Here is a 144,179-nt window from a genome sequence, read left to right as displayed (position 1 = left end):
ATACACAACAAGACTATGTATGCATAAGGAGTATACTTAAAGTGGTAGATTGGATTGATCATTAAAATGAAAGAAGGTGAATGGATTAACCAAAAAACATATCTGTATAACCCATAAACACAAATTATAGTGTAGTGATAGCCAGAGGGTAGGAGGAAGGGAGAGGTTGGTGGAGGAGGGGAAAGGAGGAGCATGTTGAAACATCAGTAGTGTAACGATAAAAATACAGTTAAAAAATAAAAAATGATTAATGTGATGAAAACCAGGAATGGTTATTATTGAAGGAAGAAAATATTGCTTGGCATAATGCAGAAGTTAAACAGTTTGGTATTGTAGATAAAACTATAGTGTAGGAGTAGTTACATTTTCTAGAAAATGAAGATTGATTGAAATATTACAAGAGACTGAAATAAAATATGTCAATGAGAATTATAGAATCCAAACCTGTAGCATAGAAAGTGCTTTATAGATTACCTCTTCTAGACATTATGAATTTACAGAGAATTAAAGAAAAGTTGCAGGGTTTTCCAGGTAATTTCTTATATATATGGAATTGGATTCCATGAGCCAGAGGTCTGCATTCAAGGCTTTTCCATTTGTGTCATTTATGTTGTCTTGTTTACCATGTGCTGGAAAGAATAGAAGCTAAGGGCAATATTGAGCCTTTGAAGGTTTATACAATATCATAATCACTAATTAATTTTAAGCCATAGTACTATCTATATGACACAGTGAATAGGTATGTGAAATTCTTGAAATAAAAATATGCCTATGAATGAGAAAAAAATACATTATTCTTAAATTAAAATAAAAGTCCAAAGTGAAATTTCATCACTAAATTCTCAAGGTTGTAAATAATGAGTTTGGGAATCAAAATGTGTGATTGTGAATCAGACAAGTTCAGAATTCAGACAATAAAGAAACTGAGGATGTGTGGAGTAAGTAAAAAGTTTGTCAAAGGTGCTTTATTGATCTTGAGTATTAAATATAGATCATGTGCCTGAAAGTGTCCAGCCATGTAATATGAAAAATAGAGGCATTTATTGAGGAAGATATAAGACACAATAAACTCTGTACATAAGATGATGACAGCTCAGTCTACTTCAAAGTAGGCACCTTGGAACCTCTCAGACAGTTCTCTCAATCACCATCAGCTGCCCCATTGTTTTTTCCTGAATCTCATCAATGGTCTGAAATCGCTTCCCTTTCAAAAGTGATTTTAATTTCGGGAAAAGCCAGAAGTAGCAGGGCACCAAATCTGGGCTGTAAGGGAATTGAGTTACCTGGGTGATTTGATGTTGCATCAAAAAACTGAACAAGACATGATACATGAGTAGGCGTATTGTCCTGATGAAGTTCCCAATCAACAACTGCGCATATCTGTGGCCTTCTGAATCATCCAAATAGTTTCCACAGAGGAATGTTTAAGCTTAACACAAAACTTGATGTAGATTTGTTGCTCTACTCATGAAGTCATTATGAATGTGATAGCCACATAGTACACATGCTCACTCAAGGTGCCTACTGCCCCCACTGACTAGTATAGTGAAGTTGACATTGTTCATGCATGTGCATTCCAGTCCATACTCTTTGGCTGTCGAGTTATATTATGTCACATAGATCATTCTCATTAATTAACAATGGTTAAATATTAGTAAGAATGGCATAGGTAAATACAACTCCCTTCCTCACATAACCACATCAAAATTACAACAAAATTATAGAAAAACCATTAGAACCATCATAAGTCAAGAGAATGGAAGTCTGGCAACTATGGAATTAAAGAAACTGCAGCCATCTGGACTAGTAAGTGGTAAAGACATGGAACAAGCTGGCCCCACATCCACGTGTGATGTATAAAAATTTGGGAGGGATATCTCATGGGCAAGGAGTCCCAGTACCACATCAGGCCCCATATCCATACCAGAACCAGAAAGATAATTCCCCATAACTTCTGGCTGCAAATACCAGTGAGGATTGAGTCAATGGAAGAAACTTCTGGAGCCCCAAGCAGTTCCCCTTAAAGAACCCACATACAGACTTACCCAGACTCATTCTCTCTGAGCTTTAGCAGCAAGGTAGCAGCTTGAAAGACACCAGTGGCATACAGGAAAGATCTGAAGTTTCTGACATGGGGCAGAATCTGGGGGATAGCTTTCTCCCAGGCAGAAAGGCATGCAGAGGCCATTGTTCATTTTCTCAGCCCTCCCCCAACAAAACCACATAGCCAAAAGGTGGGTGCCATTTCTGAGACTCCATCCGCCTGGCTAACACTGTTTGCCTGGAGAACCCCTGAGACTGTGTGCCACCTAACTTACTGGCCCACCCAAACTGTTAACAGTGACTTTTTCATATGAATGGCTGGTCTTGGCTCATGCTTCACACTTCCTAAATCCTGCAAACAAGTAACAGCTGGCCCCCAGACCCTATACCTTTTGTTAAGTGGCCCAGACCTTGCAGTAGCAACGGCAAGCCTAGATTCACAGCCTGGCTTCATCTGGGATGCTCCAAGAAGAGCACAAGTAACAGCCATCTCAGATTGCTTTATAGCTCACACAGAGTGCCCCTGGACAGAACATAGGTGAGAGCTAACCTTGGCCTGCACGACCCAGGAAACCCCAGAGCCTGTGCAACAAGTGGACAGCCACAGACCACATCAGAACATCACCTCCTTGCCCCTGTACAGTTGATCCTCCATGGAGGGCAGAGGTTGGTGGTCAGTGGTTACAGTCAGTCCTTGCAAATGACTGGCCTGTGTAAATCTCTCTTATTGACAGGCCAACAGAAACCAAGGCTCAATTACAAGAGTGTGTACTCAGTCCACATAAATGGCACTCCTTGAGTACCCAGTTTGGGTGACAGGGGAGGCTGTGCCACTGGACCCTATAGGACACCTACTATATTAATCCACACTATCAAGAAAGAGGGAGTCATAGCAGCTCTATATAAACACAGGGAGGCTGCCAAAATGAGGAGACAAAGAAACACGGCCGAAATGAAAGAATACATCAAATCTCCAGAAAAAGAACTAAACAAAATGGAGATAAGAAATCTATCACATGCAGTGTTCAAAACACTGGTTAAAAGGATGCTCAGGGAACTTAGTGAAGACTTCAACAGCATAGAAAAGATCCAGTCAGTAATGAAGGATACACTAATTGAAATAAAGAACAATTTACAGGGAAACAACAGTAGAATGGATGAAGCCATAAATCAAATCAATGATTTGGAACACAAAGAAGCAAAAAATAACCAATCAGAACAAGAAGAAGAAAAAAAGAATCAAAAAAGTGAAGATAGTGTAAGCAGCCTCTGGGACAACCTCAAGAGGTCCAATATTTGCATCATAAGGGTGACAGAAGGAGAAAAAGAAGAGCAAGAAACTGGAAATCTATTTGAAAAAATAATGAAAGAAAACTTCCTTAATTTCGTGAAACTAATAGACATGGAAGTCCAGGATGCACAGACAGTCCAAAACAAGATGGATGCAAAGAGACCCAATGTAATACACATCACAATTAAGATGCCAAAGGTTAAAGATAAAGAGAAAATCTTAAAAGCAGCAAGAGAAAAGCAGTTATTTACCTACAGGGGAGTTCACATGAGACTATCAGCTGAATTCTCAAAAGAAACTTTGCAGGCCAGAAGGGATTGGCTAGAAATATTCAAAGTCATCAAAAGCAGGGACCTACAGCCAAGATTACTCTACCCAGAAAAGCTATCATTTAGAATCAAAGAGCAGGAAAAAAGCTTCCCAGACAAGAAAAAACTAAAGGAATTCATCATCACCAAATCATTATTATATGAAATGTTAAAGGAACTTATTTAAGAAAAAAGAGATCAAAACTGTGAACAATAAAATGGCAATACATATGTAACTATCAACAATTGCATCTAAAAAATAAACTAAGCAAGCAAGATCAGAGACAGATCATAGATACAGATAGCATTTTTGTTGTTGCCAGATGAGAGGGGGGTTTGAAAGAATGGGTAAAGAGGTGAGGGAATTAAGAAGCACAAACAGGTAGTTACGGAATAGCCATGGGGATGTAAAGTACGGTACTTCATAGGGAAATGGAGTAGCCAAAGAACTTATATGCATGACCCATTGACATGAACAATGGTGTGAGGATGGCCTGAGGCAGTGGGTGGTGCTGGGTAGAGGGAGGCAAAGAGAGACAAACTGGGACAACTGTAATAGCATAATCAATAAAATATAATTAGGGAAAAAAAACAATGTTTGGACAGTCCTTATGTAGTATAATCCTAAACCAAATCAAAGGCAGTCTTATTTGTGAAACTGTAATTACTGGTTTTATAAATCTATGATATCAGGATCCCTAGAGCTCATCAAAAAACATTTAGAAAGATCAATCATCATTTGAAAGCTTTGGAAAATATGCCATAAAAAATATTGGAACTAGTTTTAGTCTTGAGACAGTGAGTTAAAACTTGGGCAATTTCTTACAGGATCTTAGAGCTGATTATATTTTTTCTTCTGCCATGAATAAAGATAAATAAGTGTTATTATAACAAGTTAGGTAGATAATTATTTTTATGTATGAAATTTAAAATCCCCTGGAGTAGGCTCTGTCTTTACAGCTTTCTTTTCTTAAAAAATATAGTCTCATTTTTAAAAAAATTACTTTTTAATAATATCAACATGTTGAAAGTTTCTCCATATTCATAGCTTAAGACTTGTTAGAACAATATATATATTGAAGAAAATTAAAACAGTAAGATCAAGTGATCTATATTTCTTTATAATAGTTATGATTTATAAAGCCTCAAATATAAGACCTCTCAGAAAATTAGAATGCAATAAAAAACAAAGGGAAATAAAAGGAGAAAGAGAAATACAACTTAAAGAAGAAAATACTTCCCTCTAAAATAATCATATTTTACTCTGTTTACAATTATATTATTAGAAACATAGGGACAAAATGGGAGAAAATTCCAACTTTTGGACTACAATTGAAACGTTCTTTATACAGAAGTAATTGAGGCCTGAACCTTCCTGTTAAGTTGTTAGGTAGATCTAGGACAAAACTCAGGCTTCAGAACCCAAATTCTAGGCCTCTTTCCTTGTTGAAGAACTTCCACTTACTACAATGCTAATGGTAAGTTTCAAAAACACCAGCAACAATAGAAATTTGATTTGCTTTTCTAAATACAATGCAGATAGTTGCAACCAGACTATAATTGATGCTTTCAGATGACTGTAAAGACCAGAGGGTGACTTTAAGCTGGCATATTTTATATATTCTGATCCTTATAAGTGGTAGATATTTTTCCAATACTTCCATACCTGGTAAGCAGCTTGATATATGTTATTGCCTTACATTCTTCCAGCAAACCTGTGAAACAGTCAAAAGTGAATATCAGGAAGAGTAAGGTTTTTTCCTAAGGCTACAGTGTCGGTAACTAGTAAAGTTTGAATTTGAAACCAAGCCTGTGGAATCCACTACCCATTCAGTGTTTTAGCCACAATAATCCAGGGGAAGTGACAGAGAGATAGAGCATAAGAACTCTTAAAATTGTTTATTATCCATGTCTATATAATTCTATCATCACCATGCTCAGAGTAAAGAAAAACCTTCCCAGTTTTTTGCAAACACAAATACTAGAGTCATATCTTTTTAACTGAGAAACAATTATTAAACATAAATGTATTGACACTGAAGTCACTCAAATCTGGATATAATTGTGTAATTTTTACTACAGATGTGAGTAGCTACAGATTCTTACCTGTAAGACAGGAACATTAAAGTATCAGGATGTAATCAGGTGAGGTTCAAATCAAAGTGATTTGTCAAAGTGAGACACCAAATGCATAGGGGAGCTTAGACTGAGCCTGAATCTCTATGTTCAGCACGGCTTACACTAACACGTTTCTTAACCTGAAAAAAAATGTTATCTAATTTTTTAAAAGATTTATTAGATAAAATTATATAACATTTACAGGGAACTGGCATATTTATATTGTTCTTCTAATTACTATGTGATAATCTTCTTTTAAAATAGTGTGCCAGCCCTGACTGGTGTGGCTCAGTGGGTTGCACATCATCCTGCGAAGTGAAAGGTTCCTGGTTTGATTCCCGGTCAGGGCATATTCCTGGGTGTAGGCCAGATCCCTAGATGAGGACATGCAGAGACAGCCAATTGATGTTTCTCTCACAGATTTATGTTTCTCTCCATTTCTTCCTCCCTTCTCTTCTTTCTAAAAATAAATAAAATCTTTAAAAAAATAGCATTCCAAACTCAAGAAATCCAGCAAGTCATGTCTGAGTTTCCTTATGCAAAATACAAGAATACTTGAATTCTGACTGAACATTTACCCATTTAAAAAATATGTATGCATATATACACACATATATGTGAATGATATATCACACAGCTATTTTTTTCCAACACTGTGTAGGATTAAGTTATACCACATGATGATTTAACTTACATATGTTGTGATATAATTACCACAATAAGTTTAGGTAACATTATCATCTCATACAGATACAAAATAAAAGAAAACTAAAACAATACTTTTTTTTTCTTGTAACAAGAATTCTTAGCATCTACTCTCTTAGCCACTTTCATGCATACCATGCAACAATGTTAACTATAGTCATCACACATAAGTATTTTAACATGTATATTTAACATATATTTCTTGAATCTTAAAATGAACGTCTCATTTTAATTACTTTTTGCCATCAATTTGTCTTATGTGGTATTTTCTTCTGTTTCTTCATCAAAGGAGCACTCACTATATCTCAGAAGGTTCCCTTACTGTCTTAGTCATGTATCATTGTTCAGGTAATAGACTACCCACCTTGATTCTCTACAACTCGACAAAATATGCAACATCATTTTTTGCTTATTGCCTTTATTCTCTTTTTAAGTATTTCCTTTATTTACTCTTTCTTTTTATGTCTCCTTTATCTTTTTAATGTTTGTATTTTAATCTTTCAGTCAAAATTTGCAATGCTTAATTCCATGATTCCCTGGAGCACTTTCTCCATTTTGTCAGGTTGATTGCTGCAATTTCTTTCTGAGACATGGAAAAGTTACAAGTGTAGGTGAGATAGGTGATACTACTGCTACATGCTTTCTTAATAGATGAAGAATATGTCTCTTCCAACTCAAAGCTTGGAAAATTAACTGCAGTATTCATTTGGGAATTTCTTCCACAAGGAGAAAAATCCACTCATTCCCATTATAGGAGTTTGTAAAGTCCTCTTATGCAACTAACATCATGTGAGAAGAAAGAGAGGATTAAAAACATCATAATAAGCACAAAAATAGGGCCAATTTTCACATTACACAGCTAAATTGGAAAGGAAGGAAATAAAAGACATCAGTGGGCAAATTTAATGTAATTGGAGAATACTATAGTCAAAGTAGTTTGTTTGCTCTAATCTTGTACACGATATTAAAATGTTGTTGCAAATGGACCCCAGCTGCAAGTAATCACAGTCAGAATCTAAATGGAATCAACAGTGATGATCTGGTAGAGAGGCAAGTGTCCCTGCAGCTTTTCTTGGAGGAAAATCAACAATCAACAGTCCCAAGATTAATTAATGAAAAATGTGCTACACCTCTGAAAATTTATTATGAAAAAATGTTTCCAGCTCAACAATTCTTTTATTTTTAAATTTTTCTTTATTTAAATGTCATACTCGTCAACCTTCCATTTATTGTAAACTTATCATCATATGAGCCACTTTTAAATATGAAAGCATTTTAAGTCTGTGTATAAAAAAATGGAGATGAGAGTCATCCCCTCTGTGTTTTATATGTCTTATATGGATAGATATATTATATTTTAAGACATTGTTTATTTTATGCCAAACTTTAAAGACCACCACACACATACACTCACATTTCAAAAGGATGTAGTCTTATAGGTATGTCCCTACCGCTTTGGAATACACAATGTTATATTTGCTTAAGAATTGATTATCTTTAGTTGTGAAAATCTTATAATAAAAATTAAAACCACTTTAATTATATTTGGCCTTTGTATCTCTCTAGGAAAGATCTCTACAGAAGAGCAGAGAGTATTCCTTTGCCAACACCTGGATACTTACTAATCCTTTCTGAAACACACTCTTTCAGACAGAATAGAAGCAGTAGTTGAAGTCACAAGATAAGCAACACTCAGCTTCCTCAGTCATGAAGTTTATTACAATATTAGAAGAGGAATTTCAGTAATTTCTATAGTAACTCAAAAATAATTTTGCTATGAAAGTAAATACAAAGTGCCAAATTCATATGGATACAAATATAAAATATACTATATATTATCTATTTAGGGTTATTTACCTTCATGATTCCTGGTTGTATAATAGAATATTGTTGTCACCTTCATGAAAATAGTCTCTATACAAATTGTTCTCTAGCACATCACCCTTTTTATTTTCTGTGTAAGACTTCTCTCAATTTGAAATTATCTTGATGATATTTGTATTACTTGTTTATATCAGTCCCATTCCAGAACACAAGATTTATGGAAGTCAAGTTCTCCTCAATCTTGGTCACACATATTTTATAGAGCCTGTGTCACAGCACTAGCTATGTGTTAAGTATATATTTGTTGAATACATGATGGAATTTATAAGCTTAAAATTATTAACTTAATAAATTCCAGGCACACTTTCCTAAATTATTTGCTAGGACTTGCAAACTGTTTTGAGATTATTTCCATTTTTAAGAGAATGACTTCGGAATCTGACAGGTTAAATCATTTATTCTAAAACACAAAGATAATCATTATATCCTCAATTTAGTACCTTATCTATTCTTTTCTGAATTAAATTTTACAAAGATGAACTGACCTTAGAATAATGCAGTGGTTAAAAGCAAAGGCTTTAATGTCAGTTGGACCTGATATCAAACTGGATCTACCACTTTCTACACTTGACCATAATTGCAATAGTTAATCTCTCTGTAACCCAAGCTCTCTGAAAAGGACATAATAATTCCCACTTCTTTGAGTTGTGAGAATTGATGCAATGATGTATGCAATGAACTTACTACAGTGGTCCACACATAAGTAGTTGCCCCAAAAAGTAACTCTTCATCCTACTTGTTTGAGTGAATTTTCAAACAATAATGAGAGAAAAGCTAAACAAGAAATGAAGTAAGATGAGCATGATCCATGTGTGGAAAATATGGTTGGTTCTATGAAGGGTGCTGTAAGATAATAAAGTTCATGGTAAACAATTTGTTTAACTGTGCAAGTATTAAAATATTACAAATATAAATATACCCCATTTAAATTAAAGCAACATTATAAGACTAACAAACTTTACAGAATAAATATTATCTGATCATGAAAAAGTTCTTTTCATCTTAAGATGTTTACACTATAAAATCTTTTATTTCTGATTTATTTTAAAGATACCCTCCAGAGCATTTATTATTAAAATGGTAATAAAAAGCCATGAACTGAACAAAATTAGTAGTCTCTCAGTTAAAATGTTAATAGATATTAACTATAATTAAAATTCTATCAGATGAAAAACATCTAATTTATAAAAATGCACCTTACAGAAAACTTGAGACATTAAATATGTGTGTGTGTGTGTGTGTGTAAAACAATGTAAAATTAACTTAAAGTTGTCTGAAATATTCAACCCAACAGAATTCATTTTCTAATGTGAGATAACTTTCAAATTCCTAATAATAGCCTTTAATATTTCTTGTTTTGGTTTGCTTATCCTAAACAGATTGGGATCACAATTTGATACTGCTCATATGAAATAAATCCAAGTTCACTTAAATCAATATAACAAGAAGCAACCTTCTAAGCATAGTCCAAGGTCTAAGGTCTCATGTTTTGAATCAGGAGCTGTCCATGAACAGGAGTCATGGAGGATCTGGTCATGTTGCCAATTTACTAGCTGGACAAAACTTGTCAAACAGGTTAAACAAAAAAGCATCACAGAGAATGTTCTATTACTAAGTCCAAGACCTAACATAGGGTATTTCTATACCTTTGCCTACAAACCGTAATTTAAAATGAGTGTGCTTCAAAATATGATGAAGATTGTATCTTATATATTAGTTCAGTCAGCTCTAGCAATTTAAAATCATGAATCAGAGAAAAAACAAATCAGTGTTTTAAAACCAAATTAACTCCTCCAATATGAAATTTATAAAAGAAACAAATTTGATAAGGAAATCACTTCAATTTTGGTGTTTGTCACTCAAATGTTTTTGAATTTATACATTACATTTAAAATGATTATGTTTTAGCCTACAAAAAATGCCAAGAAAAAGGTTAATTTCTTGAGGAATGTAGAAAAATGAGTAGCAAAAATAATAAAAACAGAAAGCAAATGGGATAAACAGAGCTAACTTTCCTTGGTCCCTCCACTAGAGAGAATGCATTAAACAATGTAACTCTGTAGGAACAGGAAGGAACTTGAATTCTTAAAACTTACATCATCCCATATCATGTGTCTAGTTTCATTATCATTCAATTCTGGAAGCCTTTCTTCCTATTCAGTACTTTATCACAGCTTTAAAACAAGTATCAGCCTTGACATGGTAGCTCAGGTGGTTAAAGCATTGTCACCATACATCAAGGCCATGGGTTGATCCCCGCTCAGAGCACATGGAAGCATCAACCCATGAATGCATAAATAAGTGGAACAACAAATATTTCTGTGTGTGTGTGTCTGTGTGTGTGTGTCTCTCTCTCTCTCCTACTGCCCCTCCCGCACACACTTCATCTCCCTCTCTAAAATCAATACAAAGAAAAAGAAAAAAATTAGCATCAAGAGAGCTAGGGACAAAGGTTTTGCCACCTCTTCAGAAATGCCTTTCTTAATTTTCACAGCTGTGAAATGGAGCTATAATACCTAGCTTGTAAGGCTATTTTATATATAAAATGATGACTGTAAAACACTGTATAAACATTAATTGCTCTGTATTAATGTCAGAGGTTTTGTAGTTATACTCGCATCTTGCCTAGGAGTGGTCTCATTCAGGGTTTTGAATAGCAGAGTTCATTTACCACCCCTCTGGGAACTATGTCGAAGTTGCAAGCTTGATTGGTAGAGTTGTAATGTGGCTGTGTTAACCTGGTTTTGAAAAAGATTTCACTATTATTCACATGGGCTGTGATTATAACACTCCTAAAACAAGTTTATATCCCACTTGTGACTATAAAGCCTAATGCATAGAATAAGTCTAGTATTTGACTACAAAGAGGAAACATGATGAATTTCTGAATGGGATATTATTAAGTCCTGGTCTTTGTACACTGAACTGTCGCTAATTAATAAGCATAAATAAACAAATCACTCAACTTATTAAGAACAGATATAGTATTTCCATGCCCCAGAGTAATGTTATGACTGTTAGTAGGCATGTAGGAAATATTAGTGTTTGTAAAGAGCCTTAAAATTCTTGGCTGAAAGCAAAATATGGTGTCCCATACATAAGATAATATGTGGAAATTTTAAAATGAGAAATTGTGTTATGTATGGAAAAGAATTTAAAAGGTCTTCAAAGCAATTTCTGTGCACTCTGTAGTGAATAACAAAAAAATGTTTACCTTAAATAGAAAAAAATATATTAGGAAGTTTCTTAAAGATTCTTAATAGAAAGGTAAAAGTATAATCAGCAATTAGTGCATTGTAGTTTGTCTAATCATGAGAATGTCTCAACTTCTCTAGGCAGAAACATATCAAGAAGATAAAAATAATAGGAAAAATGCAATATGTAGGCATTATTTTATATTATACATCTGTATCCAAAATGTAGAGTTGTATGGTATGATCATTGGATACAGTTCTGAATAATCAAGGTACCTCCCATTTCTCCTTGAACTTCTGTGATCTGTGATTTTGAAACTTGCCTTGCCATCCATGCTTTTACTTGTTCTCACTTGCCTTATTATATTAAACAACTAAGAGAAGTTTTGTACCATCTGAGTGGCAGGCCACACAGTTAATTTAAAATCACCTTGTTGCTTTATTAACACTACTCAGTGCTGTTGATCCAAAATTAATTGCTTCAAATTCATATCTGGTAGATTAATGTGTTTCTACATGGCTAACAACTAAAAATGCACCTATATGAAGCATTACAGATTTTTTCATAAAAAGGTAAGTTTTTGTTTCTTCTGCAACTTCATAGATTAAAACAATAAATAGTATTTCCCTCTCTCACATAGAATTCGATAATAAATATTTCTGTATTCTGCTTCTTCAATGATTTTCTTTCATTTAGAAATGTCCATGATCTTCAAGTCATAAAATGTATTTTTTTATGAAAATTAAGAGTTTCCAAATCTTCTAATTGAAAAGAAATACCAAATCTGAATCAGTTGAAAGTTGAGGTGTTAAAATAACTGTAATATATGTAATATAAGTTACACATCTCCTTGGTTAACATGTTTTCATTTCTTGAAGCCATGGTTTCAAAATCTAGAATATTTCCTCTCTAAATGAAGAAAACTCACAAAAACTATAAAATCTCATGTAGGCACAATCTACTGGATACCAATAACTAGAAAATTTTTTTTAAAATTCAATCTATATATGATCTATTTTACTTATTACTTATGCAATAAATACTATGGTATATGAGATTATTTCAGGGTTAAAGTATCTCTTTAGATTCTGAGATTTCAAAAATGAAATTAATCCCAGCTCTTGTTATATATTTCATGTATTATTTTATAGTTATTTACAATTATAAATATAGAATATACATTAGATATATGGTTTACTTCACTAGGATATTCATATATTTATTTTATCAAACACTTGCATTGTGTTGTATCAGTAACTGATTTTAAGGTTTTCTAAATGCAGATCTACATTCTCTTATCTGAAATCTTTGGTGCTGGATATGTTTTGGAATTCTGATTTATTTTTCATAATTTTTAAAAGGGTAATACAGAGCATATACTATACATTATATTTAAAACACCTTCAAATTAGTCTGGGCAATACCCTGTTACTAAGCACATTAACGTAACTAAAGGAGAAGTTGGAAAGATCATCCCAAGTTAAATAAAAACTAAAAGAATATTTTTGCATTAAGTGATTTTACTGCCAAACTTACTTGTATCAGGTAAAACCTGGCTGTCATACTGTTTGTGCATATATGTACATATATATGCACATATAATTAATTAGTAATGAAGACAAATATTAACTTACTGAATTGTTTTTCTTCCAATTTTAGAGAAAGTAAGTCATATGTTAACTCTCCACATGCAAATATATCACAAAAACACACTAAAAACACATTATGCATCTAGTAGGGTCATTATATATTTCCAGAAGCTATGAGGAAGTAATTTGATAAGAGAGCAAAAAATTAACTACAACCTTTGTAATTTTTTTTGCTGTAAGCAGTTTTACCACAAAGATGTTCTGATCAGCTATATGTTTAGAAGGGGTCATAAAAATAGGCTTTTATTAAAAGAAGACCCATGTCTCTTCAAATTTACTGGTTTGATCTGTAATTATAGAATAAATGCTGTTTTTCATTTATTAAACTCATATTTTATAGATAAGTAGTCAAATTAGGAGGAGCTGGCATAATTAGCATTAGCTGGGAATTCCTCTCCTTCCTTCCCCCCTCTCCTCTCCCTTCTCCTCTCCTCTCCCTTCTTTTCCTTTCTTTTTTCTTTCCTTTCCTTCTTTTTTTCTTTCCTTCCCTTTCCTTCCCCTTTCCACTTTCCTCTTTCCATTCCCTTCCCTTTCTTTCTTGATTTTTTATCCCAGGCAGACTAACTCATTAAATGGTAGATAACTTTAAAAACCTCAGTAGGTTTGTCTTTTTGGTGTTGAGGTTTGCAAGTTTTTATAAATTTTGGATATTAACCCTTTGTCAGACCTATTGGTGAATATGTTCGCCCATTTTGTGTGTTGTCTTTTTATTTTGTTGATGTTTTCCTTTGCTGTGCAAAACCTTTTTGTCTTGATGCTGTCTGTCCCATTCATTTATTTTTTCTTTTGTTTCCCTTGCCTGGAGAGATATATCAGATAAAATATTGCTACAAGCAATGTCCAAAATTTTGCTGCCTATGTTTTCTCCTAGGATTTTTAAAAATTCTTGTTCAAGTGCAGTTGTCTCCATTTTCCCGCCACCACTTTCCCCTGCCCCACCCACCCCCACCTCCTACCCTCAATCCTTCCCCACTTTGGCTTTGTCCACGGGTCCTTTATATATGTTCTTTGATGACCCTTCTCCAGGGAAAGGGTCTTTTAGGATTTTTATGGCTTTGGGTCTAACATTTAAGTCTTTAATCCATTTTGAATTTATTCTTGTATGTGGTGTAAGAAGGTGATCTAGTTACATTTTTCTGCACATTTCTGTCCAATCTTCCCAACACAATTTATTGCATAAACTATCTTTAGCCTATTATATGTGCTTGCTTCCTCTGTCAAATACTAAATAACAACCTAATTGAAAAATAGGCAAAGGACCTGAATGGGCATTTATTCAAAGAGGACATACAGATGGCCAATAGACATGAAAAGATGCTCAATGTCACTAATCTTCAGAGAAATACAAATTAAAACCACAATGAGATATCATCTCACACGTAGAATGGTTATCATCAATAAATCAACAAACAAGTACTGGTGAAGATGCAGAGAAAGGAGAACCCTTTTGCCTTGTTGGTGGGAATGCAGACTGGTACGGCCACTGTGGAAAGCAGTGTGGAGATAACCTCAAAAAAAGTAAAAATGGATTTGCCTTTGCAATCTCATTTCTGCGAATATATCTGAAGGAACCTGAAACACTAATTTGAAAGAACATAAGCACTCCTCTGTTCATTGCAGCATTTTTACAATCATTAAGATATGGAAGCAGCCCAAGTGTCCACCAGTAGAGGAGTGCATAAAACTCCTATGGGTATTTACACAATGGAACACTACTTGACTGTAAAAAAGAAGAAAGTTTTACCCTTTGAGGCAGTATGGGTGGACCTCAATAACATTGTACTAAGTGAAATAAGCCAGTCAGAGGAAGACAAGTACCATATGATTTTACTCATATGCAGAATCTAATGAACAATTTGAACTAAGAAGCAAAATAAAAACAGACTTATAGATAGCAGGATGACAGGTTGTGGGGTGGGGATTAGGTGATGGAGGGATTGGGCAAAAAGGAAAAAGGACTCATGGACTTGGACAACAGTCTGGTGATTGCAGCGGGGAAGAGGATATAAAGAGACTGGTAATAGAAAAAAAATATAGTAAAAATTTTAAAAAAGAAAGATAAAAAAATCATCAAGTTAAGAAGTCTCAAGTATTCTCAATGAATTTCACACCAATGATTACACTATCAAGATGTCAGTCACTTGGTAGTTGATTGCTAATCCCATCCTACTTTCTCTGTAAACTCCCTGGGTCTATCAAGGCACTTGGATAATTCTTCTACACAATGACATCCCTCACTTCATTATACTGACAAGTAGTAATTGCAAATTATAGCAGGTTCAGACTTTTAAAATTGAGATGAAAAGAAGAAATTTTCTAGTCCAAACCCTAAACTTCTCTTGTTCAAATGTCTTTGTAGAGATTAAGGATATTTAAAGGTGGAATAAGAAAATATTTTGAAGATTTTGATGTATGAACTTTGACACTATACTCTCTTACTACATGTGGCGCTGCATATATATGTCTAAAATTCTCTAAACCTCAGTAACTGTTTAAAATATGGATGGCGATACATACCTCAAAGGGTAGCTGTGATGACTAAGTGAGATCATGGAGGGAAAGAAGTGTGTAGTGCAGATGCACTGTGTAAATTCAGGAGTGTTATAATAATTAATAGAAATGGCCATGTTCCTTTTAGGTGACATAATTGTGATGATAATTCAGTTTCCTTGACATTTAGTCTATTTTTCTCTTTTACAATTCCATATGATCTCATATTTGTTTGGGGATAAGTAATAATATAGTAATGTACAATTATAACTGCTGAGAGATGTATTTTTCTTTGACTCATGGTGAAACTCAAAAGGTATAAGCATATTTTTTAAATTAAATAAATTTGTTAAGAAAAAACAAAAAATTATGAAGCTTTTGGAAAATTCTGAGCAATTGACAAATTAATGTTTAAAATATGGGAAAATAGTTATAATTTATATTAATCCTGCATACTTGAATATATTTCATGATAATGTTTGCACCAAGAAGAATTTTCTAAATTAAAAATGTAATATCTTTGAGTTTTTAAAGCTATATTTCCTTAAGAAGAAAGGATTAGTTTTTCAGTGACACAGAAAATTCCTATCATTTTCACTTTGTTCCAAAATTATATTAATGAAGTTTTTGTCATGGGAATAAATTAAAATGGGGCATACAGCATGAGGAACGTGAGGGTATTTCTGCACCATGTAATTTACAAGAAAACAATCTCATTTAAATGCTGTCACTGACCATGTAGCTCACCCAGGGGTTCACCTGGAGCTCATATGAATCCTCCCAAAGTGACTGGGTTCTTTCTGGAAGAAACATGTGATTTTTAAAAGATTTTATTAAGAATTTCTCTGAAGAAGTTTATGAAAGGATCATTTATATTTAGATTAGAATGGGCAATCCTTTTTAGCTATGCAAATTTCACATTGTATTTAAGTCCTGGAGTTTTCTGACAGAATGTAAACTGAATGGGAGGAGGGGGGTGGATGAGATGCTTTAGCAAAGAGAACCCAAAGCTGGGATTTTTATATATGAAAATACCTAAACTTTAGAATCTTCTACCTCACCTTCTTTTTCTTAGATGTGTGACTTCTTGTGCAAAGGATAAAATATACTATTAGCCTCCATGTAATTTAATAACAACAGTAAGAAAGTATCTAACAACAAATCATGTATTTGAACAAATTAAATTCAGATACAATAATAGACAATATTAAAATATAAGAATTGACTTCAGATTTTATTTATGTTTAGTGAGTTATAAGTATTAAAAGTGTAGAACATACATTTTTCAAATATTTCTAGCATTTGTGAAGTTGCTTTAATTTTTATTGTAGACATTTCACATAGAAATTCAAAATGTGATGGGAATCTACATCTATCAAACAAGTATTTTCCAAAAAAAAAAAAAAAACTTGTTTCTTCAATGTACCCATAAATTAGATCTTTCAAAATGTGTCTTCTTTTTCAGATGCTTTACAAATAAAGAGTGAATAAATGAAAGTATTGCTTTGTTTAATATTTGATTTTAACCTAACATTAAATTGGCTTAAATATTTTTAATGAAAAAAAATTCTGAAATCACATTTTTATCATATATTATTAAATCTTAAATGCATGCATGAGGGCTTGCATGTGAGTGGTGAGGCATAAAGGAGGGAGGTGGGGTGTGGGTGGGGGATGGGCACACCAAAAAGGTAGAGTTATTAATTCGCATCTCTGTATTCAACAAGTTTCAAGCTGATTTTTTCTCTGGTTCTATAGTTTATGCCTTTAGCTAAATGTTCCAAAGGAAACAGAACCACCTACTGGGTGTAACAGTCAATATCATTCTCTCTTCCATTTTTCTGCTTTTCCACTCACATTAAAAATAATAATAATAATTACAGTTTCACAATATACTTCCAAAAGATAGTCTTTATGACCCAACAATCATGCCGAGAAGCCATCGGAATACAGAAGAGGAAGGAAAGAGCAGGCCAAGGAGAGACAGAGAATGGAAGAGAGAGAGCAAGAATGCATCCTGCGTTCTCAGGATATATCCGTTAGAAAATCTCACAAGGCACTCAGCCAACTGCCATATGCCCTGACAAAGATACCAACAGCAGCAGTGCGCCCAGGGAGCTGTTTTATCATTAGCCCCTCACCCAGCAGTGGTGGAAACTCATTTAGCCCCATGCTGGACTTTCATTAGGCCAGACTCGCATCAGATGGTCTCGTGTTTTGGCTCCGGAGCGGTGTGGCCCTGGACTGGGGGAAGCAGCTACATCTCAGCTCCGCGGGGAGCCCAGATTGGAGCGTTCCTCTCCGACAGATGCCAGGGCCGCAGTGGAGGCGGCGCGGGGAAGGGGCCGGATGCAAGACCATTCTTTATGTTCGCATTTTATGACATGAAACCTTCGTAAAAAAGAAAAACAAAAGTACTAAGCCCTTCAAGTTTGTTTTTAAGCTACTTCTATTGAAAATAAGATGGAATGAAGAAAACCCACGAAGCTGAAAACAGGAGAAAATGCCAGAAATCTTCACTTGGAACTACAGCAAAGAGCTGAGCTGACATTGGCATTTTTTTTTTTTTAAACCTCAGGACTGTAATAAAAAGTCAACGAAGCAAGGGATGTCAATATATTCTAATAAAAAAGATGTGAAATTTTAGAGTGCTTTTTTTCTTCTTCTAGAAGTTATGTTAAAAATACACAAAAATAGAGGATGAATGTTAAAGTTGAATAGACACATGCATAGGAAAGATAGGTTTCTTATAAAAAAGAATATAAATCTTATCTTAAAACAGTGATAAATACCGTGCATTTAAGGAAGAAAGGATTTTCAAAATTGAATTTCAGTTTATTTCTTTTAAATCAGTAATAACCCTGGTTTAAAAATATAGAGGAAAGAAATAAGACAGCTGATGCTGATTTTTTTTCTATTGGTCTTTTCAAAGAAGAGAAATTCATGTTCAATAATTGAATCATGATTATTTTAAAATCATTATGTTGCTATGATTTATTATGTTATGTTGTATTTACAGAAATTTTTAAAATATAAAACAATGCAAAATTTATTCTGCTAATATTTTAAAATTTCTATGAATTATAGAACAAACAGATGATTTAGGAGAAGCAAAAACTTTAATTTTATTTTTTTATTTCATTCATTTAATTAGTTTAGTTCATATAAATCCCATTATTTAATATATAGATTTAGTTTCATATCAATATGATAAATAACAGTTGTGCCAAGTTATTTTATATTTACAGACTCTTCCGGCCAATATCCTGAAATGTATCTTTTAATTCAATTTATATGAAAGCATATTGAAAGACAAAGAGTTCATGAAAAAAAGCAGGATGTATTTTCTTAAAAATACCATATTTTCAAGTGGAAAGTCTATTTTATGCATGTTTAGAAGATTTCAAGAAAACATTAGCTTATTACATCACAATATAAAATATCTATAATGGTATTCTGAACCCTGAATGTTGGGCAACACATTGGGTGAAAATGGAATATTTATCAGTTTATCATCTTTTTAGAGATGAGTGTCTAGTTATTGCTAAAATATTTTGTTCTCTTTATTCATCTCTTAGAATGAAGTTTGCAGATATGTTTAGGTTAATGACCATGGAGAGATTTCTTTTTTCAGTGAAGCCCCTTTTTGGTACATATCATTCCAGGCATCTCTATTCCTCTTTGTCAATGACGTGAGGCTTGTCCTCCACTAAATCATACAAGTTTTTATCAATTTATAGGCATATTAGGAAGCATTGCTGTAGATTGTGCCTTTTACTAAATTAATAAAAATAACTTTTGACATTTTCATATATTTTTTAGTTTTTAAATAGTAAAATTATTTGAAAAAGGAAATTCTCTGTTATTGCCAAGATCAAATGCTACAAAAATATTTTAACATTGTTTTTTAAGGAAAATGATAATATATGCATACATGCAAATATGATATAAACCAATAATCCGATCAAAATATAAATAAATGTGAAGCTGAAATTACTGAAATACTATTGAAATTTTAAGATAAATTTTCTCTGGGTTTTATTTTCATAGGTAACGCTAGTATATATGAATGTGTGTATGTGTTAAAATAATTATCAAAGATATGCACTTGATATGCTTGATATGCAAAGATATGCTAACAGTCTTGAGCGCCTAGATGTTTCAGCTGCATTTGAGGTAGTTATTGCTGAAAACAACAATTTAGCTGCACTGTTAGCAAATTGGGCCAAGCCTCTTTGATGCACCACAGGTATTTGAAAGTTGACTACACTTTAAGTGCTGCAGCAGGTGGGCTGTGTTGAAGCGCCACCTACTGAAACGCTGTGTTCCCCAGATCCGCATACCCAAAGTTGGCATTTCCTATAGCATTGGCAAAACTGGTTCAGGGGAAAAAATTACAGTACAAATGAAATCCTATTTTTGGCAAGCAGGGCTCTATAAGTGTGTCAGCTTCAAGCTTTACTGATTACAGGACTTTGTCTATGCTAATACATTTATGATCTCCCTTTTCTACAGAAAAGTGAAAACCTGGAGAATATCAGCTTTCTTGCTCATAAATTGGGTCATATGTGGTATATAAAAATAAGGGAAGGGAAAGAGGGGTATGCTACAGTTTTGATGCACTTTATATGTTTTTAAGATTTATTCAAAAATAGTAGATCTAAGTAAAAATTATGCCATTTTTCACACACACAGCTATAACAGACCGTATCATCCTAATAATATGATTAAATGAACAGATAGCCCTAAATGCATACATGCGTCTATCTTTTTCAACCAACTGACTCCACCCATGTTTACAGCAACCAAAAGAAGAAGTGCTCAGGTACAAATGAATATTTCATCTCACTTTATAAGTGAGAGGAAGATTGTCATCCAGCAACACTGCAAATGGGACAAACTAGCTTAGGACTGTTAGGACAATCTTTAGTAACTAATTGTGAGATGGGCAAAGACATTTTTAAAAGACTTTTAAACAGAGTTTCATGTTCCATATTGTGGATATTGGTTAAATAAAATTGTTTTCTTTATAAAACAACACCTTAAAAATATAATGGAGCATTTCTTCTACAAACTAGGCTAGACCTTAATGGCAAAAATCATTCAGCTTGAGAGCATATAGGTTTATTTTTTAATAATTTGGGGGAGGGTATCATTTTGTTTTGTTTTTCTTCTGACCTCTATTTTTAAAGTTATGTGAGAGGCAAACCCATTCTTCATAGAAGTATGTAATATCTATTTAAAAAATATACAATTATTTCTGGCTAATTCTGACAGTAATATAATTTTCCACATATGGATAATTTATATAACATACATTTTAAAATAACTAAAGTAAAAGTTATCAGGTATGATATATTCTTAAAGGTCTCTCTTCTAATTATATATTTGCATGATATATATAGGAGCTGTGTAGAAGTATATATAAGTAGAAAGGTCATTTATATTCTTAACTACAATAGTAACACATTTGCATGACCTCCCTTTAAGACTGCAATCTTTTATTCTGTTGACTTTTAGACTCATAAACTTCCATAGGTAATACCCCTTGTATCCCTTACTCTCTTCTCGATGAACGACCACTGACTTTTCATTTTATAAGAAGTTTAATTGCCAAAGTCAAAATTAAATCATACTAAGGGATTGGTTTAAAACTACAAAAGAGTAAAATAAATTTTGGAAAATGATTTAATCTTATTTCTCAAATGTAACTGTGCTATTACGCATTGTGTTTTCCATGTAAAAAGAACTTGTAATTTAAGATTTACAACATTTATGGATTGTTCTAATTTATTTTAGGCTATTGTCCTTAATCAGAACTGAAAGTTACACCCCTAGGAGTTATAACCCTAGCAATAACTGGAGCTCACTTTTGTGGCCTCCGCTAACTTATTTAACTTAAAAAAAAAGGGAATATTCTTACCTATTATGTATGAAATAAGGATTATAATAACTATTATTTCTCCCAGGAATGTCATGAAAATAATAATCTTAAATCAGCAAGATTTTTAATGAGTCATTTCAAAACCAAAATTTCAGTACTTTTCTGAAAATGCAAATTTAATTGTAAGCTATTAATCCAAAATTACATCTGGAGAAATGTACCAATGTCTATGTAAACATGCTTCTATCGGAACCTCAAAAACAATCCTTTCACCAGTTTTGTGAAAATGATTGGCTTAGAACTGGTGCCAGATCCAGAATCCCACATTATCCAGAAGAAAATGTAAGAATTTGATTTGTTAAAAAGAAGTTTGCATTCTACAATGGAATTTTATTTTAAAGCTTTTCAAGTATCTACCAGAATAGAAAAGAATAATAAGAGCAATTAAAAACCTGCAGCCCTGAACAGGAGTCCATCTCACTAAGCATTAGAAAGAATTAATTTCACCTAAGAAACTTTCTCTAATTTAATGAAAGCATGTGGTTTTAAAATCTGCCCTAGCAAAAGAACATAGTGATCAAAATATGTACATCATTCAGGTCATAACAAAGGACACCTTAAATGACAAAGAACAAATAGGATCATAAACATATTGATAAAATGGATTAGCCTTTATCTTCTACTGTGTCCCAAACACCATATCACTCATTCACTAGTCCAGCCCCAGGCAGAATCCTAAATAAATGGCCCTGTCTCAGGCACCCGGGTCACCGTACTCTGCCTTGCCTTACTTAACAGCAAGCAAATTCCACAGTGGAGAGCACCCTGCTCTGAGTGGGGCTGTTAGCAAGCCCAGCTAGCTGGTGCTTTTTGGCCATATATTGCGCATATGTAATTCTGAAATAAAATAAGTGCCTAAATCAGCCTATGTAGTTGATAAGAAGGGGTACATTTAGGTGGTTCTTTTCATTATTAGAAATTATTTGAAATAATTGTGGGTTTTGCGGGTTTTTTGTTTGTTTTTTGTTTTGTTTTTTTTACAGATCTCAAGATTGGCTTAATCTGTGTGCTTTGCTAAAAGATCAGTATGTAATCAATATCTTTAAGGGATGGTTTCAATTTAAAATATTCTGGATTTCATTTAAAGAAATCTGGAAGGACTTTCAAAGCAATGTGGCTTTTTCAGAGCGAATGAAAAGTGTATCTTAAATGATACTTGGCAGTTAACATACCCCTAACAACACCATTGTTAACTAGTTTGTAAACTAGATTCCCATTAACTGGACAGAAGTGCCCAGTGTTCTCTCGAGGGTCCTGTTAAGCTCAGTGAAATAAGGTTAAGACAGAAGTCCATATAGTAAAGTGAAGCCAAAGTGTTCATTCAGCATTTAAGCAAAATACTCAGGGAGGTACATAGACGACACATATCAAAACTAATTATCTATGTATTTTAATATACAACGTAAGTTGAAGCTCTTAGGTATTATAAGAAATTACTTGGGTATTAAAGAAATAGGACTCTACTAGTAGAGTTCTATTAGCCAATATTAAAAGTTCTCTCTGTTGAGCATTTCTGTGTGCCAGAATTTCGTTAGGCCCTTATGTTTTTTCATCTATTCTATAAATGGTAAGCCATTTTGTAGATTCGGAAACTAATGCACAGAGAAATTGTTTACTTAAAATTAAATTATTAAGTAGTAGTATATCTCTGACTTAAATCCAGATATGTCTGATTCAAACATCCATGTTCCATTTGTAAATGTATTACATGTTATTAAAGCACACAGTCTGGATTATTTTTTACTCTATTGGTAAAAGATTCTTGGTGTAAATGATTTGATTCTTATATTTTTAATTGTGAAAAGTTGTGCTTTAGAATAAAATTATAAATACAGACCAAATAGTTTCTTCTTCTCTGTATGTCTAGTTCGTTTATATTTTCTATAGGTAAGGTTTTACTAAAAATATTACCACTTTATTTTCCTAAGTGCTTGCAATAAATTGTTTTTCTTTATGAAATAACAAAATATATATTAAACTTAAAAGTACAATTTTTCTGTACTTATAACTAAGTAAGAGAGTTCTATAATCATTCAAAGACTTACTCATTCAAAATATGGTATATATAAAAATAAAAGCACATTAATATTTGGTAATTAACCCAAATAAAAATCAATGTGGCATTTGTTTGCAGTTATTCATATTACTTTTTTTTAAACTTCAAAGAAGCAACATAAATGCTTCTCCAAAGTTCCCAATTTCAGTTTTAACTGTGGTTATTTAACTTGTAAAGCACAAAGCTGGCCTAATTTTCAAGCTCTAGACCTTATTAGTGAACACATTTCTATATTTAGAATCTCATATTAGTACTTGATTCCTCACGCACCTAATTTTTAGTGCCAAGCCCCTGATTTAGGTTCCTAAATGCTTACTTCAAGCAGCCAACTATTTCTTGTTGTAATTGGATTAGGTTGTCATTGATAGATCATAAAGTAGACAAAATATGCCAAAAATGTTTAGGTAAAAGTTAATTTAGTAAGTTAACATAATTTTATTTAACTTATTTTTTAATTTTATTTTTAATTGATCGTTTTCAATTACAGTTTACATTCTATATTATTTTGTAGTAGTTTCAGATATATAGCATAGTAGTGAATAATGTACTTAACAAAGTGTTCCCACTGATACTTCCCGTACCCAAATGGCACCCTACATAGTAATTACAATGCTATTGACTATATTCCCCATGCTGTACTTGACATTCCCATGACTATTTTGTGAGTACCAATCTGTACTTCCCAAGCCCTTCACATTTTTCATCCTGTCCCTCGACCTCCATCCCCTCTGGCCATCAATAGTCTGTTCTCTGTATCTATGAGTCTGTTTCTGTTTTGTTTGTTCATTTATGTTCTTTAGATTCTGCATATAAGTGAAATCATATGGTACGTATTTTTCTTTCTCTGACTGACTTATCTTACTTAGCATAATACCCTATAGGTCCATCTAAGATTGCATTCTGTTTTATGGCCAAATAATATTCCACTGCACATTTACCAAAGCTTTTTATCTCCATGCGTCTTTTGGTGGGCATGTGGGTTGCTTCCATAGCTTGTATATTATAAATAACACTGCAGTGAATATAGAGGTATAAATATTCTTATGATTTTATTTTGAATTTCTTCAGATATATACCCAAAAGTGGAATTGCTGGGTCATAAGGCAGTTACATTTTATATTTATTTATTTAATTTATTACCATAATCTTACAAAAACCCTAAAATTATCATTAGTAATTGGTTAGGTTTATAAATAAGGTTATAAAATTAACACATCAGAAATGATACCAATTATATTTTCTTGAATTTAGAAACCTTGTATTTATAATAATGCTACTAGATTTGCAGCGTTAAGATTTGGCAATCACTGAAGCTTTTTCTAGTTTGCTTATATAATGGCAGGACTGAAGTTAAGTTTAGTAAACAGCAAGCTTATTCTATCTTCCTGTTGAAAAGGTCTAGTGACTTGTTCAATATCACACAGTGAACCCAATATTCCTGATTTCAGGCTTCATGGGCTTGTTATTTTGCTGCACGTAATTTAAAGGTGAATAAATAATAGTCATAATTTGATGGAGTTCTCTGACAGAACTACAATTAAGAGTCATTTACCTATTTACACTAAAATTCAACTCTTTTCAAATCCAGATGTAAATCTATTTGATAAAGAACTCCATACAGGGTATGGCAAAAATAGGTTTACAGATTTTTGTATGGAAAATAATACAATAATTAATAATACAAGAATTAACTCTGTGTTTTGTGTATTCATGATTGTAAAGCTACTGTTGCCCCATCCTACTATATGTGTTTACAGAGTGAGAGCTAACTATTAGGACCAGTGGCTTTGAAGGTAGATATAAATAACACTTATGTGTGAACCCAGTGAAGGTTATGCCTATCAACTTGTCTCCTCACTTTGTGTCAGTTATCTGGTTTATCTACGCTGGAAATAGCAGCACTGAAGGTAGTTTAATGCTCAGATTAAAATTACATGTCCAACAGGGAGGCAGTCTAGAAAATTAGATCTCTGAAGGGTTTTCCTGACTAGGAGAAGGTGCAGTGAGAATACAGGAAGAGATGCAATGGATGCATCTGATTCAACACAAGCAACTGAAAACAAGAGGGCTGAGGTCTCCAAGATAAACCAAAGTCAAATGAGAGGACCTTCCTTTAGCTCCCCCTTTCCAACCTTTTGTTCCCACAAATAAATAGAAAGTAATTTTTCCTTGCTCCATGTCACCTGCCTCTGTTTGGTGCTGCTTTCAGTTTGCATCCTGAAATAGCTTGCTGCTCATTTTCTCCCTGAATTTCCTCCCTCAGACTCTGGAAAGGACATAAAAGAACCATCTAGATTTATGTCACTCAAAAGGCACCTTAATTCCTACATATAATTAATGGATGGGGGGCTACTTTACCTAGAGCACACATATTCTTCAACATAAGAAGATTCGTGGGAAAACCCAGGGAAAGGCCTCTGCAGGGATTTATCCCTAATATCACATCAGAGAGACAGTTGATGTGACTGTATAAAATGCTTTGACTTCTTCAGTTAGAGTTAATTTTTGCTGTAAGCATTAGCGATCAAAAGTCCTTGAATGTATGAAATGTCTTCCGTGTGAAGCTTTCCTAATTTCCCCAGAAAGTCAGTACCCCTTCCCACTAACCCCCGACTTCTCTTTTAACATAGAAGATAATGGTCCCGTCTATCAAACACAGACTAGGTTGTCTTGTAATTAGCTACTTATAAGCCTGCACCTAACAGTCCGATTACCCAATGGCTCATTGCAGGCAGGCAAAGTATTTCTCTTTCTCTATGGTTACAGGCTCTGTCTACCTGGAATATCCATCCTCTCCCCGTTCAACCCCCAAAGGAAATGCGCATTCAGCTTGAGAGGCCCAGCTCTTGCAAGTATGTGTGTATGTGTTCTTTTGTTCCTTGACACACACATCCCAAACAGAATTAACCACATTCCAACCTGCTTGGTGTGATATTACAGCACTTTCATGAACTACTTAATATGGAGCTTGGTACATATTACACAGCATTATAATGTAAAATTAAGAACACAGTATCTTAAAATGGGTACTAGAATATATTTTTAACTCCTGACTTAAATATCTTGTGGTATTTAGTATAGAATGTGATGGGTATTTAATAAAACAGAACAAAATACAAATTAAGTTGGGCACTTTCTTATATTAATGCTTTTAGTCTCCCAAAAACTAAGAATAAAGAAAACATTCTAAATTCTAGGGAAATAAAAAAATATATTTAAAAATGTTTTTTAAAGCAACTTTATTAAATTTATTGGGGTGAAATTGCCTAATGAAATTATATAGGTTTCAGGTGTACAATTCTATGATACATCATCTGTATATTGCATTCTGTGTTTACTACCCAAAGCAAATCAAATCCTACTTTTATCTGTTACTTTTTATCATTGTTCTTTACTAAATATTTTTTAAAATATGATAAAGTTATCAGTTACTAAAGGCTCTTTGCCATTGATATAGCCTATATTCAGAAGATAAAAATAGAGCTAAAAAAAATTCTGACCAATCACTGTAATGAAAATATTAAGAATTAATTTGAAATAGAGTAGCATTTTTTAATCGCTTGGTATACAATTAAAATCTAAATGCTTTAATTGTCGGGGAGAAGGGGGTTATTCGAGGTGGAAGAGAGTATCGGGGGATAAATGGTAATGGAGAAAATACAATAAAATGAAATAAAAAAATAAATTTAAAAATATTTAAATGCTTTAGATAATGAAGATACAAGTCACCTTATTTTTGAAGACATGCTGTAAGGCTGCCTAAAGCACTTTTCTTTAAAAAAAAACATTGAAATTGTACTTAACATATGCTAAGAATCATTTTGAATATTTTACCAATCTATGTTACAGCTGAGGAAGCTGAGGCACATAGATATTAAGTAATGCCCAAGTTTCCACATTAAGGAGCGGAGCTGGAGTTTCAACTCAGGCATTCTGCTTGAATTTAAAATTTTAATTAAGCCAATGCTTAAGATGCATTCTTACCTTACAGCAAATATTCTTTTTGAGGAGTGCTCACCCATAACAGTAAGTTGCTTTCCCAAAAAATACTACCTCTGTTTATGGTTAGAATGTACAGTTAAAAATATGTTGGAAACCTGAATTTGGCAAAACCATAGGTAACTTAGTCAAAATGTCTAAGCAAAGCTCATCATCATTCCCTATCATTTCCTGACTGAGCAACTACCACCACCCAGGCTCTCAGGCACGAACTTAAGAAACCTGTCTTTTCTTCTCAGCCCTCATCTTTCCCAGCCCCATGTGTAGTCAGTTACACAACCCTTGCAATCCTTGCTATCTTTCCACTCCATTCTTCACTCTCTCCTTGTTTCTGCAACTTTGTTCTATACCCCAAGTCCCCTGCCATGATCTCCCCATGGAGTCCTGTCTTCCAGCATTTCATCATCTATATCTAGTTCATCCTTCTCACAGCTACAGTGGTAGGTGAATTTTCTAAAATGCAATTTTTATCTTGTCACCTTATATCGTAAGTATTAAATCCCTAGGCTAAAGTAAAAGGCTGTAAGTGACTACCTAGCCTTACATTGTCAAATATGTTACGTATTAGCCACATGTACATTTAGCATTGGAACTGTGGGTTGTTTCAGTTGAAATGTCTCTAAGTGTAAAGCACATGCCATATTTCAAAGACTTAGTATAAAAAAATGTAAAATATCTCTTCAGTATTTTCATATTGATTATATATTAAGTGCTAACAATTTTAGTGTTACAATTCATTTTACTCTTTTTCTTTTTACTTTTAAAAATGTGGCTACTAGAAAATGTCAAATTACATGTATGACTTGCATCAAAATTTCTATTAAACTGTTGACTAGCTGTGTTGAACTTGGAGCAGCCTCTGGAATATATCGCTCTGTTTACACTACCCTCCTACTTCCCTACTCCCACAACTTATTCATCTAAGAAGCGACTCTACTTCAATTTCCTTTGTCTCTTGTTTTGCTCATGGACTTTTACTTTGCAGAATTGCCACATTTAATTATCTGATACCAATTGTTTGCTAGCTGATAATATCTCCCATGAGAGTAGTGGTCAAATAATGTTTTGCTAGATAATACTGCTTGTAGCCACACAAACCCCTTATACCTTTAAAGAGCCTGCACTCATTCATACTTCAATAACTTAGCACTCCTCAAAGACTGTTCCTCCTTTTACCCACATCTCTCTCAGGATTCAGGACTAACCCCCTGTACCTGAGTTCATGCCTCTGCAGCACTTAGTGATCTGTGATTCCTGGGACACATGCCATTTCAACCACTGGTTCCTATCCTTGGCCCATGTACAGAGAAGCACGAACTCACATGAGGATGCAATAGTGTTAACAGCATAGAGAGTAACATGATTCTTTGTACCATCAAGGTACCTGGCCAGGCTGAACGTGGTTTCACCTAGTCATTTATTCACTCAGCAAACATTTATTGTGTACCTAACATGAACAAGGCATTCAACTAAGCGTCTTAGAGGAAACATATGTAAATACTTTATGGTTCTTACTTTCAAAGAAAAAATATACAATATGATGTAGTTTTGTGGGAAAAAAGGTGAGGGCTAGTCAAAGAAAATGTAATAGAGGAGATGGCAACTGGAACTGGACCTTGATAGCGGGATGGCAGATTACCAGTAATTGGGAGTTTCCTTATGGCCCTTTTAGGTTATATTATACAGGTGGGTTTTTAAGTGCATGTTTTTATTATTTAAGTATTATCTAAACTAAGTGTAAAATTAGGCTATTTGTCCATTGTATAATTCAGTACGGACTTCGAAAATTTCTGAGTACCAATTAACTTAACGAACACTAGTTAAGGGTCTGTTAGTTGCTTAGCAATTCAGGAAATCACAGTGTAAACAAAATGGAGTTTAAACCCTTGAGGATTTTTAAATCTAATAAGACACTAGAAATAGTAACAGATATTGAGTACTTACTGTATGCCAGATATTGATCAAAACAGAACTTTAAGTTTTATTTTATATATGCCCTCAAGCAACCAATATTATTGCCAATTTACAGATGAGGAAACAGAGGCGCGATTGGAGAATTACATGGATATATTTACTATAAAAAGAGTATGATTGGCATTACAATAGTTAGGTACTGTATAACAAGAGGGTGTAACCCAAAATCAGCATGGTGGCTTAAGCCATGCTGATTGTTTGGTTTCCTTCTTGATCTCCTTATGTGACCATGGCTGTTAAGTTATTAAGGGGAAAATATTTTTTTATTTCTTGTCCAATAATAGCATCTTCACATGATATGCCAGTCATAATTTAAATAAATGTTCCCCTTTTTGTTAAAAGCATCGTTTATTTTTTAAATGACATTTAGGGCAATAGATTTTTGTATCAGTAAAATTTAAAATAATATTCAAAATTTTCTGAACTTTTAAAAATGCTGTCTTTAGTTAATATACTTGTGAAATCCTTTCCAAGTATAATATTTTCAGTGCCTACGTTAATTATTTGACACATGCCAGTAGTTCAGACATTCAGTGGTAAATAAAATCAAATGCAATTATGTGAATGGGCATAATTCTATTGACAGAGAGGTTTAGATTGAACCAGATAGCTAAAGACTGTATTTTGGCTCTGAAATTGGTCAAAAGGTCTTTTTATAACATTCTGCTGGCTTTGGAGGAGGCGGTCTTAGAAAAACTGTAAGATATTAATTTAACCACTATATTTAAACCTATCAAAAAATAGCAGAGAGATAAACCATCTAATAAGGATAGAAACAGCAGGGGTAAAAATGTGACTTAATGTCTGCAGGGTGCTCTCTAAATGAATAAAGAAAATCATGAAAGTTTAGGGACTGTGGATCTAAAGTTGATTTATTACACAGTCAGAAAAAAATTTGCACAATATACTAGCTGCAAATGCATAAAAAACCTGCAGGACTTCTCTGGAAATGTTTCTGTATTGATTTCATCGTTGCTTGAGTCAGATATGGATGTTTCCTTTTATGCAAAATGCTGATGCTTACCGATTTGTGACTGGGTTGGTGCCTTTAGGAATTCTCTGTAGGGTATGAAAGTAACCATATTGTAACAGTTTGAAATTGGAAGAACCTCATTTTCCATTTACTTTCACTTACTCAGCAACAAAACACTAAAGGCCAATGACAACCCTCTTCCTTCCCCCTCATTTCATCCCCAAAGAGATTCTTTGACATGTTGTATCTATTTCCTAGACTTTTCTCCTTACTATCCCTGCATTAATTTTTTAAAAATTAATTACTTTCCAAAGGAGAGCCCATTGTTTATTTACCACAAAACATTGACTTCCAGGGAAGTCAATTACCAGGTGATGGTTCTAACACATTTCAAGTGATATTGGTTTCAAATGCTGCACATACAGTGCTCAGCAGAGGGTTAAATAAAGCAACAGCATTAAAATTTACCTTTGGATGAAATTCATAGTGCTTATGCAGATATTTCCTCTTTTCCAGAAAGTCTTTTGCATTTTTCATTTATATATTTGTGTACGTTTAATTTCCAAGGCATATGTCAATGTTTGTGTACATCTTTATTAAGATGTCCTTGCACACCTATGAATATTTAACAGTAAGTCAAGGCTGTTTCCAATCATAGCTCCAAGTCTGCAAAACAGAATGGAGCCTGTCCTAGTCTTTGAAAATCAGTAGGTCACATTTTTGAGAAAGGGGATTTTGATGACAAGTCTGTGCACAGGTGCTGTTTGTGACAATTCAGCAGATCTACTGTATGGTAGAATGTAGGGGAGTCTCTCTGTATTGGATGCTGCTGAGGGAGTCGAGGCTGCTTGGGTTTATGGACATTTTGTGTAGTTCTGAGATATTAGAGTGCAAAAGTAAGAAAAAATGAGAAGAAAAAAGCAATACAGTGAAAGAACTACCTATAGGTTTCTAAGCAACAAAAATGTATATATATTGTTATTTAGTAAATATTTTAAGAGAATGATTTCACCTAATATCTCAGTGAAGGGGAACATGGTAGTAAATGAGTATAGCTGCAGCAAATTATCTAACTGTGACCCTCTGAGTTTCACTGATCTCCACAGTCTTCCTTATTTGAATTACCAGTATCAGGTTGGGCTCAAGGGGCACACATATTACCTCCAAGAAAAATCTAAATCCAGGGAGGGCAAAATTGCATAGAGTATGGGCTAGCCTGCATTCAAACCTCAGTTCTGCTCTTACTATCTGTGATCTTCAGAATGTTACTTAATCTTACTGAGACTCTTTAGAAAGACTTTCTGTAAAACAGGAAGCAATGATAACATCTACCTCACAGAGTATGGGTGAAGAAGCCATATGGAATGCTCATCCCAGAGCCTGTACAATAGGAAAAAGCTGAATGAATAATAATTTTATCAGACAAAACCATTGATTGATTTCTCCTTATCATGATTGATTGACATTTTAAAATTATATTTTTATTAAACACTAGTGCTTATTTTTTAAGGCCACTGTAATTGGTAAAATATTTCTGTTAACTTTAAGGTACATATACACTTAAATCAAAACAGGACTGAGAAAAATATACATAAATGAGTAGGAGGAAGTAGAATATAGATTTGAAGACTATCAAGTCTGTATTAGGCAGTGTCCAGCCATGAAGCAGAAACCACAGCAGTAACTTAGATAATTTAATGTGGAGAATTCATAGCTATGCATAAAGTTGTAAATCAGATAACTAAAAGATGAAAACAAAAATCATTACAAGATACAATTTCTAGAAGCGACTGCAACCCCCAAGGCTATTACTTTAGTAAGAATTACTAAAACTTGTGGGCCTCTGAGCAGGGAACTTGTTCTTCAAGTGGTGTTGAAATTGCAGACTGGATTTGGCTGCTGCTCCAGGAAGGAATTGCCCGTGCTGAGATGAAGAAACAAAAGGCTGACAGGGAGCCAACAAAAAATAAGAAAGAGCAAGTGCCCTCTCCTTCCTCCAACTCTGCTATCTCCCCCTGAATATTCTATTACAGTCTAAAAAGAAACCAGCTGGCAAACAGAATTGGGGTGTGGAGTCCCACCTTGTCTCCCAAAGCACCATAGAAGAGGGGCTTGAAACTGTGATATCTCAATAACTGGAACAAAGGTCAATATGATTTCTCTACCTGAGTTTCAAATTTGGATTTGAACCTTCCTGCATGAAAAAATAAAGTAAAATGATCCAATACAGAATAAGTGTAGGAATTGTCCTTTGAAAGCTGTTTTCTGTAATGTCTTGTCCCTCAAGAAAAGCTGAAATGAGGATTGATATACAAGTAAGAAGATTTTTGTAGCTCCAAGACAATATGATTAAGTCGAAGAGAGAAAAATAAAAGCAAACGTAAAAAACATAAAACCAAATTGGGTTACAAAGTATGTTGTTAGACTCATCTTAACTAGGAAAAGCACGCTACCTTGTATCTAAAAAAAGATGCACAAGTAAGTGCAGTTAATCCTTGAAAGCGGTAGAACAACATAGGCATTGGATCCGAGATCCTACTTTTCAGTTCTTGAACTACTTCCGAAATAGTAATCTCTAGCCACAAACCTCAGATGCAAAAGGTGTTATATCCTTTGTAGTCAGGCTCAATAATGCTCTCTCTAGACCATTCAACAAAGTTTTAGTTGTTCAATATTTGTGACATTCTCATGCATCTTCATAAGTAACAGAAATGGCTTCCAAATAGAAATGTTCAAAATTTCAGATGCATCTCTTTTTTTCCATTTTTCCTTGTGATTGAGACATACTACCCATGGCATGCAATGTCTCACAGGATAAGTACTATGGTCTAATTGGGGAACCGTTCTTATGAGAGGGACTCTGGCTTTTCCCAAGTTTCAGTGTCTCATTTCCTTCTCAATCGTCTGATTGTCAATGAGCCTGCGTTTGTCACCTTCTATTTCTACCGGCCAATCCAGTTTTGCACAACCAGCCCTGGATCTATGTGAGCCAGCTGCAAGATGCGGGCAAGGTAAACATTCTGAGGATGATGGTTAAGATATCTGAGTTAGCCCATTTCTGAAGGTCCAGCACGACCAGGTGAAGAGGACTGTTACTCTGCCTTCCGGACGCTACTATTTACAGCAACCTGCTAGAGTCGTGCTTCAGAATCTCAGTTACAGGAAGGACTAGTAAGTTCCCTCCTGCCAGTCACCTACAGGAGTCCTGCCTTTGTCTAACCATTTTTTTTTCTTTTTTCTCTTCATTAACTCTCAGACTGATCTAAGAAACCTTCCTCCATCTGTTTCCCAGTGCTCACCACAAAACCTGTCACCAGAGGTGAGGTCTCTCTGCTAGAAGCCAGAGTAGACTTCATCATTTAAATCCCCATTCAGTTAATAGCCAGTGTGTTGTTAACTGCTTGAGTCCTAGGACATATACCTTTTCTTTGCCTTAATTCTTATACAAGAGAGCTATAAATATTTGAAATTAACAAAACTATAGTAAATTTCTGGAATAAAATAATGTGTGACCATGTGACTAAGATCTCCCCAACAGAAGGTAAACAGGTAAACATTTGAGAGTCCTAGACACTCTGTCCTATGGACCCCACTTCTAACATCTCCTGAGCACTCTGATTGAATAGGCCACATACCCAGTCTGATCACACTCTGATGAGTGGCTTTTCCCTGACCTCTATAGTCTCTCCTGACATTCATGTCTGTCAATGAATGGAGCTTCCAGGCTGTCAGGAATGATATATCTTTCCATAGGGTCTTGATTCAGGAAGACCATCATCCCATCTACATGCCACTATGAAATCTAGCCTCCATCCCAACTCAGGAGATAGTATCTTAATCCCCCTGACTTTTTTACAGTCTTCCTTAAAACTAAAAAGTTTCAGTTGAAAGTCCAGTTGAACAAATAACTGCTGTTTAAAAGTTCCTCAGTTGTACTTAGATGGCATGTGCTGTGGAGCATTATTCTAAAGTTAAATTAATGATACACCAAAACAGATGTTTTGTTCCCACAAACCACACCCTTAGCTAAAGAAAGCTTGAGGATACTAACAAGTTAACATAATTTATGAGTCTAAAAATTCAATTAAATTTTTTTTAATTATAAAAATAAAGTTTGAAACATTATTTTAATTATTCATTAGGGTGTTCACTCAGTATTTTGGGGGGAATAGTCTTTTACTGATACTTAGATTGTATGGTTATCATTAGAAAACTCCAGAAGGCACAAAAATTTTCCCCTCCTTTCCTGGAAAAGATTTCCTTCTGAGTTTTGAATGTTGCAATCCTAAAATGACTTCTGGTGATACAAGAGGACCACAGGATAACTTTTCAAAGAGATATTTACCAACATTTCCTGGGACTGAGAGACTTCACAAAACAACTACTATTGCATAGAGTCATGTGAAGGTGCTGATACTCAATTGTTTTGACCTATAAAATGTCCATTTTATATAATTCATCTGCCCCTTTGACTCAAAGAAATATGTCATATTGTATGTTTATGGTGCCTTATATTTGCCGGAGTTTTAATATGTGTTATCTAATTTGATATCTAAAATAATCACCATGGTATAGAAGTCATTACTATTCCCTGCTTACCGGTGAGAAATCAGTGCTGTAGAGAAACGAACTGGACAGGCCAGAGTCACATAGCTGTAAAGAAGCAGAGCTGGTGTCTCTGGCCTTGAGTGCAGAGCTTCCTGCAGTTACAGGATCTCCACACATAACTGTGTGGATTGTTCTTGCCCTAGGATGCTCAGGCAAGGCAATGAATGCAGATAAAAGTGGAGGCAGTGCTCTGCTCTCCAGTATAGGTTTTTTGGCTGAGTTGTCCTTTTCTAATTTACATCCAAATCTGGTCAAATGAAAACAGAAAGAGAATATGTGTAATTTTCTGATAGCAAAAAAAATATCTCAAGATGGAATTTCATTAGAGATGTTTTGAGTTGTTTTTCCAGTAGAGGGAAGGCTATTGATCTGATGGATTATTTGGCATAGTCCTGCTGGTTTATTACAACTGGGAGAAGGTTGAACAATCTCAGGGTCATTTTCATTGTATGAATTGCCATCTTATGTGATAAGAAGATAACTGTGGTCAGCAGAATTATTAAATGGCTCTCAAGATTTCTGCCCTCTGGTGTACATGGCCTATGCATTTGTCTTTACTTCAACATGGAAAGAACCCATGAATATGACAGGATATTTACTCCCGTGATTCCATTATGTTATATAGGAATCATTCTTAACCAACTGGAGAAGATTCTCCATCTGGTTTTCACGAAGTAAGCTGTTAAGTTATACAAGCAGCCTCTAGGAGCTACGAATGACTGTCAGCTAATTACCTGAAAGAAAAAGGATAACTCAGCCCTACAACCCCCAGGAACTGAATTATGTCAATAACCAATGAGTTTGGAGGAGAACTCCAAATGAGACCACCAGGTGAAACCTTGATTTCAGCCTAGTGAGACACTGTGCAGAACACCCACCTAACCTGTATCTGGTTTCTTGGCCCAAGGGCACTATGAGATAATTAATTGTCTTAAGCGAGAATTTGTTAGGCAGCACTAAAAAAATAGAGAGAGAGAGAGAGAGTCCATCAAAAAAAAAACTTAAGAATTGAAGTAGATTGGAATGAGACTTAATTACATAAGTATTCATTTTTATTGTCCTAAATTGAAACAAATCATGTCTTTTGTTAACTTTAGCTCTTTTGATTCTCTCTACTTACAAGCAGGTGTGCTAATTTTTTTAACTTTTAAATTTTTTAAAATTTATTTTTAATTACAGTGAACATACAATATTATATTAGTTTAAGATGTGTAACATATAGATTAGATATTTATATGCATTACAAAATGATCACCCCAATAAATCTAGTACCCATACAGACCATAGATAGTTATTACAATGTTATTGACTAGATCCTCTATGCTGTACTTTACATGCTGTGACTCTTACAATAATTGGCAATTTGTACTTCTTAATGCCTTTCACCTTTGAAACTCATTCCCCAACCTGCCCACACCCTGTGAACACCAGTTTGTTCTATCTAAGAGTTTTTTGTTTCACTTATTTTGTTTTAGGATACCACATATAAGTAAAATGATATGGTATCTCTCTGTGATTTATTTCACTTATCATATATTCTCTAGTTTTATCCATGTTGTTTCAAAAGGTAAGATTTCATTCTTTTTAATGACTAATATTCAATTAAATATATATACTATTTCTTCTTATCCATTCATCTATCAATAAATACTTAGGGTACTTCCATATCTTGGTTATTGCAAATAATGCTGCAATGAATATAGGAGTACATACATATTTTCAAATTAGTGTTTGAATCTCAATGGATAAATAACCAGAAGTAGAATTGCTAGATCATCTGATAGTTTTATTAATTTTTTAAGCAGGTTCTATACAGTTTCCTAAAGTGGCTGTACCAATTTGCAATCCTTCCAATAGTGAACAAGGTTCCCCTTTCACTGTATCCTCTCTAATATAACACTTGTTTGTTGATTTATTGATGATAGCCATCTGACAACTGCGAAATAGTATTTCATTAGCGCTTTAATTTGTATTTTCCTGATGATTAGTTATGTTGGGCATCTTTTTATACATCTATTTTCCATTGGTATGTCCTCTGTGGAGAAATGTGTATTCAGGTACTTTGCCCACTTTTTAATTGGATTAAGTGTGTGTGTGTGTGTGTGTGTGTGTGTGTGTGTTAATATGTTGAATTGTATCAGTTCTTTATAAATTTTGGGTATTAACTTCTTAACAGATGTATCATTGGTGAAAATCTCCCATTAAGTATGTTGTGGTTTGGTTTTGTTGATTGTTTCCTACTGCGTGCAAAACATTTAGCTGAATGTGTTCCCTTTCTTTTATTCTTATTATTATTTTCATTTCCCTTTCCCAGGGAGGTATATTCAAAACCAATATTACTAATAGTGATGTGAAAAAGTTTATTGACTATGTTTTTTTCCTAGTTTTTTGGTTTCAGGTCTTAAGTTTAAGTCTTTAACTTATTTAGTTTTTTTTAAATATATAGTATAATAAAGAGGTTTAGTTTCATTTTTTGCATGTATCCTTTTAGTTTTCCACACTATTTATAGAAGAAACTGTCTTTTCTCCATTGTATATTCTTGCTCCTTTATCATTCATTAATTGATGTTATAGGCATGGATTTATTTCTGGGTTCTCTACACTGTTACATGAATATATTTATATTTATTCCAGTAACATGCTGTTTTAATTATTATAGGTTTTTAGTATACTTTAGTATCAGTGATACCTTCAACTTTGTTCTTCTTTCTCAAGATTTCTTTGGCTATTTGGGACCTCTTATTTTTTAACATATCTTTTAGAATTCCTTTTTTAGTTTTGTGAAATATGCCATTAGCATTTTGATAGGGATTTCACTGAATCTGCAGGTTGCTTTGTATAGTATGGATATCTTATTGGTGCCAATTCTTTCTATTATGAGCATGGTATATCTTTTCATTTATATGTGTCTTCTTCAATGTCTTTCTTCAATGTCTTATAGTTTTCTAAGTACAGGTCTTTTACCTCCTTGGTTAAATGTATTCCCAGGTATTTTATTCTTTTTGAAGCAATTATAAATGGGATTATATTCTTAATTTCTCTTGTAGTCTGTTACTTGTATAAAAATGCAACTGATCTTTCAACATTAATTTTGTATCCTGCTACTTTCATTCATTCACTTATTACATCTGTTTATTGGTGATATCTTTAGTGTTCTCAGAGTATATTATCATGTCATCTGCAAGACAGTTTATTTCTTCTTTTCTAATTCAAATGCCTTTTATTTCTTTTTGATAGATTACTTTGGCTAGGACTTCCACCTTTGTTGAATAAAAATGTGCAAGTAGACATTCTTATCTTGTTTCTAATCTTAAAGGAACATTTCAGTTTTTCACCCATGTTAGCTGTGTGTTTGTCATATATGGCCTTTATTATTTTTATTGAATATTTTATTGTTGTTCTGTTACAGTTGTCCCAATTATTCCGCCATTGCTCTTCACTGACCTGCCCACCCCCGACTCCCACAGTCAATCCCCACCCTCTTGTCCAAGTCCATGGGTCCTTCATACATGTTTCTTGACTAGTCCTTCTTCCCTTCTTTCCACCTTAATCTCCCTCCCCCTACACCTCTAGTCCCTGTCAGTATGTTCCTAGTTTCCCTGCCTCTGGTTCTATTTTGTTCATGTGTTTGTTTTGTTCATTAGGTTCTGCTTATAGGTGAGATCATATGGTATTTGTCTTTCACCACCTGGCATATTTCACTTTGTATAATATTCTCCAGTTCTATCTATGCTGTCACAAAAGCTAGGAGTACTTTCTTTCTTTCTGCTGTGTAGTATTTCATTGTGCAAATGTACCACAGTTTTTTTGACCCACTCATTTACCAATGAGCACTTATGCTGTTTCTTGCACTTGGCTATTGTAAATAATGTTGCTATGAGCATTGGAGTGCATAGGTTTTTTTCAATTGGTGTTTCAGGATTCTTAAGGTATATTCCCAGCAGCAGCAGGATAGGTGGGTCAAAAGGCAGTTCCAGTTTTAGTTTTTTGAGGAAATTCCATACTGTTTTTCCACAGGGGTTGCACCAGTCTGGATTTCCACCAACAGTGCACTGGGGTTCCCTTTTCTCCACAGCCTCAGCAGCACTTGTTGTTTCATGGTTTCTTAATGATGGGCGAAGTGAAAGATGTGAGGTAGTATCTCATGATTTTAATTTACATCTGTCTGATAACTAGCGATGTTAAGCATCCTTTCATATATCTATGTGCCATCTGTATGTCCTCCTTGGAGATGTGTCTGTTCAGGCCCTTTGTCCATTATTTAATTGGATTGTTGTCTCCTGATGTTGAATCTAATTTGTTCCTTATATATTTCATTCATCAAACCCTTGTCCCAGGTATCATTGGCAACTATGTTTTCCCAAATGATTGAATCCATTTTCATTTTGATGATGTTTTCTTTAGCTGTGCAGAAGATTTTAATTCAATGTAGTCCCATTTGTTTATTTTTTTCCCTTTATTTCTCTTGCTCTAAGAGATAAGCAAAAATATTGCTGCATGGGATATCTGAAATTTTACTGCCTATGTTTTCCTCTAGTACTTTTATGGTATCATGGCTTATATTTAAGTATTTAATCCATATTGAATTTATTCTGGTGTATTGTGTAAGTTGGTGGCCTAGTTTCATTTTTCTGCCTGTACCTGACCAGATCTCCCAAATCCCTTTATTGAAAAGGCTATTTTTACTCCCTTATATGCTCCTGCCTAATTTGTCAAATATAAGTTGATCATAGTGACATGGGTTTATTCCTGGGCTATTCTGTTCCATTGTTTTATGTGTCTGTTCTTAGGTTAGGGACAGACTGTTTTGATTACAGTGGCCCTGTAGTATAGTTTGATATCAAGTATTATGATTCCCTCATACTTCGTTCTTTCTTAAAAATGCTGAGACTATTCAGGGTCATTTTTTGTTCTATATGAATTTTTGAAATATTTTTTCTAAATCTGTGAAATATGCCATTGGTATTTTAATAGGGATTGCATTGAATGTATACATTGATTTGGGTATTATGGACATTTTAATGATGTTAATTCTTCCAACCCATGAACATAGTATATGCTTCCATTTATTTGTATCTTCCTTAATTTCTTTCTTCAGTGTTATGTGGTTTTCAGAGTTCAGGTCTTTTACCTCCTTGGTTAGGTTTATTCCTACATACTTTGTTTTTCGTGTTGCTATAGCAAATGGGATTTTTTCCTAGTTTCTGTCTCTGATATTTCATCGTTGGTGTACAAAAATGCCTTCAATTTCTGAATACTGACTTGTATCCTGCCACTTTGCCAAATTCACTTATTATTTTGGGTTGTTTTTTGGTGGAGACTATTGGGTTTTCCATATACACTATCATGCCATCCGCAAATGACAGTTTTACTTCCTCCTTTCCAGTTTAAATAACTTCTGTTTCTTTTTCTTGTCTGATTTTTTTGTGGCTAGAACTTCCAATACTGTGTTGAATAGAAGTGGTAAAAGGAGAGACCCTTGTCTTGTTCTAGATCTTAGGGGAAAAGTATTTAGTTTTTCCCTATTGAGTGTGATATTGGTTGTAGGTTTCTCATATATGGCCTTTATTATGTTGAGATGCGCTTCCTCTACTCCCACTTTGCTGAATGTTTTTATCATAAATGTGTGCTATACTTTATAAAATGCCTTTTCTACATCTATTTATATAATTATGTGATTTTTTCAATCCTTTTGTTTATGTGATGTTTTACATTTTTTGCATTGTGAATGTTGTACAATCCTTGCATCTATAGGATAAATCCACTTGATCATACTGGATGATCTTTTTAATATATTGCTGGATGCAGATTACCAATATTTTGTTGAGGATTTTAGCATCTATGTTCATCAAGGATATTTGCCTGTAATTTTCTTTCTCTGTTGTGTCTTTATTTGTTTTTGGGATTGGGATGATGCTGGCCTCATAAAAAGAGTATGAGAGTCTTCCCTCATCCTGGATTTTTTGGAATATTATGAGAAAGACAGGGGTTAGCTCTTCATTGAATGTTTAGGAAAATTCTCCTGTGAAACCATCCTGTCCAGAGCTCTTGAGTGCCACGAATTTTTTTTATTACTGCTTCAATTTCACTAGCTATTATCAGTCTGTTCAGACTCTCTGCCTCTTGATTCAGTGTTGGAAGACTATAGTTCTCTTAAAATCTCTCCATTTCACATAGGTTTTCAAATATCTTGGCATATAATTGTTGTAATTTCATACAATCCTTTTTACTTCTGTAGTATCAATCGTAACGTCTCTTCTTTCATCTGTGATTTTATTTATTTGGGTCCTCTCTCTTGTTTTTCTTTATGAGTCTGGTTAAAGTTGTGTCGATTGTTTATCTTTTGAAAGAAACAGCTCCTGGATTTATTGATCTTTTGAACTGTTCTTTTAGTCTCTATGTCATTTAATTCTGCTGTGATCTTAATTATTTCTTTCCTTCTACTCATTCTGGATTTTGTTTTTTGTTGTTCCTCTAGTTCTTGTAGGTGTAAGATCAGGTTTTTTATTTGAGATTTTTCTATCTTTTTAAAAAATGTAGATATGTATTATTATGAACTTCCCTCTCTGGCTGCCTTTGCTGTGTCCCATAGGTTTTGAGCCATTATGTGATCAGTTTCATTCGTTTCCAGAAACCATTTGATTTCTACCTTAATCTCACTGTTAACCCATTCATTATTTGATACCATGCTATTCAGTCTCTAAGTGTGTGAATGTTTCTGAGTTTTTTCCCTGAGGTTGGTTTTTAGTTTCAAGTCATTTATATGTAAGAAGATGCTTGATATGATTTCAATATTCTTGACTTTGTTGAAGCTTGTTTTGTGTCCTACCATGTAGTCTGTGAAAATGTTCCATATACAATTGAAAAGGATGTATATTTTTCTTCGTTGGGTTGAACGTTTCTGTATATATAAATTAAGTCCTTTTGATCTAGAGTGTTGTACAATGCCATAATATCCTTATTGATTCTTTGCTTGGAAGCTCTATCTATTGTTGACAGTGGGTTTAGAATCCCCTACAATGACTGTGTTTCTGTCTATATCTTTCTTAAAGTCCTCCAAGAATTCCCTTATATTTTGAGGTGCTCCTATATTAGGTGCATATATGTTTACAAGGATTATATCTTCTTGTGGATTATTCCCTTAAGTTTTATGTAATGTCCTTCTTTATCTCTTTTATGGCTTTTGTTTTGAAATCTATTTTGTCACACACCAGCTTTTTTTTCATGTCCACTTGTTTGGGATATTTTTTTCCGTCCTATCACTTTCAGTTTGTATAGGTCTTTTGTTTTGAGGTGGATTTGTTATAGGTAGCATATATGCAGTCGTGTTTTCTTACCCATTCAGCTACCTATGTCTTTTGATCTGAACATTTAATCCATTTATACTTAAGCTTATTATTGATAGGTACTTGTTCATTGCCATTTTTTTCCCCTTTGTAACAGTGTTCCTCTCTCTCTCTCATTATTTTTCTTCATCTTCTTAAAGCAGTCCTTTAGCATACCTTGTAGTGGTGGTTTAGTGGAGATGTATTCTTTTAGCCTTTTGTTTTTGTCTTGGAAACTACTTATCTTGCTTCCCACTTTAATGAGAGACTTGTTTACTAGAATAGTCTTGGTTGAAGGCCTTTGCTTTTCATTACTTGGAATACTTCTTACCATTCTCTTGTAGTGTTTGTGTTGAGAAATCAGCACATTTTCTTATCAGAGCTCCCTTGTATGTTACCAGCTGTTTCTCCCTTGTTGCCTTTAAGATTCTCTCTTTATTTTTAAATTTTGCCATTTTAATTATGATGTGTCTTGCAGTGGGTTTCTCTGCGTTCTTCTTGATTGGGACCCTCTGTGCTTCTTGAATGTGTATGATTTTTTTTCTCTCATCAAGTTAGGGAAATTTTCTGTCATTGCTTTTTCTCTGGAAATGTTTTTATAATTTGTCCTCCAGCTTGCTGATTGAATCAGCTGCTTCATCTAACCTGATTTTAATTTCTTCTAATGTTTTATTAATTTCAGTTTCTATATCTTCACTTTCTCTTGTCTCTTATTGATAGTTTCTATGTCCTTTTTCATGCTGGTGTAATTTGCAATAAGTTTTTTGTAACTTCCATGGAGTTCCTTGTACTTCTCACTGAGTCTCTTGAGCATCCTTTTAACCATTCTTTTGAACTCAGTGTCTGATAGTTTGCTTGCCTCAATTTCATTTAGTGTTCTTTGTGGGGATTCTTTCCTTTTGACTGGGAATTTTTCTTCGTCTTCCCATTTTAGGTGACTCTTTTTGTTTTTTTCTTTGTATTAGATGCTCTGCTTTGACTCCCTGTCTTTGTAGTGTGACCTTCTGTGTTAGGAGATCAGTAGGACTCAGTTATATAGTCTCCTTGATCTTCTGAGCTGGATGCTCTTGGGATGCCCTTTATGCCATTTATGTGGTATCTCTGACTGTAATTATGTTTAGGTTGTTTGGGGGTCATTCTTTGGTGTTTCCTGCCCTCAGACTGGTTGACTGAGAGTCACATTACCCACTGTGTCTTGTATGTTGTTGTATATGTGCTATCAGAAGAAAACCTAACAACTAAGGAAAAAACCCACACTCACAAAAATAACCCCCACCTACAACTTCACTATCAACAACAAATGAACAAATGTTAATAAAGATGTAAAGAGAGTAAGACTATTGTGAGAAAGGGAAGGTGAATCTGAGATGACTAACTGAAAAAAAAATTATTTCAGAGAGTAGAGGGAGGAGAAATAATAAGAGTAGGAAGTAGAAACAAGGCAAAGAGAGAAAGAAATTTACATCATAAATAAGAAGAGAGGGAAGAAGGCAAAATGGGTTAAGAAATGGGAAGCTTATAATATTAGTTTTATACAAAAAAACTTTAAAATGTACTGAAAAAAATAGGGACCAAATTGGAGAAAAAGATCTACCATAGCAATATCAACAACAAATTAACAAATATTAATATAGTTTGGATAAGAAATAAGAAGGAAAAAAGAAAGAAATAGAAGGTTAAGAGATGTGTAGAGGAAAGAAAAGTGATTTTGAGAGGATAGAGTGTGAAGGAATTCTAAGAGTGAGGAATTAAAACTAGGCTAAGACAGGGAATAATTAAAATTTAAATTGAAAAAAAAATGGAAGGCCAAGTGGAGTAGGAGAGGGTAACAGTAACATTTGATATTTGAAATACAAACATAATGAAAATCTAGAAATAAATTGAAGAAACACCACAACAACCACCATACCCACAATCAATGAGCAAAGACAGATAAAGGTGGAGAGAAAATAAGAGTATTTTAAGAACAGGAAAAATAATGTGAGATGATGTGTTGCAGCCTCTGTAGGCTGGGCAGGTCCACTTGGGGCTCAGGTAGATGGAAGAAGATGCGTGGAGCTGTGGGGATGCTTGATATGCCTTTATTCAGGAGAGTCACGCAGGCCACAAACCCATGTTTAGGAAAATCACACAGGCCACAAACCCAAGTCCAAGTTAGTGCCCCAACTCTCCACCTTGTCCAAAGCTCCTGCCCTTTAAATACTAGCCCTAAACAAAGCAGGTTACAGGCCAGAAAGTGAAGTAACTACCATGAGCTGTGCATGTGAGCCTACTCAAGGGCAGTTTATTGCACCCAGGTTTAAGTCCATGAGACAGCTCAAGGCTGTGAGAACACTGCTTTATCAGAGTCCTTCAAGGTTTTGAGGATCTGCTCTTTCCAGTTACCCATGCATCTGGGTGAGGGAGTCAGTCTGCCTCCACCTACCTTACAGATGACTAATGACAAGAAAAATGGTTTTGAGGAGCTGGAGGGGGTAGAAATAGAAACAGTACAGAATAAGAAGCAGTATAACAGGAGAAAAAATAAAATTCAAAACAAAAATAAGAGGAAGGAAGAAGGTAAATGGAGTGAGAAGAATGAGGAGCAAAATATGAGACTTGAAATAAACTAAAATATAAAAACTAGTGACATAGTAGGCACAAACTTGAAGGAAAATAAATGAATATTAGAAAGCTTCGCAGAAGAGAAAATAATGCAAATCATGAAGAAGACTGCAGCAGAATTTGTCTCAGTAGAATCCACTGTCTTCTCTTTCTTGATCCACCCTTGGTAATGTCAGACTGTGTCCTAGTCTGGCCCTAGGCAGCCTATTTGAGATTAGAAGGGACCCATAGTCTGTGGCTGTCTCCTTCAGATTTGGCTGGGCACAACTGTTTTGCCCTGACAGCTTTCAATCAACCCTGGACCCAAGAGTGGTTCATTGAGGGACCCAAGAGTGGTTCATTGCGTGACCCAAGAAGACTGCCAGCACCTTCTCCACCTGCCTCCAGAGGGGGACTCTGGTCTGATTGGGAGGTTGGGAACCCTGGGTCACTCTGGGTAGCATTATTCAGTCTTCAGGGAAGATGAGGAGAGTGTTTCCCTGCCCTTCACCACACATCTTGTTCTGTCCCAGATACTTTCCAATAATGTATGAAATCTGGTGAATTAGCTGTCCATTTCCTATGAAGGGCCAATCTGTGTAAAAGGGGCAGCTCTTTCTTGCTTGGAGCAGAGAACAGCTCTGTCTAGACCCCAAGGCTGTGTGGGGCCCTGAACCCTCCCTGTAGTGCCTGTCTCTAGTCTCTCTGCTCCACTGTGGTTATTGGACCAGGACCTAAGGAACAGTATAGTTCTTAGTGTCTGGTACATTGACCTTTCAGAGTTTTACCTTCTTTCCTCTGTAGGTATGCACCCAGCAGGGGACTCCTGAGCGTGGCCTCACTGATCTGCAGAGCCTGTATTTCAGCAGGTGGGAGTTGGGCTCACTTGTCAGTGAGTGGATCTGCCGAGCCGCAGCAAATTTCAGGTGTTCAGCTCCTGGCTGTACAGTCTTCAGCCATCTTCTCTGTTGCAGGAGGTTTGGATCCAAATTTTCCATTCTGAACAGTCCCCTGCTCACCAGCTGTGCTGAGTTGGGTCTCATAGTCCCTTCAGTATGACCCTTTTTCTCTGAGTTCTTTGTTAGCAGAGCCAATGTGCATGCGCACATACACAGGCAGACACTGGGTCCCTGCTGAGTCTCTAGTCTCACCTGAGCTCCTTTTTTAAAATAGTTTCTTTGTGGCCCCCATAATGCAGCACTGAGCCCTGTGGGACCTGTCCTCCATACACTCCCCCTCCCCAAAAAAATCAGAGTCTCTCTCAGTCAGGCTCGCCACTGCCTGTCAGGTCCTCCAACAGATTTAGATAAAGCTACCCTCCTACTCTCTCCTGGATGGCATGGGAAGAGTCCCTCAAGGGTACTGTAACACAGGACAGTGGTGGGGTGTTGTCCCCACTCCCACCAGAGATTTTTAGCCTGGGACTGGCTTATTCCTGCCACGCAGTTTCTGGAGCCAGCACCCACCTGTCTGTCTGTCTCTCTCTCTCTGCTCCCTGAGCTTGTGGCTCCTAAGCAGACCCACAGACACCCTGAATCTGTGCAGCCAGAAGTGCATGGTTGGGTGACAGTGGTGGCAATTGTTCCACTTGAGAGCCTGGGCTGCCTGCTCCTGGGGGCCTGTAAGGAGGCAGGCCCTTGCTCGCTCACACACACTCCCTGCATTCTCATCCGTGTATGCACTCACCGACACACACTCTCACTCATTTTCCACTGGGTTTTGGAGTTGATTGCTCTGTGGTTTATCTGCAAGACTGGTCTGGGTGTAGGAGCAAGTGAATGAAGCTTCCAGCTACTCTGCAGCCATCTTGGATCATAAATGGCCTTTATTATCTTGAAGTAGCTTGCTTCCATCTCCATTTTGTTGAGAATTTTTGTTATACATGGATGTTGGATTTTCTCAAATGCTTTTCCTGTATCTATTAACATGATTATGTAATTATTTTTTCATTTTGATTATGTGGTATACCACTTTAATTGATTTTTGAACCAAACTTTCATCTCAGCAATAAACTCTACTTAATTGTGGTGTATGATCTTTTTAATGCATTGCTAGATTTAATTTGCTAATATTTTGTTAAGATTTTTGTATCAGTGGTCATTGGCAATATTGGTTTATAATTTACTTTTTGTACTGTTTTTGTTATTGGTGTCTGTGTAATGCTGCCTTTGTAAAATGAATTTTGGAGCCTTTTATTCCTTTGAATATTGGGAGGAATGATTTGAGGATAAATGTTAAAACATCTTTGAATGTTTGGTAAAATGTACCTGTGAAGATTTTTGTTTTGGGGTTTTTAAATTACTGATTTGATTTTATTAGTAGTAACATCTGTTCATATTTTCTGTTTCTTCCTGATCCAGTCCTTTTTTCCCCCTTTATTATAAATTTTTTTTATTTTTATTTAACCTTTACTGTATTTTTTCCCATTACCATTTGTCCCCTTGTGATCCCTCCCCCTAGCAATCACCCCATTGTTGTCCATGTCCATTAGCCCTTTTTCCTTCTGATCCAGTATTGAAAGATTGTATGTTTCTAAGCTTTTATCCATTTCTTCCAGATCGTCTAATATTTGGCATATAATTGTTCATACTGTTTTCATATAATCTTCTTTGTTTCTGTGGTATCAGCTATTCTTTTTTATTTCTGATTTTATTTATTTGGATTCTCTGTATTTATTTCTTGATGACTCTAATTCAATTTAACAATCTTGTTTATCTTTTCAAAGACCTAGCTGTTGATTTTATTGTTTTTTGTAATTTTTAGATTCTGTTTTGTTTACTTTTCTTCTGATTTTTATTACTCCCTTTCTTCTATTCATTTTGGGCTTTATTTATTCTTAGTCTAGTTTTTTTAGATGTAAGGTCAGATTGTTTACTTGAGATTTTTCTTGTTTATTTGGGTAGGCTTTTATTGAGATGAATTTCTCCCTTAGAACTGCTTTGGCAGTGATCCACAGAATTTTGAGTAATTGGATTTTATTTTTAATTTGATTTGTCTCAGGGTGTCTATTGTTTTATTCTGTGTCCTCATTAACCCATTCATCCCTTAGTAGTATGTTACTTAGGCTTAACTTGTTTGCGTGTTTTTCATTTTTCTTCTTGTAAGTTGCTTTATTGTTTCATTGGTATGACTGGAAAAGATGCTTGATAAATTTTCAGTTTTATTAAATTTATTGAGATTTGTTTTGTGTTCTAATTTATGGTCTATCCTAGAAAGTGTTTTGTGTGCACTTGAAGAGGTGGTATATTTTGCTGCTTTTGGCTAAAATGTTCTAAAAATATCAATTAAATCCATTTGTCTGATGTGTCATTTAAGGCCACAATTTCCTAGTTGATTTTCTGTCTGGATAATCTATCCATTGATATCAAGGGGGTGTTAAATTTTCCTATTATTTAACTGTATTACCACAGATATTTCTTCTTATGTTTATCAATGTTTGCGTTATATACTTGTTGCTATTATATTGGGTGCAGATATTTGTACAAGAGTTATATCCTCTAATTGGTTTGATTCCTTTATTATTAGGTAATAGCTATCATTGTTTCTTGTTAGAGCCTTTGTTTTGATATCTATTTTGTCTGACACAATTATTAACATCCCAGATGTTTTTCTATTTGCACGAAATATCTTTTTTTCATTACTTCAATTTGTTTTTTGATCTGAAGTGGATCTTTGGTAGGCAGCATCTGTGTGGACCTTATTTTTATCATACATTCATCCATCCCATATCTCTAGTTACATTTAAAAGCAATAGAAAGTAGGCTGACAGCTCAGGGGGGTTTTGGGGGAGGTGGAGATATCAAGCAAAAAAGAAAAAAAGAGAAACAACTCATAGACATGGACAACAGTGTAGTGATTGTGAGGGGGTGGGGAGTGGGTGGAGTGGAAGCAGATATGGGAGGATAAATGATGATGGAAAATATACAATAAAATAATAAAAGTAACTGTTTTTACGTATGTAGTTGTTGACATTTTATTGTTTTTTGATTGTTTTTATAGTTTTTTTCTTATTCTCTTATTCTCTTCTTTTGTATTTTGATTAGAGTATATAATGCTATGCGTAGATTTATTTCTGTTTTTTGTATATGTTTTACAGATTTTTAGTTTGTAGTTATCATGTTTTTCATATATACCAATATATGTTTATAACAGCTTTTTTTAAGTTTATGGTAGCTTAAATTTGATCATATTCTGAAATTAGTATAATTTTTATTCATTCTCTCAAAACTTAAGTTTTTGTCATTATTTTTTAAATTTTCTGTGAATTTGTGTGTATCTCTTAATTTAATGTTGTTTTCTAATTTTTCTAATTTTTCTAATTTTGTCTTTGCACTTTTATACTAGCTTAATAGCTGTTTGAACCTCTGCTTTTACTGTATGCCTTTGTCAGTGAGACTTGTTTTCTTTCCTATATTTTCTTATTCATACTTTTCTCTTCTAGATTTGGTATATAAGGAAGCAAACAACAGCCAATCAGAGCAAAAAGAAGAAAAAAATTTAAAAAATGAGGATAGTGTAAGCAGCTTCTGGGAAAGCAAGTGTTCCAACATTCACATCCTAATGGTGCCAGAGGGAGAACAGAAAGAGCAAGATATTGGAAATGTGTTTGAAAAAATAATGAAAAAAACTTCCCTAGTTTGGTGAAGGAAATAGACATGTTGATTCAGGCAGCAGAGTTTCAAAGAAGATGGATGCAAAGAGGCCTGTTCCAAGATACATCATAGTTAAAATGCCAAAAGCTACAGATAAAGAGAGAATCTTAAAAGCAGCAAGAGAAAAACCATTAGTTACCTACAGGGCAGTTCCCATAAGACTGTCAGCTGATTTCTGAAAAGAAACTTTGCAGGGTAGATGGAATTTTCAAGAAATATTCAAAGTAATGAATGGCAAGGACTTACAGCCGAGATTGCTGTACCCAGCAAAGATATAATTTAGAATTGAGGGGCAGATAAAGAGCTTTTGAGACATGAAAAAAAAAATAAAGGAGTCCATCATCACCAAACCATTATTATATGGAATGTTAAAGGGATTTATTTAAGAAAAAGATCAAAACTATGAACAAAAATGGCAATAAATACATATCTATCAACAATGGAATGTAAAAAACAAACTAAGCAAACAAGAAGAACAGAGACAGAATCATGGATATGAAAAACATTTTAATGGTTGCCAGATTCGAGGGAGTCATGGGGGTCTAGACAAAGAGGTGAGGGTATTAAGAAATACAAATAGGTAGTTCATGATAGGCATGGGGATATAAAGTACAATATGGGAACTGGAATAACCAAAGAACTTATATTCATGACCCAAAGACATAAACAATGGTGTGGGGATTGCCTGAGGGAGTGGAGATTGCTTGGTGACAAAGCTGGAAAATTGTGACAACTATAATAGCAAAATCAATAAAATATAATTTAAAAATATGTCACTTTAACATTTCTTGTATTACTGGTTTAGGGATGATAAACTATTTTAGTTTTTTTCTTATCTAAGAAACTCTTTATCTTTCAATTATAAATGAAAGCCTTGCTGAGTAGAATAATATTGGTTTAAGGTCTTTGCTTTTCATATTGGATATTACATATCAATCCCTTCTGAGATTCCAAGGTCTCTGTTGCAAAGTCAGCTTACAGTTTTATGCGTGCTCCCTTGTAAGTAACTAACTGCTTCTCTTGCTGAATTTAAGATTCTCTTTATGTCTTTAACATTTGGCATTTTAATCATAATGTCTTCTTGTGGACCTCTTTGGGTTCATCTTATTTGGGACTCTATGCTTCCTGGACTTTTGTGTGTGTGTGTATATATGTATTTTCACCAGATTAAGGAAATTTTCCATCATTTCTCTTCAAAAAGGTTTTCAATTCTTTGCTTTTTATCTTCTGTTTCTGGGACCCTGATGTTGCAAATGTTGGTACACTTGATGATATCCAAGAGACTCCTTAAACTGTCCTCATTTACTTAAAATTATTTTTTATTTGCTGTTCTGGTTATTGGTTTCCACTACTATGTCTTCAAAATGTTGATTCAGTCCTGTTTCTTCTAATCTACTTTTGATTTACTCTAATTTAGTTAGAATATGTTTCAGTAAAAGATAATTTAAAAGTGATATTATAACATTTAGAAGCTGTTATATGTAAATATAAAAGAAGGGACTTTAAAAAGTCACTTGTCTGTGTTGTGTTCCTAGGTTCTGGATCAGAGAATCTTTGATTCCTTTATCTAATTTTCTGCCGCAGCCTTTACACACTCCTTTGTAAACTATTTTTATTTTCAGTGGTATCGTGGTTTCTCTTTTCAAGTCGTAACCTTGCCTCTTGTCTTTTTTTAAACGCTTTTCACATCTTTTTTGTTTTTTATTTATAATATGAATGTCTTTCTTATTAGTAGGTCAACATTTTTTAGTCTGTATCTTGATACTGAGCACAATTCCCTCATTTTAACCACCTCCTTATTGAAACCCTTAGCATCCATACCATTGTGAAATATTCCATTGTGTACAGATGACATGGTACTGTATGTACATAGAGAACCTCAAGGATTCCATCAAGAAACTACTAGGGCTGATAAATGCAGTAAGCGAAGTAGCAGGATACAAAATTAATATCCAGAAATCAGTTGCATTTTTATATGCCAATAACAAACTAAGAGAAAGGGAAATTAAGAAAATCTCATTCACAATTGCTTCAAACAGAATTAAATACTTAGGAATAAACTTAACCAAGGATGTAAAAGACCTATACTTGAAAAATTATAAAGAAAGTATTTGAAGAGACAAATACTATATATATATCTATTCATTACCATAAATGGAGCTTGAGAGACTGGAAGTTGCTCTGGGCAAGTCATTGAGAGCATGATGAGTGAATGTGAAGGCCTCAGACATTACTGTATGCTATTGCAGTCTTTATAAACACTACACTTAGGCTACCCTAAATTTATAAAAAAGACTTTTAAATAATAAATTAAACTTAACTAACTGTAACATTTTTACTTTATAAACTTTTTAATTTCTTAAAAACTTTTTGACACTTTCATAATGACACTCAAAACAGAAACACATTGTACAGATACACAAAAATATTTAATTTCTTTATATCCTTATTTTATCATTTTTTTTATTTTTAATTTTAGATTTACTTTAATTATTGTTGTTGTTGTTGTTAAAAACTGAGACACAAACACACACATTAGCCGAGGCCCACACAGGGTCAGGATTATCAATATCGCTGTCTTCCACCTCCACCTCTTGTCCCCCCAGAAGGTCTTCAGGGACAATAACACACATGGAGCTGTCATCTCCTCTGAAGACAATGCCTTCTTCTGGAAGACCTCCTCGAGGTCCTGCCTAAGGCTCTTCTTGTGGAGGTACCACTTTTTTCAGAAATATGTTCAAGGTGGTTTGCTTGATTTGTTTTTAAAATTGTTTTCATGATAGATTTGCTTGTAAACAAATAATGCACCAGGAACATTCCCCTCTATTAAGGAAAATCTTTTAGTATCAGGGTTCATGTTTTCCAACTTTTGAAGAACTTGTTGAAGTCTACAAAAGCTTAGCTAGATCTTTACTGTGAATTTTCTTGGGAAATTTTCTTCTTAATGGGCCGTCATGTACATGCAGTCTGATGATGGCTGAACTGTCATTATGCTGTGCATCACAGTAGGTTTAAGGAGGCTAAGATTCTTACTCACTTTGTGATGCAGTGTTTCTCTAGGATATGCAACAGTGTAAACAATCCAACGTATTGGACAATCCAGTGTAGATAGTCACATTGCAGGCACTAAAAAATATATGTTGAGTAACTGACTGATGGGGATGCTTTTCTCTAATGGTACTGTATTGGTTCCTGTAGGTAAGCTGTCCCCAGTGTGCCAAGCTCCAATAGGAAATCCTTGTAAGCTTGAGGATTTTTTATGAAAGAATATGGAAGAAAGATAGATAAATAACTTTGCACCCTTCCTTGTTATGATATGCATTAGGCCATGTTTTTTTAAACAAGTGTGGAGGCTCAGTCATATTGTGTGAGAAATAAAGTAGTAGTAGTTCTTGCAACTCCAAAGAGATTCTGCTTTCTCTGTATTCATGAGGATAATAGGTCTAAGTGTGTGTAATTGCTGGCTTTGGTCCTAATCAGAAGCTTGAAGTACTCATGACATATTTCTTGTCTTCTGTCTGAAAATCTTCACGTTGACATTAATAAGGGATCAGCTGAAAAGCTGCAGACTGTGTGGGACAGAGGTGGGAATCTAAGAAGGAATGCTCGTGCTCCATCCAAAACAAATTTCTCCATTGTTTGACAGTTGTTGAGCAATAAAAAAAAAGACACCTTGGAGTTTATTTTTTCACTTGTGACCTGAAATTTTTTGACAATGTACTAGTCAAGAACAGTAGAAGGAACATTGTCGTAATTTCTGCCTTAAGAAATTATGGAAGCTTTAAAAGGTACACCCAAAAGACACACAAGCAAGGTAAGACAAAACATATCATTAGTATTTGGAGATATATTTAATTACATATACTAATGTCAATCAACAAAATAGAGTAGCAAAATGATTTCTAAACATTGTTTCAGAAAATTAATGTTATAAATTTAACACAATACAAAATATTTTCTATAGTTTTAATTTCTCAGGAGTTCTTATTTCTAAATTTCCCCAACTGTAGCCTTAAACATGATGGGTGTTTGAAGATACAGTCTACACCTGAAGGGCATCAAGATCACCTGGTTCTGTCATAGGCCTCTTTTTTCAAATTGTTCACACAACTTTCTTCTGAGAGGCAGGCATTCTGAATAATTTACAAGATTTATCCCAAGAAAGATACTTGTAAACTGTATAAACAAATTAAGGGGAAAGTACTGTGAACACTTGCAATGTCTCTGAGATTTTTTTCCATACTTGAAAACTAACAAGTGAGCCTGCCATGGTTTCATGGATCTTGGCAAAAGACATGAGACTCCTGGGTCAGAGATACAAAACATTATGAGTATCATTGGCTGCATTCCCTTGCCACCCAAATTCTACAGAACTGATATTGGATGGTCCTACTGGTGGGCTCTTCACACATAGTGGGTGTGTTACAGTTGAGAAACCCCAACATTAGGAAATCGGTGTTTTATAAGGGACCAAAAGCACGTCTAGCCTTTTTTGCCAGAGAAGGAGTCTATCTCTAAATTGTAAGGCTGGGAAAGATAGCCCCTATGCAAATAGGAAAGACAGAAAAATGAGAGAGCCATGGATAATTGTTAAATAAATCAAGGTGTAAAGATTTAGATCATTTTCTGCCCCCTCCCCCTGCCAATCTATCTTGGCTTAGACCTAGAAAGCAGAGAGATCACTTCAAATAAAACCAGATGTTTGCATTATTCAATTAACATAAATGATTAGGAATTTAGCTATGCTTTTTGTTTTTCTTGTCTTCATCATGGCTCAGAGTAATATTTACTTAACATCCAGTAAGAACTCCTAAGTGCTTATTATTTGTTGATTGTTCAGAAGGATGACAAATAAGTATTGCGACATCTCATTTCAAGAGAACAGGCAGCAACAACTCTACAGATTTAAAAAAAAAAAACAAAAACAAAAAACACCAGCCACTGGCTTACCTCTATTCTGACTTCAACCAGTGATTATTTAATATTAAATAACATCCAGGTGTAGTTTAGAGATGTAACCTAGTATAGAAAATTATCATTATTTTGGATCTGTGTTATACTGATAAAATTAAAGACTGCTATATAGCAGCACTGCAATTATGCATAGGAAAAATAACAATTCTGCCAGAAATTCTCATGTTTTTTGTATGTTTCAAGGTAAAACCTGTGATAAACTTTTTTTTAATCTTTGAAAAACTGATACCTCTTGAACATGTGACCTTCTCCTGCAGTGTATAGAGAATGGTAAATAAAGAACTGTCTGATAGAAAAAAGTGCTCATTCCTGTAAGGTCAGTGAGTCCTTTGAAGGCATCATGGTTCTATTTCATTAACCCAACACAAATAGACTACTTACTCCTACTTAGAGGATCATGCTAATTAAATTGCTCTGTTTACCTACTCATGTCTAGATTTTCTATAAATATATGAATATCTTGCATCTCATTCCATATGTCTTTGTTGAAGGCAGAGATGATTACAGATTCACACTCTCTAACATACAATTCTATACTTCATTAAACTTCTTCAAAATCATTTTTTAAAAACTTTCCACAATATTGTTATACTTAGGAAGAAAGCCCAGATGGAAGAATTTAATATTTTGTATGTTTATAAATATCTATAATAGTTATTTATGGACATATTTTATTATTTTATTTCCTTCTTGTTAAATTAAAAAAGTTAATTCCTCCTACCTAAAGATAATTTCTACATCTGTGCTGTAAATTTCATCTTCAAGAATCCTAAATTTTAAACATGTGTTCTCTTTTTATAAATTCAATTTCTCTCTCTGGAATTTTTCCACCAGCTTTTAAATGTGCTCATGTCTCCTTCACAAAGCATCAACAATAACAAATAACCTCAAGGCCTCTCATCTCCTTCTGATAAATTCCATCTTTATTTCTTTCTACTTTGTAGCCAAACTTCTCAATAAAATTATCTTTGCCATTGTGTCTATTTCTTTTTATTCCAATATGGATTTGTCTACTTTATGAACCACTGGAATGATTTTTATTACTCATATCCTAAAACAGAATCTAAAAGAGATTTCCAGTCATTCTGTACATGTCCTGTCAGCTGCAAAGTTTTGACTACTTTAAAAAAGTTTCTTTTCCTTTTGATTAGAGACTACCATCTCCAGGTTTTACTTTTTACTTTCCTCTTGTTCATTTCTGTCTTCTTTTCAGGTGCACTATCATCTGTCTTTGAGGTAATCTGCTAATCCTAAACGTTCTCTTTTCCTTACGTATTTTTTTCTGTTTTAATTATTTCAAGCATAGTTGTAGCTCGAGTTGCAACATATTTATAAATGATCTACAAATACACTGCTCCAGCTCATATATCTTCTATTTCTGGACCAATATGTCCAATGGCCATTTTGATATTTTCTTTCGGAGATTCAAAAACAACTAAAACTAAAATTCTCCAATAAGAACTCATTAAATGTCTCGTTGAAGCACTTCCCCTCTCCATGCTTCTCCAAAAACACTATCTTATTACCCAAGCCATAAATCTTGAGTGATCCATTATACCTTCCATTTCTAAATTTATCAGCAAATCTCATTGATTTTTTTTCTTGTACAGTTCTTACCACCTGTAATCCACCACTTTCATACCATGCTTTCAATGTCTTTTTCAAAGATGACTAGAGTTTGCTTCCAAGTAGTCTATATGCATCCACTCTGATTTTCCTCCAAACTACAATGAAAATAATGGTTTTTAACATGTGTCAATCTTCAAAAAAATTATCCATGTTATTTTTATAGCCTCCCATCATACTAAGGACAAACCAATCTTTTCAGCATGGTCAACCATGCCATCTCCAGACTCCATCTGCACGTTCTTCCTCATCATCTGAACTCTAGCTATGTTGGCTTTTGTTCCTTCACATTACACATGGTCTTTTTTTTTTGACATGGTGTTGTTTGCATATTGTCATCTCTATGTGGACCTTCTTCTCAAGAACCATATGAGAGGTACTCAGTAAATGACTGATGGCATAGGAAATGAAAAAGAAAAATCCAGCAGATGAGGACCGGACAGTTTATAAAATAGAAAGGAATAGAAGGCAGTCAAGGAACTGAAAGAAAGAAAAGAAGGAAGAAGGAGGTAAAGAACGAAAAATAATGAGAAGTGAAGAAGAAAAAGAACGTTGTTTCATTAAGAAAATATTGTATATTTTATATGTGCTAAGCACTGTGTTAAGATGTTTATTAGTATTACCCTTAAGACAAATCCAAAGGAGGTAATATTTTAATTTGTTATGGATGGGACAACTGTGGTATAGGGAAGGGCAGATCACAGTATGTGTAAGTGCTATGATTTTAACTGTGACCTAAACCAATGTCTGTCTGAATGTAGTGAAATGGATTAATTTAGAATTTTCAAGCCCAAGATTATAATTGTAAATTAAAAATTTTGGTAACATAGGAGGCCTGAGAGCTTTTGAAAAGTCCATTCACATTGTTCCAATGGTATATATTAAAGTAACCCAGTATCCTTAACTAGATAAGGAAAAAAATGAAAAAAATACATAACTATCAAGTGACTTTTATTATAAAAATGTTTTTTATTTTAGAGTAACAATTTATGTGAGGTATGAATTGTAACTATTTTTCTAATTTTATTGAGATGTAATTGACACATAACATTGTATAAATTTAAGGTGAACAACATGATTTGATACATGTAAGTGATACAAAATGATTACCATAATTTTAGTTAATATCAACCACCTCTCATGATTACGTATTTTTCTCTTATAGCAAGATCTTTTAAGATCTGCTGTCTTAGTAACTTTTAAATATACAAGATGGTATTGTTAACTATGGTCACTATGCTGTATGTTATATGCCTAGAACATATTTATGTAGTAACTGGACGCTTGTACTTTTTGACGACCTTCACCCATTTTTCCCATATCTCACTATCTGCCTTTGGCAACTGTCAGTCTTGTCCCTCTTTCTGTGAGGATTTTTTTTTCTTCTAATACCAGGCAAGTATCTTCTTGTAGTTGGCTTAAACAATTACCTTGTTCTGTGGGTTTATACTCTTTAATCTTCAAAGGAATAATTCTATGTCATAGAATCACCGAGTATATTAAATGAGATAAAATATTTTAAAAATTTCAAACTTCAGTTGCTAGTCCTGTTGAGTTTTCAGAAATGGTAGCTATTGTTAATAACAATAACAACAATAATATTAAAGAGAAAAGAAGGAGTAGGAAGAGAAAAAAGAAGCAAGAAAGCAAGTACAATAGAGTCACAGTTGCGGCTCTGCCCTACTGACACATCTTTTAGGCTCCAAGGCTCCATTCCCATAACTACAAAATTTTACTCTGACCTCATATTCAGGGTGGGCTCTTGGTAAAATCATAAACTCTGTTTTTGCTACTTATTATGCAGGTACTTTATCCCTAATTATTCTTTCCTTAATCTTGTACCCTCCTACAGACTTCCTGCCTGTCCAGAGCCCACCATTACCACTCCCAGTCTAAGAGGTCAGCAATTCCCACCTGCTCCCTCCTCTCTCCATGGCATGTATTACTTGCCATTACCCAAATGTATCTGCTGTTTAAACTGTCATACCAATCAGTATACCACCAGGGAAGCAGAACCAGTATGAGATTTATATTAAGATATATTGTAAGGAACTGATTTACACAACTGTTGAGGCTGGCAAAGCAAGTCTGAAAACTGTATGTCAGAAAGGCAGGCTAGAAGTCTTGGGAACAAGCTGGAGTTGCTGCACGCAGGCAGAATTCCTTCTTGTTCTGGGAAGCATCGGTATTGATTTGAAGGCCTTTTGACTTTTTTAGTCAGGTCCATCCAGACCTTTTACTTATGATCAACTGATTGTAGACTACAAAGTATCTTCACAGCAATGCCTTGATTAGTGTTTGTTTGAAAAACTTGGGATAATAGCCTAGCTAAGTTGACACGTAAAAATGACCATGAAAGTCCACACTTTGTCAACCTGGCACCCATAAATGTCTCATCAAATTATAGTTAATTTCCAAATAGAAGCAAAAACAAAGTCATGCTTCTGTCTAACATGATGCAACTATCCTCAGTACAACCCAAACATACTAACTCTTTCTTCAAGAAAGGAAGAAAAGTCCTTAGGTGATGTTCATTCTTCTCTGATGTCTTGTATCTTAAATATTGTGATATAAGGTTAACTAATATCAATATATCTTATGTCAGATAATAAGGGAAGAGAGTAAGCAAAGTAAAAACATTTTATTAATAATTATATGAATATTTTATAATAAAAATAATATTCATTCTGCAGCTGGTCATGTGGCTATAACTTGTATTTATAACACTCCTTCTACCACACACTGCATATTCACTTTGCCCTAGGAAAGAACCTTAGCTGGTTATGATTCTTTGCCTTACGTTATGACTCAAATCTTTATTCCTTAAAAGCCTGGGCAATTAGAAGTCCTGCCTGAATTGGGTTATTTAGGTTTCCATTGGCTTTAAGACATAGGACATGATAGAACACAGAGATGCTCTCTAAAGTGTTTCTTATGTTCCAGACATATTCTTACCTCCATAGTACAGTAGCAATCCATTTTTCTTTTGGTAATTTGGATCAATAACTCCATCCAGTACTTGGAAGTGTGTTTTTCCCCCCATCTGTCGATGCAGAGTTGTAAGGAGTCCAAAATGACCGAATGTCAGATTTAACTTCCAATTCAAGGATTCATTGTTGTGCCTCATGCTGAAAGCATTTCTCCCTTTGGAGCTAAGACCAGCAGTGCCCAAGGTCACAGGGATGGCAAACAAAATTCTAATTTATTGCTAGCAGTAATAGTGAGCGGTACCACTTTCATTTTTGCCTTGTGATTTCTGGACCCATGAATCCTGGCAATGGGAGAAAGAACACCATATAGTGGATGTTACTTTAAAGCATATGCACATCCTTCTGAAGAACATTGCCCCAGTCCTGCAAGGTATTGCTGCCACCTAGCTGGTGCTATAACCAAGTCTTCAAATGATCACCTCATCATGCTAACAAGATTGCTATTTCAGGGTAATGAAAAACACCATAATATCAGTGAATTTTATGAACATAAGCTCACTGTTAAACTTTATTTTCAATGAAGTGAGTTCCTTAATTAAAGACAATGCTGTGTGTAACAATGATATTGGAAAAGGCATTCTGTTAAGTCCATCCATGGTAGTTTTCACAGAAGCATTATGTGCAGGTCAGGAAAATCCATAGCCAAGATAAGTATCTGTTCCAGTAAAGACAAACCATTGCCTCTTCTATAATGAAAATAGTTCAGTGGAACCAAGCTACCACCAGCTAGGTGGTTGATTACCCCAGTGAAGGCTGCCAGATTGGGTACTCAACAGTGATTGTAGTCAGTTCAGCCATAGTCTTTTTCTCCTTCCAGGTAAGTGACCAGCTGTACTGCCAAAATTCCTGCCCATTGGAAGGATTTTTCTTTACTATTTTCCTTCAAGAATGTCCCAGGAAGGGGCTTTAGTGCTGTCCAAATCTGGGTGATACAAGCATATCATGCCAGAACCATCTGTAACCTGGGAGGGTTTTGTCTTCGTTAATTGCCTTTGAGGAGCTCTCCATGAGGCCATAATGGCAGGCTGGAAGACAGAAAGTAGTATCGCATGAATAGGAGCCATAGTCACTTGGGCCACTTCCTTACACAGCTTACCTATGCCTCCCAGGCAGTGGCTGAATATTTAGAGAGGGACCTGAGGAATGTGAAAATTTTCAGAGGGTTCTACCAGGACTTGCTGGTAAAACAAGAATTGCTGGGATGAGGTTCAGCACCAAATTAAAGTATCAATGGAAGGACCAATTATGAATGAAAATTATACTGCTCTTCATAGTCATCTATCTTACCTTCTTCTCAGATGTGGTTTTTCTTTCGTAATGTCCTTAGATCTCAAGTTCATCCTTTAATGGTAGCCAAGGCCATCTGCCAGTCCCATGGCCTGGGACAGAGATAATTTTTCTGCTAAATAGCATCACAGGGGATGTTTCTCAGAGTTAAAACTATTTACCTCTAAATTTTTCTGTCTTCTCAGCATAGACCAAACCACCTTTGTGATTTAGAAATTGTCTCTATGCTTTATTAATATCAGGCTGTTAAAAGGAATTATGGATATAATTATAACATTTTTCTACTTTTTTTTAGCAAAAAATGTATGTCAAATAATTAGTGACTTTTTTCTCTCCATTTATACATTTACTACTTATGCTTCCTAAGTTAGCTCAAGGATACTTGCCTTTTCCATACCTACAGAGCAGAGTAGGTAGAGGAAACCACAAAGCTAGAAATCTGAGCTTGTCTAAAACCCTAGATTTAGACTTCTTTCAAGATTTTACACCTTTTCTTTTGAGGATTATTTTAAAAAGAATATTGCCTTGTTTTCTTTATTAGTGATGATATCACATCTAAGCTGAGTTTTTAAAAAAAATTTTTTTTAAAGATTTTATTTGTTTATTTTTAGAGAGAGAAGAAGGGAAGGCGAAAGAGAGGGAGAGAAACATCAATGTGCAATTGCCTCTCTCATGCCCCCTACTGGGGACCTGGCCTGCAACCCAGGCATATGCCCTGACTGGGAATCAAACCAGCGACCCTTTGGTTCACAGGCCAGCACTCAATCCACTGAGCCACACCAGCCAGAGGTAAATTGAGATTTTAACTTAAAGTATGTAACATGCTGAGTCACAAAATAAGCAAATGTTCATAACAGAATTTCAGCATTTCTTTATAACCTTTTCTAAAAATAAAAATATATATTTACTTTAATCTACAATTGTTGAAATCAGTCATTCAGATGACTTAAATATATTTTGCAGATATATTTTGTTTTCATTCATAGTTCCTTGCTCACAACTTTCAAACCCCTTGGAATTTCCTAAGTGATGAGAGCAAAAATAGTGTCACTAGTTATGTTAATGAGGTGACTTTTGAACCTCACCGAAGGGTGAGACTCGTTGCCAATAAGAGCCAATCATGTGGTCAGAGGTTTAAAACTTTCAGTGCCAGCCCTCGATTTCTGGGAAGAGAGGAGAAGAAGCTTGAGGGTGCATTGATCACCAATGGCCAATGACTTCGTCCAGGAGTGTGGCGCCTGAACAGGGACCTACAGAACCTCGATCAGCTGCTAGTGACTACGAGCCACCGTCACGGACCACACACCCACTGGATGAGAGTATCCGCTAGCCATTCATCCCTGGTAAGGGACTCAGCAGTCCCATCCCTTGGTGGTCAGGCTGCAGGCATAGTTCCAAGGGGAAGGGTATTTCTTTTAGGGCCATCTCTCATGCCCATTCGTTAAGTCCAACGGTCTAATTCGATTTTCTGTCCTGTTTTTTTCCTCCCTCAGATAACATCTGACAGTTCAGTTTGAATCCAAAAATTCTTTGCCATCTTGCTTTCTCTCCCTTGAGAGTCTCTGCTGCTTGCGGGCACGGGTCCAGCATGTAAATGCCGATAGGGCACTCATCATTAAAAGCCTCCCATGAAAGGATAAGCGGAGCTTGGGCTGGGACAGAATACTAGGTCTCCCCACAGCTGGAAGCAAAAGTCCAGGCAAGGAGAGAAAGATGGAACTGGAAAATAGGAACAAAGGACTTCCCAGCCTTGAAAATGGGCTCCGATCTCTCTAAGGAGCAGCAGGTATATCTCAGACATCAGCTTCTTAAAGCTGCGGGTTGTCAGCAGACAGTGAAAGTATGCTGTCTGTGGTTCCCTGACAAGGGACCACTAGATATTAAGAAATGGAAAAAAATCGGACAGAAACTAAATTGGCTTCAGGAAAAATAAATTAATTTTGGCCATCAGAATCTTCCTACTGGAAGCTTGATAAGAATTACATTAGCTCCTTTGTATATTAAAGCAACCACAGTAAGGAGACTCGTCGGAAATCACCTGCTTCTAGCCCTAAGTGGAAAAGGATGGTTTTTCCAGGTTTTTTCCTCCTAATTATGCCATTTATTTACTCAGATTTATAAATTTCATTTTTAAGTTCCCCACTCTATAGTATACTTCTTAGATAAAGGTTAAATAACAATAATAAAATGATAATAATAATTAATAAGTATATGACTATATATTTATATGTATGTATATACTTATATGTGCATATACTTTATATATGATGTATATGTGAAGTATATAAATATGTAAATATAAAAATAATAACTATACAGGAAACAATATAAATACAATTTATAATAAATAATAAATAAATAAAATTTAATTATTTGGATTTTTGAATCTAAATATCTAAATAACTAAATTAATAAAGCAATTGAAACTCTTCTATTACAGTTAGCCTGCAAGAATGCAAATAATAATTATAAAGTGCTCTCAATTCTATCAAACTAATAACCATTTAACATCAAGTCAACTCATTAGGGCCTGCCAGAAAATAGGCAAGGAGAAACACCGTGCCTCGCTATTAACAGCTGTTATAATAGAAACTGAGTGTTTTGGCTGTGGCTATTAAGGAAGGAATTAAGGAAATGAAGGATTGTAAAGGAATGAAGGAAAAAAATATATAGCCATATCAATGCATGGCACGGGAAAGAAGGACATTAGAAGTAGAAAATGAATGAATGAAAAATAAGTGTGTAAGTTTTTGAAATACTGTGAAATTTTAGATCTGGAAGCTACTAAATACTAAGAACAATAGGGTAATTAACTTGCTAATCCTAACAGCAGGGTGCCTGCTTCTCCAAGACTGTAGGAAAAAAAGGGACACTTTTAAACTCAGGTGTTTTTTCAGCTGTGCCTGAGGCCTAAGGCCAGCAACTTCAGCCTACTTCCAACACTGATAAGGGCCCAGGTTGCAAGGCAAAGTCAACTCAAGAGTTTTGTTTTTTTAATGAAAATTCAGCAGAAAATAGAAATTCTTTATAATCTTATCAGTCAAGCCCTTGTGGAAGAAGCTCATCATACTTTTAAAACTTTACTTAACAAACAAAAAAAGGGAGTCAGGAGTCCTCCTCTAAAAGTTTACTAAAAACTTACTAAAAATTTGATAATGCTGGCCATGTATACTTACAGTTCTCTTAATTGTGACAACTCACTTAATGCTCCTACAGAGAAACATTTCCGCCAGAGTAAGCTCAATGAAGGGCCTCATCCCTTGGTATTGTATTGGGACCCCCTAGGAAATAGAAACTAGGAGGGACCGGTAGAACTACTAATGTAGGGGAAGAGGATATGTTTGTGTTTAAGTCCCAACAGGATCATTGTGTGCAACCACTCTGAATAAACCATACAGAAACAACACATCTAATCAGCTGTGATATAGCTAGGAGAACGCCAGGATGCCATTGTCACCTGCCAGCAGCTCACCTGTGATCCCAGCTTCTCCAAGCTGTGCATCACCCCACTCCAATGGAACTCCAGTCAACACTCTTGGGCAGAAGTGCAACATTGCCTTAAAGGAGCCTTCTCATCCAACTTGAAAGGCCAAATCGACCAGCTCCAGCTTGAGCTACGTCAACAACTCCAGGACATTAAGAGACTTACTGAAAAGGATGTTTTCCAGACTCCTCATAATAATTTGCAATGGCTCAATCCTAAAACTTGGTTTGACGGTCTAAATCTCCATGTATGGGTCATGGGTGCTGCAGGATGTTTATTAATCATTATTATCTTCTGTTCTTTGCAATGCATTTTTAAGCTATTCCATAGAGATAATGTGAGGGAAAAACAAGTAGCTGGTTTTGTTGGACTTACCTAAATGTCTGCTCTAACAAACAAAAAAGGGGGAGTTGTTGGGAAACGTCCTGTCTGGTTTTAGGGACTGTAGCCTTGCTGACAGGCAAGAGGGCCCCAAGGCTGGAAATAATCAAGAAGGCCTTGAGAAAACAGGCCACTCAGGAGACGAAACCTGTCCCCCTGGCAGAGGTGCAGCTCCTGCCTCCCTCATATCACCCTGCTTGGCCCTGTGATAGTCAGTTAGTCAAAGATGGGCAAGATTCCTCAAGAGGAGGGACAACCTAAGACAGGCATTGGCTGGTATGGGCAGCAGACAAGGACTTGCGGTACACGGAAAAAGGCAAAAAGGCCCGCACCCCTCAGCTTGGCTTGGATGTGTCTGGAGTCCTCATTCTATCTGAAAGAAGTCTCCTTATTTCTTGGTGACCCTGCCCTGCCTGCCAGGCTTGGGCTTGAAACAATACTAAAGGCAGATACAGCCCTAAACTGGATCAGGTTGTTCCCGGGGGAAATCAGACCTAGAAGTAAGTTCCTTGAAGCATACTTTATTCTTCCCTCAAAAGCTATGATAACCAACTCCTACTAGGAAGGAGATTTACATTATTCATAGACCCTGACCTGAGGCAGATCTCTTGTGTTCCTTCAGTTGTTACCTATGATCTCTGTTTTCTTTAAACATAGCCTTTTGACACTGATAATGAACTTTGTTGTATACCCTTGCTGATATGGTTCTCAATAAAAGCTTTTGGATGGGGGGCTTGGGGCATTCTCCACTAGAGGGAAAAGCTGTGTCTCCTCTCCTGGCAAACAGGGAAGTGTTTGCGATGACTCATGTTTATTCCTCCCATCCATAACAACCCCTGGACAGGCTCTGTGGGATTCAAAGCCCCACTACCTCCTCTGCTGGCCCAGGGCAGTAATCCTCAGATTCAGGGGTCCCATACTCCTGGCAACACATCACTCCCCATGACAGAGGTGTCCAACATTTTGGCATTCGTGGGCCACACTGGAACAGTTGCCTTGGGCCACACATTACCATATTTTGCCATGTATAGTGTGGCTTTTTTGCCCAAATTTTTCTGGGAAAAATAAGGATGTGCATTATTCATGGGTAGTATCTGAAATACCTTGTATCTGTTCTTGTGTTTTGTAATTATTTGTTACATAAAATTTCTTGTACCATAATATGTTAAAAAATAAATGCTAAAATCCCTTTGTAATACAAAAAAACAAGTACCTAAATATAAATAAAAATTGAATTAAAAAATTAAAAATTAAAGATTTTTTTTCCTGAAAAGTCTGGGCCAAAAATGTGGGTGCACGGTATACGCAGCAAAATACAGGTAAATACACTGTGACATGCAATCACAGAAAATATCATAATGTTTTAAGTAAATTTACAGTTTTGTGTTGGGCCATATTCTTAGCCATCTTGAGCCACATGTGGCCCAAAGGATGCGGGCTGGACACCCCTGACTTAGGCAATCATGACTACATGACGAAGCCTTCATAAATAACCAAGAGAACAGCTCCTTGTTCTTTTTTACTTGTTTATTATTATTATTATTTTATAGAGCTTCCACATTGAGGAACTAGGATGCTTTCATGTGCCACAGAACCAGAGCCCCACGAGGACAGATGTTTCTTTAGTTAGGCCTTACCAAGTATTTCTGTTCATCTGGCTGTTCACTCATATTGTTAAATATCTTTTGTAATAAATCAATAATCCAGTGAATGAACAAGTTTTCTTGAGTTCTGTGAGTTATTCTAACAAATTAAGTGAATTCAAGAAATTTATTAGCAGTTGGTCAAAAGCTGAGGTAAAAAATCTGGGCTTATAACTGGTGTCTGAAGTGGAAGGTTATCATGTAGGACTGAGCCATTTACCTGTGGAATCTGATTCTATATCTGGGTGGATATTGTCAAAATTTAGTTGAAGTCTCAGATATCCTGTTGATGTCCAAGAATTGCTTGCTGATGTGGGAAAGTGTCCATACACACTGTTAAAATTAGGTCTGGGGATTCTTTTACATAGATAGGTTGAATTTTATTTTATTCCAGTTCATTTAAATCTCTAGTCAGGAAGACATAATTTAATAAATTGTTTTATGCTAAACAAGTTTGTCTTTATATGTAAATTTTAATTTATTCTTTATTACATAGTCATAGATTATATTTTCAAAATTTATAAATGATATATAACACAGATTTACATTACTTATTTAAAACTTTTTGGAGCTACATTATAAAATTAAATATTTTATGGTAATGGAAAAAATACAATAAATGAACAAAATAATTATTTTAACTTATTAAAGATTATGATGCAGAATATCTAGTAAAATATTTCAGTATATATTTTGAATGTTTGAAGTAGAATATATCATAAATTTACCAATTTTAAGTATAAAATCAATGTTGTTTAATACATTTACAAAGTTGTTCAATTCACAATTAAATTTTAAAATATTTGCATAACCTAAAAAGAAACTTTATAACCATTTTTAGTCAATCTCTGCTTCCACTCCTATCTCCAGCCAAAGATTGATCAGATTTATGTCTCCATAAATTTTCCTATTCTGGACATTTTATATACATAAAGTTAGGCAATATGTATTCTTTTGCATCAGCTTCTAAAATAGATGTTTCGAGTTTCAGTCATATCGTCATATGTGAGAGGAAGAAATTTTTCCCTACCCTGAAGATCCTTCTGACTGGTCTAATAATTAAACAGACAATGGCGGTGTAGGCAGACATGGCTCGCCTCTCTGCACAACATCAAAGTTACAACTAAAATACAGAACAAGCATCACTCAGGGACGTCAGAAATCAAGCTGAATGGACCTCTGACAACTATAAAATCAAGTTGAATGGAATCTGACAACTGTGGAATTGGTGAAACCACATCCATCCAGACTTGGAGGCAGGGCACCAATTAGAAGGGGTTGGCTCCACACTCATGTGGATAACAATTTGGGAGGGATATGTCCAGCGCAAGGAGCCCCAAACACACATGAGAACCCCCAGCCCAAGATTCCATTGCCAGGAAGATAAGTTCCCTCAACTTCTGGCTGCAAAAACCAGTGTGGATTGAGTTGGTGGATGAAACTTCTTGATCCCCAAGCAGTTTCTTTTAAAGAAGCCACACACATACTCACCTACTCAGACTCACTCCCTCTGAGCTCCAGCACCAAGGTGGCAGCTTGACAGGAACTAGTGGTATACAGCGAGAGACTGAAGTGTCACATTGGGATGAGCAGAGGCCATTGTCCTGTCACTGAGCCCTCCTCTCACAGACATGGTAGTCTGGTGCCATATCTGAGACTCCACCACACTGGCTAACTCTGTGGGACTCGCTTTTGAGATCCACAGAAGCTCTACCCCACCCATCTTGTAGGCCTACCCAAGCTGCTTTTCCAACAGCTGGACAGAGTGAGCCCTAGCAGCAGCCCAAATTAGAGTCACAGCTTGGCTCCAAGCCCAGCATAAGTAGAAGCCATCTCAGATTGTTTACATCTCAGGTAGGGCTGACCTTGGCCTGTACCACCCAGGGAACCCAGGGCCAACACACCCAGTGGACAGTAATAGATCACATTGGAGCATCACCAACCTGCCCCTGCACAGATGATCCTCCAGAGTGTGGAGGTTGGTGGTCAGTGGTCACAGCCAGTTGGGTAAATCCCAACTGGGTTGGGTAAATCCCTCCCATTGACCTGCTAGAAGCAACCAAGTCTCAACTACAAGAGGAAGGTGTACTCAGTACACACAAAAGACACACCTCTAGTACCCAGCTTGGGCAATAGGGGAGGCTGTTCCACTGGACCCTATAGGACACCTACTACATTAGGCCACACACCCAAGACATGGAGTCAAAGCAGTTCTACAAAATACATAGAAACAAACACAAGGAGGCTGCCAAAATTAGAGGACAAAGGAACATGGCCCAAATGAAAAAACAGATCAAAGCTCCAGAAAAAGAGCTAAAATGAATGGAGATAAGCAATATGTCAGCTGCAGAGTTCAAAACACTGGTTATAAGGATGCTCAAGGAACTTAGTGAGGACCTCAGCAGCATAAAAATAGACCTAGTCAGAAATGAAGGATATACTAATTGAAATAAAGAATAATTTATAGGGAAACAATAGTAGAATGGATGAAGCCAAGGATCAAATCAATTATTTGGAACATAAGGAAGCAAAAAATAACCAATCAGAACAGAAGAAAAAAAGAGTCTAAAAAAATAAGGATAGTATAAACAACCTCTGGGACAACTTTAAGAGGTCTGACATTCACCTCACAGAGGTAGAAGAAAAAGAGCAAGAAATTGGAAATGTATCTGAAAAAAATAGTGAAAGAAAACTCCCCTAATTTGGTGAAGGAAATAGTTATGGAAATCCAGGAATTGCAGAGAGTCTCAATTATGATGGACGCAAAGAGACTCACTCCAAGACACATAATTATTAAAAGGTCAAAGTTTAGAGATAAAGAGAGACTCTTTATTTTTTTTTTAAGAGACTCTTAAAAGCAAGAGAAACGTTAGTTACCAAAAGGTTGTCAGATGGAAGGAGGGGAGGAGGAGAATGAGTGAGGAGATGAGGGGATTAAGAAATACAAATAGGTAGTTACAGAATACCCATGGGGATGTAAAGTACAGTATAGGAAATGGAGTAGCCAAATAACGTATATGTATGACCCATGGACATGAACAATATTGGGGAATTGCCTGAGAGAATAGGGAGTGCTGGGTAGAGAGGGGCAAAGAGGGAAAAATCAGGATAACTGTAATAGTAATCAATAAAATATAATTAAAAGGTAGACATGGGATAGATTTGCAAGAGAGATTAAAAAATATTAATTCATGCATAGGTATGGGAACCTGACATACATGAGAGTTAGAGACCCTGAACATGCAGGAAGGTTCAGAGATAGAAAGTGTGAGTACATAAAACACTCTGAGGTAGGGATGAGGCAATGTACCTTGCGGGCTTCAAAAAGCCATTGCAAGACAATAGAAATTTGTCCTGCCCTAAAGATAGGTCAAAGAAGGTCATCCCTGATAATCTCTTATTATGGACAAGGCACCAAATTCAAGTTCTAGGTACTTAAGGGAGGGGCAGAAGTTTCTTTTAAAACTGTGGCTAAAATTACCCTTAGTTCAAAATAGTTTACATACCACAGAGGCATATTTTGGAATGATTCATTCTGAGCCCCCACAGTTGTATATAGCAGTAACTTTCTCTTTTCTATTAATAAATAGTATTCCAACACATCTATATATACTTCATTGTGTTTATCCACTAGTTGAATATTTTGATTGTCTCAGGTTCTTTGCTATTATGAATATTACTGCTTTAAACATTTCTGTACAAGTTTGCATATATTTTGATTTGGAGAGGATAAATTACTGGTAGTGGACTCTATTGGTCATATAATAAATTTATGTTTAGCTTTTTTTTATCCTTAACCGAGGACAAAGTTTTTTTTCATTGTTTTTAGAAAGAGAGGAAGGGAGAGAGAGAAGCGTAAATATGAGAGAGAGAGATTGATTGGTTGCCTCGCAAATGCAAACCAGACCATGCTGGGAGCAGGGAATCCACAACCTAGATTTATGCCATGATCAGGAATTGAACCCACAACCTTTCGGTTATAAGACAACACTCCAGCTAACTGAGCCACATTGGCAAGGGCATATGTTCAGCTTTTTAGAAACTGCCAAAGAGGTAGCCCAGTTTACATTCCCACCAAGAAGTTATGAGGGCTTCTACTGTGTCCATATTATTACCAACATTTGATGATGTCTGGCTTTTAGATCATAGTCATCCTGGTGGCTATAAAGTGGTATCTCATGGTAGTTCAACTTGTATTTCTCCTTATTACTTACAATATTGAGAACTTTTTGGATGCTTATTAGCCATCTGTATCTCATTTTTATAAAATGTCTATTTAAATCTTTCATACATTTTTTAATTATTTATTTATTTTTTTCAGAGAGAGGAGATGGGAGGGAAACGAGAGGAAGAGAAACGTCAATGTGAGAGTGAAACTTTGATCAGTGCTCCAACTTAGGGACTGAACCTGCAAACCTAGGCATGTGCCCTGATCAAGAGTCAAACTGGTTACATTGCACTTTGTGGGATAACACCCAACTAAATGACACTGGTCAGGGTTCTTTGTACATTTTTAAATTGAGTTGTCTATTATTAAATTATAAAAGTTTTTTATATACAGTGGTGCAAATATTTTCTCTTTTGCCTTTCACTTTTTCAAGGGTGATTTTTGAAGTACAAATCCTGCATTTTCCTCAAGTCCAGTTCATCAATATTTTTAATATTACTTGTACTTTTAATGATATAATTAAGAAATCTTGGCCTAGCTCAAGGTCCAAAAGATTTATCCCTAGATGTTCCTCTAAGATTTTTGTAGTCTTAGCTCTTACAGTAAGTTCAGCAATTCATTTTAAAATAATTTTTGTGTTATATAATGGCATAAATTTATCTTTAAGTAAGTAGATATCCAGTTATCCTAGCCATTTGTTGAAATATTATCCTATTTCCCCTTTGGATTTCTTAGGCACTTTTTTTTTGAAAATTAAGTGACCATAAATGTAATGGTTTATTTATGAACTCAGTTGTTCTACTTATCTATATGCCTAACCTTATGCCAATATTATCTTTTTTAAATTATTTTTATTGAGGTATGATGAGCGTGTGAAAACCTGTACATATTCAAAGTGTACAACTCAGTGAGTTTGAAGATAAATATATACCTGTGAAACCATCACCACTATCAAAGCCATAAACAAACCTACCACTCAAAGTTTCCTCCTGCACTCTTTAATATTATTTTTATTATTGTGATGATAATGATGATGATGCTGATGTGTGGTAAAAAATATTTAATGAAAAATTTACTCTCTTACCAAGTTTCAATTAATATAATACAACATCATTATAAATAAGCATTATGCTGCATATTAGATCTACAAAACTTATTTTATAAAACTGAAACTTTGTATCCTTTCATCATTACCTTCCCAGTTTTCTCTCCCCTCTGCCTTTGGCAATAGCCATTTCTTGATTCTATGCATTTGACTATTTCCAGTTAGTTTAGTCTGCACTGCATTTTTTGGTAATGGTAAAATATACATCTTTCAACTTGGTTCTTTTTCAAACTTGATTTTGCTATATTATGAGTCTATTGAATATTAGGATAATATTGTCAATTTCTACAAAAAGCCTACTGTGATATTAAGAATTGCAGAGAACTTCTAGATTAATTTCAGGAGAATTACCATCTTAACAATATTGAGTCTTTCATAAACATGGAATATCTCTCCATCTAAATGCTATTCAGATCTTCTTTAATTTCTCATATAAGTGTTGTATAATCTTGCACTTCTTTTGTTCAATTTATCCTTAAATATTGAAAGCTTTTTATTGCTATTGAGAATACAATTGTTTTTCTTAATTTCAGTTGCATGTTGTTTATTACTAGTACACAAAAAATACCGTTTTTTTGGTATATTGATCTTGTGTCCTGTGACCTTGCTGAACTCATTTATTGATATTTTTGTAGGTGGAGGTAGAGGTAGGAGTGGGAGTTCTTTGGATTTTCTATATACAGGATCATGTCATCTACAAATAAATATGATTTTTCTTCTTTCTTCCAATATAGAATATTAAGTTTCTCTCCCTTGCCTGATTACACTGGGCACAATCTCAAATACAAAATTAAATAAGTGGTAAGAATGAACATTCTTTGTTCCTGATATTAAGGGAAATTAATTTAATATTTCACAGTTATAGGTGATGTTAGCTGTAGGATCTTTTTTTTAAGATGCTTTTTATCAGGTTGAAGAAATTTTCTTCTTATCTGTTGAGATTTTTTATTATAAGTGGTTGTTAAATTTGCTTTTCAAATGTCTTGAGATTATCATGTTCTTTTAGTTATTTAGTCTATTAATAGGGTATATCATACTTACTGGTTTTGTTATATTAAACTAAGCCTTCCATTTTGTTGTATAAACCCCACTTTGTCAAGGTTTATAATTCTTTTTATGTATTGTTGAATTCAGTTTCCTAATATTTTGGTGAAGACTTTTGTATCTATATTCTTAACATATTGTTCTATAATTTGGAATACATTATTTTGACTTTATTATCAGTAATACTAACCTCATAGAATGAGTGGGGAAGCCTTTCTTCTTCCTCTATATTTCTGATTGAGTTTGTAATGAATTGTCATTTCTTCTTTAAAAGTTTGATAGAATTTTACCAGTAAAAACTTCTGAGTTTGAGATTTTTTATTTTTGAAGGCAGATATTTTTATTACTAAGTCAATTATTATTTATAAAATATCCATTTAAATTTCTCATTTTTAGTCAATTTAGTAGATGGTCTTTCTAAAAATTTTCACTTTTTTCTACTTGCCTAATTTATTGGTATAATGTTGGTCTTAGCAATCTCTTATAATTCTTTTAATTTCTTTAAGATCTGTAGTAATGTCTCTTTTTTTCATTTTCAATTTGGGTAATTTGCCTGCTGTTTTTATCTCTTTTTTTTGTAAGAGTTCCTTCGTTTTTTTTAAATGCAGATTGATTTTACTTATTTTTTTAAATGTCAAAATCATTATAAAATATAAAAAATTTAGAACCATTTTAAAGTCTCAGCAATTAAAACAACATGACACCAGCACAGAAATAATCAAGTAGATCAATGAAATAAAATGAGCATTCTAGAAACAAATGTCTATATCTAACAATGTAATATATGATTAAATTGATATTTCAATTCAATGAGGAAAATAAGGATTATTCAACAAATAATGTGCATGGATCACTCATACTTGAAATAAAACAAATATAGAACCCTATTTCACACATTATACAAAAATATTCAAGTGAGTTAAAAATCAACATGTAAAATCTAAGGAGTTTTAGGAGAAAATACAAACTAATATTTTTCATACCCTGAAGTAAAATACTCAAACCCGGGAGCTATAAAGTAAAATATTGACAAAATATATTAAACATTTAAGTCTACATAGTTATATACATATAAAAAATTAAAGGACAAGTAATAGAATAGGAAAATATTTGCAACATCTCTAAAAAGGTGTTAATAGGTTTTGTTTATTTTTTAGAGAAAAATTCTACAAACCTTTAATCAAAAAATGGATAAAGAATACCAAAAAGTCATTTAAAGTTTTTTAAAAATAATGGAAATAGGCAAGAAATATACAAAAACAGGTTTAGTATCAACAATAATAAAGTAACAATTAAAATAACATATCATTGTCAGAATCAGATTAATGTGTTAAAAATATTGGTAATATCAAGTATTGGTGACTGTGAAAAGAACTAGACATTTGTAGATTTTTTCTTCATCTTCATAAAGCAGTCCCTTTAGCATACTTTGTAATTCTGGTTTGGTGGAGGTGTATTCTTTTAGCCTTCTTTTGTCTGGGAAACTCTTCATTTCACCTTCCATTTTAACTGAGAGCCTTGCTAGGTAGAGCAGTCTTGGTTGCAGGCCTTTGCTTTTCATTACTTGAAATATTTCTTGCCATTCCCTTCTGGCTTGTAGTGTTTCTGTTGAGAATTCAGATGCTAGCTGTTTCGGAGGTCTCTCTTTCATGTTACTAACTCTTTCTCCCTTGCTGCCTTTAGGATTCTCTGTTTGTCTTTGCTATTCGCCATTTTAATGATGATGTGTCTTGGAGTGGGCCTCATTGGGTTCCTCTGGAATGGGAACCCCCGTGCTTCCTGCACTTGTGCGACTTTTTCTCTCCCCCAGTTGGGGAATCTTCCATCATTACGTTTTCAAACAGGTTCTCTATCCCTTCCTCATCCTCTTCTCCTTCTGGTATCCCTATTATACGGATATTATTGCATTTCAAGTTGTCCTGCATTTCCCTCAATGCCTCTTCATTCTTTTTGAGTCTTTTTTCATTTTCTTGTTCTTTTTGGGAGCTCTTTTCTACCTTATCCTTCAGCTCACTGATTTGATTGTCTGCTTCATCTAGCCTGCTTTTGATTTCTTCTACTGTGTTCTTCAATTCAGAAATTGTATTCCTCATTTCCTCTTGTCTCTTATCGATAGTTTCTATGTCCTTTTTCATGTTATAGTTTGCAGTAACTTCCTCATAGTTTCCCTGTAGGTTTTTGTCATTCTCTTTGAGCTCAGTGAGCTCAGTGAGCTTACTTAGAACCATTGTTTTGAACTCAATATGTGTTTACTTGCCTCTATTTCATTTAGTTCTCTTTGTGGGGATTCCTTCTTTCCCTTCAACTAGGGGTGGGTGTTTTTTCTTCTTCCCATAATTTGTGAGACTCTTCTTTTTTGCTTCTTTTCTTAAATTGAGCTGATTTGATATCCTGACTTTGTGGCATGAACTTCTATGGTTGGAGACCACAGTTTTTTCTTTCTGGATCTCTGCTGTTTTTTCTTTTTCTTGATGATTTTAGCTAAGATGTTATTTGTTTTGATCTTATCAAAAATTCAACTCTTGATTATATTAATCAAATATAATCAAAACAATATTTTCTCTATTGTTTTTCTGCTTCCTTTCTCAATAGTTTTTGTATTAGTTTTTATTATTTCCTTTCTTCTACATGCTTTGGGTTTAATTTTCTATTCTTATTCTATTTTCCTAAGGAAAAAGTTTACTTTTCTAATATAGGTGCTTAAAGCTGTAGATTTTCCTCTAAGCACTATTTTATTTTTATCCCATAAATATTAATGTGTTTTGGGGTTTTTTTATTTACTTAAAACAAGTGTATAATTCTCTTTTCAATCTTTGTTAACCAATGGATCATTTAGAAGCTTTGCTTAATTTCCAATTATCTGTAGATGCTCCAAATTACATTATCTTTTGTATTTCAAATTTAATTTTATTATGATTGGAGAATATACTTTGTAGGAGTATGATTTCAATCCAATGAAATTTGTTGAATCATCTTTTATAGCCCAACACATGATAGCCCATGCTTATGTCTTGAACTAATAGAGTTGTAAGGATGGAAATGGAGCAGTCCCAAGATAAAATTCTGATTTACTCATATTTGGAAAGTTTCTTGTAGAGACATATCCATTTACTATTTAACTGAGAGATAAAATCTCTGTAGTTAAATATTGTTGCTTAACCTAAAAATATTTCATATAAAATTACAATGCAGTAAATATCAATTGCAAAGAAATGTTCTGGATTAAAATAGTTATGCTGTCATAAAATATTCACTTAAAAAGATTTTTATGTGGCTATAAAAATTATCCCTCTAACTACAGAGTTAAACACCTTCTTTGATTTCTCCTCAGGAAGAAAGTATGTATATATTTGCTACTAAGATAAAAGCTTGAAGCGAAAATTATTCAGTGGACTGTCTCCACTTGCATCAGACTCTATGCCAGATATTGATCACAGTAACAGGGAGTTTAGGGAACATAAAAGAATGTCTTCTTGAATAATAGTAGAACATCAAATATCATGAGATCGTAAGTACATAATATGATATAAAAAACTAACTGATACATTTGCCTGATTTTTTCCTCTACAATAGGAATGCAAGATATTAAAAACAAAGAAAAGCAAAACCCATCAGAAAGCAGCTGGAATGGGCTGTATTACTATTTTATTTGGTAAAGCAAAAAGAATTGAATGAACAAAGAACACTGGTACTTTCTTACCCAGTTACCATCAACAAATGTTTCTGCTCGCAATACAAAGACAATAATTTCATTTCTCCATCTACCGTCTCCCTCTCTCCTTTTCTGTTTCTGTCCTTCCTTCTTTCTCTTCTTTCCTTCCTTTCCTTTTTTTCCTCCTTTTCCTTTTGTTTTCTTCCTCTTCCTTTTCCTCATTATTATTATTCCTCATCCTTCTTCTGTCTCTTCTTGTATCCCCATTTTTTTCCTTTCTTATTCTCTATTCTTTCACAAAAAACAGAATGCTAATATCTTGAGATGAAGGGTCTCAGACTTCGGTGGCCCAAATCCACTATCAGCCTGAGTTGGAAGATTCAAGACAAGATATTCATAAAATTGACAATGATTCGACCCAGAACAAAAGATGCAGAATATCTTAATTTTTAAGTTTCATATTATAAGTAATTGTTTGTATATTAAATAAAATTCAAGACAAGGTTTGATAAAAATGAGACAATAAAGTTAAAACATAATCTTATCAATCTTACACTTAAATATGTATATAATATTGAAATATTAGATTTAAAATTTTAAAATTTCTTTTTAATGTGTGATTAAAATTTTCTAAAGTTTAACTAAAGAGATCTATTAAAAAAACAAATCTTGATTTTATATGTTCTATGGACCTGACAACATACTATATATGGGAACAGGCACAACATGTATAGGATTTACATCCCTTCTATATAAGAGCTAATAATAGTACTATGAAGTATCACTGCACATGGCAAAAATAACAAATTACTGGGCAATGATTACTAAGCAGCAAATAAAAGTAAGTAGATAAATGAGAGCTTTTTCATTTGGAATGGTTAAAAATGTTTAAAATTTGAAATAATAAAATTAATTTAATTTTATTTGTATTCATTGGAAATGATGCTACTTTAAGCTATTTTACTATCTCCTGCCAGAAGGAGGAGACTGGGATTTTCGTGTTTCATCTTACTGGTGCTTCTGATTTAATATGTAAAACAATATAATTAATGTACATTTTTAATCTTTTTTATTTTATAACTTGTTGAATATCTTGAATCATTAGTCAAATTTTGGTTTGACATACTCAAAAATAAATTTTTCCCAAACTTAATTTTCACTTAGTTTTGAAATCAGAGTGTAATTTTAAGGAAAATTTAACCCATATGTTTTTATTCATCAACTCTTAATTGTTAAAGAGAATTATTGTTTCTAAATGATATTTTGTTCTAAAGAAGTCTTTTGAACTATTTTAATAATATTTTAATTCTCGTTATAAAACACAATGATTAATTTTTGCCAAAGGATTACAAAACAATCTGGAAGAAAAGAATCTTCTCAGGTTTTGCCTCTTTGTATATCCTATTTCTTAACTGCACTATTACCACTGACATAAGACCCTAAGTACAACATTATAAAGTATTGTAAGAAAGAGAGAAGAGTTGGGACAAATCAGTACAAGGCAGTCGTGGAGTAGTTTTATTTTCTATTTGTGAATGAAGAAAACATTTGGACTTATAATTAATGAAGAAGGAACATGTATGATCATTAGGCTTGTTATACATCTTTATATTGATCTAAGTGAAATTAGTTAAGATGCACTTAATGATTAGACCAACCCAAAATGCAATATATTTCTAAAGAGAGAGAGAGAAAGAGAGAATTCTACTTAGTAAATTTGTGAGAGTGATTAAATGAGATAAGAATATTGATGGATAACACCTCTGTATTCTTAGTCAGGGAAGCCAGCCCTGACATAGTAGAGTGATAATAGCAGAGTTTTCAGGCTGAATCTATGAATTAACATCTATTCAATTACTGCCCAGCCAAAGTAGCCACAGCCAGAAAGAAGTAATGTGAGAAAAGGATAGCCAGAGGGGCGGCGTTCCATGCAGCTGAAATAAGTGGTTACTAGTGTCATCACAACGTGGCTCCTCCTGAGACTATATTCACATAGGCTGTCACTGAAACCTTGAAATCCATAATTAGAGATTTATTTCTTTTAGTAAAGACTTGTCTTCTAAAACAATTCAAATAATCCTGTGAAAAGAAATACAGTAATCCTTCACCTAACATTAGTGATTAAGTGTATCAGATTCTTCTCTGGGATGATGAGTTTTAATGGGGGAGGATGGATTTTGTTTTTATTTTTTCAGAGTTTTGATAAGTCTAGATATATTTGTAGAAGTCTTTAAGAATACACTCTATTTGCTCAAGATTCCATCTACATAGGTAAAAAAAAGATAATAGTAAAAAGGAAATTTCTGCTATGCTCATAGTCAATGCCAAAAGCAATCTGTCAAAGGAATTCTGTAATTGGTTATTATCTGTAACCCAATAAAAAATCAAACAATAATATATTGGCACAGTTTCTGTTGGTGTGAGTTTCATGAGTTAATTTTATTTTTTCTCCTCCGTTGAAATGCAAAATGTCCAGGCAGCAGTTAGATGTTGATCCAGCTCTGAGTTCAGTTTATAGTACACAAAAAAGGGATGAGTTTTCTGTCAAAAGTGTTACAGTTACTATGAAAATATTAGAGATGAAAATCTAATCTATAGAATGTATATGTGACAATCCTCAAACGTGGCTCATACAAGATGTTTTATAGTAATAATGCCTGAATTTCTTTCTTTATAGTTTGAGATCTTTTCCAATATTATGCTCATTTTATTATCACAGATTCATAAAGGAAAACATTATTGTCATCATCCATTTTCATAAATGTAATAATTGAGTCTTAGGCTCACACTGTGGCAGTCAAATCTTTGAAGAAAGGGATAGCGTCTAGTTGTATTCTATGATATTATAGTTTTTGCCTCAATAAGCAACTCTTTCTCTGTTCCACAATGTGAGAACCATAGAGATGCTCCAAGATTTCCATTAAGAATGTATTTGCATGCTTTGCACAATAATGTTTTTGAAGGTTTATAAGAAATATCTTCTGACCTAAGATGTATAAAACTATCCAGGAGATGTAACATCTGCATATGCTGAAAGATTCCTTTTAGTCCTTCAGTCTTACTGCAATGAAACCAAACCAAAGTTGTAATTCTTGGAGAGTTCAGGATGGTAAAATAAATATAGTTCAAACCTGGGTATTAACTGTTTTCTGTATGGTAATAGGTAATTGAATAAGAACAAGTATAAAGTGCAATTGGATGCGTAGGCTACAGGCACTAAGTTGCAGCCTCAAAGAGGTCACACTAAAATGAATATTTTAAAAGGACCATAAAATTGCATCTAAGATAGATGGGGAGCAAAAGCAATATTTAAATTACATTGTTATGGATATAAGTCACTTTCCATGCATTATAACTATTTCTAACATAAAATTTGTTTTCACTTCATATATAAAACATTGTTATTATTCACATCTATGACATGTTAACATATTAAAACTTAAATGTTTAATGCATATATTAAAATTTTGTGTCATCATTAACAGAGCTGATAAATTCTCTTTGAAAAAATAATGGAAAAGATATATCAAGAAAGATAATTTTTACAATTAGAATAAAATTATGTAACTTAAAGCGTGGTGAAATAAAAATGTCTATCTCAAAGTTCTAAACTCCTTTTTTTTCTTCATGGGAATTCTACTGCCATTTGTTTTCCTATTAAATGACATTTCAAATACTTTATTATAAACATAAATCACATCTTCTTTCAAGAAGGCAAACGACAAACTAAATTTGAGACCTTGCTTGCATTCCCAGGACTTACCCAAGACTAAATAGAAGAACAGTTGTTTTATAGATTGCATCTGAAGAATAAGCAAATAGAGACAGTAGATTACAGAAAATCTGTCACTTAAAACTGACATCTGCCCTTTAATTCACCAATATCATCCTAAACCCTGTCACTTCAGTTGACATCTGTTACACATCCTGACACATGAAGTTCTGGCAAAGCACAATCTTATCTGTGGTTAGTTAGGGGGAAAAAAATACACACACACACGCTTATAAATACACACACACACACACACACATACAGGATCTGGCAGAAGAAGTAAAGCCTGTTTGAGTGTGGTTGGTAAGGTAATAACATGAGCATAATAATTTATAGTTTTAATTTAAACATTTCACCTCAAATGTCATATGGTATGCTTAAGTGTAATATTGTCATGTTACAGAATTACATGCTTATGATTTTGTAATAAAAGATTTTGTAATAAAAAAAGAAGCGCTATTTGTGCTGGACCCTGTATGTAAGTACTGCTATGATTTATGTTCAGACATAACTTCATCTTCTTAGCCTTTTCAAATGCCAAGAAACACTGTTGTTCACATGCTGGTCCACCTAGATTTACTCATGACTACTGTTGGAAACACTTTCAGTCTTATGTGCCCAGATTATATATCCTTTATGATATAGAAAATTGCCATCGTTAATTTAACTTCTTTGAATCATAGCATCTCAAAAGAGCTTTGTCAGATACATGCATACCTGAGATGAATAAACTATAAATATATTTATGCTCATTATCTTCAGTTATCATATTAATGGAGAAGAGGTCCTTTGATATAGAATCAGAAACACTTACACCCTAATGGGACAATGAATTGAAGACATGCAAGGCCTAGATCTAGTACTTTGCTATTCAAGGCGTGGTCCACTGATTAAGAGTATCAGCAACACTGGGATGTTCTTAGAAATGCAAATTACTCCAGTCCTCTCCTACCACTTACTGAATCAGAATGCCTTGGGGTAAGAGGTTCTTGAGATGATTCTAATGAGCGCTAATATTTATCAAGCACTGCTCTGAATTTGAGATTACTGAGGCCCCCTGACAGCAAAAGAAGGGAGGAGCAGAGCTGGAACAGACATTTCACAAACCACTTATAATTATTTCTCACACCAATTTACATTAATTCAAAATCTCAATTACATTTACCTAAAAAGATCATGATAAAAATTAAATGGTCAGTGTGAGTCTGTAACAACATATACCATGATAACATAAGTAGGTTTAAAACAGTCCATCCCAGAACACATATTTAAATAAATTTTAAACTAATAGATAATTTCTAAAATTTTGGAATATTCTCTAGGGCAATTAAGATTTTAAAGAATCATTATTTATGTTGCTATTTTTATAGGTAAAGCCACTGCTTAATTATTGAAGGTGAGTGGTAGACAAAACAAAACAGACCAACCCAAAAAACACCAGATATTTAGTAGTTATTTCACACATATGTGATTGAAGTCACCCTCATAGAAACATGGAATAAAAGGGTTTATAGGAGCCTGTGACATCATCAAGAATCTGTTAGTTTGCAGATTATAATTGTGCTCACTAAAGTCACAGTCTTTTAACACGTGGTACTTTTAAATACCTACTTATTCAGTTGACCATCTTACTCAAATGGAGAATGTTGCATGTGTCTCTGCTGTACATTATCTTGTTAGATTTAGTTCATTGCTCAAGCCTGCTGAGAAGTTGCAAGAGCCCAATTTTATCGTCAAATGAATTCACTGTTCTTCTCTGTTTTAAGACATCTAGAAATTTTGTACATATGTGTATTCACGTGCACAATTTTTATAGAATATCCTTGGGGCAAGATAATTTCAGAATTCATATTTTTTTTAATTTTAAAAATAAAATATGATGCCTACACAATGTGTAGGTGTTTCTGTTATTATTCTATATGTGTGTTACTGAAAAACCTTGTGTTCTGTATTATGATGCACTAAAATTAATAAGGATTTTGGGAAAAACAGGTTGGTGGCAGACTAAGCAAATCCCACTGAATTTTGGAATCAGGACAATAACAACAAAAACAGCACACAATAACTGTTCTAGTAAAAATATAGCACAGCTCATCCCTACTGGCATTTGCACTTAGAATCCCAGTGAATCAGTCCTCTGCAACACAAAACCATGGAGCAATCATTTTGACTCTGGTGATTAAGTCTTGATGGGTGTTTAATATTAATAGTGACCATTTTTTATTAAAAAATGACTTCTGGGTTCAAGACCTTCATCATCTGATCTTGACTGACCTCTTCACTATCAGCTCCCACTGTTCCTTTTAGAGAAACTTTCTTTAGAGCAATCCAATAGCTTAAAATGACCCTAGGATGTGATTTCCTAGTCACATTTTCACTTCTCTCTTCATTGTTTTATTTTCCTAGAATTCCATTCCCTACTTCTCTCTCTGATTTTTATCGTCAATTAATTATGTATCTCAAGGAACTTCTCCTTTTGTGACATCCACTCTCAGCAAATGCCCCTTCTCTATTGCTATAGAAGTAATTACTAATTACCATATAATCATAATCATACCATACTCAACATATAAATACCTGCATTGCAAAATTATATATTAATATAAATATAGATATGGATATAATTATACATATAGATTCCCATTCTCATCTTAGCTCATGTCATTATAATGACAAAAGTGTAATCATTTTAGTCAATATATCCACCAGTTATTTCTATTAGTATTCTCCAAAGACTATAGATAGATAGATAGATATAGATAATTTAGATGATGATATAGATTATAGATATAGATACAGCTAGATATAGATGGATGATTAGATATAGATATAGATGATAGATCTAGATAGATATAGATATAGGTATGTAGAAGATATAGATTAAGATAGATATAGATGATATATAGTTAGATATAGATGTAGATATAGATAGATATAGATATAATTATAGATGATATAGATATAAATATAGATATAGATATAGATATAGATATAGATATAGATATAGATATAGATAGATAGAGGCGAGAGAGAAGGAGATTGAGATTGTGATTTTGAGGAACTGGCATGCTGGAAATCCCAGAAAAAGTTAATATTTGAGTTAAAATGTTGGCTGGAGAAAGAATTCCTTCCTCTAGAAATTTATTATTTTCTTAAGGCCTACAATGACTGGATGAGGCTCACTTACATTATAAAAGGTAATCTGCTTTACTCAGTCTACTGAACTAAATGTTAATCAGACCTAAAAAAAATTATTTTACACATCTAGACTACTGTTAGAAACAACTGGGTACCTACCATTATTTAGTTAAGCTGACACATAAAATTAACTATTGCATCATTTAACCATACCCCTTCATTTAGAGTATTTCCAGTTTGCCATTACAAACAATACTGCAATGAGTGAGCTTACAAAAGTTATTTCATATATAATCAAGTGCCACATAGCAATGTTTTGTTCAAAAATAGACCATACATACAACAGTGGTACCCTAAGATTATAATGATGTCTATTTCCTGTAAGAAATGGAGAGATACGTGGTTCAGGGGGAATTTCTTTTCTGATGAGACCAACATCTGTGGAGCTTGTTGACAGGTTCCTTCTCACTCGCACCACCTCAATTTTGAGCACACAGATTAAATCTCAATGGGTCAACTGCTGACCAGTTTTACCACAGATGAGCCTGGCCTCCCAGCAATACATATTCAGAGGGTGCTACAACCCTCCCAGATCCAGTCAGATGGTCTTCAGAGTACGTGTTTGCAAATTCTTGGCTGATGATCTAAGCTCCAAGGCAAGGACACAGGTCCACAGGTGCCATCTTGACAAGTATTAAACGTTATTGCCACTTTAGTAAAAGCTTTCTGTAGTAGGGTGGGGCCAGCCTGTCACTGCACTTTGGAAATATTTTCAGGTTATAGTGATGTAAATCATAGACAGCTTTTATTTCTTCCATTAATTCAATGCCAGAGAGAGCCCCTCATGCCAGGTAGAGTCAGTGGAATCAAAAATAAATTTCCAAAGTTAAAATACTGAATCTTCAGTTTTGTGCTCTCTCCATATTAAATACCCTTCTTTTTATGAATACCACAAGTTCCCTTAATCTGATCACTGCTGCATCATGCAATAACCAAAACCTCATTGCCACGGCAATCTCTGTGTTCTTTTATATCTCCATCTTGATTTCTTATTCTTACTGACCCTCAGGCCACCTTTTACTCCCTCCTGACAGTCACTACCATAGTGATCTACACCTTACCCAGCCAGTTTCTCCTTGATATTCTCAATCACTGCAGCACAAATCATGCTCACGGAGCATCGCTGACAGCTTCAATGTTCTTTTTCTAACCCTGCTGGAACGGCTTGTGGAACAGTATTAGAAAGACCCACTGGCTGGTGTGGCTCAGTGGATTGAGTGCTGGCCTGCGAACCAAAGGGTTACTGATTTGATTCCCATTCAGGGCACATACCTGGGTTGCTGGCCAGGCCCCCAGTTCGGGGAGTGAGAGAAACAAGCACACATTGATGTTTCTTTCCCTCTCTCTCTCCTTTCCTTCCCCTCTCTCTAAAAATAAAGAAACTCTTTTTAAAAAGTTTTATAAAAAAGTAAAATTAAAAAAAGTCCACAGTAATGTCCAGTAATATCCTAGGTCTTCATATTTACTCACCACTCACTCATTGACTCAGCCAGAGCAACTCCCAGTCCTGTAAGCTTTACTCATTGTAGGTGTCCTATAAAGGGTTACCATTTTTTATACTGCACTTTTTACTGTACCTTTTCTGTATTTACATGTTTAGACAGCGGTCAGTCCAGTAACACTGAACTGTACAAGTTTATAACCAGTGAGCAATAGACTATACTATGTAACCTAGGTGGGTAGTAGGCTATATCATTTTGGTGTATGTAAATGCACTGTAGCATGTTCACACAACAATGAAATCGCCTAACCATGCATTTCTCAGAACGTATCTCTGTCATTAAGCAACATTTGGCTGTACTCAGGGGCACACCTCTAGTGTTTATTTGTACTAGTATAGTTTCAGGGTCATTTATTATGTGCATTTATTAATTTTATATTTACTAAATTGTTATTCTAAGTGGTACCATAGCAAAGTATATACTCTGACCTGCAGGTTTGAGAGCTTCTGTTTCTCCACACCCTCCCCAACACAGCATATCAGACTTTTTAAACTTGACAAATGAGAGTTGGCAAATGGTATTTTATTGCTTTCTTCTTATTATCAATGAGCTGGACCATCCATAAAATGTTTAGAAACCTACTTGTATTAGCTTCTGTGAAAAATTGTTCATATCCTTTGTCTGTTTCCCATAATATTGATATTTTTATGATAAAGCAGAGTTCCTTCTAATAATTAAGAAAATAATAAATAATGCAGTTTTCTCCTACTATTTAAAAGTAGATTGTTCCTATGACACCTTTTGGTAAACTGAAATGGTAATAAAGTGAAAAGTACCACCTGCTTTCCAAAAGCTTGTGTTATACAACCTGAAGTTCAAACATGATGTGTATACATATAAATGAAGTTTCATTAAATGAATTAAATTCTCATTTGTAAGTATTATCCAAAGCAAGAAACTGCTCCAAAAATATCTTCTCACTGTGACACATCCAGTCACTATCATCCCATCCCCACAGGTAAAGTCACTAGAATACATTCTAGTTATACCTCATTTTATTTTTTATGTATTTTAATTGCATTTTTTCATTACCATATATGCCACTTATACCCACCTCCCCCTGCAATCAATGCGCTGTTCTTCATGTCCACAAGTCCTTTTTCTTTTTGCTCCATCCTTCCACTCCCTAACCCTCCCCCACTAGAGCTATGAGCTTGCTTTCTCTGAGTCTGTCTCTGTTTCGCTTGTTAGTTCAGTTTGTTCATTAGATTCCACATGAGTGAAATAATACAGTATTTGGCTTTCTTTGACTAGCTTATTTCATTTAGCATAATGTTCTCCAGGTCTTTCTATACTGTTACAAAGGGTAAAATTTTCTTCTTTTTTATGGCTGAGTAATATTGCATTGTGTAAATAACCCATAGTTGTTTACTCATTCATCTACTGATGAATACTTGGGTTGCTTCAATATCTTGCCTATTGTAAATAACGCTGCAATGAACATAGAAGTCCCTATGTTCTTTTGAATTAATGTTTCAGGTTTCTTCAGATATATTCCCAGAAGTGGAATCACTTGGTCAAATAGCTGTTCCATTTTTAATTTCTTGAAGTATCTCCATACCACTTCCATAGTGGCTGTACCAATCTGCATTCCCACCTATAGTGCAAAAAAGTTTCCTTTCTCCACATTCTCTCCAGCACTTGTTTGTGGATTTATTGATGATAATCATTCTGACAGGTTTGAAATTATATCCCATGTGGTTTAATTTACATTTCTCTGATGATTAGTGATGTTGAGCATCTTTTCATATGTCTATTGGCTGTCTATGACCTCTTTGGAGAAGTGACTATTCCGGTCCTTTGCCCATTGTTTAAATTGGATAGTTTGTTTTTTTTGGTGTTGAGTTTTATAACTTCTTTATAAATTTTGAATATTAACCCCTTCTCATATGTATTCGCAAATATGTCCTCCCATTCCAGGGGTTGCCTTTTTATTGTGTTGATGGTTTCCTTTGCTGTCCAAACTTTTTAGTTTGATGTAGTGTATTTGTTTATTTTTTATTTTGTTTCCCTTGCTTGGGGAGGTATATCAGATAAAACATTGCTATGAGCAATGTCCAAGATTTTACTATGTTTTCATCTAGGATTTTTTTATGGTTTCAGGTCTAACATTTAAGTCTTTAATCCATTTTAAATTTATTCTTGTGTGTGGTGCAAGAAAGTGGTCTAGTTTCCTTTACTGCACATATCTGTCCAATTTTCCCAAACCCATTTATTGAATAAACTATCTTTAGCCTATTGTATGTTGATCTATGTGCCTGTTTTTAGGGCAGTATCGAGCTCTTTTGATTAGTATGGCATTATAGTACAGTTTGTTATTAGGTAGCATGATTCCTCCAACTATGTTCTTCTTTTCTCAAGATCATTGTTCTGTGAAATATGTCATCAGAATCTTTATAGGGATGTTTTTGAATCTACAGATTACTTTGAGTAGCATGGGCATTTTAATGATATCTATTCTTCCTATCCATGAACACAGTATTTGTTTCTACTTATTTGCATCTTCTTCATTTCTTTCTTCAGGGTCTATAATTTTCCAAGTACAGGCCTTTTTTATTCTTGGTTAGATTTATTCCTGGGTATTTTATTCTTTTTGAAGCAATTGTGAATGGGATTGTTTACTTAATTTCCCTTTTTGATATTCATTATTGTCTTATAAAATGCAACTTATTTCTGGATATTAATTTCATATCCTGCTACTTTACTGAATTCATTTATCAGTTCTAGTAGTTTCTTGGTAGAATCTTTAGGGTTCTTTATGTACAGTATCATGTAATTGCAAATAAAGACAGTTTTACTTCTTTCTTTCCAATTTGGATGCCTATTATTTCTTCTTCTTGTCTGATTGCCATGGCTAAGACTTCCAGTACACTGTTTAAAAAAAATAAAGAGGTGAAAGAGGACATCCCTAACTTGTCCCCAATCTAAAGGGGAATGCCTGTAGTTTTTGACCAGTGAGTATGATGTTGGTGGGGAGTTTGTAATATATGTGTCCTTTATTATGTTTAGGTTTGTTTCCTTTACTTCCACTTTGATGAGAGTTTTTATCATAACTGGATGCTGGATTTTATCAAATGCTTTTTCTGCACCTATTAATATAATCACGTGGTTTTTATCCTCCAAATTTTTATGTTGTGTACCACATTTATTGATTTATGAATGTTGTACCAGCCTAGCTTTCCTAGAATAAATCTCACTTAATCATGATGTATGATCTTTTCAATGCATTGCTGTATTATTATTATTTTTTTTTGTTAATAGTTTGTTGAGGATTTTAGAATCTATGTCCGTCAGGGATATTGGCCTATGATATTTTTCTTTGTAGTGTCTTTGTCTGGTTTTGGAATTAGGATAATGCTGGCCACCCAAAATGAGCTTGGGAGTCTTCCCTCCTCTTGAATTTTTTGAAATAGTTTGAAAAGGAGAAGTGTTAGTTCTAGGAATGTTTGGTGAAATTCACCTGTAAAGCCATCTGGTGCATGGTCCTTGTTTGTTGGAAGTTTTCTGATTACTGCTTCAGTTTCAGTAGGTGTAATTTGCCTATTCAGATTCTCTGATTCTTCCTGATTTATTTTTGGAAGATTGTATGTCTCTAGGAATTTATTCATTTTACCCAGGTTGTTCAGTTTTCTGTTCAGATTTTCTTATAATCTTTGTACTTCTTTAGTGTCAGTTGCTGTTTCTCCTCTTTCATTTATAATTTTATTTATTTGGTCCCTCTCTCTTTTTTTATTGATCAGTCTGGTTAAATGTTTGTAAATCTTGTTTATCTTCAAAGAAGCAGGTCTTGAATTCATTGTTCTTTTGAATCATTTTTTAGACCATTTTGTTATTTCTGCTCTGATCTTTATTATTTTCTTCCACTCACTTTGAGCTTCTTTTTTGTTGTTCTTTTTCAAGTTCCTTTAAGAGTAAAGTTAGATCATTTATCTGAGCTTTTTCTTTTTTTTTTTCCTTTTTTTTTAATAGGCCTGTAATGCTAGGAATTTCCCTCTTAAGATTGCTTTCCCAGTGCCCCTCAGATTTTGGATTGCTGTGTCCTCATTTTCATTTGTTTCAAGTATCTTGATTTCTTCCTTGATCTCATTGTTAGCCAATTTATTGTTTCATAATATGTTATTGAGCTTCCATGTCTTTGTGTGTTTTTCAGTGTTCTCTTTGTGATTGATTTCTTGTTTTATAGCATTGTGGTCAGAGAATATGCTTGATATGATTTCAACCTTCTTAAATTTATTGATACTTGGTTTGTGTCCCAGCATGTGGTTTATCCTAGAAAATGTTACATGTGCACTTGAAAAGTATGTATATTCTGCTGCTTTGGAGTGAAACACTCTGTAGATATCAATTCAATGCATTTGATCTAGTGTGTCATTTAACATTTCTGTGTCCTTGCTGATTTTCTGTCTGAATGATCTATCCATTGATGTCAATGGGTTGTTAACATCTCTTACTATGACTGTATTTGTGTTGACCTCTCCCTTTATGTCCATCAAGATTTGCTTTACATATTTAGGTGCTCCTATGTTGGGTTCATAAATTTTTACTAAGGTTATATCCTCTTTTTGGATTGTTTCCATTATCATTATGTAGTGCCCTTCTTTGTCACTTTCTATGGCCTTGTTTATGAAGTCCATTTTGTTGGATATAGGTATTACTACCCCACCTTTTTTTCCTTTTCCATTTGCATGATATATCATTTCCCATCCCTTTATTTTTAGTCTGTGTATATATTTTGATCTGAGATGCCTCTCTTGGAGACTGCATATATATAGATCTTGTTTCCTTATCCATTCAGCTACCTTTTGTCTTTTGATTGGAACATGCAAACCATTTACATTTAAAGTGGTTATTGATGGATATGTATTTATTGCCATTTTATTTTTTAACTATTTTCCTTTTTTGTTTAAATTCTTATTCTTCTTAAAGCAAGACCCTGGACATTCAGACAAACTCCTTTAGCTTTTCCTTCTCTGGGAAGCTCTTTCTTTCTCCTTCAATTTTAAATAATAACTTTGCTGGATAAGGTAGCTTGGTTTTAGGTCCTTGCTTTTCAGTACCTTGAATATTTTATGCCATTCCCTTCTGTTGAGAAATCAGATGACAATCTAATTGGAGCTCCCTTATGGATAACTAACTGCTTTTCTCTTGCAGCTTTTAAGATTTTCTCCTGTCTTCACACTGTGCCATTTTAATTATAATGTGTCTTGGCATGAGCCTCTTTGGTTCCATCTTGTTTGGGACTCTCTGTGCTTCTTGGACTTGTGTGTCTTTTTCCTTCACCAGGTTAGAAAAGTTTTTGGTCATTATTTCTTCACATAGGTTCTCAATCTCTTGCTCACTTTCTTCTTCTGGTGTTCCCATAATGCAGATGTCATTATGCTTCACATTGTCCCAAAGCTTTATTAAGCTCTCTTCATTTTTTTAAATTCTTTTTTTCTTTTTGCTGCTCTGCTTGGGTGTTTTTTCTATCTTGTTTTTCAGGTCATTGATTCAATCCTCAGCTTCATTTAATCTACTCTTTATTCCTTCCAGTGTATTATTTATTTCAGATATTGCAAATTGTATTTCTGACTGATCCTTTTTTATTGTTTCTGTGTATTTTCTCATGTCATTGAGCATCTTTATAATCATTATTTTAAACTCTATGTCTGATAGATTGCTTGCCTCCATTTCATTTACCTCTTCTCTTGTTCTTTCATGCCTGTTTCTTTGTCTTCCCATTTTAGTTATGTCTTTTTGTCTGGTTTTCTCTATTAGGTAGGTCCTCATAGAGTGTGGTGCAGACCTATGTCAGATGCTGTCTGTGGCTGGGCTTGGGTAACCTGTTCAGAACTATCACAATCCACAGTTAATGGCTCCCTCTGCTGGGCCTGCGGGTGGGCAGAAAGGACCAGCCTGCACACCAAGATGGGCTTTTATCAGTCCTGGGTCCAGAGGAGGGTCAGCTAAAACCTCAGAGCTCCCTGAGGTCCACCTTAGTTGTTAGGCTTAAACCCAGAAATTGCTTCCAGCTGTACTCCCCTGCAGGCAGACTTAGAGTAATTTCAGTGGGTGAGGCTATTGCTTCCCTTCAGTCTGATGCCACTTGGAGAAAGATAGCCCCTGAAGTATGGTGAATGACTCAGTACAGGGATCCTGGCAGCTTGCCCTTCAACTCTCTCTCCAGACTCTCTTCTTCTGGCTCTCGTCCACTCTGTTCTTCCCCTTCTGGAGCCCAGCGTTAAGTAGCTGCAAATGAAATTTTGTATGTTGGCCCTTCAAGAGGCTCTCTGCATCTCTATCCATCTCTCCTTGATGGAGAGAAGCCCCACTGCTTTTCACAGCTGGATGTTATTTAGAGTTCTTTCCTGGTTCTGGTACGATATGCTAGGGATCCCAGCTTGGAATCCCCCAGCTGCTTAAAAATTCTTCCATAACTTCAATTGCCACCCATGGGCATCCAGACAACCCCTCTACACTTCCTACCAGTCTTGTTGGGTGATGTGGTTTCTTCTGTAAGTCCTTGGTTATGAGGCTTTTCTTCAGCTAGTGTCCAGTTTGTTATTCAGAATGATTTTTCTGTAATTTAATTGTAATTCCAGTTTGGTCCTTGGAGGCAGTTAATGTGGCTTCCACTTACTCCATTACCTTTTTGGATCTCTCCTTATTGTATTGTGCTTCACAGATGTTGTGGGTTTGTGGGGTTTTTTGTTTGTTTGTTTGTTTGTTTGTTTTACAGATTAAAGATGTGACAATCTCATGTCAAACAATTCTATCAGCATCTATTTCCTACAGTTTTTGTTTATTTTTGTATGTGTGTCATACTTTGGTAATTCTCACAATATTTCAAACTTTTTTATTAGCATATTTGTATAATGATCTATGATCAGTGATCTTTAAGAAATTATTTGTAAAATTAAGAATCAGTTGATGTAGCAAACCTTATTACTGTCTTGTTTTAAGAAATTATCACCCCAAAGTTTAGGAACCATCATCACATTCAGTGAGCAGCCATCAACATTGAGGCAAGAACTTACACCAGCAAAAGGATTAAAACTTGCTGATGGTTAGCATTTCTTGGCAATAAAGTACTTTTTTAATTAAGGTATATAGATTGTTTTATTAAACATAATGCTATTGCATACCTAATAAACTATAGTAGAGTGTAAGCATAACTTTTATATGCACTGGGAAACCAAAAACTTTGTGCAACTCACTTTATTGTGTTATTTGTTTTATTACAGTGCCTGGAACCAAACCTGCAGCATCTCCAATGTATGACTGTAGTTATGCCTGCTTTTTAAAAATCTAAATAAATATATTTATTTCTAATGTTTATTATTTTTATTGCACATTACAAAATTATATTGATTTTTAAAAGTTACATAGAGTATGTATTCTTTAGCTATTTGGCTTCTTTTGCTCAACATTATGTTTATGAGATTCATCCATGCTATTCTATGTAGCATTAGTATATTTATTCTCAATGCTGTATGTATTAATGTATCATAGTTTTCTTAGTCTTTTCAGGCTGCTATGGTAGAATACCAAACATCTGATAGCTTTTAAACAACATAAACTTATTTCCTACAGTTCTAACGGGTACAAGTCCAAGATCAGGCTACGAGTTTGGTAAGGTGAAGACTCTATTTCGAGTCTCGGATTTTTGTATCTTCATATAACAGAAGGATCTAGGGAGCACTCTGGGGCCTCTTTTACAAAAACATGGATCTCTTCCATGAGGGCTTCACCCTTATGGCATAAACACTCCCAAATGTTCCACCTCCTCACATCATCACATTGAGCATCAGAATTCCAACAAGTAAATTTAGAGGAGAAACACAAGCATTCAGTCCAAAGCAATAATTTATTTATTCATTAATTGTTAAAGGACACTTAAGGTGTTTAAGTTTTTGGTTACTTCAAGTGTGCTTCTGGAGGGGTGTGTGTGTGTGTGTGTGTGTGTGTGTGTGTGCGCGCGCGCGCGCGAGGTGTGTATGTGTATACATATATATATATATATCTCAAACATATGCTTAGGAATGAAATCACTGGATCACAGGGTATACAACGTCAGTGGATATTATCAACAAATAATGCAATGTGATTATAAGAGTTTTTACTCTCATTAACATTTTATTGTCATTTTCACGTTAGTCATCCTATGTTGTGGTGCTGTACAATAAGTGTATGTGCATTATATTCTCCTGATGAGTAATGACGTTTACCATCACATTTTTAGAATTTCTCAAAGGAATATTTGTTTTAAATTCATTTTTATTATTTTATTTTTACTATCTTTGGGTTTGTATGTGTTCTTTTTCTATGTATTGCTCAAAATGGAAGATAAAATCATTTATTGTTAACCTTTCTTTTTTTAAATATATGAATCGGAGATTATAAATTTATAAGTATTGTTAGCTGTATTCCCTAAGGTTTGATAGTTTATATTTTCTTTGTCATTCAGCTAAAATGTTTTCCAGTTTCTATTTTTTAATCCATGCATTACTTAGAAATTCACTGCTTAATTTCCAAGCAGCAGGGGGGGATTTCTAGTTTTCTCATTCTTATTAATTTCTAACTTAATTTCATTGCGGTCAAATAATGTATTTTGAATATCTTTAAAACCTTTGAAATTTGTTGAGTTTTGTTTTATAATCCAGTACGTGGCCAATTTTGGTGAACATTCCTTATGCCTTCTGTTGTCATTGGATGAAGTGTTCTGATGTCAATTATATATGTTAGTTAATTGTGTTTGTGAAGAACATACTCTAAGATGACCTGCAATTATCTTGGCCTCTGGAGAACAAAGCCCTTCAGTAATTTCCTCCCTTGGTGGTTGCTGGGTCCTGTTACTTGTTTCTAGCCCATAGAATATGATGCATAAGATTGTATCATCGGTCTTGCTAGGAGACATTCCTTTGCTGGTTTTGATAAAGCAAGCATCATGTGGTGACATCATGTCACTGAAGTAACAAACAGCTATAAAATGACGGTGACATCATTTTCTAATCAACGGTTGGAAAGAAACTGGGTTTTTTGGTACAATTGGCTGTAAGAAACAAAACAGTGCTAAGAAATGTGTGGTCCTGGAACCATATCCAATCAAGCCTTGAGGTGAGACTGCAGCTTGGGGCAACAGGGCAGCACCTTGATTGAAGCTTCCATAGGAGACTATGAGGCAGAGAGAACCCAGAAAAGCTGTGCCATGATTCTTGACCGACAAAATTTGTGAAATAATAAGTTATATAGGTTAACATTAAATCTGTGGTGATGTTTATGCAGCAACAAATAACTAAATATAGTATTGTTACAACTTCTATATTTGTACAAAATTTTTAAATCCTTATTTTATTACCTATGGAGAAAGGTACGTAAAAATTACCTTAAGGTCAGTGTGGATCAGTTGGTTGAAGCATCATCCTGTGCACGGAAATGTTGCATTTTGATCCCCAGTCAGGGCATATACCTAGGTTGCGTGTTCAATCCCCAGTCCAAGCAAGTACAAGAGGCAACAGATCAATATTTCTCTGTCACATTGATGTCTCTCTCTCTCTAAAATCAATAAACATATATTTTTTTAAAATTACATCACTTTTTCTGAATTTATTTTTCCTAATTCTATAACTTATATTTTGTTTTATAATTTATTTCTATAAATTTTATTTTGCTTTATAAATTTTGAAGTTATGTTTTGGTTACACACAAATTTAGAATTTTTGCCCTGCTGATCAACTTACTCCTCTATCATTATAAAATATTCTTCTTTATCTCTAATAAAATTTCTTGCTTTTAACAGCAGTTAAAACTTTTTTTTTAATTTGGTTTTCACCAATCTTTCAAAGATAAGCTTAGTTGTGATTCTCTTTTTATTAATTGATTGATTGTACTTATACTTTTAAGACTATTAAATTTGTGGGTTTATGTCTTTCATTACTTTTAGAATATTTTTGGCCATTATATGTTCAAATATTGCTTTTGTCCAGCTTTCTCTTTTCTGCTTAGGATACTCTACTTTCATACATGTTATCTGCAATTTTTCATGTTTCTTTAATTCTCTTTTATGAAGTTTCACTTTTTTTTCTGGTTCAGGTTGGATATTTTCTATTAACCTGTCTTCCAGTCCACTAATACTAGTGCCTTTCAATTTATCAAGTTGGCTATTAAAACTCACGTAATGAATTCTTAATTTCATCTACTCAATATCTCTGTTAAGTAGCTACTTGATGTTAGCACTGTTTTATGTACTAAAAATAAATTAGTTAAAAACAAAACAAAACCAAAACTCATGACAGATATCCTTATCATCACATGGTTTTTCACTTTACTATAGGGAAGCATAAAATTTGAAAAATCAATCAATTAGTATAGTTAGAATGCAAGTGTGCTAAAGTTTGTGAGGTTGGTAGTGGTAAGGAACATTGTAATTTTCATTAAGGTGAAGCGTAAAGACTTCACTTAAAAGTTAGCATTTGGCCCAAAACTTAATACAATCAAAGGACATAAGCCATAGAACTCTTTGGAGAAATGGAATTCTAGGTAGCCCTGAGGCTGGAGTATCCAGACAAATTAAAGAAACAGCAGGATGCCATGTTTGTGGAGCAAGGTGAGTGTCAGGGAGAGGAATCTAAGACAAAGAGAAAACTGGTGATCACTGCAAAGAAAGTACGGATGTTTAGGAGAGACTTAAAAGGACCTTTTATACTAATATACACATTTTGATTTTTAGTTGAGTAAGTTGGAAAGCCATCTGACAAGTTTTAGGCAGATGTGTGATGTTATATGACACAATTAACAGGATTATACTGGTTAGTGTTGTCAATAGTATTTGCATGGCAAAGATGAGAAGCAGGGTTAACAATTAGGGGACTCATTATAATAGTTCCTATGTGTGTCATGACATTTTGGGCAAAGCTAGAACAGAGGTTGTAGATTACAATGAGAACTTCTTGGATTCTAAATATATATAGAAGATAGAACCAGAGGTATTCAATATAATACTGCTTTACTTAATAATGAGATAGTTTACATCTATAGATTTTCTACTGTTTTTGGCTTTGCTAAAGTCATATATATATATATTTTATATTACTAACAATATGTAATTTTATCTGCTGTTTATTATTGACTCAAATTAATATTAGATTTTTAATTCATAAAAGACTGGGTTTAGTTTTAAAAAACAAATATTTTTATATTTTCTTCGTTTAATTTTATTATGACAAAAAAATGACTTTTAACAGTCCTACATTTTAAAAAATTTTAAGATTGTTTCTTGAGTAAAATAGTGATTTTTTGTTTAAATGAAAGAATCCTTTGAGAGACAGTATCTTCTACAGGAAAAAGGCATGAAACATCACTAGGAATATTCAGTCAAATCTTAGTTTGATTTTAAATTTTTATATTGTTCCCGTACATTTGTCTCCATTTTCCCACCGCCACTCTCCTCTGCCCCACCCACCCCAAACTCCCACCCTCAATCCTTCCCCACCTTGGCTTTATCCATGGGTCCTTTATACGTGTTCCTTGACCCTTCCCTACTTTTCCCCGTTTCACCCCTCCCTCCTCCCCCTCTTGTTACTGTCAGTTTTTCTTTCAATGTTGCTGGTTATATTTTTCTTGCTTGTTTGTTTTGTTGATTAGGTTCCACTTATAGGTGAGATCATGTGGTATTTGTATTTCACCCCTGGGCTTATTTCGCTTAGCATAACGCACTCCAGTTCCATCCATGCTGTTGCAAAGGGTGGTAGCTCTTTCTTTCCTTCTGCTGTGTAGTATTCCGCTGTGTAAATGTACCGTGGTTTTTTGATCCACTCATTTACTGATGGTCGCTTAGGTTGCTTCCGGCACTTGGCTATAGTAAATTGTGCTGCTATGAACGTTGGGGTGCATAGGTTCCTTAAAAGTGGTGTTTTGGAATTCTTAGGGTATAATCCCAGCAGTGGAATCTGCTGGGTCAAAAGGCAGTTCCATTTTTAGCTTTTTGAGCAAGTCCCAGACTGTTTCCCACAGTGGCTGCCCCAGTCTGCACTCCCACCAACAGTGCACTAGGCCTCCCTTTTCTCCACAACCTCACCAGGACTTGTTGTTTGTTGATGTGCCCGTGATGGCCATTCTGACTGGTGTGAAGTGGTATCTCATTGTGGTTTTAACTTACACTTCTCTGATGGCTAGTGATGCTGAGCATCCTTTCATATGTCTTGGGGCCCTGTGTATGTCCTCCTTGGAGAAGTGTCTGTTCAGGTCCTTTGCCCATTTTTTATTGGATTGTTTGTCTTCCTGGAGTGGAGTCGTGTGAGTTCTTTATATATTTTGGAGGTCAAAACCTTGTCCATGGTATCATTGGCAAATATGTTTCCCCATACTGTTGGTTCCCATTTCATTTTGCTGATGTTTTCTTTAGCCGCGCAGAAGCTTCTTATTTTGGTCAAGTCCCATTTGTTTATTCTTTCCTTTACGTCCTTTGCTCTAGGGGACATGTCAGCGAAAATATTGCTGTGTGGGATATCTGAGAGTTTCCTGCCTATGTTCTCCTCTAGGACCTTTATGGTGTTTCGACTTACATTTAAGTCTTTTATCCATCTCGAGTTTATTTTTGTGCATGGTGTAAGTTGGTGGTCAAATTTCATTTTTCTTCATGTAGCTCTCCAGATCTCCCAACACCATTTGTTGAAGAGGCCATTTTTACTCCATTTTATGCTTCTGCACCCTTTGTCGAATAGTAATTCACCAAAGAGACACGGGTTTATTTCTGGGCTCTCTATTCTGTTCCATTGATCTATGTGTCTGTTCTTATGCCAGCACCCAGACGGCTTTGATTACAGTGCCCTTGTAATATAGTTTGATGTCAGGTATTGTGATCCCCCCTACTTTGTTCTTCTTTTTCGAACTTCCTGCGGCTATTCGCGGTCATTATGGTTCCATATAAATTTTTGGAGTGTTTGTTCTATATCTGTGAAACATGTCAATGGTATTTTAATAGGGATTGCGTTGAATCTATACATTGCTTTGGGTAGTACGGACGTTTTGATGATGTTAATTCTTCCAATCCATGAACACAGTATATGCTTCCATTTATTTGTGTCTTCCTTAATTTCATCCTTCAGTGTTGTGTAGTTTTCTGAGTACAGGCCTTTTATCTCCTTGGTTAAGTCTATTCCCAGGTACATTATTTTTCTTGTTGCTGCTTTTTCTGCATCTATTGATATGATCATGTGATTTTTGTCTTTTCTTTTGTTATGTGATGTATTACATTGATTGATTTACGAATATTGAACCATCCTTGCATCCCTGGGATGAATCCCACTTGAATGTGGTGGATGATCTTTTTAATGTATTGCTGGATGCTGTTTGCCAATATTTTGTTGAGGATTTTAGCGTCCTTGTTGACCAGTGATGTTGGCCTGTAGCTGTTTTTTTTGGTTGTGTCTTTACCTGGTTTTGGGATTAGGATGATGCTGGCCTCATAAAAAGAGTTTGGGAGTCTTCCCTCTTCTTGGATTTTTTTTGGGATAGTCTGAGAAGGACAGGGGTTAGCTCTTCCTTAAATGTTTGTAAAATGCTCCTGTGAAACCATCCTGTCCAGCGTTCTTGTGTGACATGAATTTTTTGATTACTGCTTCAATTTCCCCAGCTGTTATCAGTCTGTTCAGACTTTCTGCTTCTTCTTCATTCAGTGTTCAAAGGTTATATTTTTCTAGAAATTTGTCCATTTCACCCAGGTTTTCAAATGTCTTGGCATATAATTGTTCATAGTAATTTCTTATAAGCCTTTATATTTCTGTGGTATCAGTTGTAATTTCTCCTCTTTCATTTCGATGTTATTTATTTGGGTCCACTCCCTTTTTTCCTTCATGAGTCTGCTTAAAGGCTTCCCGATTTTGTTTATCTTTTCAAAGAACCAGCTTCTGGATTTACTGATCCTCTGGATTGCTGTTTTAGTCTCTACGTGGTACATCTTGATTTTTTCCTTCCTTGATCTTGATTATTTCTTTCCTTCTACTCTCTCTGGGCTTTGTTGTTGTTTCTACAGTTCTTGAAGCTGTAGGGTCAGGCCGTTTACATTAGGCCGAAACATTTCAAAATGTTTCTATGTTTTTTAAGTAGGCCTGTATTGCTACGAACTTCCCTCTCAGGACTGCCTTCTCTGTGTCCCATAGGCTTTGGACTGTTGTGTGTTCATTTCCATTTGTTTCCAGAAACTTTTTGATTTCATCTTGGATCTCATTATTGACCCATTCATTGTTTAATAGCGTGCTATTCAGTCTCCATGAGTTTGAATGTTTTTGAGTTTTTTCCTTGAGGTTGGTTTCTAGTGTCAAGCCCTTGTGGTCTGAGAAAGTGCTTGTTATGATCTCAATTTTCTTGCATTTGTTGAGGCTTGTTTTGTGTGCTATCATGTGGTCTAGCTTTGAAAATGTTCCATGTGCATTTGAAAAGAATGTGTATTTTGCTTCTTTGGGATGAAAGGTTGGGATGATATCCATTTGATCTCATGTGTCATTCAGTTCTACAATATCCTTGTTGATATCTTGTTTGGAAGATCTATCCATCTGTTGACAGTGGGGTGTTAAAATCTCCTACTATCAGCGTGTTGCTGTCTACATCTTTCTTGAAGTCCTCCAAGATTTTCCTTCTATATTTGGGTGCTCCTATGTTGGGTGCATATAGGTTTACAATGTTTATGTCTTCTTGATGGATTCTTCCTTTGAGTATTATGGAGTGTCCTTCTGGGTCTCATTTTATAGCCTTTGTTTTGAAATCTATTTCATCTGATATAAGCATTGCTACCCTGGCTGACTGGCTTGCTTGCTTTCTTTCTTTCTTTCTTTCTTTCTTTCTTTCTTTCTTTCTTTCTTTCTTTCTTTCTTTCTTTCTTTCTTTCTCTTTCTTTCTTTCATCTTTTTTCCTGTCCATTAGCTTGGAATATTTTTTTCCATCCCTTTACTTTCAATCGGTGTTGGTCCTTTGTTCTGATGTGGGTCTGTTGTAGGCGGCATATGTGCCGGTCTTGTTTTCTAATCCATTCAGCCACCTTATGTCTCTTGATTGGAGCATGTAATCCATTTTCCTTTAAAGTTATTATTGATAGGTACTTATTCAGTTTTTCCCTTTGTACCTGTGTTCCTCTCTTTCTCTCATTCTTTTTCTTCATCTTCTTAAAGCAGTCCCTGTAGCATAACTTGCAGTGCTGGTTTGGTGGAGGTGTATTCTTTTAGCCTTCTTTTGTCTGGGAAACTCCTTATTTTGCCTTTCATTTTAACGGAGAGCCTTGCTGGGTTGAGCAGTCTTGGTTGCAGGCCTTTACTTCCCATTGCTTGGAATATTTCTTGCCATTCCCTTCTGGCCAGTAGTGTTTCTGTTGAGAAGTCAGATGCTAGCCGTATCGAGGTTTCGTTGTATGTTACTACCTTTTTCTCCCTTGCTGCCGTTAGGGTTCTCTGTTTGTTTTTGATATTTGCCATTTTAATGATGATGTGTCTTGGAGTGGGTCTCATTGAGTTCCTCTTGAATGGGACCCTCTGTGCTTCCTGGACTTGTGTGACTTTTTCTGTCCTCAAATTAGGGAAGTTTTCCATCATTAGTTTTTCAAAAAGGTCCTCTACCCCTTGCTATGGATATTATTATGTTTCAGGTTGTCCGGCATTTCCCTAAATGCCTCTTCATTAGTTTTGAGTCTTTTTTCATTTTCCCACTCTTTCTGGGAGCTTTTTTCTTCCTTGTCCTCCAGCTCGCTGATTTGATTGTCTACTTCATCCAGCCTGCTTTTGAGTCCTTCTACTGTGTCCTTCAACTCAGACGTTGTATCCTTCATTTCCTCTTGCCTCTTGTTCATAGTTTCTATGTCCTTTTTCATGCTGATATAGTTTGCAGTAAGTTCCTTGTAGTTCCCCTGTAGTTTTTAGTAATTCTCAATGAGCTTCCTTATAACCATTGTTTTGAACTCAACTTCTGATAGTTCACTTGTCTCTATTTAATTTAGTTCTCTTTCTGGGGATTCCTCCTTTCCCTTCGATTGCAGGGTACTTCTTTGTCTTCCCATTTTTTACGAGGTTTGTCTTTTTTGCTCCTGCTTCTTAAATTGATCTGTCTTGACTTCCTGACTTTGTGGTGTGAACTTCTATGGTAGGGTACCTGTGAGATTCAGAGGTGCAGTCTCCTTGATCTCCTGAACTTGCTGCTCCTTGGATGCCTTTTGTGTTGTTTATGTCGGCTCTCTGGAAGTAATTGTGTTTTGGTTGTTGTTTGGTCATTCCTTGGTAGGTCTTACCCTCCAGCTGGTTGACTGAGGGTCACTCTGCCCACCACGTCGTGTGTGTTTTTGCGCAGGTGCTGCCAGAACAAAACCACAAGCCCAGGAAATAAACCCACATCCGCAAAAGTAGCTCTCCTCTTTTATCATCAGCAAATGAACCAGTAGTATCAACATCAAATTAACCAGTATTAATAAGGTTGTAAAGAGATTAAGAGTATCATAAGAATGGAGAGAAATTAACTGTTCGTGTAAAATCTAATGACTTACTATGCACAAACTCGATGGACCCAAAATAGATCTTACAAAGCTGTGTAGCAGAAAAAAAATATCACAGTTTGCGATGGAGAAGACCACAGTGGATTTTTGTCTCGGTAGCCTCTAGTATTTACCGCTGTTTCTTCTTTCTGGATCTGCCTCTGATGACGTCAGATGTTGACCCTGTCTGACCTTAGGCAGTCTGTTCGAGATTTCTAGGAATCTACTGTCTGTGGCTGTCTCCTTCAGTTGTTAATCTAGTCACGCTGCCTGCAGCATTCAGGCTTAGGCACCACAGGGCCAGGGCAGAGTCCCTCCTGGGGGTGGGGTTATTGGGTACCCCCCACCCCCCAGGCTGCGCTGCTGCTCTCACGCTGCTGCTGCTCCGGGGAGTGGTCTGCCTGAGCAAGATGGCTGTGGCCCTATGGGAGAGGAGTCAGTGCTGGGATCCTGCCGGCTAGTCTCTCAGGTCTCTCCCAGTCTCTCTCGGGCGTCTCTAGCCCATTCTGCTGCTGCCTTTGCCAGAGCCCAGGGTAAGCGGCTGCGAACAAAAATCTATGTGTTGGCCCTTTTAGTGGTTCTTTGGGCCTCCAGCCGCCCATCTCTGTAGAGAGCATCCCTTTTGACGAAGGTATTTTCTTCTGATTTTTGAAAATGTACTGTTTCCTTTAATATTTAGTGGTTTTTTTCTTATGCTCCAGTATTTCTTTTTAAAGACTCTCATCCTGTTACCATTTTTTTCTAATCAATATTACTTGAATGATAAAATAAAGATACGTGTCTTCTTAGTTCTAGAGGTTTGTCCATAGGAAGAACATGGTGATAGCTGTTTGTTTCCACCCTTTCTAACTAGTTGTGAGCCTCTAACTCTGTCACTACATTTGACTATCAGCTTATTGCACATTATTCCAATGACAACTGGCAATTTTTATTTATTTATTTATTTGTCTTTAGAATGAGTGGAGGGAGGAAGAGAGGAATTGATGGTTGCCTTTCGTGCGCCCCCTACTGGGACATAGACTGCAACCCAGGCATGTTCCCTGATTGAGAATGAAACCCGAGATCCTTTGATTCACAGGCTGGCACTCAATCCACTGAGCCACACCAGCCAAGGCGACTACTGGTAATGTTTTGATAGCAAAATTATGACACTCTATTAGTTTTTTTTTTTTTTTTTTAGCTTTTATTGTGATCAAAAGTTGGTACATTCAGGTGCCCCCAGAAAGAGGGTATTATTTCTGATATAATTATGGCAATGAAGGAGACAGGCATATCCTGGGAACTTAGGAACAACTTTTGACTACTGTGATAAGCTGAAAATTCCCTTTTCCTAACAACTTTTAGCTATATGCTTTTATATGAAGGAAAAAATATTCTTCTGATTTTTTTTATAGAAAAAAAGAATGTTACCTGTTATCTCATTTTTATTCTCTTCATAACTGAGTTATTCTCTCCGAGAAGGTCTTCAATGAAGATGTATTTAAAAAAAAAAGATGCTTTCACTTAAAGCCACCTAATAGTATTTATTATCAATGATTTACACCATATCTGTGCTCATTTCCACAGGCAGGACACTTATCAATCCTCTGGATTTCTTCTTATTGGTAATATTATATATATAAATTAATAAAATCATATATATACATTATATAGATATAATTTTTGTTAAAGTATATTTGACATACAATATATTAGTTTTGGGTGTACAAGTTATTAGATTTATGATGTAATCACCACAATAAATCTAATAACAATCTATCACAGTACAAAGTTATTACAATATTGTTAACTATGTTGTTCAGTATATTCCTGTGAGTTATTTTATAACCAGAAATTTGTACCTCTTATTCCTCTTCATCTTTTTCAGCCATCTGACTACCTTTTCCCTCCAGTATCATCTGTTTATCCTCTGAATTTGCTTTTATTTTGTTTCAGTTTATTTACCCGAGAGAGAAAGAAACATAAATTTGTTGCTACACTTATTTATGCATTCATTGGTTACATCTTTGACTGGTAAGTACTCTGACTGTGGATCAAACCCACAACCTTGGCATATCAGGACAAGTCTCTAACCAACTGAACTACCTAGCTAGAGCCTATTTTAGTTTTTTAGATTCAACATATAACTAATATGACATTACATTTGTCTTCCACTGACTGACTTATTTCACTCCATATAATACACGCTAGGTCCATCCATATTGTCCTTAATGGCAAAATTCCATTATTTTTTTCTTGTTGAGTAATATTCAACTGTGTGAGTGTCTATATCATCTACATCTATATCTGTCTTTATCATCATTTTCTATATCTATCACCTATTTTCTTTATTATTCATCTATCAATATACTCCAAAATTGTTTCCACATCTTAGCTATTGTAAATATCATTGCAATGAACATAAGCATGCATATAGCTCTTCGAATTAGTATTTTCATTTTCTTTGAATAAATTTCCAGAAATGAAATTGCTGAATTGTATGGTAGTTCTATTTTTAATTATTTGAGAAAACTTCATATTGTTTTCCATAGTGGCTTCACTAATTTACAATCCCATCAGCAGTGCATGAGAATTACTGTTTTCTTCATATCTTCTCTTCAATTTCTGATAATTTGTTTTCTTTTTGATACCAGTCATTCTGGCAGGTATGAGGTGATTTCTCACTGTGATTTTGATTTGGAGTTTCCTGATGATTAATCATGTTCAGCATCAATTCATATGTTTATTGGCCATATATATGTATTCTTTGGGGAAATGCGTATTCATAACCTCTGACTATTTTAAAATCAGATTTTTTTTTGGTGTTGAGTTGTATGAACATTTTATATAATTTGGATATTAACACCTTATCAGATGTTTAATTTGCAAATATCCTTTCCTATTCAGTAGGTTGCTGTTTTGTTTGGTTGATGGTTTTATTCACTGTACAGAAGATTTTTTTAGTTTGATGTGGCCCCATTTGTTTATTTTTGCTTCTGTTGTCCTTTCCCTGGGAGACAGATCTAAAAAACTGTTGCTAAGACTGATTTCAAAGAGTTTACTGCCTATGTTTTCTTCTAGGAATTTTATGGTTTCTGGTATTACATTTATCTTTAATTTATTTTGAATTTATTTTTGTATATGCTGTAACAAAGATGTCCCAGTCTTACTTTTTTAGCATATATCTGTCTAGCTTTCCCAACACCATTATTGAACAGGCTGTCATTTTCCCATTTATATTTTTTCCTCCTTTGTCATTAATTAATTGACTATATAAGTGTGGGTCTATTTCTGAGGTTTCTCTTTTGTTCCTCTGAGCTATGTGTCTGTTTTGTGCCAGCACCATATTGTTTTAATGCCTTTTTCCTTCCCTTGGTTAGAATTTTTACAGTCATTATTTTTACAAAATCAGTTTTCTGCTCATTTTTCTTTCTCTTCAGCTTTTGATATCCTATAATGTAAATATTAGTACACTTGATGTTTTTCCACAGGTCCCTGAAACTATCCTATCTTTGTTTTTATCTTTTTGTCCTACTAACTGTGTGATATCCACTATTTTGTTTCAAGGACATTAATTTCTTTTTCAAGTTTGTTTACATAATCATATATTATTATATAAAATGCTTTTAATTTCTTCTATTACATTATTTTATTTCATTTATTGTATTCTTCAGCTTCCATTGGTTCTTTTTTATATTTTCTAACTCTTTGCTAAAGTTCTGTGTTCCTCTATTGTTCCTCTATTCTTCTGTCAAGTTCGGTGAACATTTTTATGCCATTACTTTGAATTGTTTGTCAGGAAAATTAAGTATCTCTGTTTCATTCTAATTTTTTGTCTGGTATTCTTATTATTCTTTCATTTTAATAATTTATATCCTCATTTTGGTAGACTTTTTGTGTGTCTTTGTATCTATGAATTAGAGGGAAACAGCTTCCTCTCCTGATCTTGAAGGAGCAGCCTTGTATACCAGCAACCTCTGTTTAGACCAGATGTTCTATGTGGCTTTGGGAAGGTGGCTGGATGTCAAGTGGATATGCATATGCCAGGGATGCCCTGGCAGCCCAGCTGGCCAGGACTGGAGTAATCATGGGCCAAGTGTCCCAGGCTACACAACTTTAGGGGTGCCGTGGTAGACCAGCTGGCCTGGGTGGGAGTAGGTGCTGGCGTAAGTGGCCCAGGGAACGCTGTGGCAGCCTTGCAGGCTGGCCAGAGAGCTTGGACAGAGTTGCTGCCTATGCAATCTAGGTAGGTGGAGGGGAATGTAAACATTGGCACTCCCCTGCATATCTGATGGGGATCTGATTCTTCCAGATCCCCACCTGTTTGGCAGGTACCTCAGAGTTAGTAAATAGATTTCTTTTAGGTGTAGTTTAGGTGTCTTTTAAATTACTGTTTAATCTCTATGCCCCAAGGCAGACAAGTCTGCACTTAAGCACCTCAGTGATATTCCTCCCTACTGCAGGTTACCTCATTGGAGAAGGGTTCCTGTGGTTACTATTCTTCTCTTTTACCTTTTCTGTGGGGTTTCTTTCTCATTTCTTATGCAGAAGCTATTCCATTAACTCTCAGTTGTTCTTTTGGAAGAATTGCTCTATAAGTAGATATATATTCAGTGTGTCTGTGGGAAGAAATGTGTTCAGAGTCTTCCTATGTCACCATCTTGAACCTGACTCCTTCTTACCCACCTGTCTGTCTGTCTGTCTAACTCTCTATCTATCATCTATCTATCGTCTACCTATCATTATCTATCTGACAAAGAAATTCAGTCTAAAAATCTTTCTTCTCTCTTCCCATTTCTTTAATTTCAGTGCTATTTCTTTTGTTCAGGTATTAAATTTCTTTCTTATATTAGGAGAGGGCCTCATTTTTAAATATCTCCTTGAGTTGTTTTCTCTGTAATCTATCCCAAATCTTAAAAGTATAATATTTTTCAGTGTAACCTGAATTGCTCAAAATATTATGTTGCCATTCCTTAACATGATTTTAAGAATTTATGCTCAGTCTCTATTTCTCTCATTACTCCTCAAGAATGAATTGCTTAATTTCCTGAAAAGCATGATGCTCTGTCATCTGTTTTTTTTCTGGCTAACACTGACAAATTTATACTCATCTATCAAAACTCAGATTTAATACTACTTTCTGTAACTACCCCCAGACAATTGTAATCATTTTTTCTCTGTGTTGCTATAGCATTTTGAACACATCATACTAAACCCTAAGGGTTTTATATTTTTGTTTTAACATTTATTTTTCTTCTTCTAGATTTTGACATTCTTGAGGACATGACTTTTGTCTCATTCTTTGAGCCATCAGTAACTAAAATACCACCTGAAACATTGTGGACAAAAAAGTAAATACTTTTAATGTGTAAAATAAATGATCTGATGCTTCTGGGTCAGTATAAATCCATCACCGCTTTAGAAAAAATGTTCAGGGTACATTGTTCACATAGTAGAAAATGCACTTATTTTTTCATATAAAGGAAAAATACAACTTCGTAGAGAATGTTAAATATCTTGTTCCACTGAGGTATTTATGAGGTTTCTGAATTGAATTGAAATTTTTACCTCAATATAAATCCTAGATACAAGTCAAGTGTGCTTAGGGTACTGATACTAGAAAAAGAAACAAAAAGAAAAGCAAACATTAGGTTTTAGTCTAAGAATTTGAGTGCTTTTTTAAACCCACCAAATGCAATCGGATTTATATTTATTTTTACAGAAATGTTTGCTCAGCTAATGCATTCCTAATCAAATAATGGGTGTTCCATGATGGAAATTTCAAATAAAGTTTTTAAAGCTGTCAAAAAGTAAATAAGCTAACTAGAATTATATTTCTTTGTTTCCCAGTGGATCTCATAAATGCTTGGATAAGAATATGGTGTACTTAGAAGTAGGTCAGATAAACACTCAAATGCAATTATAGTCAATGCCTTCTCCTCCATCCCTCACTGCCAACCAATGATTTAACACTTATCTTCTGAAATGTGTCCATTTTTTAAGCAACAAATATTTCTCGGATCTATTAATTTTTTTCATTATTTGTTTTTTTGACATATTTCACACCACTTCAAAAATCTACAATTTAATTAATTAATAAAATTTCTTTAACATAAAATAAAGAACATTTTATATTTCCTCAGTGAGTTTGTGTTTAAGCCTATCCACTGAATTATAGCTATATTAGTGTCAATGAGATTTGATGAAATTTTAACTTACATTGTAAAGTGCATAAAAGAACAATGAGTACTGCTAAAAGTTACTTTATATTATTTTGAAGTTGATTTTGAGCTTCTTTGTTGAGCATCCCCAAAATATTTGACATGATGCATTTGATTCACAGGGGGCTTTCTTTCTTTCTTTTTGTTAGCCCCCATTTCCCCTCCAGTGTTTCATGTCTGTGGGGATTTTCTAACTGAACATAAGCTCTTCTACTTTAAGTCTGGTGACATGAGGCTCACAGAAAACTTACTAAAGCAGTGCTCTTGAGTACTCATATTTAGACACTGTAGACAACAGGCTATTGCCAATGAAATGTTCACGAAAAAACATGAATTTATTTTCAGCTTTTTGATCCATAAAACAATAATTAAGTCAATATTTGTGAGACATCACTTTGAAAGGTTTGATTAAAATAGACTTGGAAGCATTGAAATAAAATGCCAAAAGTTAAGATTGTCTGTGTTTATTCTTATTTGAAATATCTCTCAATGGGCAGAATGAGAGCAGTGGGACTACAGTTCAGTTCTTGTAAGGTTGAGAATCTACATTATATGCAAAGAATTTGTTTCACATACTGTGAGACAATTTGAGAAAAATGAGATTTCTGCCCTCTGAGCTCATGAAATATTAGGACAATTGGCCATAAAAGGAAATAGTCAATAGGGCATAACTATCTTTAAGACTCTAGAATACTGAAGCATGCTCTGAGGGTTCTTTTTTCGGTTTTATTTTTATGCTTTCAAGATAAAAAAAGTTTATACAACTCTTAAGAAAATTCTGAGTTCTAAAATAAAAAAAATTATAATGAATAGTAAAGAAAAAAGTTATCTAAGTACTATCCTTACACTTACTCATCTTTAATTGCATTTACAACAACTCCAGAGAAAATGTGTTACTTGGACAAGTCACAACTGACCAACTCTTGGTAAATTTATTTTAAAAGAGCATTAACAAGAACAACAATTGAACCTGCCTTCAGATTGTGTCTCTCATGTTCCAGTTCCTGAGATAAACACTTTATTTAACTTTATTTCATCCTCACAAGAGATCTGAATAACCTTATTTTGTAGGTAAGGTAATTGAGGTCTAGACTCTGTACTTTGTCCAAGACCACATCTCTGGAAACAAGAGGAAGTCAAATGTGAGCTCATGTCTAAAGCCTTTAATATTCTTGGATACATAAAAAGATAAAGAAAAAAGCTACCCCTCTTACAAGGAAAATACAGGGACTCACAGAACTGAAATGTACAGAAATCAGCAGTACTCTGAAAGCTGGACAGGAGAATCAGTATGAGCAGGTTATTGCTCTTTCACTTCAGGACAAGCTGTCTCCAGGATGGGGTGAAACTGACCTTGGACACCACCACTGATGCAGTAAACCATGGCTGCTGGTGCTCCCATTTGCCCTTGTGACTGGTCCTTGCTATTGCTCCACCTTTGGTCATAGGCCTTAGAATCAGTTGGTCAAGTCTTCACCACATGGTCATATCATGACTATTAAAAGTTGAGAAGGAAAAGATCTGCCAGATATTGTGCTGTGACACACTAGGTCCCACTTACTATATACACAAATGAGAATTCTTAAATTCTAACCTCCACAACCATATGATCTTGTTCACTTATCTGTATATTAAAGGAACATCTTTTTAATTAGTTCCTCTTCTTATGCTTCATCCTGTCTATCTATCCACAAGAGAGTAACCAAGATACTCCTTTTTAAAGACATCAATCATGTTACATCTTTGTTCAACCCTTCAGTGACTTTTCATCTTAATTCTGGTAAAACCTGATACACGATTTTCAGATATGTCAATAGGATTAAGGCAGCAAACAAGGAGGGGCAGTGAGGTGCTCTGGACCTAGAAAATTAGGAAGTTGTCACTATTCCTAGATCTAAATGCACATATCAATTCCTCTTACCTCTCAAGTCCCACGGCATAACATGGAGGTGGGCCTGAGTAGATATTGCACACACAGTGGGTTTGTGTCATTGTTGAAGAACCTCAAGTTTAAGAGACCTTAACCTTATAAGAAAGCTGCTAATAAACCCACCCAAATTTTGTTCCTTAATAAAAACATTCTCTTTATTTTGTTGGATTTCAAATAAACATACCCTCTACTTCAGAGGGAGATACCATCTCTACCTTCAAAGACTGTTTTTTTTAGCATAGAACAAAAGCTGTCATAAGACAAGCAGAAAAACACATATTCATAGAGAATTGTCTCTTGACACATGCTAAACATGTGTCGATATTTTAAATATTCCTTATATGTTTTGGATGTCCAAAATATTTAATAATAATATGTCAAAATAACATGAATATTATGTAGTTGGCCCTGGGTACTACACATGTTCATTAGATGAAGCTTGAGAGTTTTGTTGTTTTATACTTCTATTTTCTTAATAATTATTTTTGGTTAGATATTTTTATACTGAAATATATTAAATACTTCACCATTATTTTGGATTTTAACTTTATTTTTATAATTATTTAAATTTTGGATATATATGTATATATAATAGCAATGCTTTCTGGCATGTAAAAGTTTTTTTTGTTCTAATGAACTATTAAATGTATTATCTGTGATTCTATATTCATAATATATTTTTTGTTTAAAATATTATTTTGTTCTACTCTAAGTATTGCTATAAAGCTGATCCCTTCTGTGGGGATATCTGTTAGGCTCCTGGCTATAAATAGATGGTTCACTAAAATAATTGAGGAAATTTTAATAGACTGTTTACACAACAGAAACAGACCCACAGGTACACAGAACAAGCTGATGGTTGCCAAAGGGAAGGGGTTGCTATATAGGAATAAATTTTAAAAAAGTAAATGTAAAAAAACATTTTTAGTTTGTGTATAATAAAAACAAACAAATAATCAAAACAGGTGAGAAAAAAAGAGGGTATTTAAAGTTATAGACAAGATTTGAGGAAACAAACAATTGGTGCAGTACCCTAGGGGTACAGGTATTTTAGTTCTACCTGTTTTCAACTCTCCCTTTTCCCCTCCTAACAGTTATAATTTTGTAATGCAATTGGTATGGTACAGTGAATTCATTAAAGAGCATTATTTTTCTCATGAAACTGCCCTTTCACTTCTCTCCATCAAAATTTCCTTTCTTGTCTCTAATTTATGTCCCTGTTATGGCTGGTAGCTAATCCAGCCACTGTTAGGCACTAGAATAGTCGTTGTCAGCTTTAAAATTCTTGGTTGGAATGTAATCTGAACCATTTGAAGATTTCTCAACCAACTGAAAATTTCTAAGGCCTGTGAATTCCTTTAACTCAGTGAAAGGAAAAGAGAGGTCTCTATTCTTTCACATTTTCTCCATTTATTCGTTCCCCTTCTCTTCTATTTCCTGAGGTGCTATAAGCTCTTTGAAGATGAGGGAAGTCAGAAGGAGGAGGTAAAAAAGATTTTACTGGTCCATGTTTATAATATGGTACTTGTGCATTATATGTGGCAGATGTTTACATATGGGCTCGTTTATAGTACAGTTCTTTTGTAGCTTTCCCACAAGTTCTCCCCATATCTTTGAAAAACTCATGGAACTCCCTAACGGATACAATCTCTGGCTGACCTCTCATACTTCCTCTCAGTTCCTGACCTGGAGCTCTTGTATCTGAGCAGACAGTGTCCCATACATGTGGTGTCTTGCGGCATGGCCCAACAATCAAAGGAAGAGGTCTTTATTTACAATATTCCAGAGCACTTGTGCTTGGGGCCTTCCTTTCCCATGAGTCCCAGCACTTCTCTTGCTTGCCACCAGACTATGAGCCAAAAGCAAACCCAGTAGTTTCCCAGGTTCTTATCATGAGCTAGCTGCCAAACAATTCTCCAGTCTCTTAGGAAGGTACCAAAGTCATTATCTTCACACAGCATTTCTCTCCTTCAGGATCATCAGCCTCGGTGTAATAGTCCAAAAAAGCATCTGCCATGGTGCACTGGATCATGGTGAGGTCAAGGAAAAACATACGTCCTGAGTCCAAATAAAGTCAGGGTTTGCATGGCAGCAGGTCAGCATCTTGTAAGGGAAAGTCTTCAGATTCAGCCAGAGTAGGCACAATCAGAGTGGTAATATTTCCCCTTTACTACACCAGGCTGCATGGCTAGGTCCTGACTACCAGCTACATAGTTGCTTGCTTACTTCTCCCTCTCACATGGCTCTTCCACTCCTTACCAAGATGCGTGGCTGAATTTCTTATTTCTGCCTGCCCCTTTCTTTAAATCCTGACACAGAGTCTCCTGAGTTCCTGTATGACCTCATCTCCGACTCCTTCTACAATGAGCTGACAGTTGTCAGTTCTCTTGTATATTTTACATTTGTTTCGCTGCCATCCCTAGTCAACCAAATGCAATGGTGGCTCTGTGATCAAGAGGATACTGCCTCCTCTGACTATGACATGAGTGAGGATACACCCTAAAAGTCATGCTGGCCTTGCCCCTAAGTAGCAGCACAGCTATTAACACAGCTATTAAACTAGCTACCAAGTTGCTATAGATATGCAAAATATCTCAATCTTTTGATTGGCTCTCCCCAATCCCCCAACCACGGTTTGTGGGGCTTTCTCTTATATTGCTGGGAATCCGTTGCCCTGAACCCTGTACACTATATTCCACATAGATCTGTTTGTTATTGCTGCATAACCACAGATTACGCATCTTAAAACAATACTCATTTATATCCTGACAGTTCTGTTGGTGAGAAATTCAGGTATAGTCACCTGGATTAGCTGCTGAAATCAAAACACTCATTAATCTGTGCCTTACTCTGGAAATTTTTGGGAAGAATCTGCTCACAAGCTCTTTGAACTTATTAGCAGGATTCAGTTATTTGTGGTTATAAGACTGAGCTTCCCATTTTCTTGCTTTCCATCAGCCAAAGGCTGACTTATATACACATATAAACACATCAGTACAAAATCTTACTTTACACTAATTGGTAATATTTCAAACCACAAGGAACTGAAAATACAGATCCTTAAAATGATATTAGAAGAGGATATTATAATTTTTACTTATTAGCATAAATACGCTTTAATAAATGCAAATATAAATAAAAAACATAATTACTTCTGCACTCCTGTGGCCATTAGCTTTTTATTTCCCCTTCTCAACTGCACTTCTTGCTTTCTATACCAAGGCTCCTGGGTGGCTGGGGAATGTTGTGGCATGGGAATCATGCTGAAACTCACTAAACTCATGCATGGACAGACTGGAAGTAATGGAGAGTTAATGGCCCATAGAGTAATCATGAGCAATGGGAAAAGGATCAGATAGATAACGTCCTGTTTTCATGCATTGGAAACACAAGGCTGAAGATCATTCTGTACAGTTTCTCAGAGGACCCCAGAGGGACTGAGTCACAGATGCCCTCCACAATAATCAGCTCAATAATAAACACTGTGTACTGGATCCTTCTTTATCTCCATTTCGACCTCTCTGTTTCCCTCTCCTGTGCTCTGTGACCATTTTCAAAACAAACTACCTGTACATAATCTAATGGGTCAGTCTTTGTTTTAGGTGAGGTCATAACAAGACTGAAAATTCATAATAAAATATTCTAGAAAGCACACATTAAAGAGGAGATTCTGGTACTGGACCACTCACTGTCTCTATGGCAATAAAGATGCCATTTCTGGTTATCAGGCAGGATATAACACTACAATTAGTAGTGTTATAACTGCTAGAGCTCTCACCAGTGGTAGATTAGAATGACTTGCAGGTAGAGGTCAACTTTTGATGGGTCTTGAACATTATGGTAAATATAGGCTGGTTGACTTTTATGATCTGCTTTAAAAGCTTTGTAAAAATAAAATAACAGATTTTTATCTGATAATATCAAGTCCGGACATGCTGTGAAAGCCACAGGCCCTCGTGTTTAAAAAGCTTTATATCTTCTGCACCTGCACAGCAAATTGTACTTAAACCAGACTTCAGATTTAATTATGAGGGTAGAATATCTAATGAGGAAACTAAGTGCTTCAGTGGGGTTCTATGTGAAAGTATCAAGATAAAGAAGGGTACCTGATACCTAGATGCGTCCATGAGCCTGAGAATCCTGGATCCTTAGATTCTAAAACTTCCTGGCTAGAGGAGAACTGCATACTGATGCCTTGAGTCTCTATAAAAATATCCCCCGTGGTAGATACCTTTCTACATGAAGAGACTCATCCTCCCCAAGCCTAGCTTCACCTCTGTTTATTACCTCTTGTTTTAATGAAATCAGGTTTCATTATAGGCCAAATGGGAAAACAGAAAACCTGTTCTGGAAGAAATGCAAACACTCAAAAACAATGAAAGAATATGGCTACTCTCTTCTAGTAAATACTAGGAAATAGATGTTGAAATGGAATGAAGGAATGTAGAATATGAAGATAAATAACAAATTCATTGACTTGAGAACTTGCTCATATGACTCTGAGTTTAACTTCCCAGGAAGCACACTAGAAGCTGAGTATACTACAATGCTAAGCGATCTCCTTGAAACTTGGGAACACCAGCTATAGTAAATGAGGTGGAGATGCTGGAACGTTCTTGCCATAGTAAGTTAAAGAGGCTTAGGATGTATGGATGTGATAAAAAAATTATTTTGCAAGACAAAAAAGCTCACCATCTCACGTTGTTCCCTGGGAGGATCTAAAATGCATACTATCATTATGAAAATTAAAGTTGCTGATAAAAAGGTATTGGCATATTGATAAGATTGGTGACGGTTGTATATCATACGCTGGAGATGACAATACGAGATCCTGCCAAGCAACTGGACTCCCTAATATCATGAAAGGTTCCAAAAAGGCAAAATCCAGGTGGTGAAACTTTATTCACAATGAGAACTGAATGAATAAAATGGCCACAGATGCCTAAGTAGCAACCAAGCTGCCTTGATCCTGTAGATCTGCAGTGATGGCCTATACTCTATGGTGTCTCTAGGGAAAAGATAGATGCACAAAACAATATTGCTAGACTAGTTTGTTCAAAAAATAAAAATTAAGAGCTGGCAAACAAAAGACTAAAATGAGTTGACATGTAGAAAAACAGAAGACAGAGAATTTTCAAGATGTCAGAGCAGTGAATGGAAGTCACCCTGCCCTCCTCCCAGGCCAATCTGGAATTACAACTAAATTGTGGAGCAATCACCCAGAACAAACAACTGAACAATAGTGAGAGAGAAGCCTGATAACTTCAGACAGACAGAAGAAACAGCTTTAGCACATCCACTGGTAAGGAGTACAGAAGAGACTTGAGAAGGATGGGTGGGCACCCACAGGCCGCAGAGCCAGAGGAATATTTAAACAACCAGTTGGACCCCCCTGAGAAGAATGGAGTCTAAACCATAAGCAGGGACCCTAGCCTACACCACCAGAGCAAAAAAAAGTACACAGTTAAAAGGCAACTGCAAAAAGCAACAAGATGGCTCTCTACAAGAGATGGGCGGCTGGAGGCCCAAAGAACCACTAAAAGGGCCAACACATAGATTTTTGTTCGCAGCCGCTTACCCTGGGCTCTGGCAAAGGCAGCAGCAGAATGGGCTAGAGACGCCCGAGAGAGACTGGGAGAGACCTGAGAGACTAGCCGGCAGGATCCCAGCACTGACTCCTCTCCCATAGGGCCACAGCCATCTTGCTCAGGCAGACCACTCCCCGGAGCAGCAGCAGCGTGAGAGCAGCAGCGCAGCCTGGGGGGGTGGGGGGTACCCAATAACCCCACCCCCAGGAGGGACTCTGCCCTGGCCCTGTGGTGCCTAAGCCTGAATGCTGCAGGCAGCGTGACTAGATTAACAACTGAAGGAGACAGCCACAGACAGTAGATTCCTAGAAATCTCGAACAGACTGCCTAAGGTCAGACAGGGTCAACATCTGACGTCATCAGAGGCAGATCCAGAAAGAAGAAACAGCGGTAAATACTAGAGGCTACCGAGACAAAAATCCACTGTGGTCTTCTCCATCGCAAACTGTGATATTTTTTTTCTGCTACACAGCTTTGTAAGATCTATTTTGGGTCCATCGAGTTTGTGCATAGTAAGTCATTAGATTTTACACGAACAGTTAATTTCTCTCCATTCTTATGATACTCTTAATCTCTTTACAACCTTATTAATACTGGTTAATTTGATGTTGATACTACTGGTTCATTTGCTGATGATAAAAGAGGAGAGCTACTTTTGCGGATGTGGGTTTATTTCCTGGGCTTGTGGTTTTGTTCTGGCAGCACCTGCGCAAAAACACACACGACGTGGTGGGCAGAGTGACCCTCAGTCAACCAGCTGGAGGGTAAGACCTACCAAGGAATGACCAAACAACAACCAAAACACAATTACTTCCAGAGAGCCGACATAAACAACACAAAAGGCATCCAAGGAGCAGCAAGTTCAGGAGATCAAGGAGACTGCACCTCTGAATCTCACAGGTACCCTACCATAGAAGTTCACACCACAAAGTCAGGAAGTCAAGACAGATCAATTTAAGAAGCAGGAGCAAAAAAGACAAACCTCGTAAAAAATGGGAAGACAAAGAAGTACCCTGCAATCGAAGGGAAAGGAGGAATCCCCAGAAAGAGAACTAAATTAAATAGAGACAAGTGAACTATCAGAAGTTGAGTTCAAAACAATGGTTATAAGGAAGCTCATTGAGAATTACTAAAAACTACAGGGGAACTACAAGGAACTTACTGCAAACTATATCAGCATGAAAAAGGACATAGAAACTATGAACAAGAGGCAAGAGGAAATGAAGGATACAACGTCTGAGTTGAAGGACACAGTAGAAGGACTCAAAAGCAGGCTGGATGAAGTAGACAATCAAATCAGCGAGCTGGAGGACAAGGGAGAAAAAAGCTCCCAGAAAGAGTGAGAAAATGAAAAAAGACTCAAAACGAATGAAGAGGCATTTAGGGAAATGCCGGACAACCTGAAACATAATAATATCCATAGCAAGGGGTAGAGGACCTTTTTGAAAAACTAATGATGGAAAACTTCCCTAATTTGAGGACAGAAAAAGTCACACAAGTCCAGGAAGCACAGAGGGTCCCATTCAAGAGGAACTCAATGAGACCCACTCCAAGACACATCATCATTAAAATGGCAAATATCAAAAACAAACAGAGAACCCTAACGGCAGCAAGGGAGAAAAAGGTAGTAACATACAACGAAACCTCGATACGGCTAGCATCTGACTTCTCAACAGAAACACTACTGGCCAGAAGGGAATGGCAAGAAATATTCCAAGCAATGGGAAGTAAAGGCCTGCAACCAAGACTGCTCAACCCAGCAAGGCTCTCCGTTAAAATGAAAGGCAAAATAAGGAGTTTCCCAGACAAAAGAAGGCTAAAAGAATACACCTCCACCAAACCAGCACTGCAAGTTATGCTACAGGGACTGCTTTAAGAAGATGAAGAAAAAGAATGAGAGAAAGAGAGGAACACAGGTACAAAGGGAAAAACTGAATAAGTACCTATCAATAATAACTTTAAAGGAAAATGGATTACATGCTCCAATCAAGAGACATAAGGTGGCTGAATGGATTAGAAAACAAGACCGGCACATATGCCGCCTACAACAGACCTACATCAGAACAAAGGACCAACACCGATTGAAAGTAAAGGGATGGAAAAAAATATTCCAAGCTAATGGACAGGAAAAAAGATGAAAGAAAGAAAGAGAAAGAAAGAAAGAAAGAAAGAAAGAAAGAAAGAAAGAAAGAAAGAAAGAAAGAAAGAAAGAAAGAAAGCAAGCCACCAGCCAGTCAAGCCAGGGTAGCAATGCTTATATCAGATGAAATAGATTTCAAAACAAAGGCTATAAAATGAGACCCAGAAGGACACTCCATAATACTCAAAGGAAGAATCCATCAAGAAGACATAAACATTGTAAACCTATATGCACCCAACATAGGAGCACCCAAATATAGAAGGAAAATCTTGGAGGACTTCAAGAAAGATGTAGACAGCAACACGCTGATAGTAGGAGATTTTAACACCCCACTGTCAACAGATGGATAGATCTTCCAAACAAGATATCAACAAGGATATTGTAGAACTGAATGACACATGAGATCAAATGGATATCATCCCAACCTTTCATCCCAAAGAAGCAAAATACACATTCTTTTCAAATGCACATGGAACATTTTCAAAGCTAGACCACATGATAGCACACAAAACAAGCCTCAACAAATGCAAGAAAATTGAGATCATAACAAGCACTTTCTCAGACCACAAGGGCTTGACACTAGAAACCAACCTCAAGGAAAAAACTCAAAAACATTCAAACTCATGGAGACTGAATAGCATGCTATTAAACAATGAATGGGTCAATAATGAGATCCAAGATGAAATCAAAAAGTTTCTGGAAACAAATGGAAATGAACACACAACAGTCCAAAGCCTATGGGACACAGAGAAGGCAGTCCTGAGAGGGAAGTTCGTAGCAATACAGGCCTACTTAAAAAACATAGAAACATTTTGAAATGTTTCGGCCTAATGTAAACGGCCTGACCCTACAGCTTCAAGAACTGTAGAAACAACAACAAAGCCCAGAGAGAGTAGAAGGAAAGAAATAATCAAGATCAAGGAAGGAAAAAATCAAGATGTACCACGTAGAGACTAAAACAGCAATCCAGAGGATCAGTAAATCCAGAAGCTGGTTCTTTGAAAAGATAAACAAAATCGGGAAGCCTTTAAGCAGACTCATGAAGGAAAAAAGGGAGTGGACCCAAATAAATAACATCGAAATGAAAGAGGAGAAATTACAACTGATACCACAGAAATATAAAGGCTTATAAGAAATTACTATGAACAATTATATGCCAAGACATTTGAAAACCTGGGTGAAATGGACAAATTTCTAGAAAAATATAACCTTTGAACACTGAATGAAGAAGAAGCAGAAAGTCTGAACAGACTGATAACAGCTGGGGAAATTGAAGCAGTAATCAAAAAACTCATGTCACACAAGAACGCTGGACAGGATGGTTTCACAGGAGCATTTTACAAACATTTAAGGAAGAGCTAACCCCTGTCCTTCTCAGACTATCCCAAAAAAATCCAAGAAGAGGGAAGACTCCCAAACTCTTTTTATGAGGCCAGCATCATCCTAATCCCAAAACCAGGTAAAGACACAACCAAAAAAAACAGCTACAGGCCAACATCGCTGGTCAACAAGGACGCTAAAATCCTCAACAAAATATTGGCAAACAGCATCCAGCAATACATTAAAAAGATCATCCACCACATTCAAGTGGGATTCATCCCAGGGATGCAAGGATGGTTCAATATTCGTAAATCAATCAATGTAATACATCACATAACAAAAGAAAAGACAAAAATCACATGATCATATCAATAGATGCAGAAAAAGCAGCAACAAGAAAAATAATGTACCTGGGAATAGACTTAACCAAGGAGATAAAAGGCCTGTACTCAGAAAACTACACAACATTGAAGGATGAAATTAAGGAAGACACAAATAAATGGAAGCATATACTGTGTTCATGGATTGGAAGAATTAACATCATCAAAACGTCCGTACTACCCAAAGCAATGTATAGATTCAACGCAATCCCTATTAAAATACCATTGACATGTTTCACAGATATAGAACAAACACTCCAAAAATTTATATGGAACCATAATGACCGCGAATAGCCGCAGGAAGTTCGAAAAAGAAGAACAAAGTAGGGGGGATCACAATACCTGACATCAAACTATATTACAAGGGCACTGTAATCAAAGCCGTCTGGGTGCTGGCATAAGAACAGACACATAGATCAATGGAACAGAATAGAGAGCCCAGAAATAAACCCGTGTCTCTTTGGTGAATTACTATTCGACAAAGGGTGCAGAAGCATAAAATGGAGTAAAAATGGCCTCTTCAACAAATGGTGTTGGGAGATCTGGAGAGCTACATGAAGAAAAATGAAATTTGACCACCAACTTACACCATGCACAAAAATAAACTCGAGATGGATAAAAGACTTAAATGTAAGTCGAAACACCATAAAGGTCCTAGAGGAGAACATAGGCAGGAAACTCTCAGATATCCCACACAGCAATATTTTCGCTGACATGTCCCCTAGAGCAAAGGACGTAAAGGAAAGAATAAACAAATGGGACTTGACCAAAATAAGAAGCTTCTGCGCGGCTAAAGAAAACATCAGCAAAATGAAATGGGAACCAACAGTATGGGGAAACATATTTGCCAATGATACCATGGACAAGGTTTTGACCTCCAAAATATATAAAGAACTCACACGACTCCACTCCAGGAAGACAAACAATCCAATAAAAAATGGGCAAAGGACCTGAACAGACACTTCTCCAAGGAGGACATACACAGGGCCCCAAGACATATGAAAGGATGCTCAGCATCACTAGCCATCAGAGAAGTGTTAGTTAAAACCACAATGAGATACCACTTCACACCAGTCAGAATGGCCATCACGGGCACATCAACAAACAACAAGTCCTGGTGAGGTTGTGGAGAAAAGGGAGGCCTAGTGCACTGTTGGTGGGAGTGCAGACTGGGGCAGCCACTGTGGGAAACAGTCTGGGACTTGCTCAAAAAGCTAAAAATGGAACTGCCTTTTGACCCAGCAGATTCCACTGCTGGGATTATACCCTAAGAATTCCAAAACACCACTTTTAAGGAACCTATGCACCCCAACGTTCATAGCAGCACAATTTACTATAGCCAAGTGCCGGAAGCAACCTAAGCGACCATCAGTAAATGAGTGGATCAAAAAACCACGGTACATTTACACAGCGGAATACTACACAGCAGAAGGAAAGAAAGAGCTACCACCCTTTGCAACAGCATGGATGGAACTGGAGTGCGTTATGCTAAGCGAAATAAGCCCAGGGGTGAAATACAAATACCACATGATCTCACCTATAAGTGGAACCTAATCAACAAAACAAACAAGCAAGAAAAATATAACCAGCAACATTGAAAGAAAAACTGACAGTAACAAGAGGGGGAGGAGGGAGGGGTGAAACGGGGAAAAGTAGGGAAGGGTCAAGGAACACGTATAAAGGACCCATGGATAAAGCCAAGGTGGGGAAGGATTGAGGGTGGGAGTTTGGGGTGGGTGGGGCAGAGGAGAGTGGCGGTGGGAAAATGGAGACAAATGTATGGGAACAATAAAACAAATGACAAAAAAACAGAAAAGAAAAACTGAAGATTTTTACCCAGTTTTCACATCTGAACTATTCCATTGATGCCCGAATCCCATCATTAAGAGTCATACTGGGACCCCGTGAGGTAGAGCTCTCTAAATCAACCCAAAAGTGATAGACAGCCATGCAGCTGTGTACTGAGTAAATAGGGAAACACAGACTATTCAATGGCTGTTGGAAGCAGAGCATAAGCTGATAATAATAGGAGGGCCTGAAATGCCACAGTGGCTTAGGAAGATCAGGTAATGAACGTAGTCTATTTCACTGAGTCCACTTATATATAGCAGTGGTTCCCAAACCCTGCTACTCATTAAAGTCATCTGTGGAGCTTTCAAAAATCTTGATATGTAGGTTATACTATTTACCAACTAGTGTGGAGGCCAAGAATCAACATTTTTAAATTTCCGCATGGTTATTTCTTTAGTTTCTGTGAGCATAATGGGATGAATTTACTGAACAGTTAGTAGAACCTTCATATTGATTCTCTGGCTTAGGAGCTGCAGCGGAAAGGACTGATAAGAAGTCCTTGACTGACACTGATTTCTCTACAGAATAGTGAGTGAGATACGGCAAAGACTTTGAACACCGTAGTAAGAGTCATGTCCGCAACAGGATGGGAGGGAAAACAGAAAAATACTTATGCCATTGGGTGGAAAAGAGAAAGCATGTTTACTCCGCATTCGTCAGGAATACTAAAGTGCCCTGGAGTAAACTGACATTCTTCTGTAAAATAGTTATCATTAGTGCTTTAAACACCAGCATACTGTTTATGTATTTGAAACTAAGTCTGTGTGTTGTTTTGTATTTTCTCTCTGTAAATTGCAAGAAAGTATTCTTAGAAAAAAATAAATTAAACAAAAATAGGCAGTTCCCCCATCAAAGAGTGTGCAATATGAGTGATTTTTAGAGGTTGAATGGTATTATGGGCTAAATATATACATGTCTCCCCTAAATTCATGTTGAAACTCTAATTAATGACCAGTGTGACTCTATTTGTAGTAAAGAGGTAATTAAGGTTAAATGAGCTTGTAAGAGTGGGCCCCTGGTTTGATAGGATTAATCTCATACAAAGAGACACCAGAGAGCTTCCTCCTCCTTCCTCTACTTGAAAGGACTAAGAAAAGTCCAAGTGAGGTCATAGATGGCAGCTGTCTGCAAGCCAACAAGAGAATCATCATGAGAAACTAAATCAGCGGGAATGTGAACCTTGTTGATAGTCTTTTAGCTTTCAGACTGTGCGAAACTAAATCTTGTTTAAGCCAGTCAGTCTATGGTATTTTATTGTGGCAGCCAGAGCAGTCTAGTACAAATGGTCTGATAGGTAGTCTGAGATATCCCCTCTCATGTGAGGAACCAGTTGTTGCTCCTTGTACCTCTTAATAAGAAAAAGGTACAGTGATTAGTGGTGAATCACTGAATTTTTTCAAACCTTTTATTGAAGTATACTATACATACAAAAAAGACACATGTCATTAGTGGGAAATGGCTTCTGGTATGCTACTGGGCTCTGGTAGACACTAAGGATCTAATTATGCAGAATCAATTAACTCTGTGATTACAGTTTCCCATTATGAGTTAGGTATTATGCTATGCACCGAGTCAGGAACCACCACAATTCATTGTACAGTGGAAATAGTACTTTCAGGATCAAGCCCAAATAGATCCAGAAAACAAAAGAAAACCACAGAAACTGCTGATTCAGACTCCCACAGCATCTCTCTTTTTAAAATGATACTTTTTGCTCAGTTAAGAATTGTTTTCTTACACACACACACACACACACACACGTATGTAAAATAATCATATATATACATATATATAGTCTCAGGCCCTTTTCAAGGATAGGCTAGCTAAATATATTCCTGCTTGTCAGAAAAGGATTGCTGCCACATGCTGTCCCACTTGGTATGAACCTAAAGGATAGAGGTGAAAGAAAATCCTCCTAGTGGGCAGAGCTACAAGAAATGTACTTGGTCTTTCAGTTTGAATGGAAAGAGAAATGACTAAGGTACAGATATATATAAACTCTGGTTAGAACAAATGTCTTGGCTGTTTCATCATGGGATTGGAGGGAGCAAGACTGGAAGATAGGAAACAAAGTATTTTAGAGCAGTCATATGTATGGATGGATGGAAGTAGTCCAAAGCCCACTCTCTCTTGTTGCATCCTCTAGAAAGAGCTTAAAATGAGGAGACGTTCAACACAGCATATGACTTGTCAGCTACTACAGTGCTAGGACAAAGGGCTCTGAAATCAAGTAACCGTAGAGGAAGGGAGGGACATTGTACATGCATATATCAACATGGGTGTCCTCTTGCCAGTCAGATCTAGCTAAAGCCACACTTGTATGGCAAATCTGTCATCAGAGACTGGTGCTGGGCCCTCTAAATGAAAACATCCCTCAGAAAGGTGGATTAGCAACTTGATGGAGGCTAATTATAGTTGAACCCTGCCATCCTTACCAAAATTGGTAGTGGGCATGGATCCTGGATAACCTTACTATCTGAAGACTTACAAAATACCTGATTTCTAAGTATGTTACCTCTTGCAATATTGTCTTAAATAAAATAATCCTTTATTACAGAAGTATCATACTGGCCATTACACAGTATTCTCTGGCCCCTCCTTGTAATATATCATCTGGAAGCATGATATATTGGCCAGTTAAAGGCTTCACTAAGATGTGTATCTAGGGACCAAACTCTGGGGTTTGGGTGTTGTGCTCCAGGATGGGGTACACACATTGAGCTCACAGCAGATATGTGGTGCTTTTTTCTAGATGATTCCAATTGCTATAATATATATGCACTGGAGCCAAAGGATAAAGCAGATTAGCCTCTCTCACTGTCATTTCTAACAGATTTCCCATTTCTGAGCATGAAGACACTGCCATACTAGATGTACTAGCCTTTAGGAGAACAACTTCCACTTGGGCACACAGTAACAACCCTCAATGGACTTAAAGCTATGACAACCAACTGGCCACTTTGAACTTCTCCTGTCTTTGGGTCAAGAGGCAAAGAAGAGTTACAGGACTGTTAATGGTAATTGACCCTGCCTATCCTAAAGAATTAAGCTTGATGCTTCATAATGGGGGCAGGAATAGCACATCTGGAACCCCAGAGATTCATTGAGGAGGCCTTGAGCACTTCATGTCCAGTGGTAATTGAATATAGGCAATTGCACCAACCAAAATAACAAAAACTAAAAGGCAAATAGAGGCTCATTCTCTCAGAGATTAAAGCCTGGGTCACTTTACCAGGCAGGCATCCTAAACCAGGTGAACAATGAGGGTAAGGAAGATCAGATGGTGGATAAGGGCAGGATACATATAAATTGCTACCTCATGACCAATTGGAGAGATTACAGCTTGCTCCACAAACCTTATACCTGTTGTAGAGATTGCAATCTGCTACCATGTACACAGTGAGGGCTTTGACTCAGTAAAGAACACAAGAAAATCTGAGCTGTGTAAGGGGTGGGACCCACAGTTTACTTGAGCCACTGATGTAGTAACCAGCTTTTTGAAGGTGTAATCTGGCTGCATTTGTTGCCTCACATGCCTAGAGTGCTAGCTTTCCACCTTGGGGCTGCTCTGAAGCCAGGGTGGAAAACATCTGTGAAAACCTGCTCGATACTCACACGTGCACATCTTGGAAGCATGGGGTGTTAACGCACAATGTAGAGTCTTAACAATAGGGGACAGGAGGCAGGGAGTAAATGCTCCCTCCTCAGTTCTCAAGAGGCAGGTTCTGTATAGCCTCTCAGAAGATTATGGTAAGTTCAAGGCCAGTTGTCTACACAGCATAACCATTTAGGCTCTTTGCTTCAAAATGGTGGCTTTATTACTATTCAGGTATGGTGAGGCCAACAGAACAGGAGATAACTGCCATTGAAAAAATAGTTACAGTTCCCAGGACATGTAGGGCCACGGATGGAAGCCCCAGGACTGGTCAGGAGGCCAGAACAAGGAAGCAGGGGACATATGGACAACCCTGACCTCTGAGACCACTTTACAAATGTCTTCACAAAGACTCCATTTAGTCTATACATTAATTTTATTAGGGGATAATGGGTGGTGGAGATGGCAAAGGGTAAGATTTTATTGAAAGATCTTAGATTTTGACCCTATGCCTATTCAATAGATTCAATGTCCATGACTATATAATACAGCCTGCATGTTGCATTCCAAGCAGAAATAATTTGCAAAAATAAAGATGCTAAATTAAGGGGAAAAAAACAGAACTGGCATGGAAGATGGTTTAAAATTAGAAAGTTGTGTTTTTGTTTATTTAAAAAAATTAAAATAATGAACATGGACAACTGGAAACTCTCTTTGATTGTTAGTAACGTTAAATCTAAAACCCTGTATTATACTTCACAAGGAAAATGTGAGCTAAATCACATATGGAGTTTTATTAGAGTATAGGCAGAGACATGAAAAACAATAACCAATAATGTAATTAAATAAATCAGACATTTGCTCAGACATCCCTCCTAAGTGTTATGCCATTTGTTTGTTTTGCATCAAGCCCCAAAGGAATTGCTCAGGTGGTTGAGCACCAGGGACCTACATGATCATATATGAATATTATTTTATTCTTGATCCTTCATCCTCAAGACCCTGTGATGGCAATCCCTGTATGAAAGAGAAAAGCAATCCTCATTTTATATTTCCCAAAAATGGGTAAAATCAGGGCTCCCTGTTCTCCTTAAAGCACGGACTGATTTTTTGTCTTCCCAGTACACATCCTTTCAGGCAGACTCCTTTTGTAGCATTTTCATATACTGACCTGGGCAATGGACAGCAGTCAAAGATTGCCTTTAAGAAGCCCATTACATAGTATTTATTTTTTAAAATTAGAATTTATAGAATCAAATACTTTAAGAATTGAATATAAAGAAATATTAGTTTTTTTTGCTGGTTTAAACAAACAGGGGGAACATAAAGTTCTACACTAGATTAACTACCCTGTATTTCAAAATGGGAAATTCTTTGGCATGAGTCATAAATTTTTCCTTTTCTGAGATTTCCCTGTGTATTTTCTTAAGGGTCTGAATTTGGAAATCCAAATACATCAGGGACTAAATTATTTAGAAATTACCCTGAATGCCAGATTAGTGAGATTATCTAAAAATAACTGAGGTAATGCAATTCGGAAGGTAACTAATGACCTGTAAATGTAGGTTCCTCTACAATTCTCCCTTTAGGGAGTAGTTAATGTGTCTGAAATGGCTTCTATGGGAACTGGATGGTTCAGAGGAATTGGTAATAAGAGATGATACAGTGATTTTGCCATTATGTCCTGACTTGAGTAACATATAAACAAACCATCTTTTTAAACAAATATATTCATAAATGCTTAAACAATGCACCAAGTGCTGATAACAGCCCGGAAATCCGCACTTCTAATCTGCTCAGGCTCACTTGTCAGAACCCATTTTGCAGAGTACACAGCATCATTTCTTCGTTTTTCCACAGCAGTAGGCTGTGCTATCACTCTTGTATAAAATTTACATTGCAAACAATAGTTAATCAGAATTTTTTCTTCATTTGGACCTATTTCAATTGGCCCTTACATAGATAATCTAGCAATTTAGGAACTAACACAGAGAATGGAACACAAGATCATTCACTAAAAGGTGCAATGCTATTAATATAATTATAGGATAATATATTAATATAAGAGGAAAAAAATAAAGCTGCAAGGGAACTTCTTTATTGCCCAATTCTTTATTTCATAGATGTGTGTAATCAAACAGTTGGTTTAACTTGACTTACTCCAGGTAAAACACAAAAAATAGCAGAGAAGCAGGCCTTGTCCCACAGCTGTTGAAGGTTCTTCCCTCTGCAATGCGTTGTCTCCCTTCAAAAGGCATTGGGAAACAGGCCATACAACCTTGCTGCAAACGACTGAGACATGGGGTGTACTAGTAAGCAGTCCAATCACTACAAAGCAGGTAGTAATGGAAGTTTTCTATGAAAAAGAACATTGTGGCTCCATTATTTGTAGCAATTAGTACATGACACTAATTAAGCAGTGAAACATTAGAGGAAAGCAACACCTTCTCAATACTTTTTATTGTATCCAACACTATGTAGAAGAGAAAATAAGGAGAAAAGAAAAATAGCAATTCAAGCTGATAATCTGATAGTACTTGCTAACAAACTAGCTACTCTGACATTTTATAATGGCAGAAGTTTTAAGAGACATACTAAAATATCAGACAGGTAAATAATATCTGTGAATGCAAACCAAAGGGCAATGTCAATGTGTGTGAATAGCACACATTTCTTTGTTCCAAAAAAAGAAGTCGGAATTAGTTGCAGTCCCATGGAGTAGAAAGAAAACAGCTTTTGGAATCAGATGGGCCTTAAGCTGCTGTCCTTCACCCGCTATGAACTGCAAGCGTTTTGATTTTAGCAATCTCAGAGATAGCTTAGACCAATAAACATTAGTCTGCTTGTCATCAGGGTTAAAGTCAGGACATAAATAAAGGCTTAATAAGTGACAGTTATGATCATTTTCATATTTTGTAAAGGAAAAAAACAGATCTGTTTGCCTCTATGAACCTATAATTCAGCTTCAATAATTAAAATATATGGTCAGTTTTGTTTCATCCATACCTGCATCCACTTTTACCCTCTATATTATTTGGAAGTAAATCCTAAACATTATTTTTCATCTTTAAATTGTTCAATATATATCTCTAAAAGTTAACAGTCCTTTTATAATATTTTGTGCTCAGCATGATGGCAAACGTTTTTTCATTTTTAAAAATTAACATATAATTATATACAGCAAAACCCACCATTTGTTGTGTATAGTTCAGAAGTTTTGACAAAAACATACAACTATGTGACCAATCACCAGCTCCATCACCCCAGCACGCCATCTCCACCCATCCATCCCAGAATTATAGTTTTTGATTGTGACTATACTTTTACTATCTTTCAAGGACTGTTTTAATTTTGTTATTTTTTCTTGCTTTCTCATTTTCAATTTTATTGATTTCTGCCTAATCCTCATTAATATTTTATTTTTACTTCCATTGGGTTTACTCTATTTTCAGTTTGTTAAGGGGATTCTTATATCTTCGAATCTTCTCTTCTAAAATGAACATTGTATTATATATGCATATAAAACTATTTTATATATGCATAACTACATATGCATATATATTATATAAAATATATAAAATATTTTATATATTATATACTCACACATATATAATTATATATTGTACATAACATATTTATATATCATATATCATATATAAAATACTTTATTATATATAATATCTATAATTATATGTGATATATAAAATATTTTTATATGATATGTAATAAGTGGTGCATAATATATATCATATGTAATTTATTATATTCATATATAATTTTATATATACACTGCTTTAATTTCATCTCACTTATTTTGTTATTTCTTGTCATTTAATTCTTTTTTAAACTATTTGTTGTGATTTTTTCTCTTTGATTTATGAGCTTTTCAAAGAAATGTGCTGTTTAATTTTTTTAAATTTTTTTATTGTTCAAATACATTTGTCTCTACCTTCCCACCACCACTTTAATTTTTAAATAATTGGGATTTCCTCAAATATCTACCTGTGGTTCATTTCTATTTTAATTACGATCTGCTAAGAAAATACACTATGTATAAGTTAAATTCTTTTATTTTCATGAAGTTTTATTTTGGCTCAGAATGTGGTTTATCTTGTTCAATAGTCCTTGTGCCCATGGAAAAAAGGGTGTATTCTGCTATTATTGGTAGAATGTCCTAGAAATGACAGTTAAGTAAAACTGGTTGTTGCTCTTTGGTCTTCTATATCTTTATTAATTTTCTATTTATTTTAATGATTACTAAAAGAGTGTTAGAAACTATAAATATTGTTACAAATTTTCTTATTCTGTTAATTATATGAATTTTTAAACTGAAGCTCTGTTATGTGTTTTTACATTTATGATATCCATTTTGTCTTGCTATTGATCCTTTCATTATTATGCAATGATTCTCTTTAACCCTGATAATATTCCTTGTTCTGAGATTTATTTTATTTGACAATAGTATAACCATCACTTCAATAATCTTAATTGATGATGTTTCCATGGGTGTATAACTTTTTGTAGTTGTACTTTCTAATTTTTATACCTTTTTTCATATGTATGTATATTTTATATGTGTATATATACATGAATACATATACATACATATATACATGAATATATACATATATGTACATGTATACTCGTTTTCTTTTGGGAGCATATAGTTTTTGCTTTTTCTGTGTTCAACATGAAAATCTCTGTCTTTTCTTTGGTGTAACTAGTCCATTTACATTAAGATAATTATTGATAATAAAATAAATCATACTGCTAGTTATTTTGTTTGTTCCATCACATCATTGTTTATTTTTTTCTCTTTTTCTTTTTATTACTGAGTTTTTGATACCACACTATCTCCAGTGTTGAGTTATGCATTTTATATCCTTGAAAAATGTTTTTAGTGACTTGATCAGGGATTATAGTATATCTCTTTAATTAATTACAGTCTACCTTAAAATAATATTATGTCACTTTATTTACATTATATGGACTTTAGTACTACTTTTGCCATTCATTTTATTTCTATATGTGCAATAAAGCCAGTGTTTCAATATTATTTTTGCTTTTGAATTAATTTACTATTTATAGCATCTAAAACAAAGAAGAAATAAGCTTCATATTTATCTTTATTTATATCCTTTGCATACCTTATTATTTGTATAGATCCCAGATTTTGTCTGCAGTCACATTTCTCCATCTGTAAAAATGTCCTTTAATATTTTCTTTAGAAGGGAATCAAGATGTCAGAGGAGTGCGTGGAAGTCACGCTGACCTCCTCCCAGGACCAACCTGGAATTACAACTAAATTATGAAGAAATCATCTGGAACAAACAACTGAACAGTAGCGAGAGAGGAGCTTTGCAACCTTGGAGACAGAAGAATCAGCTTTAGCGCAATATAACTGGTAAGGAGTACAGTAGAGACCTGAGAAGGTGGGCAGGGTGCCCACAGACGGCAGCACCAGAAGGATATTGAAACAGCCAGTTGGATCCCCGTGAGAAGAGTGGGGTCTAAACCAAATGTGGGGATCTCTAGCCCACAGCACCAGAGCCCAAAAAGTGCATGGAAAAGAGCCAGCTGCGAAAAGAGGCAGGGTTGCTCTCTGCCAGAGACAGGCAGCTGGAGACGCAAAGAACTGTTTAAAGGGCCAACACATGAATTTTTATTTGCAGCCCTGGTCTCCGGCAACGCTAGGGGCAGGGTCCGCTAGAGATGCCTGAGGAGAGACTGGAGAAGGAGGCTTTGGGGAGAGAACTGAGAGAGTAGGAGCTTGATGATGACTCATCCCCTACGTGGCAGCAACCATCTTGCTCAGGAAGAGGCCACTGCTCCTGAACCGTACCAGTGTTAAAGGACCTAGTGGCCTGGCCCCAAGGTGGGATTCCACCCCGCCCTGTGCTGTCTAAGCTGCCTGCTGAGTGCAGAGTGGCAGCCACAGACAGTAGATCCCTCGTTAAGGAGGCGCACAGAAGTCTGGAGACACTTGAGGAGAGAGTGTGGACGGAGGCATTAGAGAGAGAATGGAAGAGAGTAGTCAGCGAGATCTGGGTGCAGACTCCTCCCCCATACGCAGCAGCATGAGAGAACCCAATAACCCTGCCCAGAGGAGGGACCCCACCCAGCCCTGAGCTGTCTAAGGTGGCCTGCTAAGTGCACAGTGAATAAATTAACAGCTGAAGGAGATAGCCACAGATAGTAGATTACCAGAAGTCTTGAACAGACTGCTTAAGGTCAGACAGGGTCACCATCTGACATCATCAGAGGCAGATCCAGAAAGGAAAAAAAACAACGGTCTCCAACCATAGAAGTTCACACCACAAAGTCAGGAAATTAAGACAAATCAATTTTAGAAGCAGAAGCAAAATATAAGAGTCTCACAAATAACAGGAAGAAAAAGAAATACCCCTCACTTGAAGGGAAAGGAGACATCCCCACACAGAGAAATAAATGAAACAAAGTAAACTATCCTATATTGAGTTCCAAACAGCGGTTCTAAGGAAGCTGAATGAGCTCAGTGAGCTCAGAGACAATTACAAAAAACTACAGGGAAACTATGAGGAACTTACTACAAATTATATCAACATCAAAAAGGACATAGAAACTATCAATAAGAGACAAGAGGAAATGAAGAATACAATATCTGAATTGAAGAACACAGTAGAAGGAATCAAAAGCAGGCTAGATGAAGCAGAGGACCGAATCAGTGAGCTGGAGGACAAGGTAGAAAAAAGCTCCCAGAAAGAGCAAGAAAAGGAAAAAAGAATAAAAAAGAATGAAGAGGCATTGCAGGAAACGCAGGACAACCTGAAACGTAATAATATCCATATAATAGGGATACCAGAAGGAGAGGCGGATGAGGAAGAGATAGAGAACTTGTTTGAAAAAGTAATGATGGAAAACTTCCCCAACTGGAGGAGAAAAAAAGGTACACAAGTCCAGGAAGCACAGAGGGTCCCATTCAAGAGGAACCCAATGAGACCCACTCCAAGACACATCATCATTAAAATGGCAAATATCAAAGACAAACAGAGAATCCTAAAGCAAGCAAGGGAGAAAGAGGTAACAACATATAAGGGAGCCCCAATATGGCTAGCACCTGACTTCTCAACAGAAACACTACAAGCCAGAAGGGAATGGCAACAAATATTCCAATATTGAAAAGCAAAGGCCTGCAACCAAGACTGCTCTACCCAGCAAGGCTCTCAATTAAAATGGAAGGCAAAATAAAGAGTTTCACAGACAAAAGAAGGCTAAAAGAATACACCTCCACTAAACTAGCACTGCAATATATGCTAAAGGACTGCTTTAAGATGAAGAAAAAGTTTCAATGAATACCCAGTTCCTTTCAGAGTTGCCAATACTTGAAATTACCAGTATCAAGTATAATGTAACACTCATTAATCTGATTGTGACAATTATGTTATTTTAATTGTTCCTTTACTATTTATTGAAACTAAACCTGTTTTAGTATATTTCTTACCTATTTCTATTATTTAAAAAAAAACTTTAAATGACTTTTTGGTAGTCTTATCTATTTATTGCTTAAAGGTTTGTAGAACTTTTTTCCCTAAAAAAATAAAAAAGGTATTAACTATGTTTTAGATGTGTTGCAAATACTTTTCTATTTTATCCTTTGTCTCTTAACTTTTTTATATGTATATTACTATACAGTTAAATGTTTAATATAGTTATATTGTTAATATTTACTGTATAGCTTCTGGGTTTGAATATTTCAGGTCATGAAAAATATTAGTTTTATTTTCTTCTATAAATCCTTAGATTATACATATTCATTTTTAACTCACCTGAATATTTCTTGTATAATGTGTGAAATAGGGCTCTTTATTTGTTTTATTTCAAGTTATTGTGGTCCATGCGCCTTATTTGTTGAATAAGCCTTATTTTACCGATTGATTTGAAATATCAGCTTAATCATATATTGTTAGACAGATATATACATTTATCTCTGGAATACTCATTATATTTCATTGATCTACTTGATTAATTCTGTGCTGTTGTCATGTTGGTTTAATTGCTGAGACTCTATAATGGCTTTAAATTTTTTACTATTTTATAATTAACTTTGACATTTAAAAATATAAATAAAATCAATCTGCATTTAAGAAGGAAAGAGAGAGAGATGGAACTCCTACTTTTTGTGATAACATGGATGGAAGTGGATAATATTGAGATAAGTGAAATAAGCCAGTTGGTGAAAGACAAATACCATATGATCTCACCTCTAAGTGGACTCTATTCAACAAAATAAACTGATGAACAAAATAAACCACAAGCATGGACAGATGGAGCAGACTGAAAGTGACCAGAGGGGATGGGGAAGGAGGACAATGGTGTAAAGAAGGGAAAGGGACTAGCCAAAGAACATGTATGAATGACCCATGGACACGGACAACAGAGTGGGAATTGACTGTGGGGGATGGGGTGGGATGGGTGGAGGAGGGTAAAGGGGTAAAAACTGAGACAACTGTATTAAACATGATTTATAAATTTAAAAATAAATAAATAAAAATATTTTCTTTAGAGCAGGTATCATGGTAATAGTTGACTTTGTTTATGTCTGAAAATTTCCGAGATAATTTCACTGGCTATATAATTCTAAGTTGACAGTTAATTATTTGAGAAACCTTCCGACTGTTTTCCAGAGTGGCTATGCCAGTTTACAACTCCACCAATGGTGCACTATTATCCCCTAATTTCCACATCTTCACTGACATTTATTATTATTTCTTGTCTTTTTAATAACAGCCATTCTAACAGATGTGAGATGATATTTCATTATGGTTTTGATTTGAATTTTCCTGATGATTAGTGATATTGAGCACATTTCATGTACCTGTTGGACATATGGATGTGTTTCTTTTTTTTTTTTTGGTTGGGAGGGGGTGTCTATTCATCTCTTCTGCTCATTTTTGAATCAGATTGTTATTTTGTTGTTGTTGAGCTATATGAGTTTTTAATATATTTTGGTTATTAACTTCTTATCATACATATGATTTGGAAATATTTTCTCCCATTTGGTAGTTTACTTTTTCGTTTTGTTGATGGTTTCCTTTGTTGTGCATAAGCTTCTTAGTTTGATGTAGTCCCACTTCTTTATTTTTGCTTTTATCATCTTTGATTTTGGTGTCAAATCCAAAAACTGATTGCTAAGACTGATTTCAGGGAACTTACCTCCTATGTTTTCTTTTTGGGAGTTTTAAGATTTCAAGTATTACTGGGTTGGCCAAAAAGTTCATTTAATTTTCCATAAAATAAAAGACACATTTTTCATTTTCACCAATAACTTTATTGAAATGGATATTTTGAGTATGTCACTTATCTCCCATATGGTAGAATGTTGATTGTCCTCAATATCTCAGTGTGATCATTATAAACTTAGCTGTTCTATCCCAACCATGGAGCATCAACCAGCACGAAATCTCCAGCATGAAACTTTGCAAACCACTTTTGACATTTTCAATCAGTTGCAGAACTGCACAAATCTTTTTTTGTGTGTTTCAGTTGCGTTTTTACCTTTTTTTTGAAATAATAAAGCATAATATGCCAAAAATTTTGCATATTTTCTTCCATCTTCAATATTAAAATGGTTACACAAAAATTTGCCAATTTTAATGTTTTTTGAAATGCATGCTGATATGACAGCTCTCACAAGCAAATAACAAAATTGTTTTGAATGAAGTTAAATATAACTAAGTGTTACTAGAGCTATCTTACCAAAAAAAATAAATGAACTTTTGTCCAACCTAAAATTTTTCATCTTTAATTGCTCTGCCTGTTTTTGTTCTGTTTTATTTTTATATGATTTTATTTGCTTTCTTTAGTTTTTTTATTTTGTGTTTTAGTTTGTATTATTTTAATTGATCAATCTTGAAATTTAGTAATTACTACTTTACCTGTGTTGAATCTACTCCTCAGTTTACTGAGAGTATAAAATGTTATTATAATTACTTTTATTTCTAGGATTTCCATTATTGTCTTATGATTTCCACTTCAGTGCTGAAGATCACCATCTAACTTGCATGCTGTCTGCCTTTTCTACTAAAAACTAGCATATTAACCATAATTATTTTAAATTCCTTCTCTAAGATTCCAACAACTGTATCAGGCTTTTAGTACAGTACATTGAATTGATCTCACCAAGAATTAAGCTTGGTTTATTTTTTGTTGTCATTGTTGTAATCATCAGTGCATCCTGGGCTTTAGATTCCTTTAGACTAAAATTTGTAATTAAGGAAAGATTGGTTTGCTAGAGGGTTTTTCTCACCGTCCAGTCTCTGCTTTAATTCTTTCTTTTATGCCTGTGCCTCAGGGAAGTTTTCTCCATGCTCTTGAGTCCCTCCTGCAGCATTTTTCAGTCTATGCTTGCTAGCCTGGGAAAAAGGAGAGAAGAAACAGTTTATTATTATGTTTAACTACTGGTCTTATCAAGGATTTTTGTCCCTGAGGTTCAGTAGTCTGGCACTCTCAGTGATATTGCACTGTCCCAGCAATAGAGGACATCTGAGTATATGGCTCTAGGACATGTTACTGTCCCTTCCCCAAAGGCAGCAACCCCTTTATCTAAGGATACATTCCTATTGGTCTTGTTTTTGCTTTTTTTCTTCTGTATCCCCAGAGGCAATGGCTCTTCACAGAGCTCTTCAAAGGGCTCTTAGGGAGACAGGGTGTCTGCCTTTCACAGGGAACTTAGTCTTTTGTTCCATGGGGGTGATAAAATAGAACGAACTGGATGGTTTTGAAATCTTTCTTGTAGTGGGTACTTGGCTATTCTGATTGAGATGTCATAACAAAATGCCATAGATTGCTGGCTTAAGCAACAGGCATTTATTTTTTTCATAGTTATGGAAGCTTGAAGTCTAAGGATAAGGGGCCAATATGGCCTGGTTCTTGTGGGGGCCTTTTTCTAGCTTGTAAATGGCTAACTTCTTGCTCTATGTTCATTTGGCAGAGAGACAGCAGAGACAAGGCCGCTGGCACCTCTTCTAATAAGGACGATAATCCCATTATGAGGGCCCACCCTCGTTATTTCCTCAAAACCTAATTACCTAACAAAGACTCCATCTCCAAATGCCATCACCTTGAGAGTTAAACCCTGAATATTCCAATTTTGGAGCTACACAATTCAGTCCAAGGCAGTACTGTTCTCCTCTGTCAGGCCCACACAGCAAAGAAGGCTTTCTGGGCTCTGACTCTGCTCCCATTCTCTATCAGCACCCAGTACGGTCTGTTTGGACCCTGCTTATGGGTGTGAATATCCCTGGGTGAGCAGCTTTGAGACTCTAACTTCTCATATTATTCCACACTTAGCCTTTAGTAATTTATTTGAAAAATTAGCTAAATTCTTCTGTTAATTTTTGCATTGTTTGTAATCTGCCCCAAACTAGATAAGAAAATGTGCTCTCTCTCTCCATGGAGGTCCCTATCGTTCATTAGATTTTATTAGTTTTTTTTTCTCCTTGATCTCACATCTCTGATGGATTAAAAAAACTTAAGTTTTTATAAACTATCTGTGTCTTCTTGTTGATATCCTAGGAGCAAAGCTTTTCTAGCTTTTTATATCTTAAGCAGAATCTGGAAGTTTCCAACATGTTTTAGCAAATATACCTTTTATCTTTAGCAAGTTAAAAAATACAATTTGCTATTTTTAGAATATGTGCCATAGAAAAAAATTAAATGATACCAGAACACCTTATAAGAAGTACCAAATGTAAAATGCTGATTGTAAATAAAATATAAGCTCAAAAGTGAGGGATCAGGGAAAGTTCGGGCAGGACTACTTTATAAGAAAAAGGGCTACACACCATTTAGGTAAAATCTGAGAAGCATAATTTAAATGTATGAACACTTTATGTTCATCTCCTCAAGAGCAGGAATATTTAGTTAATAATAGAATGCACAATAGTCTGCAACTTAAATGTTTCAACATCTTTAACCATGTATGAACAATAATATCCAATAAGGTCATTTGTTTTTCCTTTTCTATTCTTAAAAATAAAAACAATAGTGAAAGAATGAATAAAAAGATAGTCTAAATTGTATAGAACAAAAAACTTGTCATCCTCACAAATGTTGATTAATTAAAAGTATGGCAGACATCTACATGTACTACTAAATGCAATTTTAGAAAAAGAATCTTCAGAAATACCACTGTTACAATTCACTTGCAGAAATTATAGTGAAAATTTCTAAACACTCCAATATTGGACAGAAGAAAAAATAGTCATAAGAGGAACAAAAACCTTGATCTTTGTGAAAGGATTTCAAAGTCCTAAATTAGGAATGAACTATAATTTATCATTCAGTCCCAGCAATACAGAGTATTTGGGAGAGAGAGATTAAATAAGTGAGTTATCGAGCTTTCTTTTCCTAAGAGTAAGGAGCCAGTTATCAGAAATTCCATATTGGTAAAATCTTCATTTCACTATAGGTCAATACAGAAGAAAGAAAACATTTTTCTACAGAGGTCTATGTGGCTGTCAGATGGCAGCACAATAAATTGTTTGAAAAATCCACATCCTGGCATGTGAGTGTTTCTCAAAGCTAACTATTCATAAAATGTTGACATATCATTACTGTAACTGTCAACAGACATGGATACTGGTGTGATCACATGAAATTCTATTTTTGAGGAGACCAGAAATCATAAGACTACTCTGAGAATTTTTAGAATACCAGTACTTAAAGCAAGAAAATGGTCAGATTTTTCTAAGTATATAAAATATAATTTTGAACAGTTTCAGAACTAGTGAGTAAGAGAATCTCTTAATAGGCCATTAGAGAGGCCTATTAATTATGTGTGCCAAACTTCATAAAACATACAACTTTGCAGATCATTATACATAGAAAAATCATTTTTAAACATGGAAAGTTCATGTAAATCTCAACTGCACTAATAATGGTTCTAATCAGTGATACACAAAGTTATCTGATGTTCTTGAAATATGAAGTTGTCAGATTTATTTATTCCAAGCTAAGGTGAAAATTTTAATATTTGTTCTTAGATATCCTCAGGGGAATTTAATTGAAGGAAGAGGATAAATTACAGAAATAGAATCCCCCTAGTTATTCTCCAGTTAGTGAGAGGGAAAAACATATTTAACAAATTTAAAGTATTTTATTCAATAAATTCAAAATATTTGTAAAATAACAAAAATTATCAAATCTTTGAAAATATATACATATAATTTTCTTTCAAAATAGGTATTATTCTCTTTCAGTAGTTTATCCAACATCAACATTAATTAGAATCACTGTTTATTGAGTACTTATTTTGTGACAGGCAAAGAAATTGGGATTTTCTGTGTTATTTCATGTTTAATATCATACAGCTTGGTTAGTTCCAGTATTTCCCAAATAGGAAAACACTTTAAAAAGGAACCAGAAAAAATGGATCACATTATTCTGCTCAGATGTTGGTGGCTCCACTGGGCAAGCTTCTAAATTCTTTGCTCATTTTTCATGCTGTTTTTCTCTTCAGCTTGCTGTTGATTTCTGCAAATCTTTTAATCTTTCCTTCTAAGAAACAATTAAGCACCAACAACCTAAGGCATCATTTGTATGTTGTCATTTGACTTTTTTTGTCTGTTTTGCATCACAAATGGTTTCAATTGTACACTATTGTTGGGAGACAAATGAGAAAATGGTCACTCAAATCCATGTTATGTTATTCTTTGTTATGTTATTCATATCAGGAACCCCGGTTGAGAAAGGCCATTAGAAAAAATAATGATATACAAGTTGAACCAATTGATCTCCCTTGATTCCTATTTGTGATTGGTGAGAAGAATGAAGCTAAATCACTACACATGAGATCTGTCTGGAAAAAGTCCAGCCATTGTTGACATAACAAGAATGGTTTGCACGAGATCAATGTAACCTGGCATTCAAGGAGAATAAACCCACTCTAAAAAGACAAAACTAAAAATAAGCAAGATGAATCCCAAATAATTGTTCATAACTTAATTGCCTACCAAAAGAAAACCAACACTCTTGCTAAATATCCATCTTGCTAAATATTACTTTTATATATATACATATATATAAAAGTTTCAGGCCTACCATTTATATTTTAAGAAACGTGTAACTCTTTTTTCTATCCTAACATAACTGATGGATGTTATATTAAGAGAAGTGACCTATTCAGCCAATTATTCTGATTTGCCTTTGAATCCAAGGATATATACCAACCAGCATAGCTTCATTCAATCACTGGTTTTAAACTATAAAATAGACAGAATTACCCAAAACAGGTCACATTTCTCTAACTAAACAATCTTTTCAATATATCTCAGCACACTAGTTTTATTGATTTCCCTTCCACACATTAAATATATGGTTGAAAATTATTGTTGCATTGTAATTTCTAAAGTTAAAACATGGCATCAGCTATTATTAAATCAAATCCTTTCCAAGTGCAAAATTGAGACAACGAATAAGCAACATGCCTAAGATCTCACACCAATTAGTCAAAATAAGCTAAATATTCTGTTATCTGTTACTCATTTTGAAAGAGAACCATCTGAGTTCCAGTTCAGATCATGATAGTCTAACTGGTATTTTTCCTCATACCAAAGAAAAACAGTCAAATTAGATAAAATATGAAGAAATCTCTTTTCACATATTGAGCAAGAAGCATTTCAGATCTTTGGTTAATGAGAGGAGGGTAAAAAGTCGCCTGAGCTCCACAATAAACCCTCAATTCACTGTGGGTTTTTGTTTAGGATAACTATGCTGCCAGAGCACAGAAGAGGAGCTCAGATCATGGCAGCATTACTGCATTGAGGAGACATATCAAGTCATGGACTGCTGAAGTAGCTGGAATGTGGAGGAAAGGTATCAGAAAAGGAAACTATACAGAGAGGATAATCCAGAAACCTGCATGGTGAGACATAGCTGAAGGCCTGACTAAACATATATATCAACAAATTTCACAAGGCCTAGAATATATCACATGGAACATGATTGAGTATGATGTAAGAGATTATGTAGAGCTGGAAGAATTTGACATATTAGCCCAGTCTGAACAGGTAATGAATGGAGACTAAAGCAAACCACACCTAATAAGAAGCCATAGCCCTAAGAGGAATACTGCAGAACTAAGTTAAAAACTAAAATAAACCAACTCTAAAAAGACAAAAATATAAATAAGCAAGATGAATTCCAAATAATTGTTCATAACTTAATTGCCTACCAAAAGAAAACCAACTGTCTTTAGTGGGAATACCATTATCCATACTTCTTGCTAAATATTATTTTAATTTCTAGTGTAAAATTAAAAAAATCACAAGGAATAAAGTTATGTGAAATGGAATCCATAATCAAAAGAAAAAATAGATAAATTGAAAAACCCCAAGATGATGATGTTAAAATAGAAGAAAAATATGTTAAAAGCCCCTGTTATAGCAACTCAAAAAAATATATGCTCTGAATGAGTGAACAGATGGTGGGGTCAGTAGAAAGTTAGAAACTATAAAACACAATAAAGGTGAAAATACTGCAATGGAATTACAATAACTATGAGGAAGAAATTTACTGGATTGGGTTTACAACAGATCAAAGGCAGCAAAAGGAATGGTCAATGAGTATGAAGATATATGAGTGACATAACACAATATGAAAACAAAGATTTAAAAGTATTAAAAAAATGAATAGATTTTTGTGACAATATCAAGTATGAGATGAGTTGGATAGATTTAGTTCTAGGCTCTGTTGGTCATATTAATCAGAGTGGCTGATGGAATGGTACACTCATGTGTACATTTGCCAGAAAGACAAATAGAGCAAAATTCAGGTATGTTTGCTTGTATAACATTAAAAAAAAGTATCTTCTACATTTCATATTTCCTAAGTTGCATAGCTGCATGGCTGCCTGTCTACTGACCATCAGAACACCCTCCTTGGAGAAATGCCTATGTAGGCCCTCTGCCCATTTTTTTAACTCAAGTGTTTTTTTCTTTTATGGTATTAAATTGTACGAGTTTCTCATATAATTTGAATATTACCCCCTTATCAGGTGTATTATTGGTGACTATCTTCCCCAATTCAGTGGGGTGTCTTCATTTTGTTAATGTTTCCTTTTGTGGTGCATAAATTTTTGGTTGATGTAGTCCCATTTTTGCATGTGTCTGTTCAGCTTTACTAAAACCATTTATTAAAGAAACTGCCTTTACCTCATCATGCATTCATAGATTATTTGACCATATAGATGTGGGTTTATTTCTGGACTCCGTTCTGATCCACTGATCTATGTGTCTGTTTTATGCCAGTACCATGCTGTTTTGATTTCTGTAGCCTTGCAGTATAGTTTGATATCAGGTAAAGTGATACCTCCAATTTTGTTCTTCTAAAGATTGCTTTGGCTTTTTGGAGTATTTGTGGTTCCAAATAAATTTTAGGATTATTTGTCTTAATTCTGTGAAAAATGCCATTGGTATTTTGATAAGTATCGCATTGAATCTTAGATTGCTTTGAGTAGTATGGATATTTTAACAATGTTAATTTGTCCTATCCATGAGCACAACATATCCTTCCATTTATTTATATCTTATTCAATATCTTTCTTAAATGTCTTATAGCAGTGGTCTCCAAACTTTTGGGCACCATGGATTTGTTTCATGGAAGACAATTTTTCCAAGGACCAGGGCTGGGGGATGGTTTCAGAATGACTCAAGTGCATTATATTCAGACTCATCTCCTGCTGTTTGGCCCAGTTCCTAATAGGCCACAGACTGGTACTAGCCTATGGCCCAGGGGTTAGGGACCCTTCTCACAGTTTCTTGAGTATAGGTCTTAACCTATTAGTTAAATTTATTTCTAGTTATTTTATTCTTTTTGATGCATTAGTAAATGTGGCTATTGTCTTAATTTCTCTTTCTGATTGTTTGTTATTGATACATAAAAATGCAACCAATTTCTAAATATTTTTACATATTGCTACTTTACTGAAACCATTTATTAGGATTAATAGCTTTTTAATGGATTTTTTAGGGTTCTCTATATGTAGTATCATGTCATCTTCAGGTAATGACAGTTTGACTTCTTCCTTTCCAATTCGAATATCATTTATCTTTTTTTCTTGTCTGACTGCCAAGACTAGAAATCAATTCTTCTTTATGAATTGGGATTCTTGTGTATTCTGCTAGCATACATGAAACTATGGCAGGATAATATTTTACCTCACAAGTAGGCAAAATTGCATACATGGCTGTCACAATACTGGCACAAAGATGTGGGAAAAATCCTAAAATTGTATATTTATAAAAAGAAACAAATGAACTGAACCACATTTCAAATGGTTAACATTACCATAGTTAAAGGGCTAGAGAAGTACTAACCCGAGAAAGTTTTCAACATAATATTTGGATATGCGCTCAGGCTAAAAACAGAAATGACTATAAATAATTCATTTTTAGGAACTTATGATCAAGATGGAGGCATAGGTAAACACAGCTTGCCTCCTGACATAACCACATCAAAATTGCTACTAAATTGTAGAATAACCATCATCTATAACCATCAGGAATCAAGCTGAATGGAAGTCCAACAACTATGAAATTAAAGAAACCACATTCATCAAGACCGGTAGGAGGGGCGGAGATGGTGAGATACAGAATGAGCTGGTCCCATACCCTTGTGTGGTGGATAAAAATTTGGGAGATATATCTTAGGAGTGAGAGTCCTAGCCCCAAACCAAGCCCCCCTCCCAGGGTTCCAGTAGGCAGAGGTCATCTTTTCTTTTCTGAACTCTCCCCTCACAGAGCCATGGAGCCACAGAGTCAGCAGGTAGATGCTGTATTTGACACTCCATCAACCTGGCTAATGCTGTTTGCCCCACCTTGGTGATTGATTTCCTGAGGTTGTGCCCTGCCCAACTTACAGGCCCACCTAGGCAGTTAAGAGTGGCTTTTCTATATGAATGGCTGGTCTTGGCTTATGCCACACAACTTCCTAAATCTTCTCAAATAAGCAACAGGTGGCCACAGTAAGGCCCAGTCCCCATACCTCTAAGGGGCTCCAAGCCTGGACTAGCAGCTGCCAGCCTAGGTTCACAGTTTGGCTTCGCCTGGGAAACTCCAAGCCTAGCACAAGTAGCAGACATCTACAGATTGCTTTATAGCTCATGCAGAGTAGCACCGGGCAGAACACAGGTGCTGGTTGACCTTGGCTTACAACACTTGAGCCTACACTACCCAGGAAACAGCAAAGCCTACATACCCAGTGGACAGCTATGGACCACGTCAGAGCACCACTACACTTTCCTCTTTTTCCTTACATAGCTGATCTTCCATGGAGGGTAGAGGCTGGTGGTCAGTGATCATAGTTAATCCTTACAGCTGACTGGCCTGGGTAAATCCCTCCCATTGACAACCTGCCAACAGCAATCAAAGCTTAACTACAAAAGTAGGGTATATTCAGTCCACATGAAGGGCATTCCTCTAGTACTCAGCTTGGGTGATAGGGGAGACTGTGCCACTGGACCCTATAAGACACTCACAACATTAGGCCATGCTACCAAGACAGGGAGTCATAGCAGTCCTACCTAATACATAGAAATAAACTCAGGGAGGCTGCCAAAATGAGGAGACAAAGAAACAAGGCCCAAATGAAGCAACTGATCTAAACACCAGAAAAAGAACAAAACAAAATGGAGATAAGCAATCTATCGTATTCGGAGTTCAAAATACTGGTTGTAAGGATGCTCAAGGAATTTAGTGAGGACATCAACTGCTAAAAATTATCCAGTCAGAAACGAAGGATACACAAATTGAAATAAAAAACAACTTACAAAGAAACAGCAGTAGAGTAGATGACGTCAAAAATCATATCATCAATTGAGACATAAGGAATCAGAAAACAACTAATTAGAACAACAAGAAGAGAAAACAATACCAAAAAAATGAGAATACTGGAAGAATCCTCTGGGAAAACTTGAAGCATTCCAACATTTGCCTCATAGTGGTGTGAGAAGGAGAAGAGAAAGATCAAGAAATTGGACATCTATTTGAAAAAATAATGAAAGAAAACTTTCCTAATGTAGTGAAGGAAATAGTCATACACAGAGTCCCAAACAAGATGGATGCAAAGAAACCCATTCTAAGATACATCATAAACAAAATACCAAAGCTTAAAGATAAAGAGAGAATCTTACAAGCCGCAAGAGAAAAGCAGTTAGTTGCTTAGAGGGGAGTTCCCATAAGACCGTCAGCTGGTTTTTAAAAAGAAAATCTTCAGGCTAGAAGGGACTGTCAAGAAATATACAAAGTCATGAAGAGCAGAGACCTACAACCAAGATTGCTCTACCCAGCAAAGACATCATTTAGAATTGAAGGGCAGATAAAGAGCTTTCCAGACAAGAAAAAACTAAAGAAGTTCATCAACCCCAAACCATTATTGTATGAAATGTTAAAGGGATTTATTTAAGAAAAAGATCAAAACTATGAACAATAAAATGGCAATAAATACATACCTGTCAACATTTGAATCTATAAAACAAACTAAGTAAACAAGAACAGAGAGAGAATCATGGATATGGAGAGTGTTTTGATGGTTTACCAGATGGAAGAGAGGTTGAGAGAATGGGTGAAGAGATGAAGGGATTAAGATATACAAATTAGTAATTACCAAAGAGCCATGAATAATTAAAGTACATAATGGGAAATGCAGTAGCCAAAGAACATATGTGCATGACCCCTGGATATGAATAAAGATGTGGGGATTGCCTGAGGGAGTGGGGTGTGCTGAGTGGGGGGGCAGGGGGTAAAGCCAGAAAAATTAGCATAATCAATAAAATATAATTTAAAAATTTTATTAGCGGTTTTATTTTTCTCAGGGGTATAGGTCATCACTTCTAAAACTTTTTGTATATTTTAGGATTGAGCAAATGAATATATTTGAATAATGAAAGAAAGTTTTCTGACAGTCAAAATTGAAACAGAAATTAAGTGGGAAGTTACTAAAAATCCCTCAGTGTAAACTCACAGGTTTTACTGAAGACAAATAATGATTATAGATAGATTAGGTATTGATATAGATATGTGTGCATA

This window comes from Pteronotus mesoamericanus, unplaced genomic scaffold (assembly GCF_021234165.1).
Source record: "Pteronotus mesoamericanus isolate MK-2021 breed Mesoamerican mustached bat unplaced genomic scaffold, CSHL_Meso_final scaffold_31, whole genome shotgun sequence".
NCBI lineage: Eukaryota > Metazoa > Chordata > Mammalia > Chiroptera > Mormoopidae > Pteronotus > Pteronotus mesoamericanus.
Note: the sequence above shows the minus strand (reverse complement) of the source record.